The sequence below is a fragment of the Dipodomys merriami genome, unplaced genomic scaffold (genome assembly GCF_024711535.1).
Source record: "Dipodomys merriami isolate MVZ:Mamm:240054 unplaced genomic scaffold, mDipMer1.0.p SCAF_4, whole genome shotgun sequence".
Taxonomy (NCBI): domain Eukaryota; kingdom Metazoa; phylum Chordata; class Mammalia; order Rodentia; family Heteromyidae; genus Dipodomys; species Dipodomys merriami.
In genome coordinates, this window is record NW_027205603.1 from 7273691 (window position 1) to 7417869 (window position 144179).

At 39.9% G+C, this 144179-nt stretch overlaps 1 protein-coding gene across 2 annotated transcripts; it reads right to left on the reverse strand.

Annotated features, from left to right (window-relative positions):
- Window positions 1-6870: 6870 nt before the first annotated feature.
- Window positions 6871-118368, reverse strand: St8sia6 (ST8 alpha-N-acetyl-neuraminide alpha-2,8-sialyltransferase 6). Of its 2 annotated transcripts, XM_069990441.1 has the most exons (8): window positions 118268-118368; window positions 117734-117832; window positions 61163-61252; window positions 42222-42308; window positions 19891-20035; window positions 15895-16007; window positions 11614-11706; window positions 6871-9974 (listed from the first exon to the last, which is right to left on the reverse strand). In XM_069990441.1, exons 1-8 carry the CDS (start codon window positions 118366-118368, stop codon window positions 9506-9508), a joined length of 1197 nt encoding a protein of 398 aa, XP_069846542.1. In that variant the 3' UTR covers window positions 6871-9505. The 2 variants fall into 2 exon arrangements, with proteins under 2 accessions (XP_069846542.1, XP_069846543.1); XM_069990442.1 differs by lacking the exon at window positions 61163-61252 and having other exon boundaries at window positions 118268-118357.
- Between the last annotated feature and the right edge of the window lie 25811 nt (window positions 118369-144179).

Sequence of the window (144179 nt, forward strand, 5' to 3'; positions counted from 1 at the left end):
ATTGAATACTATATTAAAGGAGAAGAGAATGTTACAAATAACGTTATGAGAATGATTCCACAATTTAGATGAAAAGAACAAGTTCTTTGAAGAAACAAACTCATGAAGAAACATAAAACCAGGATGGTTCTCTAGCTATTAAAAAAATTGCTCAAAACCATTCCCCATAGAAAATTATAAGCTAAATAATTTCATGAGTGGATTTCATGAGTAAGAAAGAAAAAGCCAAACGTTTACAAAATTTTCCAGAAAACAAAACAATAACGTGAAACCAAAAAAAGAATGAGATTGGAGTCCATTTTATATCATCTTATTTCAAGACTTGTTACAAAGCTATAGTAATCAAAGTGAAATACTGGAAGAAAAAAAACAGACATATCAATGGAACCAAATAGAGTTCACAAATAGATAAGCCAAAATGTAACTCAAATGATAATCAACGCTGGTGCCAAGCAACACAAATGGGGGGAAATTTCTTTAACAAATTTTACCACAATAATGGGATAGAAATCTGTGAAATATTTTTACTTTTTCCTCATACCTTACACACACACACACACACACACACACACACACACACACACACACACACACACACAAAATCAAAATGCTTAAATGGTTTACAGAGCAAAGCAAACTATGAACATCCTAGTTGAAATCACATATGATTCTACACCTTGGATTCGGCAGATATGGATATAAGAAGCCCAAACTGGGCTGGGATGTAGCTCAGCGGCAAAGCAGTTGCCTAGCAAGTGCAATGTCATGGGTTTGAGCCCCAGTACCAAAAAAAAAAAAACCAGACAAAAGAAATACAGTTTAAAAAAAGAAGCACAAACTATAAAATAAAGTCTAGTTAAAAAAAGTAACCACAAGACTATTAAAACAGAAAGGCAAAGAACTGGAGTGGTGGAGCCGGCCTGAAATCTCAGTACAGCAGAGCCTGAGGCTGAGGAAGGAATATTGAGAGCATGGGGCTGGGAAGGGGGCTCAGTGCTTGCCTTGCATGCATGAGGCCCTGGGTTCGATTCCTCAGCACCACATAAGCAGAAAAAGCTGGAAGTGGCGCTGTAGCTCAAATGGTAGAGCTCTAGCCTTGAGCTGAAGAGCTGAGGGACAGCGCCCAGGCCCAGAGTTCAGGCCCCACAACCAGGGAGGGTAGCAGGGAGGAAGATTGAGAGTACGAACGAAGCTGGCCTGAGCTATACTGTAAGACCCTGGGTAAAGAGAACAAAGAAAAAGGAAAAGGAAAGAAGCAAGGGAGGAAGGAGGGAGGGAAGGAAGAGAAAAAGAAGGAAAGGAAGGAAGAAAGAAAGAAAGAAAGAAAGAAAGAAAGAAAGAAAGAAAGAAAGAAAGAAAGAAAGAAAGAAAGAAAGAAAGAAAGAAAGAAAGGTATGAGGGAGGGAGGGAAGAAGGAAGGAAAGAAAGAGAATGAAAGAGTGAGAGAAGGAAAGAAAGAGTGAGAAAGAGATAAAGAAGGAAGGAAGGAGGGGAGAAAAGCAAAAAAGCCAAGTGCAGACTGGGAGAAAAGAGTTGCATATATATATCCAATAAAAGAGAGTTGCATCTAGAATATATAAAGATGCCTCATAACTCAATTAAAACTAGCCAAAATATTTGAGCATGCACTTTATCAGAAAAGACACAGGACAAATAACCCCAAGAAATGGAGCTATAAGGAAATGCACATTAAAATCACAGTGTGATACAATCATATAATCAATAGAATGTATAAAACCAAACCAACCTATAGAAGCAAATTCTGTCAAAGACATGGAATAACTACTATGATAACACATTACTGACAGGACCACGAACTGTTGCAACCACTATGGAAAAGTTTGGCAGTTAAAAAAAAATCATACAAGGTCCTGGGTCCCAGTCATTCCAATTCTAGGTATTTGCCCTAAGGAAATGGAAATAGATGTTCATACAAAGGCTTATACATGGATGTTCATAACTTTATTTGTTATAAGCAAAAAACTGGAGATGATCAATAGTTCCATGTAAAGTTGAATGCGTAAACCAATTTAGACAAATTGTGGCAGCTCCATAGAACAGAATTCTCCTCAGTAAATAGGAAATGAACTGACAAGCAAACATGAATGTAACTTACATTGGGCACAGGATCAAGACAAGAAATCCATGTACACAGCATGATTACACTTATACAAAATTCTAAAAAGAAGAAAACAGTTTAGAGTGTAAAAATGTAAACTACAGAAAAGAAGATTAAGAATTTCCTGGGAGCTGGAGTTGAATGGACAAGATGTAGTAGAACAGACCAGTGGATTACAGAGTGGGCTGAGGAAACATTCCCAGGTAAGGGATATACACACAATTTTGATTGTGGAGACAGTTTCACGGGTATAGTCAAAACTCTTCATGTTATGCACTCTAAATATATGTAATTGATTATAGATCAGATCTAATTATGCCAATGTTTTCCTTTATGCTTTATAATTGCTCACTGGAAAAATAATGGATTTACAATCAAACCTGTGAGTGGGAATGAAAGCATACATAAGTTACTTATAGTTTTGAATTTGTGTTCTATGTTTATTTACATGACAGTAAAATTACTTTATGTGAGCATAAGTGTATATATATATATATACTATATATGTATATGTTTATACGTATATAGTATATATATGCATAGTATATAGTATATAGATTGGCCTAGGGCATTAAATAGGACAACAAACATCTTGCATTATCCCTAAAGTCATTGTCGTTACCCTACCTGGATTGGGTCCCCTCTTGTAGTTGACATATGCCATCAGATATGCATGAATTCATGGATATGCTTTAATGTAATCAAGAGATATTGTGCTATAACTTTTATTTTCCCCTCTATAATGAATGTTAAAAATCTACTCTTTCTCTGTATTTCTTGTGAGTTGCTTTCTAACTGCGATGTTGTTTTCTATGTTGTGTTTTCACTGATCTTAAGGCATAAGCTCCGTAAGAGACAGATGCCTGGGTGTTTAGTTGTCTAATACTACATGTGACAATGAAATAACTATTGTGGTCTCCTTGTGGAAGTTCTCTGCAGCATATAACCAAAAAGTAAGAGTTTGGGGCCTTAGGATACATGATTAATTTTACTCTGAAATACCAGATTGCTTTCTAGTAAGTTTGAATCTATTTACATTTCCACCAGCCCTTGAAATGAAGGATGTTCCCAATTTTTGCCAATACAATGGATATAATGGCACTCCTTCATTTTCATTTCTCACCTCACTAGTCAACCTGAACATGATTTTATATTCTTAGAAATGACTCAACTTTTCCCTTTGTAAGTCACATTCTTATTTTTGCTCATTTTTAAAAAAAATATTGAGTTTCTTTTTACTTGATTTGCAGTCCCTCAAAATGTCTGTTGAGGTCATCCATTTTATGCATTCTAAAAGCTATTCCATTCTGCACCACATTGTGAGCTTTAAGGTGTCACTTAATGACCAGAAATGTTTCATTTTTACACTAGCCTGGTCATCATTGCTTATCTAGTTCTTTAAAAAATTGTTTTGGGGTCATGCTTTAGAAGTACAATTCCTTAGCTGTATGTCAGCCATAATTGCTCTAATTTTCTTCTTTTAGCTTTTTACTTTTCTTTTTTCCCCCACCTACCTCTAATGTATCTGGAGTCTAATTTTTGGTGCAATGTAGGTATTTATTCTTTCCTGTATGATAAGCCATGCGCCAATACCATCTGATTAAAAACTCTGTCCTGTGCCCATGCCAGTGGTGCATCTTTGTAACACTTTTTAAAATAAAATAACTGATATTACTGCCCATATAAAAAGGCTCTTGGAAGAAGGATGAGCCAGGATAAAAAAAAAGGTCAAGGAACTACTTTGCCCTCCCACCTCAGGAAAGAGAATGGTTATGCTATTGAGCCCACATGCAAATAGGAAAAATGAAACACTCCTGGGGAAAACAGCAGGGTACTGTGGCACATGCCTGTAATCCTAGTTCCCAGAAGACTGACTCAGGAGGGTCATGAGTCTGAGGCCAACCTGGGATACATGGTGAGCTATGTCAAAAGCAAACCCAAACCAAACCAAACCAAAAGCTAGTCTTTCCAAATGAATTTTCAGACCTCGCATAAAGGGTCTTATGAACACTATTTTTTGTCAAGCACTTCAAGTATATCAAGTAAATTCTTCCCATGTTTAGTAGCATAATAATGTGTTTCTATGGGATGTTACATACATAAACTATTTTGAATACCACAACTATTTTATCTATCACATCCAAACCACTTTTGCAATAGACACTTAAGATGCTAGGGGATCTCTTACACACACACACACACACACACACACACACACACACACACACACACACACACACACACACACACACACACACACACACACACACACACGAAAAAATTCAATTTTGCTGAAGTTTCCTGAAATTCATGAAATGATTTAAAGAACTTGATGATAGAATATAACATTTAACTAGGAAATTTTCTGTAAGCAAGGAAAAATCCAGCAAAAAAAGTAAGCCTTATTTATGGCCCAATTCAGCATCCTGCACAGAGAAAAATCCTTAAAAATCTTCTCCTTTCCACCCTGGCAGAGAGCCCATACCTTTGCTGGGGTGGAATTTACATGCAGACCCAAAATCTTCTTTCATGAAAATTATGACCTGCTTTTGCCTTTGTCTAGAGTCTTCAAGAATCACTACACTGAGGCAGCCGGGCGCCAGTGGCTCATGCCTGTAATCCTAGCTATTCAGGAGGCTGAGATCTGAGGATAGTGGTTCAAAGCCAGCCCAGGCAGGAAAAGTCCATGAGACTCTTATCTCCAATAAACCACTCAGAAAACTGGAAGTGGTGCTGTGGCTCAAGCAGTACAGCACCAACTTTGAGCTGAAGAGCTGAGGCCCAGAGTTCAAGCCCCATGACTGACAAAAAGGAAAAGAAAAAGAAAAAAGAAAAAGAATAACTACGCTGAGTAGTAACTGCACATGGAGTTATTTCCAGAGGTGGTGCAGCACAATGACTTATCGGCTTAAATGAATACTTGGATATTAATACTTAAATACTTAAATGAATACCCTTGGATCAGGCTGGAAATTATTTTTGGAATCATATTATTCTGTTAACATTTTCTAGTGATGCTAAACAACAGTATAAAATAAAAGCTACCAAGCCATTGATTTTCTTAGGAATGAACAGCAGATATTATGAGTTAGCATCCTAACTAAAAGGCCCATTGTTATTTAGAACCAGTAGTCAGACTTTCCATTTTCAATGCTCCTGGATGTCCTTAAATTTCAGAGCAGAAGATCAACTCCATTCCATCTGAAAACATTTAAGCAGTGCTGGTCATCCACAGAGGTTTCTCCAGAATGTTCCCATCAGACCTGGTGGTGGTTAATCTATGCATCTATAAGAAAAGTTCATAGTCTTTATATTATGACCTTAGTGAAAAGCTTGCAAGAATCTCCCACTATAGAACAAAAAGCACTGTGGGCTTTTGTTTTACAACTTCCCTAGTAGATATTTTGTACTATTGAAAATCATATTTTAGAAACTATCAAGGAATGTTCTATTTTGTACTAAAAGCCATTACAGATGCATCCTAATGCATCTAGTGGAAGTAGCAGGCAGGAAATTATGAGGTGAATGAGGTACGTTGCCTCTCACGCTGGTTCTCCCCATCTACAAACTCCTCTTGAGAGTGTAGCCAATAGCCAGAGCTGAGAAATTTTGGAGATACGAAGGATGCTCACACTGTGATACATACAAGTGGCACTGAGACATATAACATACAAAAATTGAATGATTTTTTTAAAACCAACATTGCCTATCAGCTATGAGATTTATAAAATGCAAACAGTTCTTTTTGTTTGATAGTGGTGTTCTGGCAGACTTTTCACCAAGATCAAAGCAAAAAAGTAAAATGGTAAACTCCATCTCATCGATGTGTAGATATGTCACCACTAACATGAGCTGTGGACCCTCTAGATACATCTGAGTAGCTTTTTTATTTGTGTCACTCTTGGGACTTAAACTCAGGGCCTGGGTGTTGTCCTGTGCTTTTATGCTTTGTTGTAGTCAACTGGAGATGAGTGTCTCACAGACTTTCCTGACTCTGTTGGCTTTGAACTACAATTCTCCATCCAGCCGAGTGGTGTTTTGTTTTGTGTTGTTTAAAACCAATGACCTTTGGATAATATGAGTCTAGGCAATTATAGTACAATTTCCAACAGGCATTACTTTACAAATGTAAAGTAGTGAATAAACTTTAAGACTGTGCATGGGAAAAAATTTTTGGATGGGCATGTGTGCTAGTCATAGGGCTTGAACTTAGGGCCTGGGCGCTGTCCTTGAGCTTTTGTGCTCCAGGCTGGCATTCTACATTTGAGCCCCAGCTCCACTTCTGGCATTTTTGGGTAGGTAATGGAGATAAGAGTGTTACAAACTTGGGTGGAGGGTGGTGCAGGGAAAAAAAAAAGAGTGTTACAAACTTTCCTGTCTGTGCTGGCTTCAACCCTGAATCCTCAGATCTCAGCCTCCTGAGTAGCTAGGATCACAGGTGTCAGCAGCCAGCGCCCAGCAAGGCTACATTTTTTTTTCCACATAAAAATTCCTCAAACATTTTCCATTGAGTTTATTGGAACCTGGATATCAAGATGTACCTTAATCTCATAATATTCTGAACATTTCCTAAATCTATGCAAATCACACTAGAGATTCTGTTTTGGTGTTGTAGAGGAAATCATAAATTAAAATATCATGTTATATGGTAACAAGTTCTAAATGTCTTAACCATACCCAATTTCTATTGAAAGAACATAAAGTGTCCACATCAAAATTTAATGAATTTATTTTGTATATTCTATTAGTTTTACTCATCAATCATGTATTCCCAATACCATCAAAAAGAAATTGTTTCTACTTGCCATAAAATACCATGAGAGAAACATTTTATTAGCTATAAAATACTAGTGTTCTGATCCATTTTTAATAATCCATTGCAAGTAGCATGACTGAAACATTACCAATACTGCAGACAAATTAATTAAAAACTAATTACACCCATTATGAACACTAAGAATAAGATATCTATTCATCACAAAAAAAGATGATAAAATAAAACTTTGTGTAACAAAAGGTATTTTCCTTTTGGAAAAATATTTATCTATGAACTCTTCATCAATTTATAAAGCTAATAGTCTTTATTTACTATATTAGAACAAATGAAAATAGAAACTCAAAATAACCTCACAAATGTCAACTACAATCAAAGTTAGAATGTACCTCATCAAAATGAGTAATTGTACAACACAGTGTTCATAAATATGTAGACATTTATTGTACAACACAGTGTTCATAAATATGTGGACATTTGGTTAAATTATCTGGCTCAGTTAAGAATTGAAAACGTATTTGTTGTTATTTTGGCATGTTGAACTGGTCTGATCCACTCCTTTTTTATCTTTTTTTTAATGAAGATACAAGATACGCAGAAAATTTATACACAAGATTTTTTTTTTCTGTAGGTCAATGTGTTCAGTAGATGCAGGGAAAACATGTCATCAAGAGTCATCATCACATAAGGAAGCGATATCAAAATGCTAAGACTTAATACCCATTTCTATGAGAAATGATAGAGTTATGCATTCTCATATAAGCTACATCTTTCCTTGTAAGCATTAAGTCTTGGCTTTCCTGATGGAATTGAGTAGGTATGATTATTCCTGTTTACTAACCTGGGTCCAAGCTACCACCTCCATACATGGAACCTTCCCTTCCTGTGGTAGGTTTTAGGGCAGAAAGCATGATCAACCTTCAGATATTCTCATTCTGATGAATCACAATCAAGGGAACAGTTTTCCTTCCGCATTGTGGTCCCTCTACCCACATGTTTCTTTACTTGGTAAACATTTATTTAATTCTGAAATTATGCCTTCTTTGACATAATTCTGCTGATGGTCCTGCCAGCATTTTCTTTTCTTTTGTCAGTCGTGGGGCTTGAACTCTGGGCATGGGCACTCCAGGATTTTCTTTTCACCATCATGGAGGATCCTTATTGTATCAGAGACACATCTATTTCCTCTTACCAAAGGCAGTCATCTTTATACTCTTCACACAGAACCTGGTACAAGATCTGGTATAAAACAGTTGTACAGCTGGGTGCCGGTGGCTCACGCCTGTAATCCTAGCTACTCAGGAGGCTGAGATTTGAGGATCACGGTTCAAAGTCAGCCCAGGAAGGAAAGTCTGTGAGACTTTTATCTCCAATAAACCACTAGAAAACCGGAAGTGGTGCTGTGGCTCAAGCAGTAGAGAGCTTGCCTTGAGCTGAAGAGTGCAGGGACAGTGCCCAGGCCCAGAGTTCAAAAAAAAAAAAACCAAAAAAGTTTTACAATACTTTAGAAAAAAAAAAGCCAGGTGCTGGTAAGTCAGGTTGGTAAACATAGCTACTTGAGAGGCTGAGATTGGTAGGCTCAAATTCAAGGCCAACATGAATATATATACACATGAGATCCCATCTCAACCAATAACCCAGTGTGGTGTTACACAACTATCATCCTAGCTATGATGGGAAACATAAAATAGGTGGATAATGGTGAGGGAAAGCAAGACCTCATCTGAAAAATAACCAATGCAAAACAAAAAAGGGCTGGAAACATGAATCAGCAATCCTGTGCTGGCCTAGCAAGAACAAGGCCTTGAATTCAAATCCCAGTACAACTCAAATCCCCTCTTCCCCAATTTCTTTAAGCTTTAAATTGAGTAAGAGGTAAGAGTAAATTGAGTAAACAGGTAAGAAAAGCTATAACTATTGTAACTCTTCATGATCCTGTCAGTGGGGAGAACAAAAAAAAAGTCACAAAGCTGAACAGAAAGTTAAAAAAAATGATAAAGAGGGATTAAAATGATAGCTAACAAGATGGAAAGAAGTGGCCGAAACCTAACTAATACACCGCGGCTAATCAGAAACAAACCGTGACACAGGCAGAGAATTTCATCCCTGAATGATTAAAGATTTCTTGCTCAACTACATCCATTTCTGGTATGTACTTTCTTATAGGACAGAAAGTAAAACAGGGAGGATCTGATTCATAAAGAGAAGGTGTAAGAGAAAGAAATGCAGCACACATGAGTGATTTGGCTGTTTGTTTCACAAAAGGGTTCCAGAATATTCTACCCTTACTGACAGTCTGGTGAGGACTGTTATAAATAGGAAGTGTTCATCAGGTCCCTATCTCATACTTCACACCAAATGCTAGGCCAAGAGTTCTCACAAATTATCCCATTTTGCTTGCCCGAGTTAGATACTGTGGTTCCCATTTTTCTGGGAAGGAAATGGAAGCTTGGGAATGACTTTGGGAGGTTGGAAAGTTTAGCAGAAGAACTTTTACCAACCCAAGTTCCGGAGCTGTGCTATCATAAATATTCTGTAAGTAGCTTTTGGAAATCTCTGTAACTCACTAACTTCCTGCATCACATTAAAACTCATTCCCATGTGAAGACGCTTTAAGCTAGCTCACATTTGCTAAATTGTAATTTGAGGATTCCTTTCACATGAAGTTGGAGAATCTGGTTGTACTCTCTGGGCATCTGATGGAAACCGCGTTTGGGTAATCTGTTGTCATAGTAGTGGTGGCTGACAGGTGTGTCTTCTAGAGTTTTCGAGAAGGGCCAGAAGCCATAGAGCTTCACGTTGGCACACAGTTCCACTGCCACACTTGTGATCATCAAGCCGGTTGACAAGCGGTATGCAGTTACCCCTTTAGTTCTCCAGAAAAGAGCAAGGTGTTTCAGGTACTTGGGATGGAAAAAGAGAACCTTTTGTCTTGCTTTAGATTCTTTGAGTGTGTAGTATACTTTAAAAGAGGTGCCAGTGTTGGCCCGGAAGGAAAATGCTGGAAGAAGGAGGAATGCATCTCCGTAGGTGGCAATGTCCTCCAAAAATACTTCCTTCTTCTCCTTCAAGTTCCCATATCTGGCAATTAAAAAGAAAAAGAATCAAAACAATGATGAAATAATAAAGTGAACAGCTCTGATAACATGAAATGGAATCCAATGGAAACATTTTATGTATCCTATTTATAAAAGAGAGAATCAGGTAAGCCGAGAGGGTAAACGGGAATGGGAGAGAAGGGAGAAAATGATGGAAGAAATGGCATTGATACATTGTACTCGTCTGGGCACTGGTAGCTCACGCCTGTAATTCTAACTATTCAGAAGGCTGAGATCTGAAGATCATGGTTTGAAGGCAGTCCAGGCAGCCAAGTCCATGAGACCCTTCTCTTCAATTAACCACCAAAAAAGCTGGAAGTAGAGCTACTGTGGCTCAAGTGGTAGAGCACTAGGCCTTGAGAAAAATGCTCAGGGGCAGTAGTCAGGCCCTGAGTTCAAGCACCAGGACTGGCATACAGACACCCAAAAAGGATACATTTTACTCATAAATTGACTTGTTGAATTAAAACTCCTTTGTACAAGTACTTAAATAATAAAAATTAAAAAAATTATAAATAAACAAATAAATAAGAAAGCCCACAGAGTCAGGAAAATTCAGTCAAGTTTCTTTTAGAAAACCTAAAATATGTAACATGCAAATATGGATAGCTGTTGTTAAATTTTTCCTTTATGAAATTGTGCTATCACTGTATGATTTGCATGATAGTAAGTTCCTGGAAGCACAGTTGTATTTGGAAAGCAAGCACTCCCAAAGAAGGTAGGTACAACATGCTTTTGTCTCTCAAGAGATTTTAGAACTATTGGGAGGGTCCTATTCTATTAATGACCATTATCAGGCACTTTTTATTGGTGAAATTATTACTTGAACTTGGGGGCCTTGTGTTTGCTAATCAAATGCTGTATCACTTGAGCCACACCTTGAACTCTTTTTGTTTTCACTGTTTTTTTTATGTAGGGTCTCACTTTTTACCCAGGCTTGCCTGGACTAACATTCTCCTAGTTACTCTTCCGGCACAGCTGGGGGCCATTGCCCCCAACGTTTTATTTATTCAGAGAATCTCATGAATTTTTTCGCCTGAGCTAGCTCCCAACTACCAATTCTCCCAGTCTCTGCCTCCCAAGTACCTAAGATTACAAGCATGAGCTATCACGCTTGGCCTTTTTTTTTTTTTTTTTTTTTTGATGAAAATAGTACAATAAAACTATGTGTGGGATTTTTAAAAAATGAACCAATTCACATTTTGTAGTAATTACATTGTAGAAATGGACATGGAAATTATCCAACATAAGGACTGTATTTTACCAAGTTGTCCTAGGGCTTGCACTGAACTGTCTAGAAGTGTTCCCCCCAAACCCCCTCAAAACACTACCAAGATAAACTCTGAAAGAAAATGAAACTAACTTCACTATTATTAAAGATGGAGAGATAAATACATTCTCATTTAGAAACATGGAGCTCATGACACTGTAAGTAAAACGGAGTCACAACTCTGATGAACCACAACCCTGTTGGCATGCCAGAAGATGCAAATATATTCTTTTGTGTTTTTCCATAAAGCCATTTTGCAAGTCAGCCTGAGAAACAAAATGAGTCCTTGGTGAGAGAAAAATATTCAACAATGGAAAAGAGTTTTTCTAGCTATGAAACTCAGAGGACTTACTTCAGTGTAATGATACTGGGGTTCACAGTCACAAGATTGGTTTTGCTGCCCACATCTTTACTAATGTTTCCTGTGGTTGGAGGCAGGTTGCACCTGAAATATGGAAGGGAAGGTATTGAAATACAACTTGTAAAGAACAAGTGGGCCTACATGCACATGCGTGCACGCACACCCACACCCACGTGTGCGTGCACGCACATCAGATGGCAGTGCATCATGAAATCTTTGGAATCCAAGTGGTTTCACTTAAAACTACTTTGACAAGTTCTGAACCCCTGGCTGACGTTTCAACATTATCGAAAGTGTACAAACTTGGTAAGTGCTTTCAAATATCAAGATCAGAAATGACAATGATAAGTGACTTTTGTAAGTATCCAAACCAGAAATGACAATCATACCTTGCCTAGTTTTTGAAGTTTCCAGGCCTTTTATTCAGATGGCTATTTATATTGGTTGTATTGGTTTTTATTGATTCTATTCAAACATCATCTACCAGCCATTTAAATATGAAAAAAAATGAGGCATTGCAAGTAATTGCATAGCATCTGCCAGATGCAGGAACTGCAGAGTTGTATCAAAACCTCCCCGTTCCCACAAGGAGAGCTTTGCCACAAGTTATAGTATTAATAAATAAAACCCTAATATTTTTATAGTGATGTTTTGATCCTTTGGATCTTTTTGTCCTTTGAGAACTAATTTGTTTTTATGTAGGAAAACAAATTAAGCATTCTAATTTGGGTGTATTCCAATGACACAAAAAAGGGAGCGGTGGCTATGACTCTAAATATATTTCCAGCTCAGAACATGGAGCGTTTCATAAGGGAAGCTGTTCAGAGATACCATCTTTAATACAACTGGACTGAAATATTCCATTCTATGCTCCATGACATATGAATAAATGAAACATTTATTTCCTTTTATATAAAAGATATCTCACAAAATAAATATTCTGTATAGATTGGGGCACCACAGAATAACCTCAGAGGTCCTCTTGTGACAAATCATAGTGTTGTCTTCTTTTACAAAATCAAGAGATTTCCAACACAGCATTACAGAAGACCTCTTGAGGAAGCATAGGTATGTGTATTTATGTATACACATTGCATATAAATGTGTGACTTGGGTATATTCATCACATATGCATAACTATGATATTAATATGTGTTGACATAGAACACATACATGCATACAATATGTGGAATATGAATATAAAGTTATATAAAATATGTACACACAGTGGTATAAGTACAGTACCAGTTTAGTTAATGATGACTTTTGTTAGTTCATAGCTACGACTATTTGCAAAAAAACTCCAAGTAATTCCATTGTTTATAAATTATCAGCATGCTTATAAATTATCATCATGTTCATAAATTATCAGACAATATAAGCACCACCTTAAAAAATTAAGCAACTTTGGATGAGTGAGAATGTTAACATTGATCAAGATGCATTGTATTCATAAACTGCTGTACAACTACTTAAAGATAATAAAAATATATTTTAAAAATTAAACAACTTAGCATAACACCACCACAGCTAGCCCTCATTTTGCCTTTTGGTCTGATCAGCCAACTTGATAGAGAACTCTGTGTACAAAAATTTCTGACTTCAGCAAAAGGAGAACCTTGGAAACACAGGCATTTATTTTGGAGCTATAAATCAAATGAGTGTTGAGAGTTTTGTTTTGGACTTTGAAATCTAAATGTGTATCCCTGATACTTGGTATAACGTACAGTAAAATGAATGTTTAGGCTTCACGCTTAGCATGTTGTTTGTGGAATTTTAAGTCTAAAAAGTCCACTGCAAGCCAGAAGTTGATGGCCCACGTCACTAGTCCTACCTACTCAGGAGGCTGAGATCTGAGAAGAGCAGTTCAAAGTTAACCCAGGCTAAAACGTCTGTAAGACTCTTTTTTGTTGTTAGTCATAGGGCTTGAACTCTGGGCCAGGGTGCTTCCCTGAGCTCTTCAGCTCAAGGCTAGCACTCTACCACTTGAGCCACAGCACCACTTCTGGTTTTCTAGTGATTAACTGGAGATAAGATTCTCACGGACTTTCCTGCCCAGGCTGGCTTTGAACCAGGATCCTCAGATCTCAGCTTCTCGAGTAACTAGGATTACAAGTGTGAACCACTGGTGTCCAGCTTGTGAGAATCTCACCTCCAATTAGCTACCAAAAGAGCCACAAGTGGAGTTGTGGCTCAACTGGCTGAGTGTTTCTTTGAGCACAAAAGCTCATAGGCCTTGAGTTTAAGTCCAGAACCGGCACACCCACACACAAAAGTCTATTGCATGAACAACTATTTATCTTCATTTTGACTTTTTTCACATTGAAAATTTGAACAAAATGGTCAGATCATTCAGACATTCAGATCCTGACTACTGAAATGTCAGCCTTGAGGAACACATTCAGTAATTAGGCTGTCAGACTGATTTAAATAAATATGAGATTTACATATGAGATGGAAGTGTGGGGGGAACTAATTATTGAACACTTAGTTATTGTGACTTTGTGTTCAATTTGTAGAAAGACTAGCAATAAATCAATAGGGATCTAAAGGTCTCTGATGTATGAAATCAATGCTCTTAGAACAGAAAGAGGCAAATTTCCACACACTCTTTAAAGAGGTGCATTTCAGCTGAAATCCATCCTCAGAGGGATGAATCACCTCTGTGGTATTCTCAAGGTGGAGATGCTTTACAGTCTGGCTTATTAGCATGGTCATATACAGAAACCAACTAGCTAGTGTTGAGATGAAAATATTTTTTTTATTGTGAAAATACTGTACAGAGGGGTTACAATTACATGGGCAAGATAATGAGTACATTTCTTATCAAGCATTGTAGCCTCCTCCTTTGTTTCCCCTTCCCATCCCTTCCCATCCTCCCCCCGCCTTCCACCCAATCCTCCCCCCCCCACCAAAGCTGTAAAGTTTGTTTTCAACATAATGACTTGTATATCTCATTGTTGCAATGGGTCCACCTATCCCTATTTAAATGATTTGTTTTTCCTCTTTCCCTCCACAAATTATACCGACATCAAATACAGTGAAAGCAGGGGTTATACTGTGGGGGAGGGACATACAAAGCAACAAAGAAATAATCTTATAAATGTGTTAGAAACAATCGCATGAAAGAAAAAAAACATTTGAATACATATCTTAGGGTTCATTTCCCTAACATCACCTTATTTGACCTTTTCTGCTTGACTCAGACATATACTAGATATTGCAAATAAGGGAAATCATGGGACCTATGTTTCTTTGGGCCTGGCTTACTTCACTTAATATAATTTTTTCCGAGTCTTTCCATTTCCTAACAAATGGGACGATGTCATTCTTTCTGATGGAGGCATAGAATTCCATTGTGTATATATACCACATTTTCTTGATCCATTCATCTACTGAGGGGCATCTGGGTTGGTTCCATATCTTAGCTATAGTGAATAATGCTGCAATAAACATAGTTGTGCCGGTAGCTTTAGTGTGGTCTTGTTTGTGAACATTTGGGTAAATGCCCAAAAGAGATGAAAATATTTTAAAGGACCAGAAATTAGAAGCTTTGCTATTATAAAAAAACACCACCAAACTGTAAAAACAAAACAATGAGGTTTCTCTCCTTTCTTTTCTTTGCTGGTACTGAGCTTGACTTCAGAGTGGTGTACTTACTCAGCTTGCTTACACACAGATGGCACTCTACCACTTGAACCATGGCTCCAGCTCACCTTTTTGCTGGTCAGTTGCAGGTGCAAACTAGCAAACTTTTCTCTTCAGACTGGCCCTGAACTATGATCCTTTGTATCTCAGTCTCCAGAATAGCTAGGATTACAGGCAGGAGTCACCAGTACTCAGTAAGATGTTGCATATAACATTTCCCCTATCATTACTGGCGGACAAAACTACCTTGAAATGCTCTGATTTACAAAAAATAAGTCTTCACGGTCAAACACATCCAAGGTCAAGCATATCTTCCTTCCTGGAATCCTTCCAAGGGAGCTATAGTCTCCATTCACATACTGAATGATCTGATAAGTTTTTGTGTGAAACCTTCCAGTATGATTTTACCCAGGTCCCTGCCAACTGGATTAAATCTTTGAGTACAAATATTCTGAAGAGCTCACGAACCTCTTCAGAGAAATGCACCTCAATAATTTTCAGGCTTTCACCACACAAGTCAAAACTCGAGACTGGCACAGAGTACGTTTACATTAACCCCTTTAATTACCCAATGCATTGTTGGTTTGAAAAAAAAATAAAACACAACACTAGGAGAAGTCTTACCTAAAAACGAAGTCAGATTTGTCTATTTCAGCTCCACATAGAGACTTGTTCAGAATTCCCCCATTTCCAACCACGGCACAGTGATTATAGGGGTACTCCACAAAGGGCTGTGACTAGCAGGGGAAAGGCAGAAACAGACATGACTGGCTTAGGAACAGACTTCTGGCTTAGGAACCACAAACACTAGCAGCTCAATGCCAGAAACTTCACTTTCCAGCCATGCTAAAGAGATGACAAATAATAAACAGAAACAGTACTTTAACACACACACACACACACACACACAGCATGCTGATCAACTTAATATAACTGATTATAAAATATGCATTTTATTCCTCTTGAGAGAAATAGACGTCGTATAATACACAACAAAATGTAAAATTGCAAACCATATTTGTGTAAAAAATGTAATGCATCTTATGTTATGTAACTAAGTAATAAAATGAGAATGGCAAAAAAAATCTCATTTTGTGCAGTTCCAACAAATAGGACAATTTTTAGCAGTGGTAAAAGAAAGTGGAGAGAGAAAGAGGGGAAGAGAGACAGGGAAAGGAAGAGGGAGGGAAGAAAGCAGGGAGAGAGAGAGAGGAAGGGATGGAAGGAAGGAAAGGGGAGAGAGGGAGAGAGGACAGAAGAATTTGAAAGTAGCAGTAAGTCTTTTATACCAAGGCACAAAAATTTGCAATTCAGCAAGTATCCCAGGCTTTTGAAATAGTTAGACCTTCAGGCTCAGTTAATAGCGTTAGATTTACACTTGCCATCTCTGCAAATGCCCAGCCAGGCTGCCTCAGAGAAGGCTACCTACTCTAGAATAACATATTTCAAATTAATTTCTAAGGTCTGAATATATTTTAGGTCCTCCTGAGACCCACCTTTCTCACTCAAAAGTCTGCCTACTTTCCCCCAGTCTTCCACATTCTGAAACGTAACGTTTCCACTCAACAGTGCCTAATTCCTTTCCTAATCACGATGTGTCCTTGGACCTGCAGAAACGGTGTGAGCTCCTGGCCCACGGTGACCCTGTCCTGATTCATTTATTTTGGTCTCTACAAGTAGAAATCAAGTCCGCAAGGAAGGAGAGGTGGTTCTTGGATTGTTCAATTCATCTTTCAGCCCTATCTAGCATAATGCAATTCACACAGTTGAGTTTTTGACAATGACTTTTTGGCCTAGTGGATCCCTTGTACCACCTCAATGGTGCACTGGTGTTGATTCATCCAAGATTACAGAGCTCACTGGGCGATCTTCAGGATTTCTGTGAGCTGGTGGTTGACTCGTTGGTAACATGGACTGCTCAGGCTGTCAGCTTTTAAATCACTAAAAACTGCCAAGGCAATGCAGCAGTCATACTCACTGGACACTACGGTGAAAATGAACTACACAACTTGTGGGTGGGGATGGGAGGGAAAAACTGGGCGACAACCAGGGGAGGGGGTGTCACTGTTCAAAAAGAAAAGTCCTTATTACCTGACTTAGGGAACTGTAACCCCTCTGTTCATCACCTTTATAATAATAATTTTCAAAACTGCAAAAGCTACAAAATCAGGGCACCCTCCTCCCCAATAGTAGTGGATCAGTACCACAGCCAACAGCTCAGGGAAAGAAGATGCGATTCTGAGCAGCCCCAAGGACCAGCAAACCCTTTAGCTGCCCTGCCTTCTCTAGGAGATATCCAACAAGCAAAGATTCCTTGACTCCAGCACTTCCGTTTGTTGTGTTGCCTTTAACTTTTCTTTTCTTTTCTTTTTTTTTTTTTCTTTGTGGGGCCTGAACTCTGGGCCTGGGCGCTGTCCCTCAGCTCTTCAGCTCAAGGCTAGCGCTCTACCACTTGAGCCACAGCGCCACTTCCGGCTTTTTTCTTTTTGCTTATGTAGTGCTGAGGAATTGAACCTAGGGCCTCAGGCATGCAAGGCAAGCGCTCTACCACTGAGCCACCTTCCTAGCCCCTAACTTTTCTAGTACCCTGTTATTTATATCATACTTATTGTGTGAGCCATACTGTTCTAAGTGCAGAACTTAGTATCATATTTAATCCACACAATCACTTTAGGAGAAGTTTTACAGATGGGGAAAATGGAGGTACAAATCAAAGCAACAAGCTCCAAAGAGGCAGAGCTCGGATATAAACCCAGCCAGTGGGTTCTAGAGAACTTACGCTTCATCACCACACCACACACAGTTTCCTTCTCATCAGTGGACTGAAATGCTCACTTAATTGTGTGCCTCCTTTTCTCATCTGGCAGAGTGAATGGTTCCCAGGCACCCCAGGCTTCAACTTACATTGTAGCTCAGGATACCTTCGGATAGTGTTTACCCCGAGGTACCACAATAAATTTCGAATTTTATAGATTGGGTAGAATGCATATGCTCTTTATAGTACAGTAGGAAAAGACTACTGAGGAACTCTATCTCAAATTAAGCAATGAAAATAATGAATTTTTTTTCTGGTTTCTTGGTCAATGGGGAGGAAACATCCTTGTGTGTTAGAATCTTCTGTTCAGTAGGAGTGGAGATAAATTACAAACTTCAATGTTCCCTAAAAATAACCCTCTGAAGAAAATGCAAATTTGCACAGCTCCACTGGCTGCTCATTGCTTGCTGTGGCTGAAAATCAACTTTGCTGCTTTCCTTCCTAAGGAACTTGGCAAAGTTCTTGGAGAGGAGTTACTTTTCCATTGTCTAATCAAAAGTCATTGTGAACTGGTGTAAAGGGGCTGTGTGTGAAGAATGGCAGAGGAGAATGAGTAGAAAGCAAGGTTGAAACAAGGTCAGCTCCACTCTGAACTGCATCCATGAAAGGTGCTGTGGCTCAGACCTCTCATCCCAGCTACTCAGAAGCCTGAGTTTGGGACAGTTGCAGGTAGAAGACAGCCAAGGCAGAAAGGCAAGGAGACTCCTTTTGACCAACAGCGTGGCATGGTGGCCGATGTGGGAAGTATGAATAGAAGCATGAGGAAGGGGAAAAAAGTAAGATACTCTCATAAAATACTGACAACAAAAAAATGGGAAGAGGCCTGAAGGTGTGGTTCAAGTGGTAGAGTACCTGCCTATCAAACACAAGGCCCTGAATTCAAACTCTAATACTATCAAAAAAGAAAAACAAAATCAGAAAGCAATGGTCATCTTTAGAAGTACCAGTAGTTTTGAGGCAGAAAGCCCAGATGCTTCATGTCATTCAAAGACAAGTCAGAGGAGCCCAGGACTGGACGCTTGTCCTTTATGACATAAGGGACTTCTTTGTGGGCTGATACTGCATTCAAAATTGCCTTTTTTATATATACATTTTTTATTGTAAAAATACAGTTACATGAGCAAGGTAATGAGTACATTTCCTATCAAACATTGTTACCTCCTCCTTTGTTTTTCCACTACCCTCCCTTCCCTCCCACCTCCTCAACTACACTCCCCTCCTCCCCGCCTAAATTGTAAAGTTCGTTTTTCAACATAGTGTCTTGTACATCTAATTGTTACAATGGGTCAACCCGTATCTCTATTTAAGCATTTTGTTTTTTCCCTTCCCCTCCCCAAATTAGAAAAGTGTATATACAAGATGCAAGGCACCAACATCAACTACAGTGAAAACAGGGGTTGTACCGTGGGGGAGGAAGATAAAAAGAAACAAAAAAATCATGTGGTACATTATAAATACATTAGAAACGATAGCAAGCAAGAAAAAACCACTTGTGTCCCTATCTTGGGGTTCATTTCGCTTACTATCATCTTATCTGGTCATATGTACCTTTTCTGCTTGTCCCAGACATATTGCCTTTCTAGGGACTGTGAATGTAGCTCAGTTGCAGAGTGCTAGCCTAGCATGAGCAAGGTCCTACATTCAATTCCCAACATGGCATAAACAAGAAATTGCCATTTTTATAGACTCACTATACATATTCTATACAACACACCAGAGTATAGTAGTGTTTAAATTATTCATTCATTATTGCCAGTTATAACTTAAAGCTAGAGAAAATTCACCCACCAGCCATTGTTACTCACCACCGGAAACATATGGAAAATATTCTCTCTGATTGGGATTTGCTTTTTACTTTCCACCTCGTAAGTCATGTTAGTGCCCACTGGAGTGTTGTTCTGAGAAACCACGAAGTTTTGGATGGCATCACAACAGGAAGTGAGTGTTGCTCTGAAGCGGGTAAGAACATACATGAGACAAGAATATGACCTAAGAAACCAAAAGCAGAGACTAGGACAGTTAAGACAAAAGATGATTTTGACCTGTTGACATTCAAAAGGAAGATAAGTCATTAACAAGATGACAGCGTGTGTGTGGATGTGGATGTGTGCGTGCATGTGCACACATGTGCGTGCACACGCGTGTGCACTCACGCACCAATCCTGGGCTTGAACTTAAAGCTTGAGTGCTATCCTTGAGCATTTGTGCTCAGCCCAGTGGGCTTTTTTTTTGTAATTAATTGGAAGTAAGAGTTTCACAGACTTTTCTGCCAGGGCTGGCCTTGAACCATGATCCTTCGATCTCAGCCTCCTGCTTAGCTAGGATAACAGGCTCAAGCCTGTTTTTGTTGTTGTTGTTGTTGGTCATAGAGCTGGAACTCTGGGCCTGGGCACTGTCCCTCAGCTCTTCAGGCACACACTCTACCACTAGGGCCACAGATCCACTTATGGTTTTATGAGAGGTTTATTGGAGATAAGAGTCTCATGGACTTTTCCTGCCCAGGCTGGCTTTGAACCACAATCCTCATATCTCAGCCTCCTGAGTAGCTAGGATTACAGGCATGAGCCACTGGCACCTGGCAGAAGACATTTTTTTTTTTTGGGTCCGGTCGTGGTGCCTGAACTCTGGGCCTGGGCGCTGTCCCTCAGCTCTTCAGCTCAAGGCTAGTGTTCTACCACTTGAACCACAGCGCCACTTCTGGCTTTTTTCTTTTTGCTTATGTGATGCTGAGGAATCGAACCCAGGGTCTCATGTATGCAAGGCAAGCGCTCTACCACGGAGCCACCTTCCCAGCCCCGCAGAAGACATTTTTATCTCATTCAAGTCTCATTAATCTGGATGGAGAGCGAGGTGGAAGGTTCCAAAGGCAGAGCATGTTAAATCCACTCAGTGCCCCTCTCATCAATTCAAAACACTCATTATCCCAACAGCTGTAAATTTCAGCATCACCTTGTAACCCTAGGGTTATCATAATCGTAAAAATTGAAGGTGCACTATAGAAGTTCACGTTAACCTCAATGACATTTGCCATAGTTTCAGTTGGTCCAACTCAATCAACATGCAACAATATGACTATTTGTTTTGATTCTTTCAAGAGAAAGAAACCATATTCTTATATGGTTTGATATAGTGCATTGATACAACTCATCTACTTCATTGTTAGTTATTATTATTAATCTCTTACTGTGCCTAACATAAACTGGACTCTATCATCAGTGTATATATATAGGAAAAAATAGAGTATATAAAGTTCAGTACCATCTGTGGATTCAGGCATCCTCTGTGGATTTTCAGACATTATTTCCTAAGGATAGGGGAGGACTACTTACAGGAATAATACAGAATTTAGGTTAAGAACAGCATTGTGGATCTGTCTGTCTGTCTATCTCTGTTCCTCTCTGCCTCTCATTCTTTTACCCTCTCTCATTCTCTGTCTTTCTCTGTCTCTCTCTCCATTTCTCTGTCTGTTGGTCTGTCTCTCTTTCTCTCTCTCTCTCCCTCTCTCAAACCTATGTTGCCCCACTGGCCTGGAACTTCTGGGCTCAAATCACTATCCTGCTCAGTCTCCCAAGTAGCTAAAACTATTGGTGTGGACCAAGTCCACTTATTTCCTTGGTCTTCTTGAGCAAGTTATTATCTTCTTTCTAATGATCATCATCGTCTATGTATTTTAGAGATGGAAAGACAGTATGTTCACCAAGCTGATGATGAAAAGATGAACTTGGTATCTTCAGATCCTGATCATCTTCTGGTCTTGATCATGGCAGCCTGTCAACTGAATTTTCTGCCAACTGAATTTCCTGTGTCATCTCCTAAATTAGATAGGGACACAACTTTCTGATTCCCTTTTTCTAGGAAGGACTGACAGTTCACTTTCAGGAAGCCACTATCAAATATGGACTGTCACCCCACTTTTAAGGTTAAAAGTCATTAGGGGGGAAATAAGGCAAGACAGAGTTGAGGAGACAGGGAAATTACAATTACATTATTTTAAACAAATATCAAAGGGGTCAGACTCAGAATTTCAAACCCAGAAGTAAACAAAATGCAGTATGCTCTCCTCTCATAATAATTCCCTTGAAAGAAAAGTTTGTTTGTTTTTTTTTTTAATTTACCTTACAAAGGGGTTTCATTTCAATTCAGTCTGTCAATTTGAATGTATAGTGATCAATGTCAAGAGGTATGGGAGGGACTAAACCTGTCTTGTCCTTTATTTTTATTTTTGTTTTGATTATCTTTAAGGAGTTGTATGAAGTTTATAAATACAAAGCATCTTGATCAGTATCACCCAAAGTGATGAGGCAGTGTATTGTATTGGGAGAATCAAATTCTCCTCTAAAATGGGTGTAAATCTGAGTAGTTTTCATAGGTAGGTAAAGACAGAAAAAATGGAAGGCATGTCTGCCCCAAAACATCCTGAAAGTTATTTGTGTTTTGGGTTATATACACCCACAAGCAATGTCACGGTTGTGGGTTGCCAGATTGACATAATAACCCCATGAATTCCTCCAGCACAGAAAGAATAAAGTCAGTACATAACACCTGCCATTTCAACTCCCATTTCCTGCCTACAAAGCATGGCATGTTTACCTCTACTTTTCAACTTCTCTTTACATTAACTCTCTCGTGCTGAAATAAATCATTGTTAAAAGTTTAAAGAGAGAATAATATTAAATCATGAGAGTAGTTATGTAATGAATTCTTAGGAGACAAGTCCAATAAGAAGAAAAATCAGTATATATAATGGTGTGTGTGTGTATATGTGTGTGTGTGTGTGTGTGTGTGTGTGTGTGTGTGTGTGTGTGAGTGTGTGTGTGTGTGTGTGCATGCCTCGGCTCTGGGAACTGAACCTAGGGTCTGGTGCTATCTTTGCGCTTTATTTTGTACTCTTACCGCTTTGAGCCACACCTCCACTTCCAGCTTTTTTGGTGCTTAATTATAGATTCAAGTTTCACAGACTTTCCTGTCTGGGCTGGCTTTGAACCACCATCCTTAAATCTCAGCCTCCTGAGTAGCTAGGATTACAGGCACGAGACCCTGGTGCTTTGGCTTATATCGTGACTTTCAAATAAAGTGAATTTGAAATTGTCATTTCTTACAGAACATGAAGGAAAATAAGAATCGGTGTCATGCTAAATTTCAAAATTATTGTAGAATGAAATTAATATTATTATTAGGATATGAATCCTGAAAGGTGCTTTCAAAAACCCATAAGCTCAGCCGGGCGCTGGTGGCTCACGCCTGTAATCCTAGCTACTCAGGAGGCTGAGATCTGAGGATCGCGGTTCAAAGCCAGCCCGGGCAGGAGAGAGACTGTGAGACTCCTATCTCCAATAAACCACCAGAAAACCGGAAGTGGCGCTGTAGCTCAAGTGGTAGAGTGCTCGCCTTGAGCTGAAGAGCTGAGGGACAGCGCCCAGGCCCAGAGTTCAAGCCCCACGACCGCCAAAAAAAAAAAAAAAAAAAAAAAAAAAAAACCATAAGCTCTAGCAAGTGAATGTCAAAATACACAGAATTTACATTTTGTTTATATAATTCTCCATAAATGAGGGTGTCAAAATGTCTCTTGATAATCACTCCAGTGTTCAATCAGCCTTAGAGTCTGGAGACTCTTCCATTTACACAAATAAACTCTTGTTTCTTTGGATCACCTTGTAGGAAAACTGTACATAACTGAAAACAGTGTTTAATTAACTGTTCAATCTTGGAAGAGTTTAGGGAATGGCTTCTTAAGATTTCCCTAGTAGTGAAAGTAGTACATTCTTTTCCTCATCTTGTTCCTCTTTAAACCTTTAACTTCTAAAAGATTATCTTTAAGTAGTTGTACAGAGGGGTTTCAATTCACCATGCCAGTTTACAAGAACAATGTATCCTGAATCAGTGTCACCCCTTCCGTCATTCTTCCCCTTCTCCTGTCCCCACCCATCCCTGCAATTTTCCTAGTTCCATTTTCACATATATACATTTAGTAATATGACTGCATTTGACTATACTTCCTCCCTCTATTCATCTACCTCTCTTCTTGACCCCCTACAATTTCGAGTTTCCTGGTATTCATTTTGTTAAGCTTTAAGTTAGTCGTTCAAAGCAGCTGCATTGCATACACCATGGTTTAGTTAATATGTTTGCATATATATGCATATGACCGTATATTTCTTCAAATCCTGTCGTCTTTTTTCATGTTACTTGCAAAATATGTATGTGAGATGGGGCCAACAGTCAGACAAGAGCTAGTGAATATTCAGTGAGAGCTGACTATCGTTAGACTCCTTGTAGCTTGTCCTTCCTGTGTTCACAGTTCTATTATCATTCCTTGGTTCTGAAGGGCATATTTTTATACATCTTTATACATATTTTATACATATATTTATCCATATCCCTGAATTTGGTCCTTTTTGAGAAAATACAATGCTCTAATGTGTCACGTTCATTTTAAATTCAATATTCCTAATCCAATCATTCTCAGAGAATGAAAAAAATTAGTGCCTCAAAATTGGGACTTCAACAATGCTTCTTATCAGCTACCTCATTTCACAAGATGGTATATTCTTCTTAAATCAATTCTGCCAGGTGCTTATTCCTTGTTTTTTTCTGCTTTAGAACCTACCATTTCTAAAAGATGGTCTGTGAAGGTTGACAGATCAAAATAATGGTGATGACGTATGTGGTGTTCAGTCCAACACATGGTACTAAGTAGCTTTTAATTACAATTTTAATTTGACAATAGTTATTGTGACACACTGTAATTCAGGGATCCTCTTTATTTTTTGTAATTTTTTTTGTATGTCCCTTCTACCGTGTCCTCCAGTCTCCCTTCTGCAGTGCTTATTCAGGAATCCTTATGTGTTTACCGTTTTAAAAGTCTGTCTTATCCAGCATTGTAACAAAAATTTCCCCTTAGTTTTGAGCTCCTGTTTGACTGTGATCCAATGGTCAAAGTACCCTAAACTCTTGTCATCACCACTTTCTCCACACCACCCATGCTCAAAATGGGGTTTCCTCTACCACAAACATAGAACCCAGATGTTGGAGGGGCTGGAATTCCAGATTTCAGAAGAGTTCATGGGTTTCCCACAACTGCTTAACTATCAAGGAGTAGACTGGTCTCAAGAGAAGCCAGCCTTAATACTTTTAGCCTTGGATTTGAAAAAAAAAATGGTGCAAACTTACCTTTGAACCACAGATTGCCTAATTCAAAAAAAGGATACTTATTAGGTTTATGAAAATCCATATTTTTTCTTTTTCCACATAGGTGGTATTTCTTTTGTTTTTATTTTTTGTCTTACTTATGTTTTCATTTGTTTAGAATCTCATGTCAAAATATTCCTTCTGTTGCAAATGATTTCCATGAAATGTTAATGGCTCCTTAAAGAAGACACTGGGTTGCTCGCTACTGGACAGCCTGAATGCTAACGACCCGCAGGCCCGAGCCCAGGGCTCACAGGCTTCTCTTCTATTCAATATTCTTAGAGATTCCTTAATGAGATGTGGGCCACTTAAGGTGACAGAAAGGCTGCAGGCTCCTTGTCAGTCTGAACAGAAAGCTCATTTTCCAGGATTCTTTCATGGACGATGATTCTAATGAGGGTCTTAGGGAAAGGAGTTTTTGAATATAAGAACCTGCAGAATGTAAAGGACTTATTTACTATTCAAACCTTTGCTAACAAAGCAGTCTCATTTTAGTCCTTCATCCAAATCCACAACATACCTAGGCCAAGCAATATGCCAACTGCCTCTCTCCTGTTCATGCCCCTTCCTTGGCTTTCCTTACCATTTACGTTTTAATAAGCAGAAATTTGTTTGATTCCTTTTATTTGTGCTTTTTCTCTGGCCCACCCCTACAGTATAAACAGACCAATCATCATCATGTAGTTAATCTCACTGCCTGCCAAATATTTTATGTAAATTATCACATTTATACATGGCTTATCTAATAACCCTGCAAACTAGGTACAGTCAACATTCTTAACAGATAAGGACAAGAGACACTCAAACAGATGATACTATCAAAGCTAATAAGTCACTAAGGTCACATTCATTCATTCACTCATTCATATTAATTTTTTGTGTCAGTCCTAAGGCTTGAATTCAGGGCATGGTCACTGTCCCTGAGCATTTTTTTTGCTCAAGACTAGCACTCTACCACTTGAGCCACAACTCCACTTCACTTCTGGGGTTTTAGTGGTTAATTGGAGAAAAGAGTTTCATGGGGTCCTTCCTGCCTGGGCTGGTTTTGAACTGCCATCTTTAGATCTCTGCCTCTTGCATAGTAAGGCCTGCAAGTGTGAGCCACTGGAGCCTGGTTTCTTTAGCTCCTATTAAGAATGGAGTACTCTGAGAGGCACTATATACACTGGTCAACAAGATGATCACTGAGTACTGTACCTTTACAGGCAACATTAGGATGATGAATTGTAAGTCAGTAAATGGTGAAGCCAAGACTCCAACTCTTACTCTAAAACCTGCCTGCGGTGCATGCACTACATAGATGCATGTGAGTGAAGCTCCCACTGAAGGATCTAGGAGAGGTTAGCATGAACAAAATGTTCTGGACTGAATCACCATATCTTATTATCCAACAGATTTCTCTTTCTAGATCCCACAGTGCATAATTGGAAGTCCTTCTTAGATAATAAAGTAGGAAAGCTGTAGGTCTCAAAGGACTACAGTCCATGCCACATTAGGCAGAGATGCCTTGGCTCAGCCTCCTTACCCTAGTGACTCCTCCCTAGATCTCCCACCCTAGTGACGATGCAGACCTTGTGTGTCATAGGTTGGTATAGGCAGCTGCCTAAGCTGAGTAAGACAAGGATCAATGTGTGAAACAAATTAACACACATCTCCTGGACAGCCAGCAGGTGCTATTCATGACCCAAGGTCATGGAGATTACAACTTACAAATGACTAAATATAAATATGAACAAAATGTGGATGGGCCAGATTTCTAGGAGTATAAAAGAGACAGACCCAAGAGGTGCCTGGCATCTTGATATCATTTTACTATCCTATGGAATGAGGCCAGAGTAGCTCTAATAGGAGCACGTGGTATGCTCTCTTGGAAGACTCCGTGAAGGTGGTGTTAGCACAGTGCCCACCCAGTACTTTGGAAACTCTTGATGAACACTTGTTTACTGAAAGGGTCTATGTAGGCTTAGAAGGAACACTTCAGCAAATAGAGGGTGGGCGCAGAGGGAGGAAGTTTGTCTGGGAAGTGTCTGCCAGCTATTAGGAGAGAATCTTCTGAAAACTGGGTGACACAAAGCATGTGGTTTTAGGGTGTAAAGGGGAGAGAGACAGGTATGAGATATATTTAATAAGTGTGAAGAATGAAAATAGGGATGAACAAGAGCTTCTTGGGATAAGACCATAGCTGGGTGATAGGGTCACATCTTGGCTTTCCTCAAAGCTCCAATGCATCCCATTGGAATCCATTCATTTCACAAATACTCATCTACAGTCACTCATCTTTCAGCCACCACACTGACTAGGCCTGGAATAAACTGATCCCTGCCCTGTCTTATCTTGAATACAGAGTTAAGGTGAGAAGTAGAGGACCAGCTGTGGTGTTGCACACTTGTAACCCCAGCAACTTGGGGGAGGTGAATATAGGGAGGATCAGGACTGGAGGCCAGCCCAAGCAAGAAATTATCAAGACCCCCAACTTAATCAAAAAGCATGGCATGATGGCTCGTGCCTGTCCTCCAAGCTGCACAGAGAAGACCTAGAGAGGAGGATAAAAGTCTGAAGTCACCTCCAGGAGAAAAACCAGGAGATCCTCTGGGGAAAAGAGCAAACCACAGTAACAAAAGTTGAGTGAGAAGAGCTTCAGGGCAAAGCAATAAAGGTGACTAAGGGTTTATTAGCTGTGGCCTAGAGGGAAAGGTCAGCCAAATGTGAAGGCTTTTTTTTTTCTAGAAAGAGTGACTGAGCCGTAGGAAGAAAATCAATAGATGCTTGCACAAGCAAAGAACAATTTAATCTCTCCCCCAGAGAGCTAGAACATATTATATTCATAAGGTTATCCATATCTGAAACGGTAATAGAAAGATATTTAATTAATGCAGAGTTTTTTCAATATTGGTTTTTAAAAATTTCAGTTGTGCTAATTGCAGGAGATAGGTAGAAAACTTAGGGAGAAAGAACAAATGGAAATGATAATAAACCCAGGGAATGTGGCAAAAGGAGGTGGAAAATAGCTTGAGACACAGAAGCCAAATAAAAGAAAGAAGAGGGAAGAAATCCCTGAGAAAAGTGGAAGAGAGTAAGAGAGAAGGTAAACTTTGGTCAGGTGCAGAGACCAGGCACAGAGATGCATGCAGCTTTTAGAGAGAAATGCAAACCTGCACATTATTACATCAAACCAAGCAGGGCAAAGATAGCAAAAAGAGACACATGCTAGAAGTCCAATCAAGAATAATATAAAAAGAAGAAACATGATATAAAACATAATATAAAAAGAAGAAACATATATCACTATGCTTATAATAGTATATGCCTGTAATCCCAGCTCCCAAGGAGATGGGTAGGAAGACAGTAGTTTGAACCTGACTTAGGCAAAGTTAGCAGGAGACACTATCTGAAAAGCAAACTAAAAGGACTAAGGCTGTGGCCCAACTGATTGGACACTTGCCTGAATAACACCCCCATTAACAACCCAACTTCCAAGAAAAATGAAACAGAAGAGCCTCAGATGTTAAGTTTAAGCCTCCTGTATACAGATACATAAATAATGGTAGCAAATATACACATGACCTTCCACCAAGTATTTTCCATATTAATTTGTTTAATCCTTCTACCTTCTATTGTCATCACTGCTACTGCAGTTTGCAGATGTAGAGGCTGAGTCATACAGCAAAGTGACCCACACGGCTAGAACATAACATGACTGGGATTTGAATTCACATCCTTTAGTTCAAACAGGAACTTAACATTCCTCTATCTTTCTTCTAAGTGTGGCCTTATACTGCACAAATAAACCATAACAGAAACATACAGAGAGGAAAAAAAAATCACAAGCCACTTAGCCACTCTCACAAGACATGTGGATTAATTCAGAAAATATATCTTGAGATAGTCTTAAATTGTGATCCAGTGGTTAATAATAAAGGAACAAATGTGTGTCCAAATCTCTCCCCCACAGAGGCCAGGGAAGACATAGCTGGATATAGGTAGGGAGCCAACGAGTAGGAACTGGAATCCATAGAGTCAAGAATTTCTACCCAGACAACTAATGGTGTGGGGATGGATGAACTAAGACAAAAAAATAGACCTGGGAGGGGAGGGGTAGAGGGTGAAGAGGTAGGTAGGTTAATGGATGGATGGATTGACAGATAAATAGATGATAGATAGACAGACAATGGATAGATGATAGATTGATGGATAGATAAAATAGATGAGTAAATGGATGGTAGAAGACAGACAGATGATTGATAGATAGATAAAATAGATTAATAGATGATAGATGATGAGTAAATGATGGGTAATAGATGGATGGATGGATGGATGGATGGATGGATGGATGGATGGATGGGCAGATAGATTCACAGACAGACAGACAGACAGACAGACAGACAGACAGATAGATAGATAGATAGACATAGATATAGATGATAGATTGATGGATGGATAAAATAGAAGAGTAAATAATGGATGGTGGATAGATAGAAGACAGACAGATGATAGATGATTGAAGGATGGATAGATAAATGGGTGATAGTTGATAAATAAATGATAGATGGATATAGACAGACAGACAGAGAGACAGACAGATAGACTTACAACATATTTAAGGGATAAAACTGTAAAACAGTTGGTGATTGGCTGGAAGTGGTCTCCAGGGAGGAATATGAGGGCCGGTGAGGGGCTAGTCAGGGTTTTTGACTGGGGTCCCCGGGAAGCCAGCGATTCTTGCATGGAAGTGCTTACGCAGGGAGAGGGGAGATGAGGGCAATGCCTGTTGATGCTAAAGTACTAAAGCAAAGCATGACTTGTAGTTACAATTGAGATGGAAATAGGATTGTACTGAGGAAGTGGAGCCAGACAGTGAAAAGAACAAGTTGGGAAGTCTTTGAAGACGAGAGAGAGACTGGAGCTTCTGGATGCTTCAGCTGCATCTGGGATAAGCGCAGGGTGACTGGTGGGCCAAGTCCCCTATCCTCCCAGGGCTTAAACTGTGAAAGCCAATTGCGAATTACATAAATGTGAAAAAGCAAATTCTAAAAATACAAAATCAACTGCTAACACAAATGTGAAGATTTCCGAATACATTTTAGTTTTTCAGACAAAACAAATCCAGGTCACTGCCATTATTGTTCAATGTGTGAAGAGAATATAAAGGAGTCACTTTATATAAAGTGACTGTTGACAGTTTATACTTTTATTTAGTGAGATAATTTAGGGAAGGAAAATGAAAGAGCACTTTCCTCTTTGTCCTGGCTGATATTATCTAGCATCATATTGAGATCCTGAATTAAGTGTAAGTCTATGAAGGGTTGGGTAATTCAATGAGGAATCTTCTGTGTAATTATACCAATATACCTTTTTTTTTTCTTTTTAGAGACAGTGGGGGTTTGAAGTCAGGGCCTCACATTTGCTAGGCAGGTGCTCTACCACTGGGTCATATCTTCAACCCTGTGAAGGATTTCTTAAGGAAAATGTTCCCAGTGTATTTTGTGCTGAGGCCACTGTCTTTCATAAAAGATCTTGTTGCTTCATGAACAAGAGCTCACTAGACCAAGCGTGATTGCATACTCAGTGGAAAGTAAGGCACACATATCTCAAAGGGCTTCATCCAGAAATGGGGAACCATCTTTCTTTCTGCCAGGAGCCATTTGGATATTTACGCCTCATCCCCAGGCCATACAAAGTTATGAATATAGGTATATGGCCACAGGAAATTGACAAGGAGCATACATGACACATACATGTCTTTTACATCATGGACCAAATGATTTCCCATATCATATAAGGCCTGGACATTCCCCATCCATAGCTATGGCTGGCTGCTGGCATCTTGTGCTGGTGGAGATAGAAGTAGGCGGGTCATGGTCATTCAGGGAGCCTGGTTCACGCACAAATGGTCCTATATCCTACTAGAAAGCCAGTTCTCATGTCATGGGAGTGCTTCTAGGATAGCTATTAAGACTTGCTAATTCAGCATCTACTCTTTGGGGTTTCAGACCCCAACTCGCAGCTTCTCTTTTTGCCTGGCTTCTGGAGTCTGGATACCTTTGTTCCTGGTTTTTACCTTCTAGCTTTCTTTCAGATTGTGACTTTTCATCTTTATCCTCAGGCTGTGCCAAAGAGAACCCCAAATATGAAGCCTCTATTCACCCCTTGAATTTTCAGCACCGTATGAAGTCCTAATTGTAGGCAACATTATCTGGAATGTGAGACTCTAAATTCTGCGTATGCTTGGGATGGTTAATTTCTGGAGAAGCTAGCATCATTTTTTATAAGACCTCAGGATATACAAGGACCAGCCATAGACTGTTCATATAAAGGTAAGTCCTTTTCTACTGAAACTAACATGCTGGGGACTGTATCTTAGAAAGTTGAAGCTTAATTCTTGCTGCTCTTTGTGACCTATTTTCTATCATGAAAAGATCAAAGAAAGTTCAAACAGAGCAAATTGAATAGGAAGTGTGTGTTCCTACCAAGAGCAAGGCATAATCCATATGAAATAATCACAAAAGAAAAACTAGGGCATATATACATTCTCCCCAGGCAGAAAGTTGGAACTAAAACTGCTTCCAATTCATTGCTACATTATAGACTTATAAAGCTGATTATCAATGCCAAGAGTTTAAACTAGTTTAAGTCAAATATGAATTGAAAATTGGCAGATGATATTAAACTGGAAATAAGAGCCATCATGTAACGAGACACTAACACACAACTGATTCTGTGCTGGGAATTTGGGATGGTGAGTATTTGTAAGAATGTACAAAAGCAAATAACTCCATTTTGTTGGAGAGCAGCCAGAAGTGGACTAACCTGGTAAATAAGACTAGTGATACAGATAGCCAACAAGTTAATATAGTACCTCTAAGATGTTCTTGAGAGTAGAGATGGGCAGGGGAAAATTGGGCAGAATAAAAGAAGGGGTGCTGACCAAGAAGTAGTGTACTCATAACCTGACTCATGGAATTTGTGACTCCTTGGCACAGCTACTTAATAATAACAATAAATTCTTTAAAAGGATGTTCTTGTGAGAATTCATCCCCTCACAGAGGATACCAAATTTGATATTAAAGTTATTCCCAGCATTGCATTGGTGGCTCATGCCTATATTCTTAGCTACTTGGGAGGCTTAAATACAAGGATCATAGCTCAAAGCCAAATTAAGCAGAAAAATCCTCAAGACTCTTAACCTCTAATTAATGACCAAAAAAAAAAAAAATCCAGAACTAGAGATGTGGCTTCAGTGGTAGAGTGTTAGAGAGAAAAAAAATTAAGTCCTATTGCAGTCAGAAAGAAGGAAATGAAATTAAAAAAAAAAAAACTAGAAAGATCCTAGTTTCTTTTGGTAAAGACATTTTCCAGTCATTATTCTGTATTCTATAAAACACACAGATCATGAAATAACAAGGCCTGTGAATGAAATGATCTCACACACAATGAAAATGAATCCTTATAACCAGTGTTAGGTCCTAACACTGATTATTCTTGGTATCCACAAGAAGGGATTACACCTCTCTTCTGCTGCCATAACCTGAGAGACTCATGATGGGTGGAAGATGACCTTAGAAATACGCTCTAGAAGAAAGAGAGAGACACAGACTTCTTCCTCAGAGTCACTAGCCCGGCACTAGACAGCACTCCAAATGCCCAGGGTTTTGTCTGTGGTACTCCTGGATGTGAGTGCTTTAGGAGACTGAAGACAGTCTTTGAGCCATTTTCTTCTAACTAGTCTCATTTTCTTCAGCCTTTCCCACTGAGATTTTTCTATTAATATTTGCATACCAAAACTGCTCCCATTGGATAATATTGGGGCATGTAAGCACTGATTTCATAATAAGTTAGCATATGACCAATATTTGTTGGCCAGATTTGCATATGTTGTTAGAAACCTAGATGAAGGAATCAAAGTGCTTGAAGCAGGGTAGGCACAGAGGAAGTGCTGTATGAAAGGCAGATTGCCTTTCTGTATTAGTATGGAGGGACTGAAATGAAAGAAGACAAAGGACACAGAGGAGGAAAGGAGGAACTGGCAAAAGCCAAGCAATCCACCAGAAGGGGAGAAACAAAGGGAAGAATCAACACTTTTAGAAAACTTGCCTTCAAAATGAGTAGAAAATAGCGTGTGTGCACGCACATGCACACCCACCCACCCACCCACCCACAACACTGCTAGATTTTAAACGTGTAGAAGGTATAAGGGGAGACAAATCAATGGAAATGAGTTCAGAATTAAAAGCTCACAGTTATGGTAAATCAATTTTTTGCTAAGCTTCCAAGACAATCTAGTGGAAATAATTGGCACTTGGATAAATAGTATTGGTGTAAATGGATACAGATTGGAACCGTCTTATACAATATAAAATAATTTGTAAAATGGATCTTAGGTCCAAATGAGAAAGCTAAAATTGTAAAACTATAGGCATATATCATGATTTGGGTCAGGATATGTTTTCTTAGATATAAAACTAACAGCACAAGTAACAAAAGATAAACAAATTGGATTCCATAAAAATTTTTGAAGTTTTATCAAATAGTTTAAATAGGGATACAGGTGGACCCACTGCAACAATGAGATGTACAAGTCGTTATGTCGAAAAATGAACTGTACAACTTTGGTGTGAGGGGGGTAGCGGGGAGGATTAAGTGGGGGGTCATTGGGTGGGGGGAGCGGAGGGAGAATGGGAAGGGATGGGAAAGGGAAACAAAGGAGGAGGCTACAAAGCTTGATAAGAAATGTACTCATTATCTTGCCCATGTAATTGTAACCCCTCTGTACAGTATTTTCACAATAAAAAAAATTAAAAAAAAAGCTCAGGGACAGCTCTCCCAGATCCAGAACCAGTATGAAATTAATTAAATAATTAAATAAAAACATTTTGAAGTTTTATGCTTAGAAGGACATGAACAAGTAAGGAAAACTTGGAATTGGAGGTGTAGCTCAAGTGATAAAGCACCAGCATAGCAAGTGTTGGGCTCTGAGTTCAAACCAAAATATGAATTCTAATAAGAAAGTAAAGTACTACCAAAATATGAATTCTAAAAAGAAAGTAAAAAAGCAAGTTAGAAAACATGCTGAAGCCTCTTGGTTCAATTTATATACACTAATAAAAATACATTTCGAAAGAATCGGAGAAAATCTTTGCAAATTATGTATCTGATAAAGAACTTGTGTCTAAAATACATAAAGAATATTTACAACTCAACAATAATATGCCAGTCTAATTTTAAAATGTATGACGTATTAGAATAGATACTTCTCCAACTAAAATATAAAATGGCTATTAAACTCATGAGAAGCTACTCAACACTGTTAATGACTAAACAATGCAAATCAAACCCCAAATAGAATATTATTTCACTCTTATTAGGAGCACAAAATGTTTTAAAGGGACAATAACACATGTTGCTTAGGATATAGAGAAATTAGAACCTTTATAAACATGTTCAGGATTCTAAAATAGGGCAGCCACTTTGGAAAATTGTTTGGCAATTCTCAACATGATAGGTCTCAAGTTATTGTAATTCTACCCCTAGGTATATACCAAGACAAATGAAAGCACAAACAAATACAGATGTTTATATGAAAGCATTATTCATAATTACCAAAAGTCCAAGCAAGCCAACATTCACCAGTTAATGAGGGGTAAACAGAACAAGTTATATCAATGAGATAAAGGACTGAATTACTGATACACGTGCTAATGGGTGGGTCTTGAAAACAGCAGGCTGAGGGGAAGAAGTCAATAGATAAAAGATGTGCTTTATCAAATACTTATATATTTGAAATTTCCAGGTCAGCCAAATCGATATTCAGAAAAGTTCTTAGGACTAGGGAAAGGAGAAAATGTTGCTAACAGGAATGAATTTCTTTTGGGGTTAATGAAAGTATACTGGAATTGGTAGAAATAGTTGTACAACACTCTGACATACAGAAACTACTTTTTAAAAATTTCTTAAAAAACATTCTAGACACTTGGATAGGCATGGCACGCTTACAATTCATTTGCCTCATTTCTTTTCAGAGCCAGTACATCAACAAACTCACAGCTAACTGAGTTAGTATACCAGAGGCCAGTACACAAGAGCTGGAGTTATGAGGATGGAACCATCTGAAAACATGAAAATGACAGGACATGAGAAATGAGAAAAGAAGTAAGAGTTGGCACAATCTTCAGAAGATTTCTAGAAAATGAGGCTGCAAAGAGCCCAAGAACTTAGAGTACAGCAGATATCCAGCACATTTACAAATACATATGAAATATAAAATACATGAATGAACATTTCCCATATGTTGCAATTTTGCTGAGTCTTAGCTCATGGTTCTTTCTGACCTGACAGTTACATAAGCCAAAATTCAACATGTACTCAACACTCGTCTAAGAAGAAAGATTGAATGAGGACTAAACTAATGAGCAGCTCTGAAAACAGAGGGTTTTTGTTTCTCCCTGAATTTATGCACTAACAATTTTAAGTTTATGAAAGAGGAGCTCATATATTTGAATAGAACTAAACCAAAGTAAAGGTGTAAAAGAAAAACCCAGAAGAATATACTCAATCACAGAAAGAGAAGCTGAAGTGGATGGTGCCTGTCTGTGATCCCAGAACTCAGGACCCAAGACAGGAAGATCTTGAGTTTGAGGCCAGCCTGAGCTACATAGAAAGACCCCTTGACACACCATAGCAGATCTATTCCCTGAGATATTGTTCCAGTGTGAAAACAATATAGAGCCATGAATATATACCAAGCAGTGTTGGAAAGAAAAGAAGATCTGAAAGGCATGGCAGTCTTAAAGGATGCTTATCTGGCATAGGCACATAGAGCAATATGTTAGTAGTACAAGTTGGGAGGTAAATTTTGCTGGGCATTGGTGGCTCACACCTGTAATCCTAGCTACTCCGGAGGCTGAGATCTGAGGATCAGGGTTCAAAGCCAAGCCTGGGCAGGAAAATCCATGAGACTTTTTTGGGGGGAGAGGGAGCCAGGAAAAGCATGTTTATTGACCAAAATGCCAGAAAAAGTAAATTGACAAAGAAATGGCTATTTCAGAAGAGACAGTGGACTCAAATTTTAAAGTCAGATTGTGTTACAGATTGAATATCTCTCAACAGCATTAAATGTGTGATTTGAGCTCATTTCACAACTCAACTCTGCTTGCCCTAAAAATTAGACAAAACTTTTGAAGGGTGGTTTGTAGATGCTTATCTCCAATTAACCACCAGAAAACCAGAAGTGGCGCTGTGGCTTAAGTGGTAGAGTGCTCACCTTGAGCTGAAGAGCTGAGGGACAGCGCCCAGGCCAAGAGTTCAAGCCCCATGACCGACTTAAAAAAAAAAAAAAAAAGAAGAAAAGAAAGAAAAAAAATTCAATAGAATTTAGAAGGCCAGCGGATCTCACATGAGTTCTTACAGTGAATTTCATATTCTGAGACTAAGGAGAAGAATGAGCTCTATTGGGGCAAGAGTTAGCTTTCTATTAATAAATATGGCAGAAGTAATGACCTAGTGTGGATTTTGTTGCTTTTCTGAATTCGCGAGCCTGCTGTATAGCATAACAAATAGAAGATGATAGGACAGGACATTAGCAGTGAAAAATGGTCTCTCCAAAGAGGAAATGAAGAAAAGAGGCTTTTGCAATCCGATGCTGACCCAAAACACCTATCAAAAAAAGTACACATATCCTCTCAAATTTGAAAAGAAAGTAAAATATGTATTGCTTTCAGCTGTCATCATAGTCACTCTGAATGATCATAAACAAATGTTTCAAGGGAATGGGAAGGAAGAAAACACGGGTTCAGAAAAATGGAAGTAGTCTCATATAATCAAAAGATGTTCATAATAGAGACGATTTTGCTTCTCTCTGAGAAATCTGAGCAACAGAACAAAATGCCTGGAACATTATACCCTTCTTTAAGTGTTGTCTGAATGAAAAAGCATTAGTTTGCAAAGTGGTAACTGCAACAAATACTAATATTGCCTTTGGAGAAATGTTTCAATAGATAACTAAAAAAGTCATGAATCTGACTTCTTGTAAGACATTAACTGTACCAAGTTAGATCATTAAAGAACACCCTGTTTTATTTATTTATTTATTTTGGGGGGGGGGTCCGGTCAAGGGCCTGAACTCTGGGCCTGGGCTCTGTCCCTCAGCTCTTCGCCTCAAGGCTAGCGCTCTACCACTTGAGCCACAGCACCACTTCCGGCTTTTTGCTTTTTGCTTATGTGGTGCTAAGAAATCAAACCCAGGGCCTCATGCATGCAAGGCAAGCACTCTACCACTGAGCCACCTTCCCAGCCCAGAACACCCTATTTTAATGGAAGAAACATGTAGTTTTAAAAACTTCACATTTGTATTACTATATTTTTTCCAAACAGATAAAATAAAAATGAAAGCATTGTACTAGCTATTATGGTAGAGGTATCAAACAATATACTAATATAGCACTGGTAACTTTTCTTGAGTACTTAATACAAGGAAGAAAATAGAATTAATTTCAAGAAATCTTAATTAAATCAAAATATCCTAAGGGGATACTTTTGAGATTTAATAAAATTGTGAGTACCTAACAGTTACCTGTGACAAAGAAATCAGGCACAAAATAAGCTATTTTCCGAGTCATTTGAAAGGTACCTCATTTTCTTAAGACTTTAACATGTGCATTTAAATTACAGCCCTGTGTTCTCCAACTAAGTCTTCAGTAAACACATGGTTGATAATATTCAGGCTCTTAGATTCCAACACCAATATGACAGTGTGTTTAAATAAATCAGGTAGTCTTAGAGGATCCAAAAGAAACTTAAAGCAAAATAACAATATATTTATTTCTGAACAAAAAAAGAAGAGGAAATAACATGAAAATTAATGCTGTTTCCTTGTATGCATTTAACTCTGTAATTGATTATACAAAGGAACACAGCTCTTTTAAGTTAGGAAACCATTCAAGAAGGCTAATTCAGTCATTACCATGTAAGTTACCTAGGGAATATAAGACTAATTACTAAAGCTCAGACATCTTGGAATGGTTTAATAAAGACTGCTTACCAGAAGTTTCCAGAGCTTTACTAATGAGCTTTAAAAGGTAAAGTTGAAGAAGTGGGGAAGAGAAGGAGCGAGAGACATTCCTGATCACGTTTAGTGTTTCAACTATTGGACCAGGACAGCTCAAGCAAATAATGAGGCATTGGGTCCAAAACACAAAAGGGATGGATGTGAAGAACAGTCATTTCTTAGACTAAAATGCAGGTAAATTCTCCACAAAGCATTCTGGGTTTTGGCTTGTGGTTGGGAGACATCGTTTCTCATAGGATAATCAATAATTATTTTTATTATTCTTTTACTTATTTTTGGTGCAAGAACTGGGACTTGAACTCATGACCTGCATGCATGCTTGAGTTTATTTTTTTTCTCGATGTTGGCACTCTACCAGTTGAGCCACACCTCCACATCTGGCTTTATGCTGGTAAATTGAAGATAAGATCTTGTCTCTTGGATTTTTTCTGCCTAAGCTGACTTTAGACTATTATCTTCAGAAACCAGCTTCCTTAGTAGCTGGAATTACAGAAATGAGCCACTGTGCCCAGTCAAGGGAAAGTTTTAATAGCAGATAAATACACACTTTGTTGACTTTGGCAGCCTTTAGTTGTAAAAAAAAATTATATATATGGGGACAGGACACTTCTATCCTTCCTTTCAGCAGTATTTGGGTTTGATTCGGGACCTCGAGCTCATTCAGCTTAACTTGTTTGGCTGGTACTCTACTACTCTAGCCACACCTCCATCCTTTTTGTTGGTTATTTGGAGACAATCTTACAAATTTTCTGCCTAAGTTGGTTCTGAATCATGAACCTTTGGATCTCAGCTTCCTGAGCAGCCATGAGCAGGGGCCACTAGTGCCCAACAAATCATCTAGCTTTTAGATTTTTTTTTTTTTTGCCATTCCTGGGGCTTGAACTCAGGGCCTGGGCACTGTCCCTGAGCTTCCCCCCCTCCCCTCCCCCCCCCACAAGGCCAGCACTCTACCACTTGCACCACAGTGTCACTTCTGGTCTTTTTCAGTTTATGTGGTACTGAGTAATCGAACCCATGGCTTCATGCATGTTAAGCAAGTACTCTGCCACTAAGCCACATTCCCAGCTCTAGTTTTGGGTCTTTTGACCACGGGTTCCACATATTTTTCAGATAGCCCCTGGACTTCTACTGTAGGAAGTTTCAACATCTGAGCTGGAGATGAATTTACTATATAGTCAGTTGGTTATAGTTTTCAGAACACGAGTTTTGTAATGTCTTCTGAAAGGATATTATTGCCTTTTTAAAGCTCACATTTTACTCCCCTATTTGACACAAAGTGCTATAAATAAATAAAATGGAAACTATTCAGCTACTTGACATCTATAATAATAGGGAATGTTTCTATATTACCAGCTTTATTAATAGGCAAAGGTCCCCAGATTTGGCTAGCTACACTAGTAAAAAATTAGGAAGGAGAATGATTTATTCTAATTTGCACAGACTTCTGTGGGGGACTTACATAATTTACCTTATAAATATTTCTACAAAGTAAACATTATAATATAATACATATTCAAGTAAAGAAATAAATGACATGAGGACTCTTCCCTCAAAAGACAACAAACAATAAATAGCAGAGCCCTGGGTGTTTATTTAAATTGTTCCTGAAGGGCTGGTTAGGCCACTGGGAAGTTGTCATGGTTATTGATGTACTTTTTATCCTGAGATGGTTCTAAGATAAAAACATATCATCCATCTATGTAGCTTCTATCATGATCTATGGCAGGATGCTCATACAGCCTTTGATTAAAAGAGATGGATGATTTTTTTTTAAAGAAAGAGGAAACAAAGAACAAAAAACAAACTTGAAAGAGAAAATATTGTTTAATTGAGTCTAATTTTGTATGAGAAAACCTGTGGAGATAATTGAAGGCCTGGAATATTATCTTCTTCCAGATAGGATTTACTTTGGTGTCTGTTACTTATCTTGGCTAAAGGCAGATCTCCTAAATCCAACTGAAGTTGGAAATAATTCAAATGCAGGCTTCAGTCCTTTTGAGAACTGGTCTCTTCTAGGGATCGCTGGAAGCTCAGCTCGGTTCCTCTGCCTCTCAGACATTTTATATTCAGCAAATGTCTGGTGAGAAAAGGCAGCCCCAAAGGATGGGCTCACATCTCCTGACTTCTCTCTCCCTGTAGAGCTTAGTCCTATAAGCCTCCCAGCCCTGGCAGTTTGCCAATACCTTTAAATCACTGTGTAGTCTATTTTGTTTTGTTGATAATTCCTTCACGAGACTTGGTCTCAATCAACTTAACAACCAGCAGCAGACACTCCAGCACCCCTGCCTTGACTGTTGCTGTCACTTCTCATCTCTCTAGGTCATTATCTTGCAGTGACCCTCTCTAGGTCAGTACCCCAGTGTCTACCTCTTCCTTTTTTATTTTTTAAAACATATTCTGCACATGCAAAAAGCTCTCAGAATCTTTCTTGCTACCTGTTGGATTGCAATTGTCTACATAACTTTCTATCAGATCTCTCTGCCATGAGGATCTCTGAGATCTAGTCTCCAACAGGACTGGGTAGCCTAAAGTATCCTAGAGATGAAACCATTCAACAAGGATCCCTCTCATAACCTCTCATCCCAGAATGACAGCTGAGGAAGATGCTTAGTCACAGCTTGCAAAATGTCAGTACACCTGTATTTCCACCCATCCACTTCCAGCTTTGACCCAGTCACAAAACCACTCTTTCACTCCATAAAGCTGACCAGAACCTCTCTCATACAATTAGAGGTGGTTAACACCAGTCACTGATGGAAGGAAGGCCAGGTGGAGCCATGAAACCATGCCAACAAGAATGGCCTTTCCTCAGAAAAAGAATTTAAAAAAAAACCCACAAAAACTAAAAACAAAAAAAAAAAAACAGAGAGGAAGCATCTCCATTAATAATGCTTTAAATATAATACCTAAAGTAAGCTTTGAAATTATGAACAAGTAAAGTCATGTCTCTGGATTGTCATATGATAAAATAACTTAGCACAAGTCGAAGCCAAGTGGAATAAACAAGGGAAAATCAGAATGCAGATGACAAAACAAAACCTAGAATCATCTAGACCAGGCATGCATATACAATGACCCAGTTTTTTGAGAGGTGGAAGTATTGGGGGGTACATATGCACCCAAGCTGCCTACTGCTTTATTTATTTTTTTGTGGGGGGGGTCCGGTCGTGGGGCCTGAACTCTGGGCCTGGGCGCTGTCCCTCAGCTCTTCAGCTCAAGGCTAGCGCTCTACCACTAGAGCCACAGCGCCACTTCCGGCTTTTTTCTTTTTGCTTATGTGGTGCTGAGGAATCGAACCCAGGGCCTCATGCATGCAAGGCAAGTGCTCTACCACTGAGCCACCTTCCCAGCCCATGCCTACTGCTTTAATTAAAGTGATTTCTATCTGTGACTGGGCTCCAAATTCTCCAAGCATAGTCAATGGCTCTTTAATGGTTAACCAACAAGCTAATGTCATCTGATGTTTCTTCTTTACATTATGCTCTTCACTATCACTCTGTTACGAAATTAGTGATGAAAACTGTATAGAACTGTGTAAGAAGCTGAATTGCTTTTTGTTCTCAAGTGATAAGGTTTAAGGATAAATATCATCCTACATGCTCCAAGAGTTCTGGAACGCTCTCACATCTTTTTATTTACAAAATAAAACATATAGACATGTTACAAAGATGTAACATAATCTTAGATATAATGAAATGCATTAATTTGTTTTGATGGGCTTAAGATTTGGGAATTGACCACAGTAGCAGAATTTTAAGCAATGGAGATAGAGTTCCAAGCATCTCACATGAGGGACTTTTTTTTTTTTTTTTTTAACATTCTGATTATTTTCCTAACAATAAAAGCAAAATATTTTTCATTCACATCACTTATGAGAAATCCTCTTACCTGAAGTTCTCATATTCTTCTGCTTGCCTTCTCCATGGACAGTTCTGTATATTTGTGATCATCTGAAGGTAATCACCCTCTGAGTACCTAAAAAGAGAAATGTAAATGTAAGAACATTTCACTTCATTAAAAACTAGAATGTGAAGATCTCACATGGTGTTTTCTTAGAGTACATTTCCATAATTTAGCCTTCTACATAATTTCTGAGATCAAGTAGAAAAATTAAATACATACTTACTTCACAACACCTAGGAACACACAACTTGCAGGATGCTGGTTTTGGAATATGTGAATCACCTATCTCATAAACCAAATTCAGTGTTACAAACTGTGACAGCATACCACCTTGGGTATATACCTTATCATCATTGTATGCTATCTTTACTCATTGACAAATAAGTAACACATCATAAATATGTAGTTAATTGATTTTTCAGATTGTAAGATAGTAGATTTGCCTTGGGATTTATAGATAAAATTTTCTCCCAAATAACCTCCTTGAATTTTACCTTTGAAAAGTACATTTTAAACCAAGATTGGGATAAGATGAGAGAGTTGTGTATCAACATGAAAATCTATAGAAGCATGGACAGCACAGAAGTCCTCACAGATCTCCCTCTTGCTGAAATTCCACCATCAAGTATGAATTCCTAAAGCAAAGAATACTGTTTCATCTTTTAAGAGTGTTATTTGAAATGCAAATATGCCTTTGAATGAGAAAACTCTTAAATTACCTTTCAATTAATTTCCTCCTAGTCATTAGCTGCCAACTATCAGAGATCAAGGCTGGCCAACACTGAGAGGGAGTATATGTTGCTGAAGAGGATGGGGGAGGGAATGGGGAGTAAATGGCTTTGTCTGGGAAAACTATATCCACATCAGTAAAATGAAAGTTCTGCAAAGTTTATCTCTAAAAGAAAGGATTTCGTGGAGTTGGGGTATGAAGTCAACCAAGTGAATCCTTTGTTCCAGATATTTACCTTCCTCTTGGGCTTCTCTCCCTTATAACTACCAACATGAATCAAAAGTGTTTTCCCTTGATTCCTACTGGTCCAGCCGAGAAAATCTGAAAATCTCAAAGGACTGTTAAATACTCAAAGAGAAGCAAAGCCAAGAGTTAGCATGGGAGGGATTAAAAATAGTTCTACACATAAAGGCTTCCAGCCCTAACAGATTTAGATCACTGCACGGCATCCAGTACTTGTCCTAGTACACGAAGTATCTTGAGGCACCAAGGTTTGACCCCTCAATCTGGTCCAAATGTGATACTTACTAGTTGAAGTGAAGTGAGTAATGTCTGTCTCTGCATGGTGGAAGATACTCAAAGATCCTTTAGAAATCACCATTAAACTCGCATACAAAAATCTACCCAAAGTTTTCTCAATATATTCTCTTTAACAGACACATAGTACCATGAATTCTCTCCTGTCTGTAGAAACCTTATCTATGCCCAAAGTATGATTTTAAATCTTTTCATAATATTGGCAAGACAAAAATCAAAGCATTGTATGTATAAAGGTCCAAAACTAAGTAACAAAATAAATGTTCTCTCTCCCTCCCTCCCTTCCTTTTGATTTTTCTCTGTTGCTATCTTGCAAGCAATAGGGCTTGAACAAGGTTTTTTACCTTACCTTTGATGTAAGAGCATTTAAGCCATGTCTCCACTCCTTATTATTTATTTTACTTATTTTATTGCTTTAATTATTATTCAGATAGAGTTTGGGATTTTTTTTTCCAGAAGGTCTTGTATTGGGACCCTCCTATGTATGCCTCCCTTCTAGCTAGCACTGTTTTTACATTCAACTTGCTCACTGAAATGTTGTCTTGTTAGCTTTATTCCTGGTTATATAACAAAATTTGATCCTCTCAGTCTCTCCTCCCAGATTACAGGCATGAGCCCCACTATACCTGGCTAATCATTTTCTCACTAATCTCAACTAAAGTAAAAGTGCAATGAGAGTGGGCCCAAATACAAATAGTTTTTCTAATTAAACCAATGAGAATTGCAAATATATTTTGAATTGAGATAAAATGTAACAGGAAAAGTAAGGTACATAGAAAGTTGCCATCCTACCATGAAATGAAATGTTCCAGTTAAAATGTTTTATTTAAATGGTACACACTAGTTAAAAAAAGAAATTAAATTTCTCATGATGTATGGCGAGAAGTAGTGAACTTGAAGACTTAAGTATTTATTGCTAAATCCACTGAAAATTTAAAGCAAAGTGACAAAGCAGAATGGAAAATGACAAAGAATCAGAGAGCAATGAGACTAACACCTCAAATGGCTTAATATATGTTTAAGAAAAAGGAGTCAAAGAAATATGAAGAAATATGATAGAATTTTTCTTCAAATTTAATGAAATCTATAAATCCAGAGGTCTGAAAAGCCCAGCAAAACCAACGGACAAGAGATACAAACACAAACCCGAAGAGATGTGAGAATAAAAGTCATTAGACCAGTCATCAGAGGAAGATATTAGAAGTAATTAGAGCAGAAACACATTATATATATTACAAACAATTATTAGTACATTATATACAAAGAGACAATGATAAGTGAGACAGCATACTTCTCATCCAAAACAATGGAAGCTGGAAGGCAGTGGAATGACATGAACACAAAGAATGGGATTTATCAAAAACTGTCATTCCAGAATTCTCTGCACAAAAAAAATGTCAAAAAGTGAAGGTACAATAGGAATTTGTCAGACATATGAAAGCTGAGAGGATTCACAACTCATAGACCTATAGCATAACCAAGGTTAAAGGAAGGCTTTAGACCAAACTAAATACTCTTGAGTCTATTAGTTTTTACTTTGGCTCACTTTAAAAGCAGAGTTTGTACTAGTTTGAAATCATTCTAACCTGTATCATGTTTAATCCAGATCATTAAAATTGTCATCCATTGCCAATTAGAGTAGAAGTACAATGTAAAATATTTTGACAGTGATACACATCTTCCAACGAATGGTAGCTGGCTCCAATTTAATTCAATATTGAAAGATGTCAGTCATAATGTATCTGATTTTAATGATAAAGCAGTTGCATAGGAAAGATGGATAGGGGCTGGGAAGGTGGCTCAGTGGTAGAACACTTGCCTTGCATGCATGAGGCTCTGGGTTCGATTCCTCAGCACCACATAAGCAGAAAAAAAAAGCCAGAAGTGGCGCTATAGCTCAAGTGGTAGAGCGCTAGCCTTGAGCTGAAGAGCTGAGGGACAGCGCCCAGGCCCAGAGTTCAGGCCCCATGACCAGACCCCAAAAAAATAAAAAAAGAAAGAAAGATGGATAGATTTTGATTATAATTACAGTCACTGATACTTAAAGCCAAGTGAGCACATTATATCAGACTCATCTGTTCTAAGAAAAAGATTCTCCTGGCCCTTTTTACAGTTGGAAGACAGCACTGAAACGACATACTTCCTGAGAATACTGTATTCAAAGAATGTTTTGTATGTCTAGTCTAAAAATGAAGCATTATCCTCTGATCTTTTAAAGGGGAAGACTAATGTGGGTGGAATATTAGAGTGTTTCCCTCCTCTAAGTACTTACACTTCTCTACTTAAAAAAGAAATACATCACCAAGTAGTAGTTGATTTAGAACATTAAGACTGAAACAGGACTGTCAGATGACAAGGGAGAAGCATCACTGGAGGAGAAGTCCCACGGGTGCTACAAGTTGGGCCAATTTGTGGGATGTGTGTCTCTTCAAAGGCTGCCTATTAGGAAAAAATGCTCTAAATCACGTAAAAAATTCTGCACATTTACATTTCCAAGGATTTTCAGTTTACAAAATGTGGAGCCCACCATAAAATCTTGGGAGGCCAGCTTTATTTATGGTATTATTTCTGCTCTTAGGGATGATAAAATTAAAAGTTCTGAGAAGGTAAACAGCGCTGCCCAGGATTGCATAGTAAGAGGATGAGCTACGAATTAAATTCATGTCTTTTGATTCACATTCTGGGTCTCTTTCCAATATATCATGCTGCATCTCATCTATTTTCATAATGAAACTGAAAATTAATCCCATCAGAAACATTTATTAGTCCCAAGACATACAATAAATCACACTAAATAATGCAGATATTTTCAAAAGAATAAATAATGTCTACTTAAATCATTATAAATAATATCCAAAATGAGACAAAAATTATAAATAACATCCAGAGTGATACTAAGTAAATATATTAAATATTTAAATATATGAAATAACTATGTTACTATGTGCTTAAATATTTTTCTCAGAGTTGTCTCTTTGAAGATCAAGATCCACATGCTGTGATTAGTTTTGTCTCAATTAAGATAAAATTGGCTTTTTAATGCTTTAATTTCTGGGTAATTAATTACAGCCTTAAATATTTATTGGATACTTATTAAGTGCCTCAAAATTATCTTGGGGGTGTTAATTTATTAGCTCAATTCAATCTGCTATGACACTAATTTTTACAACATTTCTTATGCGTGAGAGGGGGGTTGAGTGGGTACTGAGGCTTGAACTCAGGGCCTGGGTGCTGTCCATTAGTTTTTTTCACTAAAGGCTAGAACTCTACCACCTACGACACAGCTCTACTTTCGGCTTTTTGCAGGTTAGTTTGAGAAGATTGTCATGGATTTTCCTGCCAGGGCTGGCTTCAAACCTCAAACCTAAGATCAAAGTCTCCTGAATAGATAGAATGTGACAGGATGGACCCCCAGTGACTAGATAGTTTTTGTAACATTTCTTCATGGTGCAAATCAATTTTTCCTGACCACTGAAATGTGTGGGAACATCCTAGCAATATTACATCAGTAGATTTCTGTGCAGATCAAGAAGTCTTGAGTAGCTGATACTAAATATTTTGAGGAGCTCATCTCTGCATAAGAATAAATTCTGCAAATGAGCATACTGCTTCACGGTTTTTAGTCAATTCAACAAATCATTTCCATTCAGCCAGACTTTGTAAAGAATGGCTGATGAGTGTATGAAAGATAAATGAAGAGAAGTGTGTGGCCTTTAGACTAGGTGGAGCCATGCGGAAATAACAATATTTCATCCACTGATAGCAGATGATTTCACTTTACCTTAGTTTCCTACTTGCATGATGGAAACTTCTAACTATCATTGTTTTTTATTCATAACTTCTGATTAGAATGTCATGTATATTGTCAATGGACATGAGAGAAAGAGGTCTCAAGCTCTGATTTCTTGGTAACATTTAGTGCCACTAAGACAAGTAAATAAATTTGCAAAGCAGTATTATAATAATAAAAATTTAAAATAAAAAGTAATTTTAAAAACAGGCATCCTAGATTAACTCCTAAAGACATCAGTGTACTTCTTCACAGCCTTAGTGATTGTTTTGAAAATTTTCAGAGGAAACAAAAAATATCTTCTGTCCTAGGAAATCAAATTTTGGAGTAATTAATTAAAAAATGTCTACAATATGTTTTTATCTTCATTTTTGATAGTAATGAAGTTTGAACCCTTAACAGGCAAGAGCTCTACCATCAAGCTATGTCCACAGCTCTTTATGATTTTATTTTTCAGATAGTTTTCTTACTTTCAGCAGGCTGGCCTCAGGCTATGATCCTCATATCACACCTCCCAAGTAAGCTAGGATCACAGGCATTTGAATACTGTTATAGCGTTAGAGTGTGGTATAACATACAACAGTGAATAGAACACCAGGTAAGATTTTTATCACATATGGTGGCTCACACCTGTAACCCCAGCTACTTAGGAATCTGAGATCTGACAATCATGGTTTGCAGGCAATATGGACCGAGAAATCCATGAGACTCTTATCTCCTATTTGATGGTTATCAAAAGAAACCCAAACCACCAAAAAACCCCACATAATTGGAGCTATGCCAGAGTACTCACCTTGAGCACAAAAGCTTAGGGATACTGTCTGGACCATAAGTCTGAGCCCAGGAGTGGCAATAAATAAATACAAAAACAAAAACAAGATCTATGAGGTGCTTTAAAACTTTGCCTTTCAAGTTCTTCTGATGCACATAGATAGAATTGATACCTCCTTCCTCGTGTCTTCTTTGCAATGCCTCTACACCTACTGTATATACTGTAACAGTTATTCCTTTGTTTTACTGTTATTTACTGAAATTGATTTATTGAACATCTGTAATGAATGCAGTAATGTTCACTAATAATACAGTCAAACATAAAAAATCCATGGTATCATGAAGATTATATTGTTGTAGGAAAAAATAGAAAATCAGAGTAACAGATAAATAGCATGTTAAGGTGATGGGTAATTCTGTAAACCAAGTAATATGAGGGAAAATAAACATGGCAATAGAGAAAGAAAACAGGTGGAAATGTTTTAATTTATGTAAGGTGGCCAGGAAAGCCCTTTCTAAGAGGTGACAAATGAACAAAGATTTGAAGGAGATGTTCAAGATGTATACCTGAGGGCAGAAGGAGATGCATAGAGCATTATAGTCAAAGGCAATGACAATGATAAAAGACTGAATGATGAGTTGGATCAACAAAACTACTCAAGGTAGGGGTAATTCACCAATGAGTCAGCCTTCAGTCTCTCATATAGGTGGTCCAACATGCAGTCAGAAAGGTAAGGAGGAGAAACATAAAGCCATAGGCCGTGTTACTCAAAGTATGTGTGAATACTAGTAGTACTGGTTAGTATTTCACAGATGTGAAATGGGACCCTATATGAAATCCTAATTCCAGGTGATTTGTAGATACATTAAATCCTTAAACAGTCTGACTGAGGTATAACTTGCATACATATAACTTTCAACCATTTTAAGTAATTGCTTAATATTGTAACCATATTCACAGATATGTTCAATCATCATCACAACTTTAGAACAGTTTTATTCCCTACAATGGAAACCTTATACCCTTTTATTTAGCACCTCTTCCATTGTTAAAGTTTAATATTCTCTGTTTTCATTTACATTAGGCTCAAAGTATGTTTTCATTTCTGTTTTGATTTCTCCTGAGATACACTGGGTACTTAGGAGTGTGTTATTGAATGCTTATAGATTTGTGAATTTCTAAAAATCACTTTTCTGTTATTGATTTCTACTTTCATACCATTGTGGTCACATAATATTATTTATATTATTTTGTAGTGGTTAATCGGAGATAAGAGTCTCATGGACTTTCCTGCCTAGGCTGGTTTTGAGCTGTGATCCTCAGATCTCAGCATCCTAAGTAGCTAGGAGGCATGAGCCATCAGCACCCGGCTTTATTTTATTTTTACCCTTTAAGACTTCCTGAAGTTTATTAATGGCCTAACAGATGAACTAGCCCAGAGAATATTTTGTGTTCATTTGAGAAATAATGGGTATTTTCCTGTTGCTGATGCATCATTCACAGATCCCTGTTAGGGACAGTTGATTGTGTTCTTCAGGTCCTTCTTCATTTGTCTAGCTGATGCATCCTCTACTGAAAGTGGAGTATTAAAGTCTCCAGTTATTATTGTTTAAATCACCTCTCTACTTATTTATGCCTGTTTTTGTAGTGCTGGGGAGCTTTGTGCATAATAGGGAAATACTCTACCGCTGAGCTACCACTGAACACCTAACACTTCGTGTATTTTGATACTGTGTTGTAGGTGCATATTGTTTGTAATTATTATATAATTCTTATCGATCAAGCTTTCTGTCATAAAATTTTCTCCCTTTTTTTAAAAGTCTATTTTGAGCTAGTAATTGTGGCATGTACTTATAATCCTAGCACTCAGGAGGCTGAGGCAGGAAGACCATGAGTTCAAGGCCATTATAGCAAGACATTGTCTAAAAAAGATATTTCTTATTTTACCTAATGTTAGGATAGTCACCCAAGCTTTCACATGGCTACTGTTTGCATGAACTATCTTTTCTTTTATCCTTTTACTTTCAATGGACTTTACCTTTCAATCTAATATATGCCTTTGGTAGACAATATAGAGTTAGGTTGTGCCTTTTTTATTCAGTCTGATAATCTCTGCCATTCAGATTGAATGTTATTTATATAGTTAGATTTAAGTCTATTATTTTCTCTTTGCTTGCTGTATTTTATTTAATTCCCATATTCCTTCTTTACAGATTTTCTTTGCCTTAAAGGGATCTTTCTAATGCCATGTAGCATTTTTAATGTACCATATACATACTAACACTGGAATCAGTTTCATATTTACATTACCTTAATGACACTAATACATAAAACATCACTACTATATAGTTCTTTTCCCTTTTCTCTTTTGAGACATCATTGTTAAATTATACCTATAGTGTCCAAAATTCAACTATACAATGTTATAATTAATATTCTGCCACCACTAATCATTTCTTTAATACAATAACACTTTGCTATTGCTGGCACATACATATTTTTTTAATATTATTTTATTTTATTTGAGAACATACTGTACAGAGGGGCTACAATTACATGGGCAGGATAATGCATACATTTCTTACCAAGCATTGCAGCCTCCTCCTTTGTTTACCCTTCACCTCCCTTCCCAGCCTCCCCCCTCCCCCCACCCAATTATACCCCCCTCCCCCCCCCCCCACCGACATTGTAAAGCTGGTTTTGACATGACATTTTGTACTTCTCATTGTTGCAACAGGTCCACCTGAATCCTTAAACGACTTGTTTGCCCCCATCTCCTCCACATGTTATACTGACATCAAATATAGTGAAAGCGGGGGTTACACTGTGGGGGAGGGACATACAAAGCAACAAAGAAATAATCTTATAAATGTGTTAGAAACATATGCATGAAAGAAACAAAAACATTAAAATACATATTTAAGGGTTCATTTTCCTAACATCACATTATCTGATCTTTTCTGCTTGACTCATACCTATACTAGATATTGCAAATAAGGGAAACCATGGGACCTATGCTTCTTTGGGCCTGGCTTACTTCACTTAATATAATTTTTTCCAAGCCTTTGCTGGCACATATATTATTTGTGAAAAACTAGTAAGGGACTTTCCAAGCCACTGTAAAATTTTTGACTTTTATTTTGAGTAAAATGCAAAGATACCAGAGCAGAGAAGATATCTGATCTGACTTACAAACAGTAGGATTTCTCTGTCTACTATGTTAAGAAATAGTTTTTTTAGAGAGCAAGAAGAAAATATTTAAGAGATGCTTGCATAATCTAGAAGAGAGGTACAGGTAGTTTCCACTAGAATAAGAGGAGTGGGGTTAGGAAGAAATCATCATCTTTTGGGTCAGATTTGATGGTGGCCAGCAGAGCTTAATGACATGTTAAGTGTAGAATAAGAGAGAGATAGAAGATAATGCCAAAGTTGTAGACCTGAGCAAATGGAAGGACAGACATGCTATTAACTGAACTAGGGAAGAGTGAGGACATATGAACGGGCCATGATGGTGCAGCCCTTGGAAAGAGGTGGAAGCTAGCGTATTGGAAGTCAGAGACCACAAAGCAAGATAGAGTATAAAATTTAGGGGGAAGTTCAGAAGAGCAGTGTGAGACATGGTAGATTTAAGAGCCTTTATCCTTCACTCCAAAGAAGCACTAACTGGGTGGAGATAGGGATAAATCTGCAAAGAGGTCCAGGCAGTAGATATAAACTTGGAAACCATCAGTATGTCGATGGTGCATATATCTAGGAGCCCGAAGAGCCTAGAAGGCTGAGAATGAAGAGAAATGAGGCTAAGAACTGAGCTCTTCTCATCGCCGCGTCAAAAGTAAAGGGAGATGAGGAAGAATCTGTGATAAAAACTGAAAGAGAAGCCAGTGAATTGTAAATAGGTTTAAATATCCAGCTCTCTGAATATATTGTCAAAAGATAAAAAGAGAAACAACCTCTCTATTGTGATGCCAGTTAGGCAAGCATTCTCATCTGTTTAGAAGCATGCATCTTTGACAAAGCTCCCCAGTGAACACGAGGCTCAGTGGGGGGTGACCTCAGACTGACTCTCCCTGGGCTGGTCAGAGTGTTTCTGATGTTAAAATTCAATACATGACCACAACATAAAAAACTTCAGATACCAATTTTTGAACTCAGAAATTACTTAGCACCCAGTCATGATCAAACCAAGAGAAACACAGTGTTCATCCACGTAATCATTAAGGTAATTGCAATGCAAGACCATGGTATAGAAGCCTTGTCAAGTGAAGGAATGTGTATAGAGCGTTTTGGAGATAGGTCACTTTTGAGTAACTTCACATTAAAATCACATGCACTTCCTTTTGCAGCTGTGACTTTGAATTGCACTCTCATTACAAACGGTATCATAGACTCAAAAAAGAAAAAAAAAAAAAAAGAACCAGCAGAATCTCATGTAGACCCCGTATGTGTCATTTCTAACTCCCTGATATTTTGCAAGCCACGGAAGCCCTCACGGTGCATTTGTCTCACTGGTATAATTAAAACAATAAATCTACTCTGAAAAATTAATGGAAGACCAAACTAAAGTTACTAAAGTTACTAAAGTTACTGGCAGGATGGCAGTTGTTATTATCATTATTGATAACTATGGTGACAATAATTATGACCATTATGATGAAATGTAATAATGTAAGTGATTACTAATTGAGGAATCAATTCACTACTTACAAGCATGTAACAAATTATACCCAAACTTACAGGATAAAAACAACAATAAACACTTATTATCATATCAGTCAGGAACTTATGACTACAGTGGTTTAATTGAGTGACAATGGCCCAGCATCTCTCATTATGCTGCAAAGTTAAGATAGTCTTTGGGGCTAAAGGATCTACTTCCAAGAAGCTCTTGAACATCACTGACAAGACGGTACTGGGCACTGGCAGAAGAACTCAGATCCACCATGGGGACCACTCTAAGTCTTCATGACATGGTAGTTGTCTATTAGATCAAACCAGCAGAACTCAGCTCCCTTCAGTAAGGCAGGGACTTTAGAAAATACCAAGAATATGAAGACTGGCTATCACAAATAGAAAATAAATGACCTCTTAAACACTGGAAGTTATAATCAAAGATTTTTGGAAATAGTAGTAATTTGTTTATTTGTTGATCACTTTAAGTCAGTATGGGTGTGTAGTTACTTTTTTTTTGTCAATCATGGGACTTGAACTTATGGCCTGGGCACTGTCCCTGGGCTCTTTTGCTCAAGGCTAGTGCCCTACCACTTTGAGCCACAGCTTCTGGTTTTGTGGTAGTTAACTGGAGATAAGAGTCTCAGACTTTCCTGTTCAGGCTGGATTTGAACTGCAATCCTCAGGTCTCAGTCTCCTGAGTTGCTAGGATTACAAGCGTGAGCCACCAGTGCCCAGTGTGTGGTGACTTTTATTGCCAGTCTTTCCATTGGTGACTTCCTTCAAGTGACTTGTTATTTGAAGGAGAAGCCTCTGATGAAAATATCCAGTCACCACTGGAATCTAAATAGAAAGGTGGTGTTTCAATTTTTTTCCAAAACAAAGTTTAGTTTTCATAGACAACATTTACAGTAAAATAATGCACTATTTCAATCTTCAGCATTGTGAGAACCAAGTATTGTTTGAAGAGCTTGTATTAGATTTATCCTGGTTATTTTTCTACATCAATGACACACACACACACACACACACACACACACACACACACACACACACACAGAAAGAGAGAGAGAAAAAGAGAAAGAAAGAGAAAAGGTGAGACAGAGACAGAGAAACAGACAATTGTTTAAGCTTTATTTCTCACCCTTTTACTAATAGGTTTCCTGGTTTGGAAATTAAATTAAATTAAATTAAATTGAGGGCAACAAATTCTTTGAAACATAATCATTTAAAACAAAATTTCTTTAAAAAATAGATTCCTTAGAACATATTAAAAACAAAAATGTGTATGGATTAGGAGAATTTAAGAAACTATTTTTCAAGGTTTTAAGATTGTGATTGTTTTTATGTACTTTTTGGGAGAGAGATGATTAAATCTTTTAATAGGTTTGACATTGCTTTTGGTGCAAATGCAGAGAGGTATCAGCGTTCTACGGTGGCTTGTATGCATCCCAACGTAAATGTCTAAATCAAGTTGGGCCATGGAATCACATGACTGTGAACTGGGCTGTGACAGAGGCATGAGCAGACAGACAAAAACATGCATTTGTAGGAGGATCACATTCCGAAGTTGGCTGTATACAAAAATGTGAGATCCTACCTAAAAACCTAAAGCCAAAGGGGCTGGGTGTAGTTCAAGTGGTAGAGTCTAGCTCCTGCTAACAAGCACAAGACCCTATTTTCAAATCCCAGAACCACCCAAAAACAAAACCCCAAAGACCCCAGCCAGTTCTTTAGTTGCCAAGAGGAACTTAAGACATAAAAAATGCACTAGGGCTGTGATTAGGCAGTCTCAGGATAACATCTTTTCCTTCTGACCTATTTCTCTCCACCAATGAGAGTAAGGTATGCAAAATCTCCAAGCCCTTAAAAGCTGACCAAAAAAAAAAAAAAAAGACAAGTTGAAATGTTAGAACTGAGAAGACAGGCAAAAGTGTATAAATCACTTTAAAAGGCAATTATTGTACCACAGACTTAAAACTAGAAAAAGAGAAAAAAAAAACCCCACAAGTCATCCATCATTCCAGGCCAAAAAAGATCTTGTATATGACCAGAAATCTTTCTTCCTGGTAGAGAACTTGAAATTCAGGAATACTGGCTTTGTTAGCAGGCTGTCAAGTGATCTGCTCACAGTCAGACTTTTTGAAGTTTGATCTGCCATAATTTACGCCTCCTCTTTTCATGTAGCAATTCAGGTCATGTTGTTCTCTCTAGAAAAATAAAGGCTGAAGAACATTTAGGATCAGTCTTCTACTCACTTAATTTCACCCTGGGGGGGGCACCTCTGACCAGTGTCTTGGTGCCTCCCCATGAAGAAGATATCTTTCAGAAAATTCTATCATTCCCCATCATTTAAAGTGGCACTGCACAAAACAGGTGATCAAATGTATATGCGTGCAATATAAAGTATGGTTCAAATCATTCTTCATTTTGGATGTTAATTCTGAATATGTATAATATAACAAAATAAAAAGCCACCAGATTACAAGTTAGCCTGCCTTACCTTAGTAATTTTGCAGACATCTATCGAACACTGGCTCATACTCTGTTCTGGAGAAAAACCTCTACCTCCTTTCACTAGAGGAACTATTTAAACTGCTCTCAAGTGTTCAAATGATATACAAGATTGCTGTTGCTTAAAAATAAATTGTTTCTTTCCACTTTAAGAGATACCACAGGAATCTATAATGAAGGATGGTCAGAACATTAGAGCTATCTCATGTATACATGCAGAGATGTCTGATGACCCATCACTGACTGAAGCTCCTTCTACCTAACATAAAGTTGCTACAATCAGTTACCCTGCCAGATGCTACATTGCCAGTGCCAACCTCATATCGATTCAGCTCATATTCTATTGGTCAAAAACAGTCAGCTGACCCCAGCATCTACATAGACTAGATTTAGCCAATGGCACAGGAATGCAATGAATTGTGATTTGAATCCATGTGGAATACAAGCTTTCTTTTCAACAACATCAGGGTGTCATCTGTCAAAGATGGCTGTCAAGTAGGAAGGAAGGAGCCAGAAATCTGACTCTATTGTTGGGGAAGAGCCACCTAAACACTACCTGCTCAAGTAAGAATACTGAAAACTGTAGGAGACAGACAGTAACATTTTGCAATAAGACAGTGAATTTTGAGCAGATTTGTTAGACTACTTCATCTGTGACTAAACAGTGGAAGCGAAACAAGTTTAACTGTACATTTTCTTTGGATGTCAAGTTCTTAGAATAATGGAAATGCACACTTTTTAATGTGACAGTTTAATTATAAATGTCCCCAAGGCCTTGTGTGTTAACAGCTTACTCCCTAGTGTGGCCCTACTGGGACCTTTAAGAGGTACAGCCTAGTGGGGAGGTTTTAGGTCACTGAGGGCGTGTCTTTGAAGGAGATTGTGGATTCCAGCTCTCTAGATTACAGCCACACAGTGAGCAGCTTTGTTCTGCCATAGGATCCCACTGTGGTGTACTGTGGGCCTCCCCTACCAGGACCACCGCCATCGAGGCCTGAAAGAAATGTATATGTTGACCACAGGCAGGACATTCCAAACTGTGATTCCCTCATTAAGCTCTCTCCTTTATGTGCTAATTTTCCTAAGGTAGTTGTTATCATAATGGAAAGCTGACTGGCACAGCAACAGAAGCAGAAATACCCAGGCAGGAAACAGTGAGTCCATTTCCTAGGTCAGCATCTCTGAAATATCTGCTCTTAGAAAAAAATCATTTCATTTGCCTGAAGCACTGAGGGCTAAGATGAAGAATTTGAGGACCTAATGGAGCCATTTTTTCTAAAAACATCAACAGAAAATATTTCAAGTAATGTCCGCCACACTGAGAAATGAGTGAACCAGCAGTGATAAGATGGCTAGATAGCACTTTTAATATGCTATAATATTGTCATCTAGAAGATAACATAGTGAAAAGAATTTCACTGTAGAAACCCAGAGACATATTCATGTATGCGTGAAAAACAGAAAAGTGAGAGGAAAAGTCAAAGAAGGTAACATTGACACCTAAAAGGAGTTGAAGTTCATAGATTTATAGACTACTTTTAAGACCTAGAGATTAGAAATGGCATAGAAAGGTATTTTGAGGGCCTAAGAAATGCATCCATCCATCCATCTATCCATTCACTCAAGAAATGCTTTGTGAGCAATTAATTCCTGCTTACACCTTAAACACCACAAACAGAACTGTGAACAAGATTTTAAAAAATGCCCTAGCTGCCCTATGACCCAGCAATCCCACTTCTGGACATTTACCCAAATGATCACAAACAAGGCCATATTAAAGCTACCAGCACAACTATGATTTTTATTTTTTTAATTTTTAATAAGTTTTTTTTTATTGGGAAAATACCATACAGAGGGGTTACAATTACATGAGCAAGGTATGAGTACATTTCTTATCAAGCATTGTTGCTTCCTTTGTTTCCCCTTCCCATCTCTTCCCATCTCCTCTCCCCCCACCAAAGTTGTAAATTTGTTTTTCGAAATAGCGTCTATGTTTACTGAAGCATTATTCACCATAGCTAAGATATGGAACCAACCCAGATGTCCCTTAGTAGATGAATGGATCAAGAAACTGTGGTGTGTGTGTGTGTGTGTGTGTGTGTGTGTGTGTGTGTGTGTGTGTGTGTGTGTGTGTGTGTGTGTGTGTGTGTGTGTGTGTGTATACATATTAATATATATGAATTCTATGCTTCTATCAGAAAGAATCATATCACCCCATTTATTAGGAAATGGAAAGACGAAAAAAATCATATTAAGTGAAGTAAGCCAGGCCCACAGAAATATAGGTCCCCTGGTTTCTCTCATTTGCAGTAATTAGTATATGTCTAGGGTAATTTTATCAGACAAGCAGAAAAGCTCAAAAGCTATGAACATATGACTATGCTAAATGAAGTGAACCCAAAGATATGGACACAAGAGGTCTTTCTTTGTTGTTCTTTTTAATGTACTTGTGATTTTTTTTTTTGTTTCCTTTGTATGTTCTTTCCCCTATGGTATATCTACCCAGTTGTCACTGTACTTGATTTTGGTACCTTGCATCTTGTATATACATTTAACTAATTTGGGGAGGGGAAGGGGAATAATAAAACGCTGAAACAAGGACACAGGATGAGCCATTGCAACAAGGATACTCACAAGACACTACTATGTTGGAAATGAGCTTTACAACTTTGGGGGAGGGGAGGAGTGAGGGAAGTGGGGGAGGGAAGGGATAGTGGGAGAAAAACAAAGGAGGAGGTAACAATGCTCGACAAGAAATGTACTTGTTACCTTACTCATGTAACTGTAGCCCCTCTGCACAGCATCTTTACAATAAAATAAAAATTTAAAAATAAAAATTTTAAAATGCCCTGCTGTTACAAGTCGTTATGTGGAAAAACGAACTTTACAACTTTGGTGGGGCGGGTAAGGGGAGGATAGGAAGGGATGGGAAGGGTAAACAAAGGAGGAGGCTACAATGCTTGATAAGAAATGTACTCATTATCTTGCCCATGTATCTGTAACCCCTCTGTACAGTATTTTCACAATAAAAATAAAAAATAAAAATGCCCTGCTTTCTTGAGTTCAGTCTTTAATAGAGCACAGTCAAGATACATAACATACTATGTTATCCTAATGGCAACTGCTTAATTCCTCCCTTTCTTCCTCTCTCTTTCCTTCCCGCTCTCCCTTCCTTTTGTGGTACGAGAGTTTGAACTCAGGGCCTCAGATTTCTAGGTAGTTGCTCTACCAATTGAATCATATCTACCAGCCCCTTTTAAGCTTTTGTTATTTTTTTTAACAGTGTCTTGTGCTTTTGCCTGGATTGACCTATCCTTCCTGCATTGTTACGTTATAGGCACGTAATACCATGCCAGGTTTTAGGTTTTTTTTTTTCTTTTCTTTAAAAAAAACATAGCCAAGAGTAGCAGAGAAAAAAAAGTGCTGATTCCCTCCCACTATAACTCTGGCCTTCTGAATTCTATTTTAGCAACTTGAAAGGGACAAATTGTCTGAAGAAAGAGAAAATTCTAAGTCTTTAACAGACCATAACAAAAATAGCGAGAAATAATTATTTCTAAGAAAATGAAATTACTTTTATCAGCACACACTGAATGGCTTTCCCAATTGTCCCTTGTAAGTCTCTAATAGCATTAGTTTCAGAACACACAATTCCTGACAATAGACAATACCACCGAAAAAATTAGTCTCCTGTGTACAAAATAACACTTTTATAACAACGGGAAATTCGTGCCTGCTCTCCCTAGACCTCTACTGCAGTGAATACTAGTGCAGGCTAATTACATGAGCTAGCTGAAAATTGTGTGTGTAATGGAAAGGCAGCCCCCTAAAGAACAGCGGAGAGAAGGTCTTGCCATCAACTACAAAACAACAGGGAAAAGCAAGAGAGCAAGCAAGAGAGCATGCGTACTCATTAGCATACTGCAGTAATCACTGTGGCTGGTGCATACAAAAGAGTAACTTCTCTTCTTTGATTAGAGAATTTCCCCCAATGCTGATTCATTGTTTTGCCATGATCTGTGGCTATTGATCACGCTTGTATTTTGAGGATGATTGTCATTTGGGGGAATCAAAGAAATGGCTCATGTCAGTGAGAGGCAGAAAACAACAGCCACTGAGGTGTGTGTTGCAGGGGTTTACAGGTTTCTGGAGGCGTCCCAGAGCAAGGAGAAATTTTCCCCAGTTATCCTTTCTCAGGCATCCTCACACTATTGGACTGATATATAAAATGTGGTACAAAAAGGTTTGGAATTAAGGCCCTTGGGTAAAGTTTGAAGCCTTGTCACACCTCCACACCCAACAAACAACTAAAAGAGAAACTCTGGGTGCCGTTCAATCAGATGTGAAGTGTCATCAACAAAGCATGAGCTACTTCAAGTCCAGCCGAGAGGAAAGAGTATATGTGCCAATATTCCAGCTGATCTTCAGAACCCCGGGGTCTCTGTGAGACATATAGGGGCTCAAATTGTGATATGTGTGTGTGTGTGTGTGTGTGTGTGTGTGTATGTGTGTGTGATTAGAGTTTGAATTAAGAGCCTGGAGCTTGCTAGGTGAGTGCTCTACCATCTGAGCCATACTTTTAGTTTACTTTTCATATAAGGTCTTGCTAAAGTTTGCCTGGGTTTGCCTCAGATCAAGACCTTCCTACCTGATCCTTCCATGGAGCTGGGATGACAGACAGGACCCATGGCACTTAGCCTCACATTGTGTAACGTAAGAAGACCTTGGAGTGTGGCTGAGTAGAGTGGCCTACACCTCTTATCTGAGCAGTTGGGAATCCCAGAACTGAGGCAGGAATATCTTATGTTTGAAGCCAGTTTGGCCACATAGTGAGATTCTGGTGGACCTGGCCTAAAACCAAAGTGGGGTCTGTGAGGTCGATTTTTCATCACATAACATTTTGCTCTTATATTCAACAAGATGCACAGCGTATGGGTAGTTCTTCAGAAAGATCTGGATCCCAGATCATGTAAATTCTGGCTTAGCCAGGAATCACATCAGTCTGTAAGACTGATCTCAGTCTGCAAAGGACCATCAATAGAGAAGAAAAAGTCCTAAGTCTGTGTACGCAGAGGTTCCGTTGAACAGCAGGTCAGACCAGGTTACTTAGCCTGCTTTCTTGTCTTCCAAGTCAACCTCCCACACCCCCACAGATTTACAGACAGCTGATTTAAGTCCTTCCTCCCACAAGTAACAATCAAAAGAGGAAAATGTGTGCACATGTATGTACATGAGAGACTCAGAAAGAGAAGAGAGAGAGAGAATACAGAGAAGAACTTCCAGGTTTTTCTTACAGAGCTATGATCCCACAGTCCTATGCACATCCTTTGTCTAGCATGGCTAGTCTCTTCTCCTATCAGCTTCAACCCAAACAGGACTCTTCACATCAGAATCTCAGGTCACAGAGTCACTTCCATGTGGGATGCACAGAGCTTTTGGATTTCTTTCTCCTTTGTTAAAGAGGAGGATGCACTGGATTCTTTGAGGTACAATATGGTAAACAGAAGTAGGGATGTGGGGAACAGCCACAATTGGGACCAAAGGCAAATTGTAACTGAAATTTTGTGGGAAAAAAATTTCTAAAATAGAGTCCAGAACACTTATCAGATTTGATTCTCAAAAGGATTGGAGAGCTTCTTCTTTTAAAACCTAGCCCATAAAACCACACAGCATTTTTAATAAAAGTGGATCCAGGAACAGATAAGCTAAGCCTCCCCCTGTCCACCCCTCCCCCCACACTGTATCACCAGGGAGGTCCAGCTCTGGGTTGTTGGTCTCCGATCGCCAATAGAAGCTTCTACAAGCTCAGCGTCAAGGCTGAGGGAGGCGAAATCTTCTTTCAAAAATGATCTAGAGAATACAGAGTACTGAACATTTCTTTCCTAATAAAATTACATGTGAAGAGTGGGACTTACCGCTTTGTTTTGTTAGATAAAGACTTGAAGCCATACTTCAGACTTTTGCACATCTCTGTCAGTCGGAGTGACTTCTCATTTAGATATGTGCTGGTTCATGGAAAAGACATTTTAAAAAGAGAGAGAGAGAAAGAGATTGACTTACAATGAAAGCTCATAAGATATCATTAGCCAACATCAGATTTAATTGATAAAATAAAGTCTGGTTTTCATTCATTTATTGGATATCTCCCTAGAAGAAAAAGGAAATTGATATTTTCACCTCTGACAGGTCTAAATTATTTTTTTAAAAAGCACCTTACACTACAAAGCCAAACTGAAAAGAAATCTATGCTGACAACACTCTATTTCCAGGTTTTCCTATTTTAAAGTTCGTATTTAAAATGGACAGATTGTTGGATAGTTTTCACCTGAGTGCATGTAAATAACCTCTATTTTTTTTTAGAAGTGTTGTCTTAGCTAGGAAGCATGCAGACACAGGGAGTAATATTTTCTCTATAAAGAAACACAGACAGAGCTGGCCTTTGATTAATATACCAATTGTGACATAAAGGCCTGGCGCCATTGCTTCATGAATTTAGGAAACTGGAGGTGAAACAAAACCCAAAGAAGAAGCAGTTTAAGAGACAGACACCAGTGGCTTGTGACTATAATCCTAGCAACTCAGGAGGCGACATCCAGAGGATCATAGTTCAGAGAGAGCTCAGGAAGAAAAGTCTGTTGAGACTTCATCTCCAATATAACTAGCAGAAAAAATGGGGCTGGAGACATAGTTCAAGTGGTAGAGTGCTAACCAAAAAAAGCAAGTGGAGGGCTTGGTAGAGCGCCAGCCAATGAGCAAAAGCATCAAGTATGGAGTTTGAGTCCCAGTCTCGGACAAAAATACAAAACAACAACAATGACAACAACAAGTTAAGTGAAGGCAAAGCACTGATTTCAAACCTCAGTACCAGAATAAAAAAGAATGGTAACTCCTTTGTACAATTACTTAATACTAACAATAATTAACAAAACCCAAAAAGCACTTTAAGGATGTAATTTATGGAGTCATGAGCATAATGGCACACTGGACATAGGCATGTTCTTTATATATTTCCACATCTCTAACATTCCTTGTCTCACAGTGTGACTGTCATGATACATGCTGGAAAAAACATTGTAAAAGAATCGAGTACCATGTCTTAATATAGTAGGTGCTCAATAATACCAACTCTCACTTTCTGTAGGCTTTACCAATAGGCACTATTCTTACTGTAGATGCATTTATTTAGTCATTCAGAAGGAATCTGTTGGGCATCTCATAGGAGCTGGATTTGTTGGGAATCAAATCGGAGCTGCATTTGTTCAGAATTGTATCTGGGCACAGGATATTTAGGACAGGGAGGTAGAGACAATAGTCATGGCAATTTAAGTTAGGGAAGAAGATATTTAGCAAACGAATAGCCATACAAACAGGAAAACAGGGTATATGACACACACACACACACACACACACACACACACACACACACACACACACACACACACACACACACACACATATTACAGGCTCATACCCGTAATCCTAGCTACAGATGCAGTTGATAGGACTGCTCTGCCTCCAAAATCGAATGAGTCAATCCATCATAAATATTTCTCTATATCTTTATTTCTATTCCCTATGGGTTCTATTCCTCTAGAAAACTCTAATTAATTAATTAGTTTAGTTTAGTCATATGTTCATTTAGACATCTAGCTTTCAATAATTACTGTTAGGAGAACAAAGTGCTGGCAGGTCTGGAAGTAAGATGGGACACTGGCCAGAAACTGTTTACATGCCCAAGATTAAGCAATCTGAGCTGGACACCAGTGGCTTATGCTTGTAACCCTAGCCACTCAGGATACTGAGAGATGACAGGGTTCAAAGCCAGTCCAGGCAAAAATGTCCATGAGACTCATCTCCAACTAGACTCCAAAAAGCTGGAAGTAGAGCTGCAGCTCAAAGTGATAAAGCACTAGCCTTGAGAAGAAAACAAAAAGGCTCAGGGACAGTGTCCCTGTTCCCCTGCCCCAAGTTCAAGCCCAAGGACAGGTTCGCGCACACACACACACACACACACACACACACACACACACACAAGCAATCTTCCTGTGTGCACAGAGAGAAGACCTGGATACAGATGTGTTCTGGAAACTGCACCACACCCGTTTTCGTTAGCAAGTAATAAAGTGGACAGCTTTGAGAGGGACAAGACTTTGTAGTACATTACATCCTGTAATGCAGGAAGAGAGGGAGGTGACAATATAAAGTTAGAAAGAAGACAGCCTCATAATTAATTCTCTGCTATTTCTCAGAAATACTCTCTAAATGTATGGATGCAGATCCCAGTGAGTTTACCAATCCCTCTTAATTCTGGTACAATTTCTCTGCCTCATTACATCCTTCCTCTTTCTCTCTCTTGCTGTCTATATGTCTCTGATCTACTGTGCTTTCTGAATATATTACCATACTTTCCAAGGATTTGTTTATTCCTAATGAACAAATTATTCAGGCAGCATTGTTAATGAAGTGAATTACCAAGCTAGCATTGCTTTAAATCATGGTAGCTTTGTGATATTGAATTGTGACACTTGACAACCAGGCACCAATACAATTGTGTCTCACATATCTTTCCTTGAATTGAAGAGATTCTTTATTAACATAACCTCAAAATAGGTTTGCCCAATTAAAAATCAGAGATGGCCAGGTGCTGGTGGTGGATGCATACATAAATATCTAACAGAGAGAGAGAGAGAGAGAGAGAGAGAGAGAGAGAGAGAGAGAGAGAGAGAGAGAGAGAGAGAGAGAGAGAAAGAGAGAGAGAGAGGATGACACTGCATGAAAGGAAGTGTATACATTACCTAACTTATGTAACTGTAATCCCTTTGCATACCACCTCTATCATAACAATAAAAATATAAAAGTAAATTAATACCTGACACAGATGTCAACCAACCAATGTTGTGCTCTCTTTCTCCTAACCTGGTATGGTAGTCCTTCTTCAACGGTCCCATTGTTACTACCACAGGAACTGGAAACTTCTCACACCTACCTGGAGTCACTCAACAAAGAAAGGATCTGACAGGAGAGCCATTTTAGGCGGTTTCTTTGCTTTCTGTGCCTCTCCTGCCTCCTTTCATCCCAGTTTTCTTCCTTTTCATTTGAGGCATTCGAAATTGCTTTGGAAAAAAGGAAATAAGAAACCTTCTCAGTTAGGAGGGGAGAGAAGGTGGAACCTGCCAATGGGTTCTATTTGAGAAGCCGACTAGTCAAAGGGGACAAAGAGAGACACCGATGGAGATGAAAGTAGGAATTCCAAAGACTCAGAATCAGAAACTATCTGGAGGAATAAGAGATTGCTGAGAGACAAGTGTAGGCTATTTCCTTACCATAGGAAGGACTATGGGGGACCAAGTCAGAATGGCCCATCCTGAAGGACTAAAGACATCAGGGAGGACTTGAAATGGTCCCCAGGAAAATCACACCACAGCTTGCTGTGGGGAGTCTATTTTTAGGGAGAAGTTCAAGATAGGGATGGAAAAAAAATCTCACCTAAAACTAACTCCAAGTTGATGGTCCTAGCAGTTGGTGGAGAGAGGGAAACAAAAGAGGGCTCAAGGTGTCTCAACCATGCAAAACCCTCTGCTAGACTCTGTAGACTCAAACCAAGAATTTAGTTTCTGTTAGCTCCAAGAACTTTTTTTGGGTACATTTCGGCTCCATTCTATTTTTCTGGTGAAAAAATTTTTTTTTTCTAAAAATCTTATCAAAATTAGCTGTAACATTCAGTCATGAATCAACTGAGACCTAGGCTTTTCTTTGTGAGAAAATTGTTGATTTCTTCCCTCAATCTCATTGCAGGTATGGGCATAAGTGGTTTATATCTTCTTGGCTCAGCCTATGCAGGGTGTGTGTGTGTGTGTGTGTGTGTGTGTGTGTGTGTGTGTGTGTGTGTGTGTGTGTGTGTGTGTGTGTGTGTGTGTGTGTGTGTGTGTGTGTGTGTGTGTGTGTGTGTGTGTGTGTGTGTGTGTGTGTGTGTGTGTTTGTCAGTCATGGGGCTTGAACTCTGGGTCTGGATGCTGTCCCTGAGCTCTTCTGCTCAAAATAGTGCTCTACCACTTGAGCCACAGCGCCACTTCTAGTTTTCTGGTGGTTAATTGGAGATAAGAGTCTCACAGACATTACTGCCCGGGCTGGCTTTGAACTGTGATCCTCAAATCTCAGCCTCCTGAGTAGCTAGGATTACAGGTGTGAGCCACCAGCTCCCGGCTTGGCAGTTTGTCTCTATAAATGTATCCATTTCCACTTGATTTTCCACTCTATTTGAGTATGTTTTTAAAATAGTCCATAAGGTTTTGGATTTCTTGGATGTTTGTTGCAATGGTTCCTTTGGCATCTCTGATTTTGTTGATCTGAATATCTTCTCTTCTTCATCAATTTAGCCAGTGGTCTGTCAATTTTGTTGATTTTTTTTCCCCTAAAGAATCAGCTTTTTGTTCTGTTGACTTTATGTATAGTTTTTTTTTTTGTCTCTATGTCATTGGTTTCTGTCCTAATCTTTACTATCTCTCTATGTCTAGTAGTTTGGAGTTCAGTTTGTTCTTGTTTTGCTAGCAGCTTTAGTTGCAAAAAACATAAGGTTATTTACTTGCACTGTTTCTGTTTTCTTTATGTGGGCACTTAGAGCTATGAACTTTTCCCTCAAACTGCTTTTGCAGTATCCTAGAGGTTCCAGTACGATGTGTTTTCATTTTCATTGACTTGTAAGAAATTTCTGATTTCCTCCTTTACTTCTCAGTGACCCAGAAGTTGTTCAGCAGTATGTTGTTCAGTCTCCATGTGTTTGCGTGTTTTCTGCAGTATGCTTTGTTATTGAGAACTAGTTTAATTCCACTATGATCAGATTGGATGCAAGGAGTTCTCACAATCCTTTTGTATTTGCTCACTCTTGCGTGTCCTAAGATATGGTTAATTTCAAAGAATGTCCTATGGACTGCTGGGAAGAATGTGAATTGTGTAACTATTGGATGAAATACCCTGTAGATGTCTGTCAAGTCCATTGGATTAAGATGTCACTTAATTAAAAAGCTTCTTGTTGATTTTTGTTTGGTTGACCTGTCCTTTGGTGAGAGTGGAGTGTTAAAGTCTCCCACTATTATGTTGTTTAATGTATTTAAGTGTGCCATTGTTTAGTGCATAAATATTAACCACTGTGGTGTCCTGTTTGTGGATTATTCCCTTTATTAATATATAATGACCTCTCTTATCTCTTCATACTAATTTTAATTAGAATTTTATAGGACTACTAAAGTTGAGCACCAGGACTCATCAAACTTTTCCATGAAATACAAAAAGAAGGATCAATTCCAAACTCATTTTATGAAGCCAGCATCCCTCTCATCCCCAAACCAGGTAGGAATCAAAAAAAAAAAAAAAAAAAGAGAACTATAGACCAATTTCTCTGATAAACACAGATGCAAAGCTCCTGAATAAAATACAGCCAACAGAACTCAGCAAGTGATCAGAAAATCATACATTATGATCAAGTAGGTTTCATCCCATAGATGCAAAACTGGTGTAATATATGTAAACCAATACACATAATACATCACATCAACAGAGCCAAGGGCAAAAACCACATAATTATCTCAGGAGATGTAGAAAAAGCCTTCAACAAAATCCAACATTTATTCATGTTAAAAACTCTGGAGAAGTTAGGAACCGAAGAAACTACCTCAAAATTGTAAAGGCTATATGGACCAACAGCTAACATTAGACTGAATGGTGAAAAATAAAAACTGTTTCCTCTAAAATCAGGAACAAGGCAGGGATGTCCACTCTTTCCACTCCTCCCCAAGATAGTTCTGGATAAGGCAATAAGGCAAGAAAATGATATCAAAGGGATTCACATAGAGAAAGAAGAAATCAAACTATCCCTATTTGCAAATGACATGATGTTGTATTTAAAGGACCCAAAAGACTCCAATCCCCAAGCTCCTAGAGCTTATCAACAACTTTGGCAAAGTAGCATAATATAAAATTAACTCATAAAAATCAGTAGTTTTTCTGTATACCAACAATGCACAAGCAGAGAGGGAATCAGGAAAACAATTCCATTTGCAATAGCCTCAAAAAAATCTAGGAGTAAACATAACCAAAGAAGCAAAAGACCTTTATAGCAAAAACTATACAAATTTGAAGAAAGAAACCAAAGATTACATCAGGAAATGGAAAAAAATCTTCCATGTTCATGAATAGGTAGAATTAATATTGTAAAAGTGACCACAATGACAAAGATGACCCACAAATCTAATGTAATCCCCATCAAAATACCAATGAAGTTCATTACTGATTTATATTTCTTTTTTATTTTTATTTTTTGCTGGTCCTGGGGCTTGAATTTAGGGCCCAGGCGCCATTCCTGAATCTCTTTGTGCTCAAGGCTAGTGTTCTACCACTTGAACCACAGCATCACTTCCAGCTTTTTCTGAGTACTTTATTGGAGTTAACAGTCTTACAGACTTTTCTGCTTGGGCTGGCTTTGAACTATGATACCCAGATCTCAGCCTCCTGAGTATCTAGTATTATAGGCATGAGCCATCAGTGCCCAGCTTGAAATTCCTTACTGAGAAAGAGAAAACAATCCAAAAATTCATATAGAACAATAAAAGGCCTCAAGTAGCCAAAGCAATTCCAGGCAAAAAAAAAAAAGTAATGCTGGTGGTATCATAATTTCAGACCTCAAGCTCTACTACAGAACTATTAATAACAAAGACAGCTAGATATTGGCACAAAAGTAGACCCAAAGATCAATGGAACAGACTGGAAGACCCAGAAATAAAACAATATATTTAAAGCTGTCTGATATAATGGAACCAAAGTGGAAAAAGCATAGCCTCTTCAATAATTGGTATTGGGAAAACTGGGCATTCATATGTAGAAAACTGGAAGTGGATCTCTATTTGGCTTCATTCAAATATCAACTCCAAGTGGATCAAAGACTTCAACATCAAACTGAATATCTGGAACTACTGCAGGAGGGAGTAGGATATAGGCATAGGCAGAAACTTCTTGAATACAGTCCCAGGAACACAACAGATAGGGGAGATTTGACAAATGGGATTACATCAAAACAGAATAGTCTGTACAACAAAGGACATAATTACCAAACTAGAAAAAGGAGCCAACAGACTGGAACAAGATCTTTACCAGCAAGACATGAGACAAAAGCCTAATATCCAAAATACACAAGGAACTCAAGAAACTAACCCCTCCCAAAGCTAATAAACCAATCACTCAATGGGCAAAGGAGCTAAGGAGAGACTTCTCAGAAGAAGAGGTAAGAATGACAAAGAAACACATGAGGAAATACCCCTCATACCTTTACATGATCTTTACATAAAGGTAATGTAAATAAAAACCCTGTGATTCTATCTCAGCCCAGTTAGATTGGTCAGGGGAGGCCCAGCAATGGAAGGACAAAGGGTAAACAAATGCAGCAATGGACACTGGACACTATGTTGAAAATGAACTATACGACTTGTAGGTGGGTTAGGAAGGAAAAACTGGGAGAGAGTAAGGGAAGAGGTAACATTGTCCAAAAGGAAATGTACTCTTTGCCTAACTTATGTAACTATAATCCCTTGTTTTTAGCATTTTCAAATAGCTATAACAGAGAAAAGAATCAGCTTTTATAGCCAGGTATGGTGGTACGTGCCTATACTCCAGGAAGGATTCCAAGCCAGCTTGTGCTATACAGAAATACCAAGACAGCCTAGGCTACAGAGTGATATCTTGGGGGGGGGTGAGGGGGGAGAAGTAGAGGAGAAAGGAAGGAAGAAGGGGGAGGATGAGTGGGAGGAGGAGGAAATAAGGAAGACAAGAAATCAGTTTATAGCAGATTTAGAGACTTCTGAATGGGTAAGCCATAGAAGAGACAGTGGCCCTTCTCCTAGAGTTCTGCTTAAACTTGAAGCCTCTGGGGCCAGTGAGGTGAGATGCCTCCCCCTTCCCCCTACCAATAACCCTTCATTTGCTCCACTGCAAGATCAGAATTTCTGCACACATGTCACAAGGGAAGTATCTTGTCTGACCATTTGTGGTGTCTGTCCCATCTTTCCAGCTCCCTACACATCCACACATCCACCCTGCAAACATACAATAATTAGGCAACACAACTCCTGGTATAAAGTCTTCCCGTACCTGATCCCTGGGAGCTTCTAGAAAATCACAAAGGTAGGTAGGCTGGTGCTTTGATAAATCTACAGAGTCCAATTTGCTATATCTTGTGTAAACCTTAGCAATTCTATTACAAGTCCCGGTTCCCTTGACAGCTACTCTGCACATCCACAGTTCTCTGGTCTGACTTCATTGCCCTTCTAACTTCTCATTTAATCTTATGTTTCAGAGAACACACATGGCTGGGCCTGAATTCCTCTTTAGCTGTCAGTCATCCTGACCTTCCAGCTCAGAGGAAGAAGAACCTCCCCTCTCATATAGGAAAATCCCACCTGTCACTCACATCCCCATCTCCTCTAAGATCAACCCCTCCCTTCATGTTTCTCTTCCTTGGAACCTTACCTTCTCTCCACCACTGTTCTCTTCTCAGGCTCTATTCTACCAGCCCCAAATCAAACAAAACAATCTACTACATTATTCTCTCTCTATTGCCTTACCTCTCACTGAAATTGCAATCTACTGCCCTCCTTTGTCTTTATTTACAAATCTCTGCACCAAATCTCAGAGGGAATCTCAGCACTCTTTCCCTCTCGGAAGGAGGTGCTGGTGAGGACTCACTCCCTACCTAGCCTCTCCTCTTGTTCTTCAATCTCTGACACCTATCCAGGGTCACGTTGCAGTTCTTTCCTGGGCCATGTCATAGATGTGAAGTGTTTACCAGAGATCTCCTTTCTCTGGTGTGGCTTTAAAAGGATTTGATGTGCATTCAGTTACAGATGTTCTCCCAGGACATGTCTCTGGGTCTCTTGCCTTCTCAAACTGCCTGTTTTCCCTCAACCTCTTCATTAACCTCTTTTTCTTTCAGGTCTGTCCTCATTATGCTAAGGTGGGTTGTTTCATGTATATATTTGATCATGTCTTTTCTCTGTTCCAGAGCCTTCCACAGCCCCCCATCACTCTTGAGACATATTCCCCACTTCTCAGTGGGGCCTACGGACTTTCCACCATCTGGCCTTTGACTATCAATTTACCCACAGTTTGATAACCATTAAATGAGACCAGTTTTCTCTTTTTTTTCCCCTTCCCTGCAAGTCTTATATTATGAATTCTGACTGTTTTATCATTTAATTACAGAATTTATTTGTTTGGTACTGGCAAAGAGCCTTCAGGCACATTTTCCTCACTTCAATATGTCAGAAGGGAAAAAATGTAATAAGATTGGGAAAAAAGATACACAAAAACAAACATTTTTGTTATCCTGTAGTCTCTGTGTGGAGGCTGTGCTTTTTAAAAATTCTGTCTTTATAAGTCATCCTTGAGTTGCGAGCAATGACTTTACAAAACCAGCTGGCATGATTTCACAAGAAAACAAGAAGCTTCGAGATTACACCGACTCTTGCAAAATAATAAAATTAAGAGTCTAATAACCAAAGAATATTCCTGAAAGAAAAAAGGGATTCACGCTCTATAATAGCATCTCTAAAAAGATCTCTAAAACACAGAATTAATGTCACCTTCTGAGTGTGACCTGCAATCATGCAATCAGTCCGCTGGCCAAGCAAAAACAGCTTTGGAACAATCTGCATGTACAGTTACTAAAGAATTCCAAGTACATCAAAATTCTATTTCTGGTGACCATAATGGGGAGAAAACTGAATTGTGAATCTAAATGTAAAGCTTAAAGTCTAATCAATCTTACTCTCTAAAGGCTGAATACAATAACAACGAAATATTTCACCCAAATAGAAAAGCCCCCCAAATAAGATTATTTCCATATACTTTTCAGACTCCTTCTTTAGTCTGAAGAAGGAGGAGATGAGAAAGCATCTTGACCACTAGCAGAAAATGCCCTGCTGAGCCTGTAATGGGCTGACCCATCTCTGGGACAGAGGCCATGGTGATTACCTGTGTTGTGACCCTAAGCTTATCAAGCAAGCTTCACATTGTAATGGAGTCTCTCTCTTCCATACAGTTTTGCCAAAGGGAGAAAGACAAGCCTGCCAGCCCACTGCAGAGTTTGGTTAGTCTATTTAATAGTTATCCCTTTTATTTACTCTCTTTAGTATCCTTATTTATAAATCATCCTCTTAAGAATTTTGTTAACAAAAGCCTATCTTTAAGATACCATCATACTCGGGAACTGACTGAAGCAAGTCTTGGTGCCTACAAAGATGAGGGGGTAGATTCTGGTCTGTCTTACTTGCTCAGCCATTCACCAGAATTCCATGGGGCCCATGCCATCTGGCAGAGAGAAGGGGTTGTTAGTGGAGATAAAACATTTTCCTTCCAACAGTCTGCTGGAGAGAACAAACAAGGATACACACATTTGCCATGTGAGCTTGAAGAATGGAAGCCAGCTATTTTCCATAATCATATTTCAAGAAACCATGAACTCCTGTTTTGATAGGTTGCTATTTAACTTAAAACTATGGAGGCTGCTTTTAAGATGACTATGAGAAACTTTAATCTTTTACACATGATTTTTTGTGGCAAGTTAAGTTGTAAAATATTCCACAGATAATCTCTGCTTACTTGGCTTTTATCTGTTTTCAGTTGTCTTAATGAAGATTAATTAGCTACTTCTCTGATATTAAATCAGCTATATTTTTGCACACTACTATTGTGGGAAGATTGTTTTCAAAATTGTAAAATCTTAACTGCCACACAGATATGAACTGGTATGCATAAAAGATTTTATTTGGGCTCAAAATAAGGGAACTGAGTCAAAGAAGAATCCAAAGTTGCAACACACTTATAAATCAGGAATACTGAGATGATTGTGCAAATGGAGGTAAAACTGGATGAAGAGGGTTATAACACACACACACACACACACACACACACACACACACACACACACACACACACACACAGAATAATTAGTTTGCATTGTTCTCACAACTTTAGAGTTGACCAATAGTTCTAGTAGGAAGGAAATCCAATAACGCTACGCTATACAATCTACACAAAGCAAACTTACTTGGTGAAGTACAAATTTTGCTTATGTCTTAACAGCATCTCTGTGCATTGCTTGTGATTGTAAAGCAAGGATACAGGGTACCAAACCCAACAGACTTGTTTCTTCCTGATTTCAATCACCTTCTATCTACAGAAAAGCAGACAGACCTATCTTAGGTGTGAGTCCTTTGGGACAACCAGGAAAAACACTGACTAACCCTAGTATGTTAAAGCAAGGGTTCAAAAGGTTAAGTCTGATATAGACTTATCCAGGTGGGGAAGAATGGGAACCTAAAGAAGTGGCATTGAAGAGTGGCAATCCACTCAAGTAGTAGGCCACATGAGCCATGGTTTGACTTCCAGCTTTTTTGGTGGTTCACTGGAGAAAAGAGTTTCACAGACTTTCCTGCCTGGGCTGGCTTCAAACCATGAGCCTCAGATCTCAGCCTCCTGAGTAGCTGGGATTATAGGTATAAACCACTGGCACTTGGTTAAAATGGTAAGGTTTTTTTTTTTTAATACCGTTCCTCCAACAATATATTCTTACCCTACACAACCATGACTAGTTGCTTTTTCATTAGGGAGTCTTTCACATAATATTTAATATTAATATCTATTTTTTATTTTTCAAATTAATTTTATTGTAAAGTGTAGTATTTCCTGATGCAAAAATTCATACACACCTCCTACTTAAGACCAGAGGTGATAAAAGCACCATGTATGGGGTGGTCATTAGTTTCCAATTGCTTTTTTTTTTTAATTGTGAAAATAATGTACAGAGGGGTTACAATTACATGGGCAAGATGATGAGTACATTTCTTATCAAGCGTTGTAGCCTCCTCCTTTATTTCCCCTTCCCATCCCTTCCCATCCTCCTCCCGCCCCCCCCCCAGTCTTCCTCTCCCCCACCAAAGTTGTAAAGTTCATTTTCGACATAATGACTTGTACATCTAATTTTTGCAATGAGTCCACTTGTCTCCCTATTTAAACGATTTGTTTTTTCCCTTCCCCTCCACAAATTATACCAACATCAAATACAGTGAAAGCAGGGGTTATACCTTGGGGGAGGGACATACAAAGCAACAAAGAAATAATCTTATAAATATGTTAGAAACAATCACATGAAAGAAAAAAAACCATTTGAATACATATCTTAGTATTCATTTCTCTGACATCAACTTATCTGACCTTTTCTGCTTGTCTCAGACATACACTAGTTATTGCGAATAAGGGAAAGCATGGGACCTATGTTTCTTTGGGCCTGGCTTACTTCACTTAATATAATTTTTTTCCAAGTTTTTCCATTTCCTAACAAATGGGGCAATGTCATTCTTTCTGATGGAGGCATAGAATTCCATTGTGTATATATACCACATTTTCTTGATCCATTCAGCTACTGAGGGGCATCTGGATTGGTTCCATCTCTTAGCTATGGTAAATAATGCTACAATAAACATAGTCGTGCTGGTAGCTTTAGTGTAGTCTTGTTTGTGATCATTTGGGTAAATGCCCAAAAGTGGGATGTCTGGGTCATAGGGGAGCTCTATGTGGAGTCTTTTGAGGAACCTCCATACTGCTTCCCAAAGTGGTTGAACAAGTTTACACTCCCACCAACAATGCAGTAAGGTTCCCTTCTGTCCACATCCCCTCCAGCATCTGTTGTTATTAGTTTCCATTTTTTTTTTTTGGAAAAGGGTAAAAACATTTTTATTATTGCAATTTTTAAGTACAAAATTAACTTGAGCATAACTCCAATTGTTGTAAATACCTCATAAATGTCTCACCTCTTTTACTCCTCATAATAAATAGGCAAGCTAGGCGCTACAGCCATTATATAGATGAGGAAACTGAGACAGTATAAGACAAAAAGACATCTCCAAGTCACTCTTGTAAGTTACACGTGAAGTTTTAAACGCATCTACTGTGTGTGTGTGTTGTATTTTAACCACTATTCTACTCTATCTCCTCATACAAGGAAGAATGTTCCCTTTATTGGAGGCTATTTCATTGTCTGTGCCATCTCTACCTCCTCTAGATTACCTCAATCTGAATCTATGAAGCTGACAAAGATCTCTCCTGACTAAATGCTGTTCAGGTTTCCTTTGGCTCCTTCTAACTAGTCTCCATTATTAGCCCTGTCCTCAAGAGCCCAGTTTTACAAATCGTTTAAATAGGGATACAGGTGGACCCATTGCAACAATGAGATGTACAAGTCGTTATGTCGAAAACGAACTTTACAACTTTGTTGTGGGGGGAGGGGCATGAAAAGTGGGGGGGAGGCTTGGAAGGGATGGGAAGGGGAAACAAAGGAGGAGGCTACAATACTTGATAAGAAATGTACTCATTATCTTGCCCATGTAATTGTAACCCCTCTGTACAGTATTTTCACAATTAAAAAAAGAACCCAGTTTTAGCAATAATTCTGCTAATTCAATGTAGCTAGTATCAACCCAAATTCATGTCTGACCAAATTCCTCATTGTCAGCATCCCCTGGTGATGGCTATTCCCCTAGCCTGCCTCCAGCATGAGACATCTGTTTAGGGTAGCCCAATTCTTTTTCCTTTCCTTTGATGTTTCCTCTTGGTATTTTCCATCTACTCACACCCCATTCCTCCCCAGTCTGCTCCCTTGCTATAAATTCCCTCTTTCCCATTTTTTTGGAGGATGTATCTGCAAACTTCATAATACCTATCAAGATAGTCCTGAATAAAGTCTGCCTTACTATTTTAACAAATGTTATGAGTAATTTTTTTCCTCAAAGCAATTGTTCAATTCTGTATATTATATATGACAATAGCAATGAAAAATAATTCTGGTTTATAGGCAAAAAAAGAATTCCAGTGGAGAGATGACTCACCCACTTAGGCCAAATAATAATAATAATACTTATTATTACTACTATTATATTATATTAATTATATATTATATATAATAATAATTTACTTCTCTAATTGCACATTCAAGCCCACAGTACTGATCCAGAAATGTCTTCACCTTGCATTAGTGATCACACCTTCCCAGTTCCTTCAGAATGAGTTACATAAAATCTTTTCCAATGTTATATTTGAAAGACATAGTTTTATTTTCTATAAAAATACCTTTTAGCTTGGAGCCGGTGGCTTACACCTATAATCCTAGCTACTTAGGAGGCTGAAAACTGAGGATTGAGGTTTAAAGTCAGACTGGGCAGAAAGTCTAAGAGACTCTTATGTCCAATTAACCACCAGACAGTCAAAAGAAAAGCTGTAGCGCAAAGAGTAGAATGCTAGGGTTGAGTACAAAAGTTCAGAGATAGTGCTCAAGACCAGCACACATGCACACATGCACACATGCACACATGCACACATACACACACACACACACACACACACACACACACACACACACACACACACACACACACACACACACCTCTTTGAAAGAAACCTGGAATGAGAATTCTGAAAACATTTCTGAATCAAATAAACAGAGCACACTAATAAGATAAGCTTTCAAGACAAAAAAGACAATCATTCCAATCTCTGCTGAGTACTAGACAATAAACATTAGAAGAGCTATTCAATAACTTTTTTATGCCTTCAGCTTCCTCATGAGTCAAATAGAGATAATGCCAACTCTTAGATGGATTTGACGCAAATTCTATAGGAGATAAAGCTTGAAGTGTTTTATGAAATGGATCCTAAAGTTAACCATCAGTATGAGGACCAGAAGTCTGTACAGCAGCGGGAATGTCTGTCTTTGTTTTCCCCTTCAGACAGTGCCTCTCCACCTGCAATGGTTTGACAATCACCTGGAATGCTTATTAAATTGCAAATGGGTTTAGTAGGCCAGGGGTGTAGCCTGCTATGGACCAACCCTAACACACCATTGGGTAGAGTGTACCTCTTCATGGATTGACCTTTGACTTTGTAAATCAAGGTCTTAAAGGTCTTACAAAGGGGAAGGGAGGGACAAGGGAATGAGGGAGGGAGTAACACTGTTCGAAAAGAAATGTACTCATTACCTTACTTATGTAACTGTAACCCCTCTGTATATCACTTTTACAATAAAATTCTAAATAAAATAAACACACACAAACATACACATACAAGTCATTGTGCTGATAACCTTTGTATAATAGTCTATAGTAACACTTCACAACCAGACATGAAAAGATTCCCTACAGTGAGAAGTAAAGCATTCGTGTGAGAAAAGCTATGAAACAATTGGAAAAATACAAGAGTCAAACGTGCTAGTCAAGCCCAAGCATCAAAGGCTCACACCTGCAAATGCGTACTACTCAGGAAGCTGAGATCCAAGGATCCTGGTTCAAAGCCAGCTCAAGCAGGAACATCTAGGAGACTCTAGTGCCAATTCATCACCAGAAAGCCAGAAATGGAACTCTGAGTGGTAGAGAGCTAGCCTTGAGAGAGAAAAAAAAAAAAAGATAAGCAACAGTGCTCAGATCCTAAGTTCAAGCCCCAGTACCATACCAAAAGAAAAGGCTGCCGGGCGCTGGTGGCTCACGCCTGTAATCCTAGCTACTCAGGAGGCTGAGATCTGAGGATCGCGGTTCAAAGCCAGCCCGGGCAGGAGAGACCGTGAGACTCCTATCTCCAATAAACCACCAGAAAACCGGAAGTGGCGCTGTAGCTCAAGTGGTAGAGCGCTCGCCTTGAGCTGAAGAGCTGAGGGACAGCGCCCAGGCCCAGAGTTCAAGCCCCACGGCCGACAAAAAAAAAAAAAAAAAAAAAAGAAAAAAGAAAAGGCTAATCACGTGTCATTAAATGGGAATGATACAAGAAGGAGAGGTATATACTGAGAACGCTGAACACAATTGCTTTCCTGAACAGCTCAGATTTCTAGGAACTCTGCCACAGGAAACACAGATGGGTTTTCCCCAAGGCCAAGTCCCCAGTCAGGTGCAGCAAATGCAGTTGTTGCCTGGGTTTTGTGCAAGCGAGCTCTAGGACAGCTGAAAGATGCTGCTCCCCTTGGAGAAAACATGGAAGGGATGCCAGGTCTGGAAATGTCTTTAAATGTCACACCCATGCATGTCTTAAGCGGCCATATTGACAATTAGCAAGTTCTTCACAACCAAATAAATTTCTGTGCCAAACAATTATTCACTGAATCTTAGGGAAGGAAATTTGGAGGGAAGAACTTCAATAAGAAGACAGTGTTTTGTTTTGTTTTGGTTCTTCTTTTGACAACATTTCATTGTGCCCTTGAAGCTGGCCTTGAGCTTACAAGCCTCTGCTTGGGGAGTGCTGGGATTATAGGCATGTGCCACCACACTCAGAAGAGGTCATATGTGTGTATGTGTGTGCACACACACGTGCAGGTATCGGTTGTGGAGCATGAACTCTGGGCCTGGGCGCAGCTCAAGGCTAATGCCCTACCACTTGAGCCACAGAGCTACTTCCAGCTTTTTTCTGCTTATGTGATGCTGAGTAATCAAACCCAGGGCCTCATGCATGCTAGGCAAGCGCTCTACCACTGAGCCACCTTCCCAGACCAAGAGGTCATCTTTCAACTGTGCTCTATAGTGAGCATATGGTATTGCTGAGAGAGCCAGGTACTCATTGTAATACTTGAGAATTTACAAATACCAAGTTATTTAGATCATAATTGTAACTTTATTTTTATTTTTTACTTGAACTCAGGGCCTGAGCACTGTCCCTGTGCTGCTTTTGCTCAAGGCTAGCACTCTACCACTAGCCACAGCACGACTTCCAGCTTTTTCTATTTATGTGGTACTGAGGAATCGAACCCAGGGCTTTATGCAAGCTGGCAAGCACTCCACCATTAAGCCACATTCCCAGCCCATAACTGTAACTTTAAAAGGATTTAATCATCTAAGAATAAAAACTCCCCTAAAACCAGTACATCTATAGATCAGGACTTTGTTTTTGTGCCAGTTTGGGGGCATAGCCTCAGGATCTGGGTGCTATCCTTGAACTTTTTTGCTCAAAGCCAGCACTCTACCACATGAGCCACATCTCCATTTCCACCCTTTCAATAGTTAATTGGAGATAAAAGTCTTACAGATTTTCCTTCCTGGGTTAGCTTTGGACCACAATCTTCAGATCTCAGCCTCCTGAGTAGCTAGCATTACAAGCAGGACCACCCACACCCAGAAATAGTGCTCTTTCTTTGTTTGTTTGTTCAGTTGTGGGCCTTGAACTCAGGGCCTGGGCACTGTCTTCTTTGTGCTCAAGGCTAGAAAGCTTCCTTTTTTTTTTTTTTTTGGCCAGTCCTGGGGCTTGAATTCAGCGTTTGGGCATTACCACTGAGTTTCTTTTGCTCAAAGCTAGCTCTACACTTGAGCCATAGTGCCACTTCTGGATTTCTCTGTTCCTGTGGTACTGAGGAATTGAACCCAGGGCATTATGCATGCTAGGCAAGCACTGTACCACTGAGCCACATTCCCAGCCCCTAGTGTAGTTTTTTAATACTCATATTTTGTATTCATTTTCCAGGGCAGTATTACGTTTAAAAACTTGAGACTTCTTATGCAGAGTTTTATGAGGCCTTCTTTTAGAAAAAAAAAAAAAAAAAAGGAACAATTTACTAGGATATTATGGTCCATTTCTGGCCATTAAAAGCAAGGAGAAAAAATGGGCCAATGAAAATAGGTGTGAGATGGATAACCAATTTGGTGACCAATCAAGGTGGATATTCCTAGAAATTACTTTCCATGGAAACCCCAACTCTACAAGAGCTAGCTGCAGAAGACATGAAAGCAGTGAACAAAATCCCAAATGCTAGCTTAGCATTTAAAACTAGTAGTTGTTGGTACATTTTCTAAAGACTGGCTGGGGTTTTTGCAGAGTTCAAATTAGTGTCCTCAAGACAAAGATCATTGTAAAAACAAATATTTGAAAAACCATATTTGAACATTTGGAGGCACCTTTAGTCCCAAAATGACAAGAGAATGTTGTAAAAAAAAAAGTTAAAAGTGTAAGTGGAACATCTCATCTTAGTGTGGCAATTTTATAAATATGAAATGGGATCAAAGGGCCCGCAAAGAGTAATGATGATTTCTAAAATTCTGGAATGCAAAGAGGAAAACTATTTCATTCATTTTTTTTTTAGGAAGCACACTGGAGTGATTCTATCAGTCAATCAAGAATTATTTTTCAGGCTGGACATGGTGGTGGCTTATGCCTGTAATTCTAGTTACTTTGGAGGTAAAGATTGGGATGATTGTGATTTGAGGATAGCTGAAAAAAATAAGAGAGACTTTTATCTCAATCAATAAGCCGTTTCATAACGATAGCCCTAGCTATGTGGTAAGCCAGAACAATAAAATAAAACATTCTAGAAAAACATCAATAGGAAGAATTAGAAGCCAATGGATCTTCTAATGAACCACCCCCCAGCTAATCACAAGATTTAGTTATCTACAAGAACCCAATCTGTCCTTTCTACTTAATTGAGATTTTGCTGTATTTAAAGTGATGCTATTCAAGTGCTCTCATTAATATTTAATGAAAGCATAAGAGAATTACCTAACCAAATTTACTGTGCTTAGGTAAATGGTAATTAGAAAAGGTTACAAGGTTGTCCCCGAGAGATCTATCAATCACAAAATTCAGCAATGTAATTATAGATGAAATTCAACAAGGAAGCAGCACAAAATAATAATCTTCAAAAAGATGGGATAAAATGACTAGAATATGGTGTTAGGCTCTGCAAAGTATAGTCAATCAAGCGTCATTTCTGGCAACTCAGGAGCAATAAACCTACTCAACAAAATTGAACTCTTGATTACATTAAAGTGTTAGTATTAATCTCTTATCTGCTTATCCATAATTTCCCAGCTGATAAAATACCTTGCTGTTATTTCGCTAATTCCATCTAGTTATTAAATTGGAGCTACTTTGTCTCTCCTTACGGTTGGGGGAAGGGCTGAATTTTTCCCTTTATCTTTTTTCTTTCATTTCTTTGCTGTCTCCCATGGAACTTGGCAGAATCCACTAGCTGGCTGTATTCACCTGCAAGATCTATTTTCAAGAGCCCTCAAGTTTGCCTGTCAAACCCTTTCCACTGGGAGGACCTGTTCTTCCTCTTGAACTAATTCCTAGACCTGTGTCTTATTCATCTGCAAAACTCATATTTTTTGAGTAGGATCATGCATGGTAATGAGTTCTAATGAGCTTTTAATGCACCAGACCTGGCAATGAATGCATCTGCATTTCAAAAATACTTTTAAGAAATGTTGTTTCCCCCGACTTCATTCCCAACCTTATGGCCTCTAAGCAGAACCAGAAAAGAGCTATGGCCGATCTATTTTAGAGCCATGCAAACAATTGAGCCTCTCTCTGTTGTAGTCTAACTATACCAGCCAACCCCTCCCTGCCTACCAGTCTGAAGCACTGGCTCTACCTCAAAATGCAGAATAGATTTGCTTTTTCCACTCCACCCTTCTCTCTCCACCTTGGATCTCCCTATTGCCCAGCATGACTGTGAATTTCTGTTCCCTCTGTCTCAGCATCCCCAGTACTAGGAGAACAGGTACACCATACCCAGCAACACCCAGCTGAAGATGTAGCAATTATTATGACCACCTTCTCAGATTTTCTGTTTTGGCTATTGTTGGCCTAGGAAAAAAAAAAAAAAAAACAACCTAATGCCTTTCTCCAAGTGCATCCTAGAGCCTCATCCCATTCCATCCACCAGTCTCAACCCAACTCACCTTGACAGAGGTTCAAAGAAAGTGCTAATACAAAGGGTCTAAAGGAGAGATGCTGGTCCGAAGTTTGGAATGGAGATATGGTCTTCAATCTAGATCATTTATGTAGAGGACAATAGGTGTGGGAAAACTATATAATGTAACAAGACAATACACTGGGGTTGACTTGGGTGAGGACCAATTTCCTCTAAAAGTTAATATTACTGAGCCTAGGGAAATAATTTTGCTACATCCAAATGGCTTCATCAAGATCTGGTCATTTGATCTGAGCCTGTCATTTCCTGATTCTTGGGCTTCTTACAGGATTTTACAGAAATAGACCAATTAATTAGTGTAAATGTGAATTAATATAAATTAGGTTAAATATAATATGAACCATATACTATAAAGAGAATTTGAGATAAATGTAAACATTTTGTTATCTAAGACATCTCTTTTTTTTCCAACTTTGTCAAGGGCTGAGTGCATTTTTTAAATTCACAGAATATTCAAGATGATAATTTTATACAATTCTGTTTCCCTCCCCCCCTTAGGCACTGAATGCTTCCATCTACTTCAACTATTTATTATCTTTTTGTTCTTAATTCTATTTCTTTTTCAGTGAGAATACATATTTTCTCAACTTCTTAAATCTCTTTAGTAGATAACAATTGAATATAATTTAGAATTTTAAAGTATGATCACATTCTGATTCTGCCTGAGCAATTCTGGACATAAAAAAGTACGGACTACCTATCTAATTGCTTCAGAGCTTCTGTAACCCTTTGCTTAGGATTCCTCCCCCATCTTGTGCTCTTAAAAGCATTTAATTAACTTGCTTCTTTTCTGTTGCCCTTGACTGGAAAAATTGGAGCCCTAGATGTACCCAATTCTGCTATCTGGGCCCATCCCTGACCAGCCAAATTACTGCTGGAGAGAAAAAAAAAAAGATTACATAATTCTGAATGACTTCACTATAAACTCAGCACTGTAAATTTTAAAAGGGCACTTAATTCTACCGGACAGTCCTATTATGTTTCCTAAATAAATCTCATCCTCCTCACCCCAAATTGCTGTTTCTTTCCCTCTCCAGCTTCAATCTTCCACTCCCCTCCACTCCATATGCACTGCCCACGATGGTGTTACTTCTGACATTGTTGAGAGAACCCAAGGCCTCAGAGTACAACACTCCCATAGCCCTTCCTCCACAGCAAAAATAGGTACATGGCTCCAGGATGGGTGGCTTAAATAATTGAAATGTTTTGCTCTCACATGTCTGGAGTCTCCAAGTTAAAGTTCAAGGTACTCTCAAGGTTAGTTTCTGGTGAGGGTTTGCTTTTTGGTCTGTAAGTGTCCACCTTTCCTCTGTCTCCATATGGTCCCGTGTGTGTGTGTGTGTGTGTGTGTGTGTGTGTGTGTGTGTGTGTGTGTGTGTGTGTGTGTGTGTGTGTGTGTGTGTGTGTGTGTCCACCTTTCCTCTGTCTCCATATGGTCCCGTGTGTGTGTGTGTGTGTGTGTGTGTGTGTGTGTGTGTGTGTGTCTACAAGGGAGGGAGTTCTGATGTCCCTTCCTCTTCTTACAATGACAGTGGCCCTACTAGATCAAGAGCCCACCCTTATGACCTCATTTAAATTCACTTAATTTCCTGCAGACCCAATCTCAAAATAAGTATTCACAATGAGAAATAGAGTATTCATTTGAGGAGGGTACAATTAATTAGTATTCATTTGAGGAGGGTACAATTCTAATTCAGTCCATAACTGTGTCCATATTCCTCAGCTCCCTCAACAAAACAAGTGTCCATGGCTCCCCTCAAAAATCAGTGGTTCCCCTGGGTGCTGGTGGCTCACAACTGGAATCCTTGCGACTCAGGAGGTTGAGATCTGAGGATTGCAGTTCAAAGCCAGCCTGAGCAGGAAAGTCTATGATACTCTTATCTCCAGCAGAAAACTGGAAGTGGAGCTGTGGCTTAAAGTGGTAGAGTGCTAGCCTTGAGTGAAAGTTCAGGGACAGAATTCAGGCCCTGAGTTCAAGCCTCATAACTGACAAAAAAAAAAAAAAATCAGTGGTTCCCAGTGTGCTCTCCATCTTGGCCTCCTTCCCATCTTATCAACCAATCCCCCTCTTCTCTGTGTAACCAAAGGTGCCCTCTCCTTATATAACTTCTCACAAGTATACAAACATGCTCCTCTTTTGCCTTCACAATCATTTCCCACATCCTTATTTATCTTTCTTTTCTGCAACATCATGCTCTCTTCTGATTGGATTCTGTAACATCATACTCTCCTGGTTTTCTTTCCAATTCATTGGTTGATGCTTCTCCCTCTCTTTGCCAGTTCCGCCTTCTCTTTCCAAACCGCCAAATGTGGAAATCCAGAGAAACTGGATCCTCTTCTCCCAGCTATTTCTAGTGCTCTGTGAGCTCATCCATTCACTGGCTTTGAATACTCTCCCTGATGATGGCACCCAAATTTATCTGTGCAGTTCTGACTGCTCCCTTGAACTCCTTAATATATTTATACAGTCCACAGTTCTCACTGACATTTCCACTTAGGTGTCACGGAGTCTTGTCAAATGCAGCAAATCCAAACATAACCCCTGACCTCCCTCTCCCTTTTCTAGTCTTCCCTGGCTCTGTGGTTGACAATGAATGGCTCAGCCAAGAATTTATACTTCATGATTTTACTTCTCCCACCCATGTGGGCTTTTGGCTACTCTGCTGCGAATGCATTCACTTCTCTTGATCTCTTCTCCTGTCATTCTAGTCCAAGGCACATCAGCTCTTACCTTGAACAGGAGCAAGAGCCACATAACCAGCCAAATGTTTTCATTCTTGTCCCACAGCAATGAGTTCAGGGGGACCAGGCTGCTGCCCTTGGGTGTGGACAGCAACAACCTTGGAGAAGTTGTCATAAGCAGTGACACAGTGACCAACCAGGTCAACATAACCCATCTTGGGACAAAGAGATACTACCACTTCCAGCTGCGAATACTTAATAGTTATGCGCATCTTTCACCCCTACCCTAAACGTTGGTCTATTTAAGATGGGCTGAGTGCTGTCTTCCAGTGGCATTTAATAAATCTCCATTCTCTGCCTTTCCTCGTCATGATCTCTTTATTTGGCAGACAAGAGCCAAACCTGATCTGTGGAATTCCAGAAGCTGGAGCACGGAGCCTAAAACCCTAGTTTCAGCAGGCCTGCCAGGACAAACTCACTAAACCTGATCTAAAAACAAACTGAGCAAAAAGGCCTGGTGATGTGGCTCACGTGGTAGGTAGAATGTCTACCTGGCAATTTCCAGGCTTTGAGTTCACACACCAATACAAGAACAAAGAAACACTTGAGGTCCTCACCAAGCCTCACATTCTAACACACCCTATCGTCTCCCTATCCTGATCATGTTTGTTGATTCCTCTTTACTCTCGGTGCTCCAATCTTTCTGCATTCAAATATGGAATAATTGGGAGTCTATGTGTCCCCAGTTGCCTTCACCTCTGACATTCCTTTCTATCCTTCAGGTCTCAACTCAAATGTCAGCCCCCCCCTCAAAGTGGCGTCCTCTGCTCCCCCTATACTCCGATGATCCTCTATCCTCAACTCAAATGTCAGCCCCCCCCCTCAAAGTGGCATCCTCTGCTCCCCCTATACTCCGATGATCCTCCATCCTCGGCATTTTCTCTCTACTTCTTTCACTCTAATCACAATGACTCAAGAGGGCAAGCTTTGTCTGCTGTTCCCCCTGCTGGGTCTCAGGCACCAAGCACATACCTGACACACAAGGGTGCTCACTGAAAGAATGGAATTGATCTCTGACGCTCCCAGCTCTTCTAAGCTGCGCAAAGGAGTCCATAATTGCCTTGCCTATTCTTCATTTGTTCCCACCCCATTTATCTCCTGAGGAGAGCTGGCTTAGCTATACTGGTCCTGGGCTCTTTGTACATCACAGCTAGAGAGTTGACAGAGAATTAATAGAGGAAGATAGGACCTGAAAGGCTTAGCAGGGGACAGAGTTGCAGACATCAGTTGTCAGTCAAGAGTAATAAAGAGCACAGGTGTAGGAGGTGGGTAGGGGAAGGGAGCACTAGAAATTGAAAGGAATCTATATGGTTGAGGTGGAGGGAAAGAATTCTTTCAGAAGCAGTCAAATCTGAGTCTCTGAAGGGTGCAGGAGAATGAACAATACAGAGGATAAATGGGATATGAACCACTGCGCTGATTCTGAAATGGATCACTTCTTCTGCATTTTAAGTGAAAGGAAAATAATGTTACTTTCTCCTTCTTGAGTTGTTTCCTGGGGCTGAACTACATGGCCACATGGATATGAAGAAACTCATGCTCTGAGAGGTTACATGACATGGCCATGATGCTTCAGTAAATGTCATGAAATAAGATTCCAACCCAGGACTTCTCTGTACAGGGGCCTTGCTCATATTAGACTCTGCCTAGACCAAAAAAAGGAAAGAAAAGAAAAGAAGGTTTGGGTGTTCATGTGGTCTCCTGTAATTACCATGTCCCTTTCTATCTGTTCACACTTACTTAAGGTCACCAATTCTTGGTTTCTAAAACACATGGGCATCTTACCTTTAACTATCAAAATAGCATTTCAGGTGTCTCTTTCCTAATTTTCTATTTATTTCTCCTATGTGAATCCTTACAGATCACCAGCTAGAAACATCCAATTTTACACAGAAAGAATAGTCAGTACATGGTACATCTCTGTCTCTATCTCAAGAACTAAATGTCTTAATGTATGGGGAGTCTGAGTAACTCTTTACTGTCTTGGGTTTTGATTCTCTTTCTTGCTTTGGCTTGGCTCTCATAAAACATTAGAGGTGATGACACTGTATTCTTTACCTTATATGTGGTGTATTTGTAAGCACATCTGTGATGTGGCTCACGTGGTAGGTAGAATGTCTACCTGGCAATTTCCAGGCTTTGAGTTCACACACCAATACAAGAACAAAGAAACACTTGAGGTCCTCATCAAGCCTCACATCCTAACACATCCTATCGTCTCCCTATCCCGATCACGTTTGTTGATTCCTCTTTACTCTCGGTGCTCCAATCTTTCTGCATTCAAATATGGAATAATTGGGAGTCTATGTGTCCCCTGTTGCCTTCACCTCTGACATTCCTTTCTATCCTTCAGGTCTCAACTCAAATGTCAGCTCCTCCCTCAAAGTGGTGTCCTCTGCTCCCCCTATACTCTAATGATCCTCCAGAGGTTCATTGTAACCCTCATAATCTGATATCTGGTCACTCTTGCGTGCGTGCGTGCATGCGTGCATGCGTGCGTGTGTGTGTGTACTGGTCCTAGGGCTTGAACTCAGGGTTTGGATGCTGTCCCTGAACTTCTTTTGCTCAAAGTTAGCACACTACCACTTGAGCTATATTTCTGCTTCCAGCATTTGGGTAGTTAATTAGAGATGAAAATCTCACAGATTTTCTTGTCCAGGCTGGCTTCATTTTGTGATCCTCAAATCTCAGGTTCCTGAGTAGCTGGGATTACAAGCATGAGCCACCAGCACCCAGATCTGATCACTCTTTTGTGCACAGTCTTCTTACGTAGTCTTATCTTCCCACCCTTTATGAGATCCTGAAGCCATGCTAATTTAAAGGATGTTGTCCTATGTTGTAGTTTGTAGTTGGGTCATCAGAATTACATTATCATTATTTTTATTTTTTTTGGTCGTGGGGCTTGAACTCTGGGCCTGGGCGCTGTCCCTCAGCTCTTCAGCTCAAGGCGAGCGCTCTACCACTTGAGCCACAGTGCCACTTCCTAGAATTGCATTATTAAAGAGTTCTTCCACCTGGCAAGCTTTAACTACGCAGGCTCTCTAACTCTAGATAAAAGAGGCAGTAAGATGAGAACCATGGTAGTGAATGTTTCAAAAATGATAATTATAATAAAATCAAAATCATCATAATGAAACCATAATCTCAAATATAAATGCAACATGCTTTAAAAAAGAGGTGTAATTGCGTGTGATCACCCTTCAAACCACTCTCTGAGGGAATGCCAGGGAGTAAAACATCTCCTGGTGTCAATTTAGGCGCCAGGGATGATTCCTGTAGAGGATGCTGTGGTGTGCCAGCCAGATTCCTCTGGCAGAAGGAAGCCAATCCTTCCAGCTTCTTAGAGTTTGTATAACAACAGCCCACTAGAACCATCTCCAAGAACTGTCCTCAAGAAAAAAGGCTACCTCCTTCCAGGTCACCTCTCTGGAGGCAGCCATAGTGATGGATCTCTATGAAGTCCCTTTACCTCATTCAGAATACCTCATTCTAGAATGGTTGTTCCCGCGGCAACCAGGCCACCCCCTTGTCCTTTGACAGATGTCCTTCGTGCCCCTTTCCTTGGTGTGGCATCCTAAACTCTAAAGAACCATCACACTTAAAGGATGGAGATGCTGACTGCTAAATAAAGTTTCTTTAGATTCACAGAAGCACTGACTTCTCTTGACCCTAGATGATCTCAGAATGTGTAAAGAATGAATGCCCCATCTCATTCCACTCCCCTGCATCAACAGCCCAAAGTTTGGAAACTGCTGTGGGGTTTAGTGTACAGAAAAGTAGTGCTTATTGATAGAATGGCAGCAACTAGTCCCTGGAGTTCTAGGTTAATCAAGATGCTCCAACCCTCCCCCCCCCCCCAAATACATACACACACATACATGTCCACACACAGATACAGACAAACTGAGAAAGATACAGAGACAGACAGATTGTCCTAGATAATGAAACCCATGCCCACAGCCTCTTGCACATATTGCCTTTCCCTATAAAAGCCTTTTTGTATAATTTAGTTCTGAAAGATGGCTTTGAATAAACTTGATGCCCTTCCCATCAACTCTAGTCTCCTGAGTATGGACTTTCCACTGGGCCTTATGCTTGCTAGCAGTTGCCGTACACTGGAGCCATGCCTCCAGCCTTTTTTCACTTCATATATATATATATTTTCATGTAGGCATCACATTTTTGCCCTCAGCTGGCCTCCTACCTATTCATCTGGTGTAGTTGGGATTACAAGATTATATCACCACACAACACTTATTTGCTGAGATGCTCTCTCACTAACTTTTTGTCCTGGTTTGCTCCCAAACCATGATACTCCTGATTTCAATCTCCTGAGTAGCTAAGACTACAGGCATGTGTCACCACGATTGGGTAACTATAGGTCTTGTGAGTGGTGAACAGACAGAATTGGCTGTGCACAATTCATCTTTTGCCACTGCCTAATCTTATTCCCTTAGAGGGGCTGTTCCTGAGAGCACTTCTTAATAAGCCTCCTACACACCAATCTCTATTTCACAGCCTGTATCCGACACAGTCCAATTCCCAACACCTCCTATCACCATACAGGTTGTGTTGTGTTATACCGAAATTCGGGGACCCCCAGAAGACCACCAGAGACCACGATCAATGTAAGCAACAAAGAGCCGTTTATTGCAAGCTCGAGCTTGGTCCTCTGCGCACTTGGCAACCGGTGACGCTAAGAGGCCCTGAGCATAGGATCAGCGCAGTTTTTATAGTATTGAACAAACAACTTTAAGGAACTTTTACATAAGAAATTACATGATTGGTTAACATTTATATTTAAAGCAAGCTTAACTGGGCAATTAATGATTGGCTGACCTTTACAGAAAAATGTCTTTGGTCCATAGCTTGACCAAGGTTACCAGTCACACCCAAGGTTACTAGTCACACCCAAGGTTACCAGTCACACCCAAGGTTACCAGTCACACCCAAGGTTACCAGTCACACCTGGACCAACAGAATGCATGGCATGTCTCGTCCCAGGCTCTGAAGAACTGGTTGGTTAGAAACTCTGAGCCAGTCCTAGGTAACTAAGGGGGGGCTATCACCTGCCTTAAGCAAACGCCATCTATGGCTCCAAGAATTGTGCATGGCTTTCTGTCATAAATTCCTAGCATTGGAGCTAAAGTGGATCACGAGTCAAGTCGCAGAACATCTTCCTGCCCCAGCCCCCGGGAGGGGCGTTGCAGCTGTGGGGGTCCTTTTGAGGACTTTGTGCCCTTTGAAGTCTTTTACTAAGCAACTCTAGGCTCCCAGGCTGACATTCCACTACTGAGTAACTAAAACCAGTCACAGTTAAAATCATACAAAAACCATAAAATCATCTAGCACAATCATTTTTTTTTTTTAGGTTCTTCAGTTGTATTTGGCTTAAATCACTGGTCTTCGAATGGGCACACAAAACAAAGTATCTATAATGACTGAATGAGGAATATTGCAGAAATTAAAAGTATGCCTACAAAGCTAGAACAAATCTTAAATTTCATTTTACTGCCTCTTAGGGACATTTGATACAGATACACAGCTCTGCAAGTATGAAGGAAGCAAATAGAGACATACAAGGGCTCTATATATGTTTAGATAGTCACTTTCAAATTTATTATATTGCTGGGTGCCAGTGGCTCATGCCTGTAATCCTAGCTACTCAGGAGGCTGAGATCTGAGGATCACAGTTCAAAGCCAGCCTGGGCAGGAAGGTCCATGAAACTCTTATCTCCAATAAACCACCAGAAAACCGGAAGTGGTGCTGTAGCTCAAGTGGTAGAGCGCTCACCTTGAGCTGAAGAGCTGAGGGATAGCACTCAGGTCTAGCCCCATGACTGACAAAAAAAAATTATTATACAATTTACAATTTATTGTATAGTCCAGAATTTATAATCCCATGGAACAGATGATAGCAATCTCAACTCTATCATGGAGTACCTAAGCAGTATGAGCTCCCTTATTTCACTTTTAACCAAGAGAACAACAACCTTTAAGCCAAGTGAAAGTGTCATTCATGCTTCAATAGAAAAACCCTGATATGAAAAAACAAAACAAATAATAACATCTTTAAAGAAAAGCTTATACTTAAAGGAATTATCAACTAAAACTTTAATGAAATACTTCTTTATTCTTCTAATTAATGAATTTACACTATAGATTAGCCTTTTGCCTGAAGCATCTGTCCATAAGTAATTAAGAATGGGGCTGAGTGCAGGTGGGTCACACCTATAATCCTAGCTACTCAGGAGGCTGAGATCTAAGGACTGTGATTCAAAGCCAGCCCAGGCAAGAAAGTCCATGAGACTCTTATCTCCAATGAACCACCAGAAAACCAGAAGGGTTTCTGTGGCTCAAGTGGTAGAGCACTTGCCTTGAGCTGAAGAGCTCAGGGACAGTGCCCAGGCCCAGAGTTCAAGCCCCATGACTGATTTTTAAGAAAGGAAGGAAGGAAGGAAGGAAGGAAGGAAGGAAGGAAGGAAGGAAGGAAGGAAGGAAGGAAGGAAGGAGAAAAATGGGTTAGCCAGGTGCTAGTGGTTTATATTTATAATTCTAACTGCTCAGGAGGATGAGATCTGAGGATCATGGTTCAAAGTCAGCCCAGGCAGGAAAGTCTATGAGACTTTTATCTCCAATTAATCAGAAAAAGAAAACCTAAAGTGAAGCTGTGGTTCAAGTGATAGAGTGCCATTCTTGAAAGAAAACACTAAGGGGGAACATTCTGGCCCTGAGTTCAAGTTCCAGCATCAGCTCAGGACAAAAAGAATGGACTAATGTCCATTCCCATCAAATCCAATTTCTATGAAGACAAAGAAAGTATTTTGCTGTGTCCCCATGATACTGGTCTTCTTTTTACCCAATTGTAGCCAACTTTGAGGAACAGGGTGGTGGGAAGTAGTGGAGCCAGTACTGAGGCTTAAACTTAAGGCCTTGGTTATTTATTGTATGTGTTAAGGTCTGGGGGAGGGGAGAGGGTAGGAAGAATTCCAGTACTGGGGCTTGAACTTAGGGCCTGGGTGCTGTCCCTTAGCTTTTTCACTAAGGCTAGCTTTCTACCACTTGAGTCACAGCTCCACACCTGGACAATTGGAGATAAGTGTCTGAAAAGACTCTCCTGCCCAGGCTGACTTTGAACCTCAATCCTCAAATCTCAGCCTCCTGAGTACCTAGGATTACAGGTGGCCGGCCAACAATGATTTTAGTACCTCCTAAAGTATGACTTTCACCACAAAGAGAGCCTTAAACAATTTGACTCCTCTCTTTCTGCTGTCCCTGTACAGAAGAGAGAAAACACATGGATGTGGTCATGCTTCCTGACACACTGACTAATCAGGTGATGCATATCTCAAACAGTGCAATGGACTGTAAAAACTATTTTACTGCTGGTGTGGGGGGTGATTTATATCTTCCTGTAGTTTAATGATGATCCTGCCTCTGTGTCTTTCCAGTCAATGGCATTTAAAAATTGTCTGAAATGCCTGGGCTTCACTGATTCCATACCATTTATAGTCGACGGAATTTTGCAACATTTTTTTTCCAAAATTAAACAGAAAACACTGAAGGGTATTAAGCATGCCAGGAGATTGGACCGAAATGCAGAAATTGTTTAACAATAGGTACTAAACAGGATGATAGACAGTGGTAATTTCACTTTGAATTTTGCCAACTGGAAAATATAAAAATCACTCTCATCCCAGCAGAAATGTGCATGGAGCTATTTTTAATAGAATATTGGTGCCATTCATTCAATAAGCACCAGAGCCAAGAAAGTGCTGGGTAACAAACAAAAAAAGTGTCTTATACATTAGGCTGCTGAATTAGTAAGTCATTAGATGGAAATATTGAAACTGCAACAGAAGAAACAGCCATCCCACAAATTACAACCATGTAAAGCAAATAAAACAGAAGTTCATGGAATTCTCTCTGGGTAAAACTGCTCAGTTCCTGTTTCTTCAATCCTAATAATTTCCCCAGAGGAGAACCCTTCCCCCTCGCCCCCCCTCCATTCCAACATCCCCTAGGCATACAAATTCCATAGCATCCGGTTTCTTTTTCCTGCCAAAAACATTCCTAGGATTCAGTAATTGAAGTTTCTTTCTCCCAGCTTGATTGTCAACTCCAGGGGGAGGGGGTGGGGGGCAGAGACCTGACATGGCTGATTTCTTACATGTCTCCTGCAGTGTGAGATATATTACAGGTGTTCTAAATATAGTTGTTGTTGCTGCTGCTGCTGTTGTTTGCTTCATTAGTGGTACTGAACATTTAATCTCAGTTAGATTGTTAGGTTGGCATCCTACTGCTGCTCCACACCCCCAGTCTTGTTTCTTCCTGGTTCTTTTAGGGTCTTGCTTCCCTTTGCACACATATGAGCTTCTATCTGTCTACTTCAGCTTTCCCATTGTGGCTGGGATGACAGGCATGCGCCACCCCTATAGACACTTCTACCTGGGCTGGCCTCATAATCTTGGCCTCCCATGATGCCACTGTGCCCAGTTTCAAGTTGAGACTCCTGGGCTTTTCTGTCAGGGATGATCTTGAAAACAGTTGAGCCTCCCAAGGAGCTAGGATTACAGGAGTGAACCACCCAGTGTCTGGATCCAAAGATAGTTTGTAAAATGAGAAAATCTTCTTGACTTCTCAGCAGCCTCCTTCATTGTCTAATCCCTCTCTCTCTGTCTCTCTGGATATTTGCATTGTCTCTAGACTCTTGATTTCTCTTCCGCTCCCTCTGTGGTAAGAATATAACAGCAAACAGCATGCAGAGAGCTGCAACATTTACACAAAGAGGGAAGTTCCTCCACCCTGTGCACCATGAACACCAAAACAGATCGCTGGTTCCCAGGCCCACAGGTAGGCCCCATGGGCCCCACAGTCTATAAGTAAAACTTTCCATGGGAACCTTACATCTTCTTGTGAAATCACCCTCAGAAAAACATGACAGAAACCCTAGGTGCTAACTGAGCACCTACCATGTTCTGGTTATAACAAGATTGTCCAACATCACAAAATGTTACTGAATTCTTTGGTCCAGCTTTTCTGCCCACTTCTCACTCCTTATTCTGAAGCAACATTTGCCTCATCACTTCTATATTCATATTTTTTGAGGGGATATAGGTACTGGGGTTTGAACTCAGGGTCTTACTCTTGCTTTGTTTGGTGGCTAGGGTGTGCTCTACCACTTGCACCTTACCTCCAGCCTGGCTTTTTGCTGGTTAATTACATATGGAGTCTTCTTAGATTTTACTGTCCAGGCTGGCTTTGAACCTTGATCTTCATCTATCTCAGCCTCCTGATTGTTAGTTAAACAGTGAACTACTGAGGGCCTGCTTCCACCTCCATCCTTACACTGATACCTTACCCTTGGTTCAAATGGGTTCGCAAGGGTAATACAATGTCTATCACAGCTCAATTCTGTTTGCATCCAAAGTGGGGTGTATGTGTGTATGTGTGTGTGTGTGTGTGTGTGTGTGTGTGTGTGTGTGTGTGTGTGTGTGTAGTCTGCAATCTATGTTTTCACTTAATGAATTCTGCCTGTCTTATCAGTTACAGAAGGAAAACTGAGTAGCTAGACTCTAGCTACTCAGAAGAATGAGATCCAGAGGACTGAGGTTCAAAATGCAGACTTGGCAGAAAAGTCCACAGAATTCTATCTCTAAAAGAAGCCAGCAAAAAGACTGACTAGAGGCATGGTTCAAGTGGTAGGGTGCTAGGCCACATAGCCAAGTGAGTGTGAGGCCCCGAGTTTGAACATCAGTATTGAAAAACATAGAAAGAAAAGAAAAAAAATCTTTCATAATTTCCAGAAGTAACAAATTCAATGTTTGTGCATATAGGTTGAATTATTTATAGATAATTGGTAATACACACACACACACACACACACACACACACACACACAAACACACACACACACATATCTCTGATAGAAGAACAAGGCTGAATGTGGACACAGTATTATAGTGTTCTCTTGGAGACAGGCCATGGCCAAGGTCTGGCATGGAAGTGTGAGGTTTGGGAGATGATCCCAGGGAAATGCGGAGTGAAGAAAAAGAGTAGTGGCTCAATACTATGAGTGTCTGGGGGCTGGGAAGGTGGCTCAGTGGTAAAGTGCTTGTCTTGCATCCATGAGGCCCTGGGTTTGGTTCCTCAGCACCACATAAGCAAAAAGAAAAAAAAAGCCGGGAGTGGCATTGTGGCTCAAGTGGTAGAGCGTTAGCCTTGAGCTGAAGAGCTGAGGGACAGCGCCCAGGCCCAGAGTTCAGGCCCCATGACCGGACTCCCCCCCAAAAAAATATGCGTGTCTGATATCCGAGGGAAAATGGAGGCTTAGATGGCCTCAAGTCAGCTTCTGACTCAACCCCCACAATTAAGGCCCCCTGTCTAAGGTCCCCTCCTTATCCCAAGGACAAGACACAGTTCCACAGACACCCCTTCCTCATTCCACCCCACTAAGTATTGGGCTTCCATTTCCTGCCAGCTTGAGGTTATTACTCAGCTAAAACCCATCATTTTGCAGGAGCCAAAATTACCATTATAGTTGTTTATTATCATTCTCAAGTATAATAAGTTGATAATGAGAATAAGCAATTTATACTGTTACTTTATTCATTTACTACCCTAGTGTGTGTGTGTGTGTGTGTGAGTGTGTGTGTGTGTGTGTGTGTGTGTGTGTGTGTGTGTGTGTGTGTGTGTGTCCTGAGGCTTGAACTCAGGGCCTGGGGTCAGTCCCTGAGCTATTGTGCTCACAGCTAGCACTCTACAGCTTGAATTATACCTCCACTTCTGGCTTTTGGTGGTTAACTGGAAGTCAGAGTCTCGTGAGCTTTTCTTCCTGGGCTGGTTTTGAACCATGGTCCTCAAATCTCAGCCCCTGAGTAGCTAGAATTATAGGCATCAGCCACTAGCACCTGGCTACACTGTATTTTTTAATCATTATTTTAGAGCATACTCCTTCCACTTATAAAATGAAAACTTGTGCTACTTTATATAGGAAGTAGACATACATTTTGTGCTTTTTGGAAGTAGGGGAGAGTCTTGAATTTGAACTCAGGGTCTTGAGTTTACTAGGCTAGTGCTCTACCACTTGATCTATGATTTTATTTTGCAGCTAGGGTTTCTCAATTCTTTTGCTCAGGGCTGGCCTTAGAATTGTGATCCTTCTACCTCTGTTTGCTGTGTAGCTCAATTACCAATGGGTGCCACCATCCCTGGTTTTTCTGCTTAGAGAAGGTCTCCCTATCATTTGCCAGAGCTAGATTTGAACCATAAGCCTCCTGACCACTGTTTCTCAAGCAGAGAGGATTATGATGTGAGCCACCATGCCAAACCATATGTTTACTTCCTCAAGTGGTTGCATAAAGAAACTAGGTCATGAATTGACCTGTACCACACAGACTTGTGTCAGTACACTCTAGGATGTTCACACAGTAATACAAATTGCTTTACAACCAGTTTTTTGGAGGGTATCCTTGTCATTGAAAAGCGATTACAGTTAAGGGTGGCAGTGAACATGAGTTAGCAGGATCCCAATGACATGGCCATTCTCCTCTATGGACAGAGTACTAAAGTGTCTCTTGAGGAGATAACACTGAGAACTGGCATCAGGGTGAGTCTTGCACAGGCAGCAGCAGGTGTACACAAACCTGTGGTTAAGGGGACACTTGGCACTTCTGCCCTGAACTCCTGAAAAGATAGAAACAGAGTCTGTTGGAAGTGGCTCTGACAGCTTGGTTTCATGGAAATCCACTCACTTGTGAGAAGAGGTCAGCCCTGGCTCACTCTGTACCTTTGAAATTCTAAATTCAAGTGTGGGAGAAATGAGAAAGAGCTCTCATACTTGTGTGCAGAAAAGGAATGAGATCATTTTGCTTATCACCAGGGCGTATCAGACATTGTTTTGACTTCATTTTAAGCCCTATTAACTTGAGTATTATTTCTACCAGTTTCTTTCACTTACTAGCTGAGTGACTGAATCCCTAGCTGTCCATTTCTTTAAATACTATAAGGTAACTAATGCAACAATGTATCCCCTAGGTTACCATGGTGATTAGGTCATATACTTCCCATTGCCAACTGTGCCTAAGCCCCTGAAGCTGTCACAGGCCCTGGCCCTGCCTCCCTTTTCCACACTCTAATCTCCTCTGTTGACTTCATGAGTTTTTAAAATTTTGTTTGCTTTTGTTCACAGATTGAGCAAACACTGATTTTTTTAAACACTTATTGATCCGTTATTGATTATTGTTATGTGATACTCAGTAAATGCTAGAGATACAAAAATCACAGGCAGTTCTCAGTCTCCCCAAGAAACAGGCAAATGGATAATCAATTTCCTGTACTAAGCTATGTAGAGAAACACAGAGTAAGAGGAAGGGAGGGAGGAATGGAAGGAAGGCAGTTGGGAGACTTCTCAAGGGAAGGGGCAGTTAATCTAGGTTTCCAGATCTCAAGAGTAAGTCAGTCAGTCAAGCAAGGAAAGAGAAGTTCAAGCCAAAGAAACAGCAAATAGAGCTCAGAGGTGATAGAGTAGGATGTTCTAAATCCCTAGAAAGAGATCAAAGAAGCACAAAGATGGCCATCACTTGGCATCATCAGATGTCCAAGGACAAAGCTAGTTTTCAAAACAAGGATGGTTCAATCCCAGGAAGTAGACTGACAGATGTCCATTGACTATGTTGCTGGCCATCTCAGCAAAAACATTTGCAGGAGAACAGCAGGTCAGGGCAGATGTCAACCTGTGGCCACTTGAAGAATGAATTGCAGTTGGACATTATCATGTCATGTGCTTTGGGTAGCTGGAGATGCACCACTGTCCCCTAATTTCCCATCATGTGAGGAGTTCATGACCATACCAGTAAAGCACATAGAAAGAGCAGATGTGCACTGCTATTTGTAGATATATCTTTTACCTTTTTTCAACTTTTGTCTCCATCACATTTAATGACTTGGGACTTCATTTTACATGTTATTGTTCTCTTTGTAGTCCCTCACTTCTTCCCAGTACATTTATTATGATTATTAATTATTATTATCATTATTATTATTGTTTAGTGCTGGACCTTAAACTCATGGCTTTGTGCTCTCCCTTGGCTTTTTGACTCAAGGCTAGTACTCTACCCTTTCTGGCTTTTTGCTCATTTATGTGAGATAAGAGTCTCACAGACTTTACTTCTCATGCTGGCTTCAAATCCTGATCCTCAAATCTTAAGCTCCTGACCATAACAGGTGTGAGCCACCAGTGCCTGGCAAGTACTTACGTTCTTTTTTAATAGGGTTAAAGAAAGCACTTGCTTAATGTGTTGGGGGGAGCCTTGTGGCATACCATGTATCAATAGTACCCAAGCTTTCATAAATCCTTTGCCTTCCTCAGATACAGACCAAGGAAGATGAACTATTTCTCTTTCTAGACTCTTTTGCGGCCAGGTTAGGTATATAATTATTAAGGCCAAAAATACCAAAGCAGAAATCTTTGGGTTGAAATTTTCTTTCCAACTATCTAGGCAAAGTCATTAGGAGAAAGCACTTTGGCCTCACCCTTCCCTTCTCCTCCCAGCCATACTGCAGACCCCTCCCCGCCTTGTAGCACCTATTTGAGTATGGAACAGACAGGGGTACCCTGGACGCTGAAAACACAGGGGAGTTGTTGGAATCTCCTGGGCCCCTAGCTCAGGACTTCTAGCTAAGTGAGAAGAGAAAGTTCAAGCTGCACCTTCAATCCTGGCTGGCATGGTTCCGGGAAGCATCCCAGGATGCTGGTATTTAGCCAGTCCTCCTTGTTCTGCATGCGTCCTTGAACCGGAAGTGTCCTTGGACTTCATGCTAACCTCTCATGACTCAATGCTAGGCCACTACAAGTTCACACACAGAAGCTGAGTGTCACAATGCTGTCTTGACCTCTTGCCACCCAACATGGTCTGGTTTTTCAGATTTCTGAATCTTCTTGATTCTCAGCAAGAAAATGCTGAAGATCACAGAAAACTGCCTGAGCAGGAAAGCATAACATTGCATGAGTGACAGCAATAAAAAGGGATGGCTGTCCTCAAATTACTGGAGAGGAGAAATGGGGAAGGAGTAGAGAAAGGCAGTGAACAATGAAGAACCGTGTCCTGAGACTGGTAAGAAATGAAGGGCCCATAAGAACTAGCCAAAGTGGTTCTCAGGACAGGGTAGCAGGCCATGGTTTGTCTAAGAATGCAGATTCCTGGGCTGAGTGTGTTGGTGCACACCTGTAATCTAAACTATATAGGAGGCAGAGGTAGAGGCATGTGATCATAAGTAAAAAGCATGAGCCCCTGTCCAAAAAATAGTAAAAAAGCAAAAAGGACTGAAGGCCTGGCTCAAGCAGTAAAGCACCCAGCGTACTCACAATTGAGTTCAAACCCCAGTACCACCGAAGAGAGAGAGAGTGATAGAGAGAGAGAAAGACAGAGACAGAGAGAAATGTAGATTGCTGGTCTGTGATATCCTATCTAAAATTAAGGGTCCAGGAATTTTGATTTTTCATCAGCACTCCAGGTGATAATTATGCATATGGTAGCCAGTTTTGGAACTCTATAAAAGGCTAAAAACAACAACAACAACAACAAGACACATCAACTAGTGAAGGAACCCTGGGGTGAGCAGTAGGAGGTGTAGAATAAGTATCATCTTTGCCGTAAGCAAACTTATCTGTAAAACAACAAAGAAGTGGCTCTCAAACAATTTGGTAAGGAACAAATACACACCCACACACATACACCCCCTCACCCCCCCCCCCACACACACACTGTTTTTCTTGCTGGAAATCAAACCCAGAGCCTCAGACATGCCAAACAAGTACTTTACCACTGAGCTACACCCCAAACTGGCACTGTCTTAAAAAAAAAGATTTAACTTAAAAAAATTGTCAATTTGTATCAAGGCAGTGAAATGACAGATTAGAGAACCCGAAGTGCCATCTAGTACCCTCAACTGTCTCTTTCCTGTAAGAAACTGAGGTTTCTGGCACGTCAGGGCCAGTGGCCTTCTCTGTCCCTTCCAGTTAAGACACTACTACTTTGGGAAATCAGCGGAAAGCCTGTCAGGTAGATTCAGCTTGAGGTGGGTATATTGCAGGGGAGTAATTCAGGGCAGATATTTTAAAGCACATTCGTTACCTTTATAGAAACAAAATTTCTCCTCAGTGCTGCTTGAAAGGTATTTTAAGCACATCACTTCAGAGTGTGACCAGAATAGTGATATACTGACTGGAAAGCAGTCATTTGAATGAATGGTAAAAGTTTCACTTTAAGAGGAAAGGAATGGGGTGATTGTAATATGGACTTACTTGGATTTTAGAAAATATATATAGGCTGCCCAATCTACACTGAAGAAAGTATGAGCTATAATTACAACAACAAAGAACCCCAAATAAACCGTCTTCTGTACAAATACACAACAACAACAAAGAAAACCACTGTAAAAGAAAAATCGAAAACCAGAAAACCAGAGTGGAGAATCTTTACTGTCCTAAATATAACCCTGCAAGGTATTGTGGGATCGAGTCCCAAATCTCTTTCTTGTCGCCTGTGTGAGGTCAGGTAAGTTTTGCAACTTCTCTTTGCCTCCTTTGCTTCCTTTGTCATCAGAAATGAACTCAAGATATTATTGTAAGCACAAGGGAATGGATGGAAATTTGTACCCATCTGCAGCTAGTGCCGAGTGGGGAAGATACAAAAAAAGAAAAAGAAAAAAAAAAAAAAAACCAACTACGAAGAAAGTACGGTGAAAAGTGAGACAAAGGAAAGGAAAGCAAGAAAAGAATGGACATTGAAAAGGACCCAGTAGGGTGGACAGGAAGCTCCCCTGCTCCAGCTGACACCATGAAGAAAGACTTCAGTAAACTGAGGCAGCCAGCAAGCTAGGCCAATATGGGGGAAGGGGTGCCCAAAAGTATCAGGGGTCCAGGCACAGAACATTGTCAGAGATGAGGCACCTGAACAGAGAAGGTTCTAGATATAGCTAAAAGTTCCATGTGCTGAAACATAACTGAGCAAGGAGAAGGCAGAATGGAGTCACAAGAGACAGGGGCTGGGGGCCTGCTTTTCAAATGGCTCGTAGACTTTGGCTTTTGTTCTGAATGAAGCAGGGACTCACTAGAAAAAAAGTGACGGGATGGTGTTTATAGTCAATGGCCCATGGAGGGCGTAGTTTTGAGATGTAGTTTTGAGTTTTCAGTTCTCTGGCACTGTCAACAGTCTCAGCAGGTGGGTGGGTATGGCTTTTTCTGCTCTACCAGTTTGCTGTGTTGTCATGCATATAAATGGAAGTTTCAATACACTGAGTGCATTTAAGATGCATTATCATTGCCCATGACCTTTATGCTAACAACATGCCCACAGGAAAATCTACAGCCAACAACCCAACTACATATTATGAAATCACAGACAGTGCTGACGGTGTACTCTGGTACCTTCCAGCCCACTAAGGACCCAGGGAGACAGATGACTGGACAGTGGACAGGTCACATTCCAACTTTTCTGACTTCATTTTGTTAGTCAGGAAACTCATGAACAGAGCTTGGAAGCTAAAGACTAACTAGGACGGTTTGGGGGTCCATTGAGAACTATGGGTTCTCAAAGGATGATCTGAAAATCATCAAATCAGAATGATCTGAGACGCTTGCTGACTGCAGAATTTCTGAGTTTCACTCCCAAAGCCACAGCAACTACGAGGAGGTGAAGAATCTGCAGATTCATTACCTCTTACCCAGACTCCCCCAACCAGTCTTGCTCTGGAGACCCAGGACAATCCCTGGTTCACATCTGACATCTGACATCCCTGACCTAGAAAAAAAGAGAATGCTTTCCTGTCTCTGGGTTTGGTTTTAATTTTTATTACAAAGACCCCAGTTTGTCATTTGCAGTCACCAGTCTTTGTTTTCGGCATGTACTAGAATAAAAAGTCAATTTTGACCAGAACAACAAGTATCATTTTGGACATTTTCTGTGGTGATAGGAGACTAAGCCCGACAAGCTGAAGAAACATGAAGATCACAGTTCATCTGACTCCATCTTACCTACCTTCTTAAGTACTTTCTTTAGGTCTGAAACAGCCAGACCTTATCTTCAGGCACAGAAGAGAACTAACAGAACTAACACCCTTACCTTACCCTCTCTCCCAGACCAGATAAAACTCATACAGCAGACCAAAATTTACTTCTAGTTTGGACCATGAGCAGCCCCAACCTGGCTTTCTCCCTACCCTCATCCATAACTTTGATTCCCACCATTTGTACCACGATTCTCGTATTCTTCCATACCTCCTATAAATACTTCAGGTTGTAAGCAAGGAGTGAGTCTTTAGCATTAGCTACAGCCTCTTGAGTTTTTGTTCCTAATAAACCTGTGCTGGTGTTGAAGTGTCTCTGTCTCCTCTTTTTCTTGCTTTTTTCTCCTCGGAACACTTTCATTTCTTCTAAATATAAATACATAAACACACACACAGAGTCATACACATGCACACCCACACATTCACTTACACAAAATCATACTTCATACTCATATTCACACACAGATACAAACATGTACACATACACACAGAGCTCTAGGCACTAGACTATAACCTCTTCAGAAATACACTTAAACCACAAGTGTACAAGCTCAGTTCCCTCAAACATACACAGAGAGAGCCTAAGGAACTGCATTCACCTCTGAAAACACCTCAATTTCCAAAACCATGTTAAGCTCTGCTGCCTTAACCTAGATCAAGAGATTCTATGAAAGTCTTTGTATGAAAGTTTCCCTCAAACTGTACAAACAACACCTCAATTCTGGTCTTTAGAAGTACAGTCAAGCACCATTATATAGTTCCTCAGAACAAATTGTTTTTTTCTTGGTTGATCGTGGGGCTTCAACTCTGGGCCTGGGTGCTGTCCCTCAGCTCTTCAGCTCAAGGCTAGTACTCAACCACTTGAGCCATAGAGCCACTTCCCCAACTTTTTCTGCTTATGTGGTGCTAAGGAATCCAACCCAGGGCCTCAGGCATGCAAGGCAAGCACACTACCACTGAGCCACCTTCCCAGCCCAGAACAAACAATTTTATAGAGCTCATAAATGTTTTTTTCTGCCTTTTGCTGAAATGCAAATGTTGATGCTTGAACCTCAGGAGTCTCAGCGTGTGATAGTATGTGGAGACAGGGCCCTTAAGGAGGTAATTAAAATTTATAGTCTGAAATTACACGTTGATCACCTTCATCAGGCTCGTTTCACCATTCCAATTCTACTCAATGATCAAGTTCTGAGGATTCAAACCCTTCACACATCTCTTTAAACTGCCCTCCACTCTCATTCTTGGTGTTAACTGAGGCCCACTCTTAAATATTTAAGATCTTAATGATCTCCCGCATGATTATTCCTTGGCCTTCTGCTCCTTCCTCTTCCAGTCCAACCTCTGTACAAGTGGGATACACCTGGGAAACTTCTTAAAGATCCAAAACAGATGTTGGGCCACATTATTAGGCCAAGGGTCCACAGTGCAGACACCTGATCAGTCAGACACCCACCTACCTTTGGGGTAACTAGGAGCAAGGTGAGGGGCATGTAGAACAGTGAGACTCAGTGATAATTGGCATTCATTCCACCTGAGTAGCCCAGCTTCACACTAACTCAGATCTCTACATTGTAGACATTATTGCTCCTGCACACCCTTCAGAGTGCTCCCATGATGTCGGAAGGAGTGCCTGAATTATTTAGAAAGGAGCTCTCCTTTGTTAACTCACGGCTACTTTTCAGACTCTGGGCCAGTAGCCCCCAACTAACATCAAACCATCCAGAAAGCTTTTCAGCTTCATAGATTTTTCATCTTGTGTTTACATCCCAAAGCTTTTCATCTTTGTCTAGCCATAGAGATCCTACTTGAAATGATCACCAGCACCATGACCTGTCCAGCCCCCTGTCTTCCCTCTCCCAGATATCTCCTTCTCTGTGTCTGGACCTGTGTTGCAGACAGGACTTGTATTCGGTAGTCATTCTGTGGCTGTCTCTTGCTCTCTGGATGGGGGACTCTTTGAGATCAGGGAGGAGCATTCCATCAGGATTGTGTAACAGATTCTACCACGCTGGCTAACCAAGCTGGAGTCTCAAAAGACATAGAGATGGCACAAATATGTGCTTTTGCCCCAGATGCTCCTGAGTGTCTCTTGAGGAGAAAAGGATGGTTTCTCTCCAAATCAAATTCAGTCCCACGTGCCCACCCCTGTGACACCCAGGCTCCACAGTAAGGGCATGAGCCTCTGGCAGCATAAATACCCGCTGACTGGATGGATGAAGTCATGAATAACCTTTGGCTGTGTACCACAGTCAGGGCTGGGCTGGCTGGGAAGAATATTTTCAAAAGAATAGGAAATCACCTTAAAAAAAAACACCAGAATCATTTGGGTCCAAATTACTCTTTTCTTAAGGGGCTGGCTTTTAATGCAAGTTGCTGTGAATGGCATGGATGCACTTGTGCTTGGGAGCTCCCTGAAAAGACAGTTCAACCCCACAGATAGAGCAGACTGGATGAGAGTCAAGGGGAGCGTATGCCTGAAACTTAAGCGGGAATGGACAGATGCAGGTAGATCTGGAGAGGAAGGGAGGGAAGGAAGGAAAAAAAGGTAGGGAGGGAAGGAATTAGATAACACTGAATAGAGGAGAGCTGGGTTAGTAATTCCAAAAATAACCAATAGGTTTATGGTTTCACTTGAATGAAATGAGTGAGGGTCATTTTTTCAGGGGTGGACATAGGAAAACTCTGAACTGCCTAGGACAGCTCTAACCTCCCAGATTAGCAAGGCCTGCTATGCTGAGGACAGCTCTCCAGGGGGTTCTTTTCAAGACCGACCATTGGGATGTGCTGCGCTCCCATAATTCTGTGCTGTGCTCCTTGTGGCTGCTGTACAACTCATTCATTAAGTCTGAAGGATTCCAAGATCCCTGCACAGGTTGGTCTGCTGCTGCTTCCAGCATAATATACGCTCCCAGGTCAAGGTCCATCAGCCCCACCACTTCCCAGGCCCTCTGTTCCCTGAGGCCTTAGTCATTTGTGATCATTCACCGCCTTCCTCTTCCAAGTCCCCTAATATTGGAAAATCACTGTATATCCCAGGAGATGCACAGCAGTTTACTGCTGCTTCTCTACCAGGGACCTAAGGAAATTAGAAGCATGGACAGTCCTTCCTCAGCTATGAAGCCTGGATGAGTTACCTGTGTCTTGGTTTCTCCTCCTATAAAATGGGAATATAATAGTCCTACCTGATTGCCAGTACTGTGAGAATTAGATAGAGACACATATACTTACTTATGTATGTATATATCTGTATATCTGCTGGGACCTGGCACATATTCAAGACATAGCAACTGCTGTGTTCTTCTTTTCCCTCTTAAATCTGGTGGTACTAGTAGGTTTTAATTCAGGGCTGTCTGCTTGTTAGATAGACACTCTTCTGCTTGAACCATGCCTCAGCTCCTTTTGCATTGGTTGTTTTCCACGTAGGCTCTTGTTTTATGCCCAGGCTAACCTGGGCTTTGGCCTTCCTACTTATGTTTCTCTGTGTTGCTGAAGATGACAGGTAGGCATCATCACACTCATTGATTGGTTAAGCTAGAGGCTCTCAATCTTTTATGCCCAGGTGGGCCTCCATTACACCCTTGAGCCATCAGGCCTAGTTCCTCACATGTGAAAGTTTTTTTTTTTAAAAAAAACTGCCCAACTTTCCCAAAATAATTCCACTTAGACCAGCTCTGATGTGTGACTTCATGCTACCAAGCTCTAAGTTTCATGTCCCATGGGTATTTGTCAACCCCTGAATGATTTTACCAAGGCTTCCTCCATTGTGAGTGCAGGGGACCCAGCTGGAACTGCACGTGAAGCAGAAATGACCATGTGTCATAGTGAAACTCATGCCCCAGGGGAAATGGTTCATTAGGACTCATGGACACCCCAGAATCTTGGCAGCATTCCTGGGAACACAAATGTAGGCATATTTGATGATAGGACACAGAGTCACACACACACACCTCCCTAGAGCTATGTGAATCCTCTAAAAAGAAAAGAAAGGTTTGAGGTTGCTTCCAACTGCCGACAGTCTTAAATTAGATTCTGGCTCTGATGCCACTCCATTGCAAGTTATTTGAATGGAAGATTACTATAGGACTCAGGTGGCAATGCCCATGGCTTTCATAATAATATGAAATGAGAAATCTCCCCACAAATCCTATGGGCAAAGGGAGACTTACTTGTAATCACTCTGTAATCATTTTCTCAAATATAAAACTTTGCCAAAGGTCTTAAGGCTACCCTTGGATTCACAAGGAGGATATAAAATTACTGGACACTGGCTATTCTCTGTACAGAATGTCCTCTGGACTTCCATCTTTTCCCCTTACCTGGACCCCAGGACTGCCCAGACTCTATGAGTCTCCTTCTGAGTTTTAAGAGTCCCTTTTGTATTCTGGATGGACTATTTTATCAGTTTTATATGTGATTTACAAATACCTTCTCCTAGTCTATGGATTGCTTTCTTATATTCGTTAGTGTATGTTGAAGCAGAGAAGTGTTTAATTCTAGTTAAATGAAAAAATGATCAATTTTTTCTTATACTTTTAGAGTTGTACCTGAGACCTCTAGCTGATCCAAGGTTATACTCCTTTGTTTTCTTACAGAATTTTTATGGGGGGCTGGGAAGGTGGCTCAGTGGTAGAGCGCTTGCCTTGCAGAATTTTTATGGTTATAGCTCCTCAATTCGTAAGCATTGAGATCATTTTTAATTTAGATTATAGTTTTATGTCTTTATGTCATTGTACAAAGGGGTTACCATTCAGCAAATCAATTTACAAATACAATGCCACTGAGATCGCTTTTTGATCTCAACAGATATGGTATAACTATACCATATAGGGTGAGGTAAGTGTTTACACTTATTGCTATGGTTTGAAGGTATTCCTCGAATTTATGTGTTGGATATCCTCAATGCAACAGTGTGGATGGAAAGGCCTAACAATAGGTTACTATATCATGAAAGTAAAATTCTCATGAAATGGACTGTCATCAAGGGGAAAAGACAGTTTTCATGAAAGGGAGTTGTTATTCAAGCATGTCCACACTACATGCTTTTCTCCTTCATATGTGTTCTCTAGACTGTCTACATTTCCTACCATGGGATAGCACAGCAGGAAGACTCCTGCCGTTATCTCCCTGGACTTCCCAGCTTCAAGAATCATAAGTCAAGTATCTGTTCTTTTCTAAGTCCGTGGCATTCTGTTAGAAAGGCAGGAAACAGATGTTAAGATCCTTATCTCTTTTCCCATGTAGAGATCCAACTGTGCCACAATTATTTGATAAAAAGACCATCCTCACTCGACTAGCTAGAAGTCTCACCTCTAAATGTGCTAATTAATTTAATTAATTTCATCTGGAAGACTGTCACACTCAATAAAATCACATTCATATTTTAAAAAAATCTTACCTGAAATTTCTACATTTGAAATTATCTCCAAACACTCAATTTTGACTTTTATTGTTTTCCTCATAACGATAATATAAAACATCTTTTAAAGTGATACGTTATCTTCTTCTTTGTAAGACACGCACTGAGTCAGATGCTAGTGTTTTATGCCTATAATCCTAGTTATTCAGGAGACTGAAACTACAAAAACTGAGGCTTGAATACAGTCCAAGCAGAAAAGTCATGATAGTCCATCTCCAATTAATCAGCCAAAAGCCAGGCTGAGATGCATTTTTTATCACTATCAGTGCTTATCTCAATTTCCATTACTACATAAAGTTTCCACTGATCTGTGGCTTTACAAAGAGCATACAAATCCCACAGAAGCAACAAATGTTAACATTGACTGAAGATATATATGATCACTCATCTCTAAATCTTTCATTTGCAAAAAGAGTTCTATTGATAGAAGAGGTGACATTGACAAACATTTATATTGTACTCGTGAGTTGATATGTTGAATTGAAACTTCTTTGTGCAACTATTAAAAGGTGATTTAAAAAAAGTCCCCTAAGTATAAATATCATGGAGCTTTCTAACTGCTTATTAAAATTCTTTATTAAAGTAAATATATTCTCCCTTTAAGAAGTCATTACAGATAGGACTTTTCTACTCACATTCTTAATTCACCAATTTCTGATTTAAAATTTTATTTTATATACCTGCACACTAAATCTAAACACAGGTTTTGTTGTCACAAATATTTTGACAAAATTTACTATGTTTCTCTCTTACATTGAAAAATAATAAAGAATAGGCACTTCCAAAACTCCAAAACTCAAGATAAGGTAATAAGATTCAAATTCCCAATTTTCTGGGAATATTGTATATGTTATATAATATATTATGTATATTACATATTATGTACAGTATATATTATGCATATATATTATGCATATTATATTATGTTATAGCCTATAAAATGGAGATACACAGATGAAAGAAATAGACAAGGAGATGACCTCACAGAACTACTGCTTGTGGCATGAATAATATTCCCTAGCTGCAACCAGTATCAACACTTCAGTACCTCCAAGGTGAACAGGGATGGTGAATGGAGTTTCCTGTCAAAGCCACAAGATTGTGTTCACAAACTTCATATGAAAAAAGTAAAGCTGCGTTAGCAAATATAAACATGGGATATGGATATTCTACTAAAGTTAACACAATACCAAAGGTATTTAAAAATACATACAACAGTATTAAATAATACAGTTTAAATATCAAGTTGGGTCTTATGGTTTCCCGTATTTGCAATAACTAGTATATGTCTGGGATAAGCAGAAAAGGTACATATGACCAGATAAGTTGATGTCAAGTGAAATGAACCTCAAGATAGGGACACAAATGGTTTTTTTCTTGCTTACTATTTTTCCTAACAGATTTATAATGTACCATGTGATTTTTTTTTGTTTCCTTGTATGTTCCTCCCCCACGGTATAACCCCTGTTTTCACTGTATTTGATGTTGGTACCCTGCATCTTGTATATACACTTTTCTAATTTGGGGAGGGGAAGGGAAAAAACAAAATGCTTAAACAGGGATATGGGTTGACCCATTGTAACAATGAGATGCACAAGACACTATGTTGAAAAACGAACTTTACAATTTAGGCAGGGAGGGGGGGAGTGTAGTTGTGGAGGTAGGGAGGGATGGGAGGGTAGGGGAAAAACAAAGGAGGAGGTAACAGTGCTTGATAGGAAATGTACTCATTACCTTGCTCATGTAACTGTAACCCCTCTGTACCGTACTTTTACAATAAAAAAGTATTTAAAAAATAAATATCAAGTTGGGGAATCACATACAGTATTCTATAAAATAAGGAAATAATGGGATATAATCTTAAAAGGGAATATATGAAATATGGTTGCATCTTCTAAAGGCATTATAGCAGTGTATCACTTGCATCCTAAAATTCTAGCATCAGTGAAAGACTTCCACTTTCATTACAGAGAAAACAACAATGATCCCTTTCCAACCTCAGTTTGTTGGAATAGCACAGCTTAATACATGTTAAAGAATTTCAGTACTTTAAAAGTAACCAACAACATAAGAGAAATTACAATTGCTGCAGAAGAGGTTGTGCCCTATAAAATTATCTTTAGAAATAATTATAGTCCTAAGCATGAATGTTCCCAAGAAATGCTGACTGATTAGCTAGAGCCTGTACAAGTCATTCTTGGTACTTGGTGAAGAAGTACAATTTTGAAAATCTGAAAGACTAGAAAAGATGAGCCCTCCATTGTGGTTTGAATCTAAACATGTTCCCCAAAGGCTGATGTATTTAAGATTTGATGGTCCCCTGATTAGCTCTTGAGAGATGTTTAGATCACAAGAGCTCTTCATTCCATTCATAGCTGAATGGACTATTAGAAGGCAGAGTTGAAGGCAGCAGGCTATGGGAGCATGTCTTGAAAGGTATGTTTTGTCCTTTGTCTTTTTTTTTTTTTATTGGTCAGTCATGAGGCTTGAACTCTGGGCCTGGGCGCTGTCCCTGCACTCTTCAGCTCAAGGCAAGCACTCTACCACTTGAGCCACAGCGCCACTTCTGGTTTTCTAGTGGTTTATTGGACATAAGAGTCTCATGGACTTTTCTGCCTGGGCTGACTTGGAACTGTGATCCTCAGATCTCAGCCTCCAGAGTAGCTAGGATTACAGGCATGAGCCACTGGAGCCTGACTCCTTTGTTTCTTTTTCTCTCTACTTCCTGGCTGCCATGAGACCAGCTGCTCTCCTTCATTATTTCCTTCCACAGTGATATTCAGGCTCACTTCAGGCCCAAAGCAATGGGGCCAGCCATAAAAGGACTAAAACTGTGCTGGGCACCGGGGCACCTGTAATTGTAGCTACTTCTGGAGACTGACATCTGAGGATCACATTTCAAGGCCAGCCTGGGGCAGGAATGTCTATGAGACTCTTATCTCCACGTAAGCACCAAAAATAAAAGTTGGAAGTAGAGTTTTGGCTCAAGTGGTACAGTGTTAGCCTTTAGCAAAAAAAATCTCAGGGACAGTGCCCAGGCCTTTTGTTCAGGCCCCAGGACAGACAGACAGACAGACAGACAGACAGACAGACAGACAGACAGACAGACAGACAGACAGACAGACAGACACACACACACACACACACACACACACACACACACACACACACACACACCCTAAAACTGTGAGATGAGAGAAATAATTTCTTCATTGTTTTTAATTAGGTATTTTGTCATAGAGGTAGAAAGCTGACTAGCGTACTAGAAATCTAATGACGAAAACAAACAAAAAAATATACCAAACACAAAACAGGAATTGTAAAACAATATTTAAGCTTATCCTCAAAGTTTTGTTGACTCGTTAGAGCTCCTCTGTTTCTGCCCCCAAATGAGGGTGTACAGCTCTTATACACCCCTAAACCACAGTAGTTAAAACTGAGTGACTAAACAAAACCCAAGAAAACCCCCATGTGCATGACAGAAGAGTACATGAACTTCTTCTCTTTTTTGTCCTCTGTGTCAGAGCCTTTTCTCTCATGATTTCCTCTGTTCATATCTAATCTCTGACCAACCTCCCTGCACAGCTCTTCATTTTTCCCATAGACATCCAGTTTTATTTTTCTTCTTTCAAATCCATCCTGTCTTTTGGCTCAAGAAAGTGTCTATGAAAAGAACAGCAAAGTGGTAGACCCAGCCAGATAATACTTGGGCCACCTGGATTGACAACTGGGTTATCACTACCTTCATTCAGACATATATATGTAAACAGTATTATAAGCTGAGTTCTGCCTCCCAAACAGAAACATCCAATCACTTTGTTCAGAGAAATGCAGTCAAGGAAAGGCAGCTGGCTCTCCATATCTGTGGGTTCCATATCTGGGGATTCAATGAACCACAGAAAATATTTGAAGGGAATGGCACATCTGTACTAAACCAGACAGACTTTTTTTTTCCTTTCCATTATCCTCTACACAATGCAGTATAACAACTATTTAAGTCACATTTATATTACAATAGGAGTTACAAGTAATAGATGAATTAAAGTATGTAGGAAGATAGGCATAGATTATATGGAAATACCCCTTGCCCTCCATCTCTCTCTTTTGTTGATGATCATGGGGCTTGAAATCAGGGCCTGGGCACTGTCCTTGAGTTCTTTTTGCTGAAGGTTAGCACTCTACCTCTTTGAGCCATAGCTCCACTTCTGGTTTTCTGGTGGTTAATTGGAGATAAGAGTCTCACAGACTTTCCTGCCTAGGCTGCCTTTGAACCATGATCCTCAGATCCCACAGCACCTTTCTCAATAAAGAACTTGGTCCGTGTTTAGATTTTGGTATTCATGCAGTTCAGGCAACCATCCTTCAAGGATACATACCAAGGAATGTGTGTAATGGAGTTTACATCCATCAGCCTCTAGAAAAGAGGAGCCAGCCATTCAGAGACCATTCCTTCATCTGCCCTACTTACCCACACATCTTACAAAGTAGAAATAGGAGGGTACTTCTTTGCATCCTTTGAGCCCCTTGCTCTTCTAGCTCACATGTCAATGAGCTCACAAAAGCCCAAGAAAGACTGTGGTGCAGGCTCTGAAGACTCTGTCTGGGTCAGCTGGCCCTGAGTATACATGCCCTATGGTTTTCCCAGAGCAGGACAGCCAGAGAGATGCTGTCCTGAGCCAGAGAATAAAGGCACAAACAAAACAAAACAAAACAAAAACCCTGCCAACTCAGGAGGGAGACATGGCAAAATTCAGATTCCAACACAAGAGAAGCAAGGAGAAAAGCCAACTGGCCAGGAAAGAGACCCCAGAAGGGAGTTTTTAAGCTTAACAGAGAAGGGCTAGAATGAAGACAGAGAATGAAGAAGAAGGAAAAGAGATCCAATGCAAAGTTTCAAGACTCATGTTCAAGTATTTCAGAAACCAGACTCAAGGCAACTTTAAAGCATTCCAAATGTTAAAAAACCAGAACACATTAGTATCATTACTTCTAAAAGCAAAGATAAAGACACAGGATTAGGGAAGCTCTTACTGTCAGAAGTAAAATCCCACAGTCTTCATCTGTCTGTGGGGTGGGATGGGGTGGGGTGGATAAAGAGGGGAAGTACTCAGCAGTGATGTTTAGTTATATTTGCCAAGTTCTAGTTTGTGCTCATCTTAAAATTTTCTGCAGCCCACAGTTATGATCCCAGTTTGAACATATACAACAAGAAATGTCAAATAAAACATTATTACACCTTTTGGAATATGACAGGAGAGAGCAGACAGTGCCTGATTTTTTTCCCTCTGCCAGACTATTTACATTCCTATTGGTGCACACAAGTCTATGTGAAATGGCAAGCATACATTTGGTTGGCAATAGATCAGCTCTCTTGGAAATTTTTCTACTTCAGGGAAGAAATACTCTTCCTAAGAATTGAAGGTGGGACCATGGAGGAATTACCAGCAGCAGATGGATTTTTTTTTACCTAGGAAACAGAGCAAGTCCAAGAAGAAAAAGACTAGAGAGGCTGTGATTCTCTCATCTCCTGGTCAGTCTGCCTTTCTGCTCCTGCCCAGAACAGAAAATCAGGTACCTTCTCCCACACAGGAAAAGCCCTGCTTTCTGTAGTAGGAAGGACCTTATGGGTGCTGTTCTACCAAGGATGCATTTATTCTCTTTTTATCCTTCAGATTATGCCTCATACTACAACATATTAATTATGCTGTTGTATTATAATGTTATAATATATATATATCGTATCATAACAAGAAGAAAATGAAAGGAGATGGTAAAAAGAATCAATGTCATTATACCCTTGGAACTGAAGGTACTAGAGAGCCTAGCAAGTTAGGTATCTCCTGATTTTAAGTGACATCTCTCATACACCACTTCTGGTATCTGTAGAAGTCTAAAATCATTCAGGATAACACGTATCTGATTGAGATGGGACCAACATAAGAGAGCTCAAAAAAAAACTTAACAGCAAAAAAAACAGGGTCATGACAACCATTTCATGAGCCCCACATTTCTAATAACTGAACATGGAGAACTCACGTCATGTAGTAGTGTTTGCTCAGATTTCTCTCATTATAAAAGGTAAAATTAATATAAGAAAATATTATTAAACTAATACTTGAGGGAAAAACCCAACTAATTGGAAATTTTAAATAAGCATTCATAATAACCAGGAGATAATACAAGCAAAATTAATTATAAATAATTTAGAATTTTTTAAAATATGTGAGCACTATGTGTTCCAATTTAAGAAATATGTCCAGGGCTAAGAATGTAGCTTGGTACTGGAGTACCTACCTCACATTTACAAGGCCCTAAGTTTAATCCCTCGTATTGCAAAATAAAAAATAAAAAGTTGAGTCCAAAGCTGCATTCAAATGACAATTTATAATATTAGATAGTTTTGTTACAAGGAGAAATTATACATTACTTATATTACTTATTATCTTCAAGCACGTACTTCAAGACACTACACTGGAAAAAGAAAATGCTATATTAAAATTAAAAAGCAACATAAAGAAAACAGGATACAGAACTGCATCACAAATGAGAAATCTAGTTTGACAATAAAGCCAATTCCACTTTGAGAATGCTTAGTCAAAAGAAAAACAGAATGCATGTCGTACGGTCCTATTTTGCAAAATATTAGTAGATCTCTTTCATAAACTTCCCTTGGAAAATCTGGACCATCCTTTAGGAGATGATGAAAAATTTAAGACTTTTTTTTTTTTTTTTCTATTTTAAATAGTACTGGCGTTTGAACTTAAGATGCGTTGAGTTGGCTTTCTTCCTTAGCTGGCACTATATCATATGAGCTACAGCTATAGTCCAGCTATTTTTTTTTGTTTCTTTGGTTGATTTTATTTTTTCTTTTTAGATTGAGTCATTTGGACCTATCTTCTGGTAGTAGCTTTAAACCTAGATCCTCCAGATCTCAGCCTCCTGAGTAGCTAGGATTATGAGTGTGCTACCTAGCACCATATTAAGTAAGACTTTTCACTAAAGGGATACAAAAAGATAAGGTCAAATTCTACAATAGACATTCACAAAACAGAATTTGCACAGTTCCAGGGGAAGACTTTCCAAATTCATCTTATTCCCACGCCCCTGTAGCACATGAACCCCTTATCAAGACAACGCAGCTCCTTCAGTTTTCCCACTCTCTTCCATCTGGTCCCTACAATTTCCCACTAACGCTTAGCTTTGAATCTGGCCTGAAGGTGTGAGATACAGAAACGAAGATATGAAGGAGAATGAAGCCCGAGTAAGTCCAGCATGAAATAAAGGCAGGCAAGGGCAGCGAAAAGATTTGTAGCTAAGATTATGTAGCTAATAAGAATTACAATTAAGAGTCTGGAAATAGACCACCTTAGGCAATCCCTTACTTTGAAATTAACTTAAGACTGGGGTACTGTCTACTTGGTGGGACAAGGAGACTCTGGCCTTGATACTTGATTTCCTGAACCATTTTTTGCATGTTTTGATGCAGTCCCAAAATAACTGACAGGCTGGTTGTGGAACTAGCTAGCTAGCGCTGAGTGAGACAGCACAGTAGGAAACAACTGCAGTGAAATCTAGACCAGGATCCAAACAAAATCTTTACCAGATCCCCGAGACAACACAACAGTGGGACCAGCAGGCATAATAGAAGTGGAGGGGAAAAAAAAAGAAAGAATCACAGGCTGCAAGTCTCACCATTGGCCACTGACAGGGTACTGAGCCAACAAATGGAAAAGGGCCAACACTTTGAAGATTAGAGAAGTCAACAGAAGCATGAGCCTGTACCATTACTCTTATCTCTACCATTACATCAAGGTAGCCCTTCTGTTCCATCTAGCTAGACATCATCTTACAGTGAGAAGAGATGGCAGAAGTGATGTTAGAGACTGAGCGTGGGTTTTTAGAGAGAATCAACATTGACAGAACGAGCTACTTAAGACACCTAAGTATGTATACAATGTAGGCACACAAACATATCCTGTACCTATGAAAGGATCTACAGCAGGAAGTTAACAGTAGGGAATCTGAAGCTGGGCACTGATAGTTCACACCTGTATACCTAGCTACTCAGGAGGCTGAGATCTGAGGATCATGATTTGAAGCCAGTCTGGGCAGGAAAAGTCTACTAGACTCTGATCTCCAGTTTACCATGCAAAAAGCTGAAAATAGAGCTGTGGCTCATATGGTACTAGCCTAGAGCAAGAATGCTGAGGGAAAGTGCCCAGACCCTGAGTTCAAGCCCCAGTATCAGTACACATGCGTGTGTGGGCAGACACACACACACACACACACACACACACACACACACACACACACACACACACACACACACACACACACACACACACACACACACACACACACACACACACACAAAGGGCATGGAATTCTGGATCCATGTGATCTGGGTTTGGCTTCTGGATACACCAATTTGTTAACTATGACTTTAGGCAACTTACTCAATCTCTCTATGCTTCAACTTTCTCATCTATAAAATGAGGATACTAATTTCCCTTAGCATCCTTTCAGGAATTAACTGAGTTAATAAATATAAACTGCAGGGCTGGGAAGGTGGCTCAGTGGTAGAGTGCTTGCCTTGCATGCATGAGTTCCTGGGTTCGATTCCTCAGTACCACATAAGCAGAAAAAAGCTGGAAGTGGTGCTGTGGCTCAAGTGGTAGAGTGCTAACCTTGAGCTTAAGAGCTGAGGGACAACGCTCAGGCCCAGAGTTCAGGCCCCACGACCAACCAAAAAAAAAAAAAAAAAAAAAAAAAGAATCGACAAAATAAACTGCTTAGATTAGTGTCCATCTCCCCTAAAGAGGCTAAGTACTGGCTACCTCACTGCCATTGGCATCTTTAATGAAGTTCAGACCAGCTACAGAGAAAAATGAAGAGACTCCAATTTCTTATCTATACCACAGCCAAATGGCTGAGCAACTTAAAATCAGTTCCCCTGCTATGAAAGTAATCAAAATCATCAGTGATAAAAGGGATATAGGACAGATCAAAGAGCAGAGAAGGCCTTATGTGGAACAAGTGCTATAAATGAATAAATTAATAAAATGGACCACATTCAAAGGAATAGGAATTACCTATATTAAAGTTCAAGATGTAGGCCAAGTAGAAAAGAAATGTTGCCAAAAGAAAATGAAAAAAAAAAAATCATCAAAGAGTTGCCTCAAAAAGAGACCTGGGACTGGATCACTGAAGGAGCCAACCTCGGAATATACAGGAGTTGAATGACTTGGAGAGAGATGGAATTCCCCCCACCCTCAGATCACCTGCAGGCACACATCTGCATAGAACTATTCAGCAATATTTCTTTTTCTCAAAGGCTTTGGTTGTTCCTGGATTTCTTAGGGCCTCTAATAAACTAGGAAATGCCAACAAGGGGATTGGAACAGACAGTGCTATTCCCCACTCCATGGTTTTCTAAGGGTACCTCCAGAACTTTCTCTGGGACATGGGGGGAAAAAACTGCAGTCATACAATGAGGAGATTAAGGTGGCTCCAAGAGGCAAGCTCACAGGGGATCCCCAAAGGAAGGAGATAAAAAGAAGGAGCAACACTATGCAAGACTGCCTCAGTAATAGCAACGCTGAGACACAGAGTCTTCTATTGGGAAACATAAATTGATTCATCTCTTCTAGGAACCAATTGGAAACGTGATTTCGCACCTCAAGTGCACATCCTTGCAGACTTCATAATATCCAACTTCTACCTGTCCAGCCTGGGGAATTCATTTGAAATGAAGATCAAGATTGAAAGGATGGAATTGTATAGCAAACAACAAAAACAGGAATCAAAGTAAAACACAGATTATAGAATATTTTGATGATGGCTAACAGTCAAAGGCAATGTTTTAGAGGAAATTAGGTTTTTGTTATTGTTTTTTATTTTTTGGTACAGGTCCTGGGGCTTGAACCCAGGGCCTAGACACTGTCTCTAAGCTTTTTTGCTTCAAGGCTAGTACTCAATCACTTGAGCCATGGTTCCTCTACTGTTTTTTTTTGGTGGTTAATTGGAGATGAGTCTCATGGACTTCAGTTTGGGCTTCAGCCTCCTGATTAGCTAGGATTACAGATGTGAGCCACTGTGGCACTGAGCTGAAAATTATGATTTTTTTAAAAGTCTGATTATTTAGGGGAAAATGATAGAACCCAAACTTCAAAGTTAAATCTCAAATATTTAAAATAAAGTACAGGGGGAATAAAGGAAAAATGATTGAAAAAAATAGACCAAAGACTACTTGAATATGGAGATATGGATACTGAGATTCTGAATATTATTTTCTTTCAATTTTTCTTCTATTGTCTAACTCTCTGCCCTAAGTCATACTATTTTCATGATCAGAAAAAGAAACAGGTAAGAATGAAATAATTGTCATATACAGCTAAATATTCAGACAATAAGAAAAAAGGTTAAGTCTTCATTTACTAAAGACAAACATATGCACAGCACAGGGAAGAATTCCACTTCTCACAACCTAAAATCTTAACGGTGGTGCACTTTATTAAAGCTTAGAGAATGAAAACAAACCAAGCAAATCCCTCCATAAAAACAGGCTGAGCAGCTTCTCTTAGGGCTTTTCCACACACCAGGTGCCTATTTTTTAAGTGTGGTTGTTTTAGTGTCTCCCCTTAATTGGAAGAATGCGCGCCTGGAGACACAGGTTTTAAAAAGTAGAAGGTGTTTCTCTCTCTTCCTCCCCGCAACCCCTTCCTCACCCTCTCTCTCCAACTCTCCCCTCCCTCCCTCCCTCCCTCCTCTCTATCTCCTTCTCCCCCACTCCCTCTCCCTCTTCCCTGCCCTGTCCCTCTCCATCTCTCCCCCTTCTCCATCTCCCATTCCCCACACCTCCCTTTCTTCCTCCCTCCTCTCCTCTTCTCTCTTCTCTCTCCAGTTTCCTTATCTTCCTCTCTTTTCTCTCCCCCTTTCCCTCTCTCCAGTTTCCTCTCTCTCCTCTCTTGCCTCTCTCCTGTCCACCACTCTCTCTGTGCTCTCATTCTCTTGTATCTGCTCTCTTATTCTCTCCTTCTCCTCTCTCCCTTTCTTCTCTGTCTCCCTCTCTCCTCCTCTCTCCCTCTTCTCTTCCCCCTCTCTCCCTATCATCTCTCTCTTCCTCTCTCCATCTTTCTCTCTCTGCTTCCCTCCCTCTCTTCTCTCCCTCTCCCCTTCTTTTCTCTCCTCTCTCCTTCCCATCCTCTTCTCAATCTCTCTTCTCCCTCTCTCCTCTCTCATTCTCTCCTGTCTCTGCTCTCTCTCATTCTCTCCTACCTCTCTGCTCTTATCCTCTCCCTCACGCACGCACACAGACAGACAGACAGACAGACAGACAGACAGACAGACAGACACACACACACACACACACACACACACACACACACACACACACACACACACACACACACACACACACACACTCGGACCAGTGGAGTGCTGAGCCGCGCAGGTGCCGCCCCGCCCGCCCCTCCGTACCTGTTCGTGGCGCGCGGCGCCGGGGTCGCGGGGCTCCTGAGCGTCCTCAGCGCGGCGGAGGTGCCCCGGGTGTCCTCCCTGTTTTCCTCCACCACAAGCCTGGAAGGCCAGGGAGAAAACTAAGTTGTGACACCTCGCCGCGAACCGGGCATCCAGGCGTCCCCGGATTCCCGGGATGGAGTTGGAAAACGCTTCAGAGCGGGAAGGAGGGGGAAAAGGGGGACCCAGTGGAGAGCGCGGGAGCCCGGCGCATCCGACGGCGCCTGGCTGGCCCGCAGGGTCCCTCTCCACGGCGTGCGGCGCGTGTCCCCCCACCCCCACCCCGGCCGCCCCTCAGCCCACCCCGCCATCAAGTACTCAGCGGGCAGCCGCGTTTCTGCCGTGACCCAAAATGTGCGCGCCCAAGCCGTGCGGATCTGTCCCGCGGAGCTCCGGGGGCGCATGGCCGGGCGCGCCGGACAGATCGCGGGGGACAGGGCGCGGGGGACGGGGCGCGCGGGGCAGGGCGCGCGGGGCGTGCCCGCCGGGGCTCACCTGGAGCGGGCGGGCGCGTCGGCCGGGCACCACATCCGACGCAGCAGCAGAAGCAACAGCAAGCTGGCGAGCGCCCCGAGCAGCGCGCCCCCCGGCCGCATCCTGAGCCACGGGAGCCACGGGAGCCGCCGCCGCCGCCGCCCTCGCCGCCAGCGCTGCCCGGGCGAAGCGCTGCCCGAGCGGCCCCGACTCGCCGCTCCCGCCGCCGCCGCCGCCAGCGCGGCCGCCGCCACGCACACCCCCAGCGTTCGGAGGCGGCGGAGGCGCGGGCCCGCGCGCTCGGCGAGGTGGGGAGGGGTGTGTGTGTGGTGGTGGGGGGGGTGCCGGGTCCCAACCCGCACACTCTCCGCGCCGGGCTCTTCTCTTCTCCACCCCCCCGAAGCTCCCGGAGCTGGCCGGTGACGGAGCGCCGCCCCAGCTGGCCGCCCGTCCTCCCGGAGGCGCTCGGAGCTGCCGACGCGCGGCTGCTTCCACCGCGCCGCCGCCGCTGGCTGCCGCCGCCGCTGCCGCCGCACGGGGTCACCTGAAGGTTGGGACGCGCGGGCTCAACTCCGCGCTGATTGGGCTCCAACTTTTCTGCGTCCTCTTCCCGCGGCGGCTCCTTCTTCCTCTTCTTTGGCTACAAGTCCAGGGAAGACCCACCGCGCACCCCACCAACTCCTGTCTGCCTGGGGCTGGGGACGGGCCGGGGCGCGGAGGAGGGAAGGGGCGGGGGAGCCGAGGGAGGGAAGGGGGGGCACCTCCAAAACTTGGAAAACTGTGGAGTCGCTCGGCCTCCGGGGGGGGGGGGTTGCTGAGATCGTGGCTCGGCGTGGAACTTCCTCCCCGCCTGGCCTCGCCCACCGGCAGATCGGCCAAGACAGCTCAATTCGTATCAGGAACCAGGATATTTTAAGGGGGGGGGGGGACCAAACCCAGTCAGCCCAATCCGCCCACTGCCTGCCTGTTTTGTTCCTTTGTGTATTTTTTTTTTATTATTAATAGTTTTAATGGGCCCGTCTCTCTTTTTGTATTACATGGTTGTCTGACTGAATATAGTTATGGGAGCTATGTTGATTTGAGGCCACAAGGATGGAATTTCGTAATGGCAGAGGTCCTACAGCTCTCCAAACCTAAAAATATGTATCATGCATGTATTCTCTATTATTATTTTACCATCCAGAAAAAAAAAAAAGTTGCACTACTGCTGCGGACTGGGGGCGTGGCTGAGTTGGTACAGCGCCAGCCAGTGAGTGAAAGCATCAGGTACCAAGTTCAAGTCCCGGTCTCAGACCTAAATAACAATAACAGCAACAATATCCGTAAGTCTAGAGCTATAGCTGCACTTTAAATTCCCACCTCAACAACCACCATACCTACTTCAGGCATACAACCCCACACCTAAGTCTCAGCCAATGACAAGCAACCGGGTTTTAGCCAATCAGGAACAGCCAAGTCATCCCATCTTCCCATATAAGGCAGTCACTCAGCCGTAGCCAATCAGGTGATAGTTCTTCTGAGGGCGTGGCTGAGTCCTCCCCCCCTTATAAATAGTTGGTGCTCACACTCCTAGGAAGAGTTCCCTGAGTGCTGCCACATTCACAAATCTCCCTTTGTGCAAGTAGACTGCTCAGTTTACCTTGCCTCACCCTTTTCCTTTATCATTGCTAAATGCTTGTGTCTCCTCAAAATTCTTTTGTTGAAGCCAAGCCCCTAATCCCCAAAGCATTGGTATATGGAGGTTTGAGAGAGAATCAGATCCTGAAGGGTGAGTGTCTGGTGATGAGGTTCCAGTGCTCTTAAGAAAGGACAGTAAACCTTTTGATTTCTGTATTCCCGCTCTCTGCGCGGGCACAGCCAAAGGCCAGCTATCTGCTAAACAGAAAGTGGCTTCTCACCAGAACCTGATCGTGCTGGCATATCTTGATCTCTGACTTTGAAAGGAAGTTTCTCTTGTGTCTGTCAGGGGTTAGAGAAGTTTCTATTGTGTAAGTCTTGGGCTATATGTTTTGGGTAAAGCAGGAAGAACTACGGATTCAGATTCCTGGTTTAAGCATGTTGACGAGTATCTCATTTATTGACTAGTACCTCATTTCTTCCAGAAGAGTGAGCCAATGACAGTGTGACTCTCCAATTATTTTATTTAGAATAAAATTTCCTCGTCTTTCAGTGCTAAGCTCTCCTGTCTACACATGGCTTCCCCAAAGCCCCTACCCAGCAAGCTTCCTAGGTTATATCACTAACTGGGCTCTTGAGGAACATTAATAAAACACAACTTGCATAGTGGTTATTTGAAGTCTCACTAGACTAATCGTTTTATGTTTTTGAATGGATTTTTTTTCCAAAGCAACACTCCACCATCTTGAGAGAACCTTGATTTAAAAAAAAAATCTTTTGAAAAAGTTTAACCATTAGAAGAGCTTTAACGAGTCAGGTGGTAGTGGTTCACACCCATAATTACTCACGAAGCTGAGACATGGAAGATGAAGAATCAAGGCTACCCCAGGAAGAATAACTCACTAATCTCCATCTCCAACTAACTAGCAAAAAGCAGAGCTGAAGGTGTGGTTCAATAGGTATACCAGCCTAGCAAATGTGAGGACCTGAGTTCAAAACCTAGTACCACTATCAGAAAAGGAAAGAAGAAAAAGTTTTAATGAGTTAACTTTATGGAGTTACTTCCCAAAGTAACAAAATAGTTATATGTAAACTAGTTTGATGCTCCCAAGTAAGCTTCCTAAAGGCACAAGGTCTTAAACTGGAAGAAACTAATGGAAAACCTAATAGTTTACACATCTAATCAAAGCTGTCACTACTGATTTGTCAGAAGAAAAAGAACAACATATGCCAAGAAGAGAAATACAGGCTTCCTAGTCCCTCCTTGCTAAAATATATTTGGTTGCAAACAAATCAGAACTTTGCGCACAGCGGTTGATCAATAAATGTTGGATCAATGAATAAAAACACTCCAGAAGTAATGCTGCTCTTAGAGAAAATTGAACAAGAAGATGGAAAAAATGTGGCAAAATATGATTTCCTTGTATTGCTCACCACTGTTGTTAAAAATAAGTACTAAGGAAAGGTTGCTACTTTTATGTAAGACTGATGATTTTAGGGTTCCAGTTGCTTATCTGTATATGACATAACAAGAAAATGTTATATTCTCAGAGAACTAAAATAATATAGTAATACAAATCTACATAGTTGGGTTCAAGCCCTCTGCTAAGTAAATGTGTATGACACAATTATTTTGTAAATGGAGAAGTCTGGATTTAGAAGATATTCTGAATTTTCTCTCATTACAGAAGGATTGTACAGACAACGCTCGCTAACGGAAAGGGCATTATCGTAACAGCCAGGAAGCTGTAATTTCACCTAATTTACTAAAGTTTAATATTTCAGCACAGCTTGGCTCTAGGCAACAGCAGGAGAGTAAGCCTTGCACTGAGTTCCCTAAAAACCCTGGCTGCAAATGAAGTTACTTTTTATCAAGCCACTGGCTGTGGCAGTGGGGTTACTCACAAAAGCCCATTTTAATTGGAAAGCCAAGGATACATTTGCAACAGGAATTCAGAGCTGGGTATTAAAATTTGACAGTGGGGAACTTTATCATAGGCTCTGTAATTTAAGACTATGATTAGTAAGATATAAATAATCTTGCTTATCCTTGAGAGAAAAAAGCCCTAGCAAAAATATGAGGTCTTAAATATTCTTAATCACAGAGCCAGAACCAAGATACTGGTCATTTGGTGAATTCATATTAGCAAGTTTGACGAGGAGCCCCAAAACATCTATGCCATGTAGAATCTGAGATATTGCAGAGACCACAATGGAGACATGAACCAGTTTATAAAATTTGTTTTTAAAAAGCTATTGGTCAGGGCACCAGTGGTTCACACCTATAATCTATCCTAGCTGCTCAGGAGGCTGAGATCTTAGGATCACAATTCAAATCCAGCCTGGGCAGGACAGTCTGTGAAACACTTATCTCCAATTAACCACCAAAAAGCTAGAAGTGGAGCACTAGCCTTGAGCCACAAAGCTCAGGGACAGCACCCAGACCCTCAATTCAAGCTCCAGGACTAGCACACACACAAAAAAACAAAAAACAAAAAACCATGATCAGGGTGGACAAATAGAGAAATAGCAGGTGACTATGGTACTTAACATACTTATGTTAAATGGAACTAGAGTGCTTACAGGCATGGGCGTGGTTGGGAGAGATGGCAGGGAGAGAATGATGGACAGGGTGACACTGATCAAGGCACACTGTACTCATAAACTGACAAGTTAATTGAAACCCCTTTAAACAATAATTTAAAGATTAGATAGTTTTTAAATTTAAAGCTATTGGGAAATTTTGATTTATTGAAAAACAAAGTCCAAATAAGTGAAAAATCTTCCTGAGAGTTGAAGCTATTTCTAATTTTTTACGTGAAGCTTTTTACAGTACAAACAAGTGGCTTTCAACTAGAGCAACAAAGATTCAAGGAAAAGCTAGAAATATGTGATTTCCATAGGTATGGATAGTTGGGGATTCATGAAGATGAATGCCAAATGTTGAGTCAGTTTTATTGTGTGTGTATATCACACACACAGTGTTTACATAGGTACATAATACACACATATATCTACATCTATCTGTATACACACACAGATATCTCTCTAGTATATATGATTGAAAATCTTCAGTATAAAAAAAAGAAGGAATGCTGTGAAACATTCAGAAAATTAATGCATAACGAATGTTTTCCTTCATTGGTGTGACATTTTTTTTTTTTTACTTCTCTGTCTAGAAAGGGTCATATCTGATGCTTCCAGGCTGCTTGATTGGGTTTTGCAATATTAAAGATTTGTGAGGATTTCAGGACAATAATGCTCTCAGACAACAAAACTACTCCTTGGAGAAGAATTTCATAGAATAGTATAACCAAGGCTGCATATTTTTGATAAATCACAGGACATAAACAAAAGCAGAAGCAACTGGAAGAAATCATCGACCTTGTATGAGGACATTGCTTCAAATATGTTTTATGATGGACTGATTCTCATTGCTAATTGAATCTAAAATGGAAGCAATTTCATGTATAAAGTAGTTTTAAGTTTTAACAATAGCCTAAAAAGATTACAGAAAACAAAGGTTATTATTTACAAGATAGATCTTTTTTTTTTTTTTTTTGTTGGTTGTGGGGCTTGAACTCTGTCCCTGTGCTCTTCAGCTCAAGGTGAGCTCTCTACCTCTTGAGCCAAAGCACCACTTCTGGTTTTCCAGTGGGTTTTTTTTGTATTGAAGATGAGTCTCAAGGACTTTCCTGCCTGGGCTGGCTTTGAACCATGATACTCAGATCTCAGCCTCCTGAGTAGCTAGAGTTACAGGCGTGAGCCACCAGTGCCCAGCTACAAGATAGATCTTAAATATATAAAGTAATCAAGCATCCGTTTAAAAGACCCTAAAGGCATCAAAAAGAGAATTGAACTTATTCTGGAACTATAAAATGGTCACAATCCTAAAGCACAGACTCCTGAGAATGTCTGCCAAGGTCAACCAGTTGGACAAGAATGCCAGTGGCAAGGTATATGTCCTGTTAGAGTTCGGATTTGTCAGGGTGGGAGGGGGGTGTGAGAAAATTTATATAACCCCACTACACTCAATTTGCAAGAGCAACAGCCAGACAGGGAAAAGTCATGACCAGAATAAGTAACAGTCAATGACCAATGCCAGGGGGCCAAAAGAAAGATAAGAGCCAACATTGCTGTTTCCAGTGAATTCCATTTGTTTCCCCCCTTTCAGTGTAATGATGTCCTAAAGATAATGTAAATCTTTGGGACAGATGCCACTAAAGAATGTTGTAGTTACTGATTAAAGTCAATATGCCCTAGAAAAATAAGTAATCCTAGCTACCCAAATCAACAAAAGACCCTTGAACCATTATGGAATTTTACAAAGAACTAATATCTCCCAGTAGATCCTACCGAATCCCAGAGTTTGCAAGACCAAGCAGACACCCAGTGGTTTCAACACATGGAGGACTGGAACTTCAATGGGCTAAAAGTATATACCAAACCCTGCCAAATTTCTCTCCCCAACCCTAGTTGTCCACCTCTTAATTCCATACAACCTAAAGTATAAGAAGATTAAAAAATTGGGGGGAAAGTCCAAAACAAGTGCTTAATGCAAAACCAAGTTTCAGTAATCTTACAAATAAAAAGGAAGGACTGCAAAGATTTGTCATCGATATTATTCCTGGCAAAGAGCAAGAAGAATCAGAGAGGACTTCTTTCAAGGATGAATAAGTGGGGGAAAAACATTATGGAAAATTCCTGCAACTATCTGAAAAAAAGAAAGGGATGTAATCAATAAAAAGGCAAATTAATAATATGTTGGATTGCAACTTGCTCCAGGAAACAGCAGAAACTTTAAACCATAACTACTTCATTTTTTCCAGAAAAATATGTATCTATATAATATATCAACACTGTGATAGGAGAATCCAAGGAAGAAATAGGAACTGGGAAAAAATGGTAAGGCAATAAAATATGATTAAAAACTGGGCTGACTAAAAGAAATTAAATTAAAACACCATGGCAGACCTTAGAAAAACTTTGAAAAATCTGAAAAACTTTGCAAAAATTGGAACCAATGTGATGGAGGTTAAACTGAATGTCAATTACCAAAAACCAAAATTCATATACACAACAGAAAGGGGGGGGGCAAGAAAAATACATAGATTAGAAAACTGCATATCAAAGCAGACATTAAATATATATCATGTAGGTACAAAGTGTTCCTTCAAAAGAATAAAAGTGACATTTTAAGGATATATGTTGATGGAATAGAAGACAATTTTACTGACACAAAAATACAGGATTCTATGATATTTTATGTTCTCATATTTGAACTTATATAAACTCATGATATAGAAAAATTTAATAGGAGACAATTAACTTCATTCCTTAATCTGTTGCAGAAGTTATTTGAGGATAGCAAAGGAATCTTAAACATATCCAGGCAGAAGAAATTAATTTGATAAAAATTAATCTGGTTTCTAGCACTGTTCAACTCAAAAGGAACAATATTGTATTCATGGTTCTTAAGCAGCAATGCTTTGACTCAAGTCTATGCTCAGTGTAGTTTTCATAAATAAAGGCAATTTCTTTTGCCTATTGAATTTTCAAATATTCAGAAGCACAGGATGAATAATATGCATATCTTCTGGCCAAAAAAATCAACTTGAGTCTTAACCCAACCACAAAATTCAAACTGAAATATGTCTGTTCATCCCATGTATAAGAATACTTCAGTCAAGCATAGTGATTGGTATCTGTCATCCCAACATTTAGGAGATTGAGTCTAGATTATCGGGAGTTTGAGGCTACCCTTGGGCACACAATAACACAAGGTCTCAAGAACAAACAAACAACAGCAAAAAACTATGTTTAAATAGCAACCATGTATACATCAATAATTCCAAAAGATTATCTGGAGCAAAGAAATTTCTATCACCTAGGATTTTTCAAAGCCAATGACAATGTTTAGATACATAAACATATACCACACCATTTCAATTTCATAATGTATTCGGTACAGCAACATAATGTGCAGGTTTATATCGTAGAAGTGATAGGCTATCCCATAAAACCTAGGTGTGTTGTACAATAAATCATCTGCCTTTATGTCTGCACAACAATGAAATTGCCTGACAATGCAGAATCCAGAATACCACCACAGTACTAGACAATGTATGACTCTAATTCACAATGACAAGTTCTTGATCACGAAGAACTCAAATGAGAGCATTTTCAGATGGAATTAAGTACAAATAATGTAATTCCATGCAAACTTCATGCTTTCTTAAAAAATAACTACTTAAATATAAAATGACACAGTAACTCTTGGAAGGACAATTCTAGCCATGGTAAATAACAAAATGGAAGGAGAAAAATGAAAGATGTAGTGAAAACATTCTTCTCATCATTCAGGATGGATAAATATATCAGAGTAAATCATAAAACACTTGTTAAACAAAAACACAGTAATTAGCTTAGCCTGGTGGCCCATGCCTGAAATCCTAGTCACTTGGGAGATGGAGAGAGGAGGATTGCTTATTAGAAGCAAGTTCAGGCAAAGTTAGTGAGATCCTGTCTCAAATACAAAAAATAAAAATGGTTTAGGGCTTGCCTAACAGGCTCCAAATTCTGGATTTCATTCCTACTAAATAAACATTTATACCTTTATTCCTCCCTCCCCCCCAAAAAAAGGAAGAAAAAGATAAACATGGATTTCCTGGCAAGAAAATCAAGAAATACCAATTCAAGCAATGTTTAGATCTGTTATATTTAGAAACATTTCATAAAGTACATCAATAAAAACTAATATGTTCCAATTGTGGTAGTACCTCCCTTTAATCTCTGTGATCCAGGTAGGGGCAAGAGGATCTCAAGGTTGAGGGCTATATAAGCAAGACCCTGCCTCATAAGTAAGTAAATAAATAAATGCACACCTGAATTTTATATTTTTTTATTTCATGGGTACTAGAGATTAACCCCAGGTCTCATGAATGCTAAGCAAATACTTTACTACTTGTGCTACAACCCAGCCCTTCATATTATTATTACTTTTTTTCTTTTCTTTTTTGCTGGTCCTGGGGCTTGAATTCAGGGCCTCGATGCTGTCCCTGAGCCTCTTAGTGCTCAAGGCTAGCTAGCACTTTACCATTTAAAACACCACTTTTGGCTTTTTCTGAGTAGTTTCTTGGAGATAAGAGTCTATGGACTTTTCTGCCCCAGCTGGCTTTGAACTGTGATCCTCAAATCTCAGCCTCCTGAGTAACTAGGATTACAGGTATGAGCCACCAGTGGCTCTTACTTTATTTCTGAGACAAGTTCTCATTACTGTTTTGCCTTGGCTGGCTTCTAACTTTCAGTCCTGTCTCCTTCCCAAGTAGTTATGATTAGGCATACACTACTCCATGGCTCCTACCTGAACTCTTATTAAAAATAAAATGTAAGGAACTGGATTGTGGGATAAATTGAAATATAGGGAAGCAGTAAACATGTCTGTTTTCAGAGAAGTTCATCTGGGATACACAATCATCCAGGTTGTCTAACATTTGGTTTTAACAGGCATGCAGAAAATGGGAGAAGAGAACTGAGTTCCCAGGGGGACTGAGTCAGAACTGAAATTCCTGCACAAGGGTTAGTTACTCTGTGTGTATGTGTGTGTGTGTGTGTGTGTGTGTGTGTGTGTGTGTGTGTGTGTGTGTGTGTGTGTGTGTATTCTAGAAAAAATAACTCCACAAAATATTGACACTTTTGCACAATGACAATTATTTCTCTCTGCTGGAGCTCTGGGTGAAAGAATTTTACCCTGACACCTTTGCCTAGTTTTAATTCTGTTGCTCAGTTTTATACCACTCACATCTTCCAATATTTAACATTAAAATCCATCCATATCTCACTTAATGATGCCCTGAAATGCATGGCTAAAATGCTAAGTGTCCTAGTTCCATAAAATCCTAAGGTAAAGGAATGTTATTTTTAAAACTGAGTTTAAAACCAAAAAGTTACCAAAAACACTTAATGAAATCACCATCAGTATATCTTGGTAGGTAAAACCAATGGAACCTCTCCAAACTAGGTACTTGAGCAATGATCATAAAAATAATATAAACTTCCTAACTTTGAAGTGATTAAGAATGTGAAAGAATGAGCCAATAGAAATGAGAAATGTACTATGGTAAAAAGACATGTATTTTTAACAAGCCAATAGAACTAGAAGAAATAAAATAAATAGTAATCAATATAAACATAACCAAAGAGTGAATCAACTGACAAGACTACACAAGGCTTATGACAGATCAATAACAAGAAAAATCAATCTGAAAAAAAAATCACCCATTGAAAAGCAATGGGATTATGAAAGAAAGGCTGTAAGAGCTATACAAATGGGTAATTTTTTAATTATCTTTAAGTAGTTGTACAAGGAGGTGTCATTTAACAAAGCAGTTTATGAATACAATGTATCTTGATTAGTATCAATTCTCACCCCCTTTGGCCCACCCCTTCCCTTACTTAATTTTGAAGCATATGCAATAAATTCTTGATTTCAATCCCCCCTTTTCCCCTTTGTGTATCCCCCCCTCTCCCCTTGGCCCCAACCCACTCTTGTACGTACCCATTTCCTGGCGATGATTGTGTTGGGCTTCGACTTAGTCTTTCTAAAACTAACTATTGGAATTCTCCATACAGTCTATTACACTCCAGTTAATTTACTTGTAATCATTTGTGTACCACTCAACATGTTTACTTGTAGATTTACAGGCACATTCTATCTACCACAAATGAAGGAAACCATGCAACTTTGTTTCCCTGGGGCTGGCTTATACTTCATTTAATAGAATTTTTTCTAAATCTTCCCATTTCTTTACAATATCATTCTTTCTAGTGTATGAGTAAAATTCCATGTATTATATTTTTTGATCCATTCATCCATTGAGGGGCATCTGGGCTGATGCCATATCTTGGCTATGGTGAATAGTAAAGAAGCTCTATGCTCTTGAGAGCTATTGCTGCATAACAAACAATTCTAGCACCTAATGTTTTTCAATAATAGTCATTATACTAGAGGTCAGATTCCATGGGTTGGGATTTAGGAAGCACTTAGCCAGGTGATACCATTTCACACAGTGTTATACCCAGTCTGCAGAGTCTGGTACAGTCTCAGTCATGACTTACATTTGGTGTGAACAGCTGAACAAAAACAGGCCTGGCTTATACTATCAACTAGATCTACATGTGACCTCTTCGTAGCAACCTGGAGGAAGGTGGAAGTGAAAGGAAGGGAAAGAAAAAAGAAAAGGAAGGGAAGGGAACAGAGCGGAAGGTAGATCACACCAAATTGTGTGATATGTGGAAAGCAGGAAAGTGCATAATTTAAATGTATCTATTAAAATATGAAACATTAAACTGGGCACCAGTGACTCATACCTGTAATCCTAGTTACTCTGGAGGCTGAGATCTGAGGATCTCAGGTTCAAAGCCAGCTGGAACAGGAAAGTCAGTGAGACTCTTATCTCCAATAAACTTCTCAGAGCCAGAAGTTGTACTGTGGCTTAAGTGGTAGAGTACTAGCCTTGAGCACAAAGAGGCTTAGGGACAGTACCCAGGCCCCAAGTTCAAGCCACAGGACTGGCAAAAACAAACAAACAAACAAACAAACAAATGTCAGAGAGTTAGAAAGTAGAGCTTTGGCTCAACTGGTAGAATATTTACCTTGAGCAAAAGGAAGCTCAGGGACAGCGCCTAGGCCCTGAGTCCAAGCCGCAAGACCAGCATCCAAAAAAAAAAAAAAAAATTATAAGCTAAACATGCAACCTACACTGGGAAAATACTGCAGAATAAACCCAAATCATGTGAAAAAATAATCCCACAAATTGGCTTAAATTGATCAGAAATTACGAGATCAACTATTATCCAAACAATATGGTATCAAAACCAAGACTCTCCCATTATCTCCGAATCAAAAGCAGACAAGAACTTTGGTCCGGGTAGTTTTAATAAAATGAAAAGAAAAGAAATCTCTTGGAAGAAGAGAAAAAAAAAAAAAAAAGTGGAGAAAATAAGGCAGTGTATACCATCAAAGTGGACATGGCTGGGGTGACACACGTCAGGGATTCTCTGATGAGCCTCACAACAATGTGCCTCAGGATTGTCTGACTGTGGGAAGGCTCCACTGGTGCCTGCTGCATATTGCATCTTCCAGTTGCAAAGGAATGATTGACAGGTGTCCTGCAGTGTACCACATTCCCCACAGCAGACGCTGATTCCCAGAAACACGGCCCTAAACTAATAAATTCTGCCTTCCGTCTTAGCGTCCACCTTATCTGCCCAGCACTTTCCAGATCTAAACTTAGATGTGCTCCCTTTGCTTTGTGCCAGTACACTACACTTTGTGCCAGTGCTCTACACTCTTTTGTTTGGATGGTTTTTTTTTCTCTCCTAGAGTGCCACATGCTTTTTTCCTTACTTAAGTCCGACCTGATCCTCATTATTGATGTGAAGGCAATGAAGGAAATCGGGGAAGGTCTTGGAAGAGGAAGAGAAAAGAGCTATTTGAGGTCCTTGCGGTATATCCAGGCAAGAGGAAGCGGCTGTCTCTTATCAGTAGAAGAAGGGATGTGTTCCTGCCAGCCAAGAAATGTAGGGAACCTGGGTTTCAAGATGCTCTGCTAATCATCTCAAATGTCCCCATAGAGCCCTCCAATTCCTACCTCTAATCTTTTGATAGTTCCATAAGAAACTTCTCAAAGCAATAGATTTAATCTTTGTAGCTCTGTATCTCATGAGATTAAATCCTCTAGCTCAAAGGTCTTCAAAGCCTGTCTTTAGTTGAAATTTAGCTGACTTATGCCTGTCACTTAAAGCAAGCATTGATTGATGGATGTATGGATGGATTGTGTGTGTGTGTGTGTGTGTGTGTGTGTGTGTGTGTGTGTGCATGTGCGCGTGCGCGCGCGTGCGTGCATGCATGCCAGTCCTGGGGTTTGAACTCAGGACCTGGGCACTGCCTCTAAGCTTCTTTTGCTCAGGGTTAGCACTCTACCACTTGAGCCACCGCACCACTTCTGGCCTTTTCTGAGCAGTTTGTTGGAGATAAGAGTCTCACAGATTTTCCTACTTGGGCTGGCTTTGAACCAAGATCCTCAGATGTTAGCCTTCTGATTAATTAGGATTAGAGGCATGAGTCACCAGCACCCAGCTTGATTAATTTCTTTTTATTAGTGAAGTACTTAGGATTGAACTCAGAGCCTTCTTGCTAGACAAGCACTCTACCATTTGAACCGTGCCACTAGTCCTTTTATGTCTTTTTTGTTGGTCATGGGGCTTGAACTCTGGGCCTGGGCGCTGTCCCTCAGCTCTTCAGTTCAAGGTTAGTAGTGCTCTACCACTGGATCCACAGCACCACTTCCAGTTTTCTGAGTGGTTTATTGGCGATAAGAGTCTCACAGAGTTTTCTATCTGGGCTGGCTTTGAACTGTGATCCTCAGATCTCAGCCTCCTGAGTAGCTAGGATTACAGGTGTGAGCCACCGGTGCCTGGTCCTTTTATATTTTTTTTAGATAGGGTCTTGTACTTTTGCCCAAGACAGGCTTGGATTTCAATCATCTTACCTCCAGAACCTGAGTAGCTAGAAATACAGGTGTGCATCACTAAACACTTTGGAAAGCACATATTTTATCCCTTGGCCCTCTGACAGTGGCGTTATGGGCCTGTGACTCACACTTGTCAATGAGACATCTCCAATAAAACTGAATATTAAACTAGGCATGATGGTGCACACCTGCCATCCCTGCCAGGTGCAAGGCAGAGACAAGAAGCTCAAATTCCAAGTGCAGCTCCAGGAAAAAGCTCATGACCCTAATGAAAAACAAACCAGGAAACCACAGGACTGGAGCCTGTCTATCAAGCTCAAGGCCTGAATTCAAACCCCATTACTGTGAATACAAAACAAACAACAACGAAAAACCATACATATTGAGCAAGCGATCTTCATTGCAGACACTTGGGAAGCTATTGAGCACAATGTTGGTGGGCAGTCTTTGCACTGGTGCTGGTGTGTGTCTGGACAACATCGATTATAGAGTCCTGGCATTTCTTATGTTGCCTTCTTTGGCTATTTCCAGAACTAGTCAATATGTATTCTGCCTTTAAATTCCGTTGATAATAATGACTCATGTCAATTATGCATGATTCTAACCAATAGTTCTGACAGGCACGTCATCAAAGACCAGCTCCTCCAATTCCTCTAGCCCACCTCCCGCTCCCAATGACCTGGAAATGCAAGCCCTTAGCATTGCTTTGGGATTTGAAGCTCTCATCTCTCCATTCATACTGAATTCCTGCAGCTGAGCCAGCGGAACACCTTGTCTTTTGCTTCTGCCCTTTTCGTAGGGCTCTGCCTAAAATCTTCCTCTGTGTGATGCACTCATTCCACCCTTTATCCCTCACTGGGCTAATTCCCACCTGTCCTTCAGAGCTCAGCTTTAACTTCTCAGAAAGCCTTCATTAAATGCCTTGTATGTGGTCTTCTTTTTTCTCTGTTTTTCTCTAGGTCTCTTGATTCCTAGTAGAGGGATAACAGCTCCATACCTGAATCTTCTAGAGCTTAAAGAGAGACCATTTCACATCAGATCCAATTTAGATCATGAATTTATCTTCCCGATAAGAAGCATCTGTGAAGATAGTGTTGCGGTCTCATGCCCACCTATGTGGCCTGGAGACAATGCTTTTCTGACTGTTTTCTGTCTCTTGAGATAGAGTGATCTATAGCAAAATATTTTATTTTCTTTCTTTATTTTGTTGGTCATGGGGCCTGAACTCTGGGACTGGGCACTGTCCCTTAGCTCTTCAGCTCAAGGCTAGTGCTCTATCACTTGAGCTACACCACCACTTCCAGCTTTTTTGGCTTATATGATTCTGAGGAAACGAACCCAGGGCCTCATGCATGCAAGGCAAGCACTCTACCACTAAGCCACCTTCCCAGCCCCAAGATGTTTTATTTTTAAAAGAAGTCTTGATTGTGAGTGAGTAGTGTGAAGAGGAAAGATTTATAGATAGTGCTTTGCACACTTCTGGAGAAAACAATGAGGACAGAGCCTTGTGATAAGAACACAGTAATGTCAGGTGTTTTTGAATTGTTTGAAGTCACTGGCAGTTTAGGGCTGGAAGGGAAGATTTGAGAAGGTGGTACAAGATAGCAAGAGAAAAGAGAAGATAGACTTTCGGTTGGTTTGGTAGCAGTCTCTGCTATGTATAGAAGATGAATCACTCTGGTGCTTTTAGGAGTCAGCAAGGGGAAGTCAAATGAAGTCAGAGACTTGAATTCTTAGTTCTGTCAACTGTTAAGTAAATTTAACTGCTCTGAACCTTAATTTCCTCATTTATAAAATAATGATAACATGCTGTTCTTAATATTAAGGGCTTAAGGTAAGACACAAAACTGTAAGAGTAGGGTCCCCTTTGTCCCTGTTAGAAACACATCCCATAATTAATCAAATATCACTGAATATACAGTAAGTGGTAACTGTGGTTAAACCAAGGACATAAAATTTGCATTCTATTGTATACTACTCTATCCTTTTCAAACTAAATATAGGCACTTGTTTTGCACTATTGTAATAAATTAATCAATTGCCTAAGAATATTCCTGTCACGAAGAAAACCCATCTGGTAACATGCTTCCAATAAACAATGGTCCCTCTTTCCCTTTGCAAGTGGGTACAAAATCACCCACCTGGAAACACAGAGGACAGCTAGCAATCTGAGGTTGTCTCTTGCAAGACAATCTTCACAGTCTATTGCAAGATCCCACATGTGTGTTTTAGCATCCACATGTGAGTATGCAGTATAAATCCTGCATGGGTTTAGTAAGTGGGAAGACAACCATCTCTATCTCTGTTGAGACTGCTCTGCATTGTCTATATCCCACTATGTTTATACCTCATTTATAAGTCTGCCTTATTTTTTACTTGCTCTGCATTGTTTCTACCTCGATATCCTACTTGCTATGTTATGTTTATATCTCAGTCTGCTTCATTTTTAAATAGGTCCCCAAAGAAAAATTAAGACATTAAACAAATGACTTGGATCCCTCCTATTCCTGATCACTGAGTTATATAGGTAAGAGTGATCCAAACTGATCTAATGGTTCTGAACATTGGAATAAGTTGGAAGTAATTCTATCAAAAGCCCTCTTTTATACACACAAGGAAGCAGCTACCTGTAGCAGGTTTCCCAACTCATGAACCATAACCTACCAAAGGGCTGTCAGTCATTCATCACACTTTGCCACTACCTACAAGTTCACCAACCCAGGCTCTACATCAATCATATGCCTGTACACTTGCTACATTTTTTCATTTCCAAAAAATAAAAGCAAACAAGGTTTTTTTGAGAAGAAAAATATAGCTGGGAAGGTGGCTCAGTGGTAGAGCACTTGCCTTGCATGCATGAGGCCCTGGGTTCAATTCCTCAGCACCACATAAGCAGAAAAAGCCGGAAGTGGCGCTGTGGCCCAAGTGGTAGAGTGTTAGCCTTGAGCTGAAGAGCTGAGAGACAGCGCCCAGGCCCAGAGTTCAGGCCCCACACCGGCCAAAAAGAAGAAAAATATATTAGCTTAGAATAACTAGTATAATACAAAAGCCACTGTGACTTACAAACTGTTCTAGGTCAGTAGAAGTAAATTCATTAAATATAAAAGCCAATTGTAAGTATCTACCACATCTGGTGCAAAGGTTGTCCAAATTAATGGCCCAGAAATCTATTAAGAATTTATGCTGTTTTTTTTCTTCTAAATACATATTTCATCTGCCATAAAATATATAAAATATTTACTGTTTTTTTTCTAAAGAAGATACTGTAAATTATTCAAAAGGGCAGTACATTTCTGCAATTCTTTCAACAGGTAAAATAGACATGAATCAGTAGCAAAGTTTTCCATAAAAGCAATCTCAAGATCTCAGAAAAGCACAAAGCTAGGAGGTAAAATGCCCAAAGGGAGACTTAAAATGTTTCAAAAACTAAATATGGAAAACTGGATGTCCAATTGGAAATGTCCCTTGTAATCCTTGGGGAATTAACAAACGACATTATTAGGATTAGAAAGTATCATGGGATGGAAGATGAGCAATAAAATTGGAGATACTTTGAGCTGAAGTTTTTATTTATATCAAAACCATGCTGATAATTAAGAAGATCCTTGATGAATAAAATATGACATGTTCACCTCTGGTTCTTGTCATTGCCTTTCATTCTTTGTCTTTCTTTCTTTTTTCTTTTTTTCTTTTTCTAATTCAGCCTGGGCACTGTCCCTGAGCTCTTCAGCTCAAGGAGAGCACTCTATCACTTGAGTCACAGCACCACTTCTGGTTTTCTGGTGGATAATTAGAGATAATAAGGGTCTCACAGACTTTCCTGCCTGGGCTGGTTTCATTCTATTTTATGGACATGTAAACGATATTACTTCCAAAGCACTATTGGTCAGGAGACCAATATTTGCAGAAAATATTTTCTTATGCTTTCGTTGACTTTCTTAGGGTTGTTCCATATTAAACACATGATTCTCTGTGATGCACCCACATACTTACGTTATAAAACTAGAATTCTTATTCTCTTGGCGTCTACATGATGTGCCAAGTGGTCATTTCACATCTAACTTACAAGATAACCCATATGTTTACTCAGTTTAATTAATTCTCCCTTGGAAAAATGTTCCTTTAATGATGCTTTGCATATTTAAATGTCTCTCACTCCTACCTGTGTACAAAGGCACCTGATTTTAATGGATTGACTTTGTCGGTTAGAGAAAGCATATCATTACATTTACTTTCTACATGGATAATGAACCATGTATGTTTGACCTAAATGGAATGCTGTACTCTATTTTGTTCCCTCATTAATTCCATCAAGACATTTCATAGCATCTTACATCTTTATGGAGTGAAAACAGAAAGGTAATCACATTTATATACTTACTGAAATAGAATCAAGACAACTTGCCATTTCCCCCTCTGCTTTTGCTGAGAAACTTAAAACTTGGGGCTTGTCTCAGCCAATTGTCTTCTCTGTTTTCTCCCCAAGACACTTCCATTCATTTTGTTTTCGCATCTCTCTGAGTTCCACTGGGTCTGCTTCAGGTTCTCGGATACATATACACCAAATGAAGGAGTCATTCCGATTGTTCAATCCTCTGTCATGTTTTGTGGTTGGAGTTTTAGAGTATAGTAAACAGAGCTAGAATTTCTTTTCCTACCTTTTCCAAATAGCTTAATAATCCTTTCTATTCCAGCTATAAAAGTCCAACCAGTGGGAAGTGAAGTGATTTTTTTTCCTGGTCCCAATGCAAGTTATTAGCAGTTGTGGACTTAGAAATTTCTACTGTCTCCATAGGTGCCCACATCACCTTACCTTATATGTCTTGGAAAAAGAGATTTCATCATCCTTTGGAGAACAACTACATAGTCTTCTTTTTAGCCAATCTTATTCCATTTTTATAATTACTGGTGTACTCATTATTTGGAGCCTGTTCCCCCCAGAAGTTTAAATACATATAAGAATAATAGTAGTGTTACAGAGGCTCACCCTTCGAGGAAAAATATCTAAAAATGAACAGACCTTTACTTGAAGACTTTTTCTTCTTAAAGTACATAGGTACAAATGAAAGGAATTTGTCAGAGAAATCAGATGAGGCCAGGGCCTCCAAAAATATTTAGAGATTTAATTAAAAGCAAGGACAGCTGAGGAATTAAATTTTAATAGCAAAGATTGCAAAATCTAAAATTATGCACTGGGAAGGAGTTGCCATTTTCAGAACTCATCTTTTGAGAGCCAGACATCAGGTCTAAGCAAAATTGAACGGATGGATGGCACTCAACCCTGGTATGGAAGATTCTTCCCCAGGGAAATGGACAGTTCTGAACAGACCTGTAAGGAGAGGACCGTTCCTCATGCTTTAGTACATCAGCTCATTGTATTTTTCCAACACAGGGACTTGAACTCAGTCAGCATATGACACTTTCACTCATTGGCTGGTCCTCTACCATCTGAGCCACACCTCCAATCCCCATCAGCTCATTTTTTTAAGGAAGTATATTTTCAGAATGTATAATGTTTTAACATAGACATTGGAACAGCATGAGTTATTGAGGCCTACACATAAGTGACAAATAGTTTCCCCATAGTTATTTTTATGAATAGCCAATTAACCTTATTTAAGTGGTTTTTGGTCAAGATATTTTTAAAATTCAAATCTTTCATTTTTCTTTTGTGTGTGCATATGTGCGTGTGTGAGTGTGTGCATGTGTTTTGTTGGGAATCTAACCCAGGGCCTGTTCATACTAGGCAAAATCTTACACTGAGCTACACCCCTATTTCTCCTTATTTATGTTTTCATATTCCCATTTCACTTAAGAAAATACATTGAAACTCTCAGTCCTTCTGTTTGGAAGATGAAGATATCTGAGGCTGAGAATGTTGGCTTTCTGGTTCACATTGTTAGCACTTCAGTGAGGGATACTAAACATTTGAATTAATAAATGAATGACTTAGGCTGATATAGATAAATACATACTAGGAGTTGACTTGTAAAATATGAAGTGTTGCTGAGTGTAGTGATACACACCTATAATCCCAGAATTTAGGAGGCTTGAAACACAAGAATGTCAAGTCTAATGCAAGCCTAGGTTATATAATGAAAACCTGTCTCAAAAAAATGCATTGCTAAAGCTGGGAATATGGCTTAGTGGTAGAGTGCTTGCCTAACATGCATGAAGCCCTGGGTTCGATTCCTTAGTACCACACAAACAGAAAAGGCTGGAAGTGGTGCTGTGGCTTAAGAAGTAGAGTGCCAGTCTTGAGCAGATGAAGTTCAGGGACAGTGCTCTGTCCCTGAGTTCAAGCCCCAGACCTAGCAAAACAAACAGACAAACAGAAACCCAGAAGTGGCTCTGTGGTTCAATGTGGTAGAGTGCTAGCCTTGAGTGAAAAAGCTCAGGGACAGTGCCCAGACCCTGAGTTAAGCCCCAGCCCCCCCCCCCAAAAGCATTGTTTTCATTCATAAAAGAAATTTCATATTATCTTGGATTTGGGAGGAAAATCATTAAATGCCTTCTTGAATCTGAAAATGAAAAATCTCTGGGATTCACCAAAGTGAGAATGTACAGAGCATATTTTTTTTCCCAAGATCACAGGCAAGCCAGGCTAAAATGCTCTTCTTACTAGGTAAGAGACAAGTTCTATATTAGAAGTGCTGGCACCAAAGCCTGCAGGATTCCTTCAAAAACAGGAACAGCAGAAAGCAGAAAATAGAGCTTATGGATGAAAACCTACAGCTATAGGATCTTAGTTCACCCCCACCCCCATATATCACAGGAATAACGGGTAGAAGATAGGAGGATATAGTGGAATGACTCTGTTATTAACATCCAAAAGCACTCATGCCTGTAACTCCATAATTCCAAGTCTGCTGCTTTCTCCCATACTGATATGAGTCACGTAGTAATCAAAGGAAGGGTCTGTTGGGGTGAGAGAAGGAGGCTGTCAGCCTCAAGATTTGAGAGTAGAAGAAAGGTCAAAACAACTCACTGGAAAGCATTGACATCTTGTTCTCAAAGGACCAGTCTCAAGTCCTTCCCTTCTAGTATGATTTTTAAAGAACATAGGTTTCATAGGCCTGGGTTGGATCCCTTCCTCTTGGACTAGATGTCTCCAGCTTTGTCCTTTGTAGTGAAAATGAAACTCCTACATCTCCACAACTATGACCTCCACAACTCTCCACCAGAACCATCTTTAAATTCTTTGCATTAGCTGCTCCTGCTCTCTCACCTTTCTGATCCTTATCTCCATCTCCCTTAACTAAATCTTCCAGCAGCGTCCCTATTTTGTAGGACGATACTTGGAGTTGCTGTTTAACCTCTTGGGGTAGATTTCCTAAGGGCATCTTGATTGCCCCTTCCCCTTCCCCTCTCTTCCCACTTTTTCACCTCACTAGCATCCTCTGTTGTGGCATCAAGACATCCTTCACTTTTACTGGTTTCTTGTTCTGCTCAGTGCTGCATGCCACCACCAAGATCTAGTTCTTAGAGTTGTCATAGAAGAATCATGCTGGACAGCTGTCCCCAACAATTCAGCAGTGTCTTTCAACTGAGGCAAAATTTCATGCTCAACACTTAGACTTCACTCAGTTATTATTGGCACTCAAACACACAGAATCACCAGCCCAACATTGTCACTTGCTGCCTGTGTGAATTCAAGACATTAACCCCTTATGCTTCTGTTTCTCCTCTAGAAAAGCTTTCCCTTAGGGTGGAATACAGATTGGAATGAGTTAGTATGTATATGTGAGGCACATAAAACATAGCTAAGAGCTGGGCGCCAGTGGCTCACATCTGTAATCTTAGCTACTTAGGAAGCTGAGATATGAAGATCATGGTTCAAAGCCAGCCTGGCAGGAAAGTCTGTGAGACTCTTCGCTCCAGTAAACTACTCAGAAAAAGCCAGAAGTAGTGCTGTGACTCAAGTGGTAGAGCACTAACCTTAAGAAGAGAAATGCTCAGAGACAGAGCCCAGGCCCTGAATTCAAGCCTCAGAACCAGCAAAAAGGAAAGAAAGAAAGAAAGAAAAAAGAAAGAAAGAAAGAAAGAAAGAAAGAAAGAAAGAAAGAAAGAAAGAAAGAAAGAAAGAAAGAAAGAAAGAAAGAAAGAAAGAAAGAAAGAAAGAAGAAAAGAAAGAAAGAAAGGAAGTAATGAAGGAAGAAAGAAAGGAAGAAAGAGAGAAAGAAAGAGAGAGAAAGAGAAAGAGAGAGATAGGGAGGGAGGGAAGAGGGAAGGGAGGGAGGAAGGGAGGAAGGAAGGAAGGAAGGAAGGAAGGAAAGAAGGAAGGAAGGAAGGAAGGAAGGAAAGAAGGAAGGAAGGAGAGGGAAGGAAGGAAGGAGAAGGAAGGAAGGAGAAGGAAGGAAGGAAGGAAGGAAGGAAGGAAGGAAGGAAGGAAGGAAGGAAGGAAGGAAGGAAGGAAGGAAGGAAGACTTTAAAAGTTGCCAAGTGGTAAAATATGTATTATAGTTGTCTTTCTTTTTATGGTCAGTTTTATAACAAATAGACCTATTCATTGCTTTCCAAATATAGCTTCACTCTGATTATTTCTAAACTTTCTTCCAATGAGTCTCTCAGCATTAAATGATTTTTTTCACCAACCAAACTCTACTTTGTTTTCAAAATCTACCTCAAATATTAAAAAGTTGGTCATTTTCTGAATCGAAGATAATGCACCTGCTCCTTTTACCTGTATTCATAATTATATGCATGTTAATATTTTTAATCTTTATATGAGATGATATTCTGTGCCTTTGTTCTGTTCTTCAATTGACCTTTTTGCAGCCACACTGGAATACTTTTTCATGTCACTTGGTTTCATTTGTGACTAAATTTGAGATTGTTTTCAATAACAGAATAAGAAATAAATTCACAGGTTTAGGAAGAAATATATCACACGAAGAAACATAATACTTTAGGATTTAGAAAGATTTTTAAGAGAGAAGACTAAAATATTTTTAAACTAGAGTCATAATGCATTTCTAAAGAATCCAATGGTGCAAATATGGTATTGTGTCAGTATATTACCATCTAACACTATTTTAGAGATGATTTTTTAAAATTCTGGTGACTGCTTTTTTTCCCCTTCCATCTTTACTTTTTCTGTTTTATCTGATGCCTTGCAATGTTTTAAAGATTGATTTCTCATGGAGACAAATTACACCTGGGGAAATTAGCCCAGGTGCAGCCAATTAATTGTGCAGCCAGAAACTCCCTGGTGAAGTCAGACTGAGCCTTCCCATCGTCTTCCATACCTACAGCTTCTGAAATGATAGATCTTGAATTTTAATAAAGGAAAATGCCCTCATGGGGTTTGTACTTCATCTTGAATTATTATTATTTTTGTTGTTGGTCATGGGGCCTAAACTCTGAGACTGGGCACTGTCCCTCAGCTCTTCAGCTCAAGGCTAGTGCTCTACCACTTGGGCCACAGTGCCACTTCCAGCTTTTTCTGCTTATGTGGTGCTGAGGAATCGAACCCAGGGCCTCATGCATGCAAGGCAAGCACTCTACCAGTGAGCCACCTTTCCAGCCTGAATTATTATTCTTTTAATGTGAACATTGTACACTTTGCTTAGGGCAGACAGGAAGAAGGTGGAACTCACCCTGGCTTTGCGCTTTCTTATCACTGGGACTCTTAGGGGTAGCACATCGTCGCTCAAGAAGTTGCTTCACCCATACTTAGTTCAAGTCAAAGTCCTTACTCCATTCTCTCTTATATTCATTAAGGGCCAAGACCTCTTGATGAATCAATCTATTCTAACATTTTCATGAAGGAAACTGAAAAGGAATTATTTTAGTGATGGTCTCAGTACTGAGCTCTCTCTTCTTCCATCAATTTTCCTCTTTGTTTCTTTCCCCTTTACCATTCCTCCATCGTACCCCACCAACCTTTCTAATGTATTTGATGAACACAAATGAATAATCTCTCATCTGTGTTTATTCTTTTTAAATGTTTATTTGAGTATGTACATGAACAGTTTTACACAAATACTTTTGGATGTCAACACTACAGGTAACATTGTTATGTTATTTACTCAGAATTCTGCCTTTAAGATTTATTGGTGTTGTGTATATACACATGTCACTGCTTCTGGCCACTGGTCTAAATTTCACATTGGACATAAGGAACATGACACCCCAGTGGCGAACCCAGACTGCCTCCACCTCCCACAAACAATGCTATAATGAATGTCTGTTGTGGTTTTGTGCATAAATTCTTTGGAGGAAATAAATAAACTTCCTGAATCTTTGAATATAATTAATTTGAATTTAATTTCATCATTTCCTACCAGAATGCCCTCCAGCATGACTAGTACAACAGAGACCAGTCATGCATAATGGTAGAACTCCACATCCCCATCTCTTTGTCTGGCTATTGTGTAAGAAATATTTCATTGTAATGTCAACTTACAATTCTGTTGAATAATGAATCTGAGCAACTCCTTGGTGTTTGTTAACCTTTGAGACTTTCCCTTCTGTAAATTGCCTATTCATAGTCTCTGTCTGATTTTCATTTTCTTTTTTTTTAATATTAGAGTTCCTATCTTGTTCTGGCTGCTTTAGAGAAGTTCCCAGTTGTTTTTTTTTAATGTATTCTATGGTTTGGTTCTTTGTCAGTCTGAGACATTGTCAAATAACTGCTGAATATCTGTCATTTCTTTTTCTAGGATGTCTTTCATTCAAGGAGAACTTTATGTTATCCAATCTGCAAATTCTTTTCTTACTTTGCATTGTTTGCCAATAACTGAACAGTTCTGAGTGCAGACAGGAAATTTTCTTCAACGGTTGATGGATGGAGGAGGGGAGCTCATACCTGAAAGGTGCCTTTACAATGAGCGCGTCTGAGGCTTGGAGTTTTATTAGGGCTGGGTTAGGAGATTTAATGAGAGGCATTCTATCATTAGAGATTTTTGTGGGAAGAGGAGGAAATTTCCAAGCATCGAGGTACCTTGCCTTTCCTTTTGTATACTGCTTGCTAGAATTATATTCAACAGTAGTGAAACTAGTAAATATTCTTGTCTTTTCCTTGTTTCTTTACATTTTTTCCAGAACCTCTTGAGTTTCAACTGGAATTTACTTCCATCCAGAATTAAGGCTGACTTTTCTATCTCTCCTGTTGCTAGATACAGCCTGGTGGCTAAGTTCCAGTCACTGGGACTTTATTCATCCTTTGGTTGCAACTTTCAAAAGGAAAGTACAAGTTGTATTTTCTTTGAATGCCAAAATGATTAATATAAAAGTCTTGGCTCAACGTTTATCTTCAATAGGTTGAAAATATTTTCTTATATCCAGTGTAGGGGTTGAAAAGTTTGATTCACGTTTCTTTGTGTATGAGACTGTTTATCTCTGGAAACTTTGATAATTCTTTGTCTTTGCTGCTGTTATATTTTATCACAGCACTTAGCTGTGAAGATTTTTTAAAAAATATAATAGGCGTTGTGCTTAGCATTTTATGGGCATCTATTCTGGTCAGGGGTTCATCTTTCAAACCCTGAAAGCAAAGGCATGGTGAGTAGGTAGTTCTTCTTCTTTTTTGGGGGGGTGGCTTTTCTGGTCGTGAGGCTTGAACTCTGGGCCTGGGCACTGTCCCTCAGCTCTTCAGCTCAAGGCTAGCACTTTACCACTTGAGCCACAGCACCACTTCCAGCTTTTTTTCTTTTTACTTATGTGGTGCTGAGGAATCGAACCCAGGGCCTCATGCATGCAAGGCAAGTGCTCTACCACTGAGCCACCTTCCCAGCCCTGAGTAGGTAGTTCTTCTTACCCACAGTTTACTTGCTGTCAGGATTTAAAGGGACATAAATGAAGGGAATGACAAACTGTGATCACGTTTCTATGTGGTGTGTGTGTGTGTGTGTGTGTGTGTGTGTGTGTGTGTGTGTGTGTGTGTGTGTGTGTGTGTGTGTGTGTATACATGTGCACGCATGTGCATGCTGACCCTAGGACTGAATTCAGGGACTGGGTACTGTCCCTGAGCTTCTTTTGCTCAAGGCTAACACTCTACCACATGAGCCACAAGTTTTTTTTTTTTTTTTTTTTTTTTTTTTTTTAGTAGTTTATTGGAGATAAGAGTCTCACAGGCTTTTCTGCCTGGACTGGCTTCAAGCTATGATCCTCAGATCTCATCCTCTTGAGTAGCTAGGATTACTAGCTTGAGCCACTGGGGCCCAGATTCTATCCACATTATCACTTCCTCTCTCCTGTAAGAGTCTTGCTCCTCCCTCCTATTACCTCAAAGATTCTGGTACCACAGGACAGAGCTACCAAGGGCTGGTTTCTCAGACCATATGAGCTGTTTCCTGCTGGTGCTCTCATAATGCCTACAATGTCCTCCTCAGGCTATTCCCCATCTCACCGCTCATCCGCACAGGAGGTGCACACAGACATTTCTAGCTCACTGGGAAGCATTTGACATTTTGTGTTAGTTTCCCAGATCCATGCTTCTTGCTCACTTCTCATTTTTCCTAAGTTGATTTGGGAACAGAAGACCAGCCGGCCCATCCCAGGTCACCATCCTAAAAGAAAGCCACAGTACAATAGAGGAATTGTTTAAAGTGGCCGCATGGAGATAGTTGGTATCAATGATCCCTTTTCACTCACACTGTATCTTCTGTGGTTTCACTTGCCCAGAATAAAACAAGAAGGGTACATATATTTTGAGAGAGACAGAGAACACAGTTGCTTACTTTTATTACAATCATTTTTCTAATTGTTCTATTTTATCATTACTTATTATTATTAATCTTCTTTGTTTATTATTTTATTTTTTTAGGCTGGATCTCATT

What these genes read in the sequence shown, in the direction of transcription:
- St8sia6 (XM_069990441.1), bottom strand. Translation starts at nt 118,368, where the DNA reads ATGCGGCCGGGGGGCGCGCTGCTCGGGGCGCTCGCCAGCTTGCTGTTG. An exon ending in TTATCTAACAAAACAAAGCG is followed by an intron (nt 42,309 to 61,162) that starts GTAAGTCCCACT and finishes TTCTCTTTTTAG; the next exon opens with GTACTCAGAGGGTGATTACC. An exon ending in GAAGAATATGAGAACTTCAG is followed by an intron (nt 20,036 to 42,221) that starts GTAAGAGGATTT and finishes TACCCGCTTCAG; the next exon opens with AGCAACACTCACTTCCTGTT.